This window comes from Benincasa hispida, chromosome 9, assembly GCF_027475165.1.
Source record: "Benincasa hispida cultivar pf3 chromosome 9, pf3_genome.v1.1, whole genome shotgun sequence".
Taxonomy (NCBI): domain Eukaryota; kingdom Viridiplantae; phylum Streptophyta; class Magnoliopsida; order Cucurbitales; family Cucurbitaceae; genus Benincasa; species Benincasa hispida.
Genome location: NC_143486.1, coordinates 22455886 through 22600064, shown reverse-complemented (window position 1 = coordinate 22600064; position 144179 = coordinate 22455886). Strand labels below are relative to the sequence as shown.

Below are 144179 nucleotides of genomic sequence, written 5' to 3'. Positions count from 1 at the left end.
CTGATGTGGCAGTGACGTGGCGCCCGTGGACGAATGAGATAATGACAAGTGGCTGTCACCCAGCTCCATGCGCGGACGCGCATGTGCCTACAGTTTCTTCACAGAATGCAGCGCGTGACGCTCAATCTCCTCCCCTGTGCGCATGGTGCTCATATCATCCGGCTATTTTTTATTTTCATTTTTATTTTCTTATTTTCCTTTAATTTTCTGATCCAATTTTCTCCAAATGCTCACCAAATTTCAGCCTTTTCAAATTTGATTTCCTTCCTAAATTTTCATCCTTCAAATCCTTTTTATTCTCCAAATCTCAATAATTCCAATCTTTCAAAATTCCTTTTTAAATCCTTTCCTTTTCTATTTTTATTCAATCTCCACCCTTCACTTGCAATCATATCCAATGGCCAAAATTTATCCCCCTCGACTATAAATTCGACTTGATTTTACTCTTCATATACACACACCAAAAGTTATCAAGTCTTAAGCTCTCAATTCTCTCTACTCTCAAATTCTTGTCCTACTAGCTCCTAAATTGGCCTAGAGTTATTTTCGTGAGTTTTTTTTCTAAGTGCTCAACTTGTGTATTTAGCCTTCAAGAGGTAATATTGTGAGATTTTCTTTTAATTTTTGGGAATTGTATTAAGGTGTGGGTACACCTTGGGTTGTGAGAAAAAAAGAAATTAGTTTGATTTTGAACCAATAAAAAGGATCTTGGGCTTCTCTTTAGCTTAGGAAAAAGAGGGTCGTGTGTCAGTTTGGTCCTCACCTGCAAGAGGATCACTTAGTGAAATACCCAAGAAAGAGTCTTGGAGAATGGAGTAGGCAATTTGTCGAACTACTATAATTCCCGGTGTTTTCTCTTCCTCTCTCTCTTTTATTTCTTGTTTTCAAATTTTTGCTTCTTGTCTTAGTTATTTTTTTTTATCTTTCTAAATTGCATGATTTACTTCATGGACTGTGCTCCCTTATATGATCCTCCTCTAGGAAAGTAGCATTCATGGAAACAAACACCTTATTTTCTGCCAGATCATAAAAATAACCCCCTTGTGTACCATTGGGGTAGCCTACAAAGAGGCAGAACCTCAACCGTGGTTCCAACTTCTTGGGATTAGCCTCAAGCACATGTGTAGGGAAACCTCAAATGCAGAAGTAACGTAAACTAGCTTTATGCCCGTTCCACAACTCTAGAGGTATTCTCGCAACACTCTTAGAGGAAACACAATTGAGTATGTATATCGCAGTTTCCACTATGAAACACCAAAATGAGTTCGATAAGGAAGCGTAACTCATCATCGAGGGAACCATGTCCAACAAGGTCCTATTTCTCCTCTCCGCTACACCATTTTGCTGAGGTGTACCTAGCACTAAGAGTTAATAAACGATTCCATGTTCTATCAAATTGTCCTGGAATGCTGAGTCCAAAAACTCTCCACCTCGATCCGATTGAAGTGTTTTAATCCATCTATCCAATGTGTTTTCAACTTCAGCCTTGAACTCTTTGAACGTTTCAAAGGATTCAGATTTCCGTTGCATAAGATAAACATACCCGTACCTGTAGTAATCATCAGTAAAACTGATAAAATACTTATAGCCACCTCGGGCGCGCACATTCATAGAATCAAAAAGGTCAGAATGCAGTAACTCAAGAGGCTCTTTGGCTCTATAACCTTTTCCAATAAAAGGTCGTTTAGTCATCTTACCTTCAAGGCAAGACTCGCACACTGGTAAAGAATTTTCTTCTAACTCACATAGAAGTCCATTATTCACCAATCTCTCAATCCTATTGAGGTTGATTTGCTCTAAACTAAGATGCCAAAGATGGGCATTTTCTTTTGGAGAAATACGTCGACATTTTGTTTGAGTTATGACAGTTTTAAACAATTCTGTGTTATGGAAGGAATTAATGGCTAACTGCCTTAACACATATAAATTAGATTCTAGATTTACATTACAAATAATAACACCATCTTTATGAATAAACACTTTATCCACATTAAAAGAGATAGTATATATACATTTCAATAAACACTTTACAAAAATTAGGTTCCTCTTAAGTTCGGGAACAATATATACATCATTCAAAACTAGAAACCTATTCTGTAAAGCTAACTGGAGCACTCCTACTACTACTGCTTAGACGACATGCCCAGTGCCTACTCTCATCGTCATCTCACCAGCCTCCAGCTGTCACCAGGATCTAATCTCCTAAAAAGAAGACCAAATGTGGTTAGTGGTGCCTGAATCAATTATCCAAGCAGAATCATCATTTTCCACTTAACAAATTTCAAGTACAAGTAAATCATATATACCTTTATTTGCCTTGGCCTTAGCCTTGGCTGCTTTCTTCTCTTTTAAATAGTGAGAACAATTCCTTTTCCAATGTCCATCTTGGTTGCAGTGGAAACATTTTCACTTTTCAATCGATAAACGCCTCTTTGGTACGACAAGTGGTGGGTTAGCAGGCGCCTTCCCTTTTCCCTTATCATCCTTCTTCTTCTTCCCCTTTGCAGAGTTAGAAATAGAAGGTGAAGACTTCGTTCTTAAATTCGAACCTCTATGGAACATCCTAGAGGATGAAGCAACATTTGCCTCACCCTTTTTCCTCTTCTTACTTTTCAGTAAAGATTGGTAGGTCTTCAACTCGTTGAGGAGATTTGTAAGGTTATATTTCACTTTATTAAGAATCACATTGCAAACAAACTGCAGGAAGCTCTCCGAAAATAAATGCAGGATTATGCTAACCTGACTGCCCCCATCGATGGTAGACCCATTCAACTCCATCACATTGAAGTGAACCATCATATTAAGCACATGCTCATGAATAGAGGTTCCTTCTTCCATTTTGGAGTTGAATATATATTTAAGAGCCTCATGCATAAGCTGTTCAGACGGTTGTCCAAACATCCCCCGCAGGGGCTCCATGATCTCACGTGCTGAGACCATAGGCTCATGTTTCTTGGCCAAGACTTTAGAAATACTTACCAAGATGTAGGCTCGAGCCTTCTCATTCGCCCGTGTCCATCGCTCATATGCCTCCCGAACATTTCAAGTGGCATTTGGAGCTAGAATAGGAAGACAGGCCACCGTAAGAGCGAACATGAGATCCTCGATGATTAGAATTGTCGTGATCATACGTTTCCATGTCGTGAAATTGTCGTCAGTTAATTTCTTGGTGCTTAACAAAGCTAACGTGGCTGTTGCCATTTTGAAAAAGTTGTTGCTGAAAATACGAACAAAACTTTATTAGATTTTGCTAAACCACATTAAACCAATAATTTGAAAAAAAAGTTTCAAATACCCTAAGTGAAAAAACTTCTATTTTTCAATGATGCCCCAGTGAGTGAGGAAAAACGTCACCGGTGGGGTGATCAGATGCCCCTTCGCTGGGATGAGACATTCTCAATGATGTGTTATTTTATGCGGTGAAATAATGAAAGGAATTTTGGTGAAGGATTCATTGTGCAACAAGTTTTCTCAGCAGGACCCAAGTATAAATCCTACTGAGTTTCCTGGTAAGCCCAGGGTCGAACTCAGGGACTAAGGAAATAATATGCGGCAATAATTTTTAGACCACTTTGCGGTAACAATAGATCAAAGATTTGATTGGTTTGTTGTTTACAGTATAAAATGTATGCGGTGGAGTTAAGAAAAGAGTTAATAATACAGAAGATGCGATGAATATGTAGGAGAACGGGTTGAGAAGGGGTTCAGCTAACACTTCCTCGGATTGCGTTCATGTTATGCGATCATGCTACACACATACAATAGCAAATCATCTCTTAATACAAATGCTACGACTTCTAGTTTTAGAACGCATGCAATATATGCGATGATGTCTATAGGACCTACACATAAGCCTCTATTCTTGTTTATGCGATGACGAATGACACATGCACATACAAGGCGACCGCATATTACCATAACCTATCTCTAGGGTGCAAGTGATGCATGTAGGCAAATAAAGCTTATCTCTAAGTCCCTATCTCTTGCTTATGCAGATCTAATCTTGCTCTCTTGAGTCTAGATTCTAACCTAGCTCTCTTAAATCTTAGGTTCTTTCTTTAGATTCTCGCTCAGCTCTAAAAGGTGTTGGGCGCAACATAAGACAAGATGATCGTATACAATGAAGATCCTAGGTCATGTTAGCTAAGTTCTTCTCAACCCATTCGTTAGATTTAGCTGCTCATGCATGCTTTTAAGAGAGTGAACAGATGTAAATAAGAAAATTCCATTTTATAGATATTTAATCGAAATACAGAATGACAATGCGGAATAAGAATAAAGAGTCTGGTAGCAATCTCTTGCTCCCTAAGGCTTTTACAATGTTCTTCTCTACTCTGCTCAAAAGATAATCTTGCTCTCGCAAGAGTCGGACCTCTCTTTATTTTTCCATGCCTCCTGGGTACTCTCTCGAGCTTACTAGGGCGATCTTCCGGCGTCTCTTCCCTTCTCTCGCTCCGCCTTCTAAGTATAAGAAACTATGAACAAGGCTACTTCTATCTAAGGAGAAAATTATCTAACTGCACGAGCTCCTTCACTGAAGGCGGCCTCCAGTATTTATAGAACTTCGGGGTGAAAGGCTTCTTCTCTCTTATGATTGCACTGCTGGGATGGCAATAATTCTCTGTCTGATGCGCCAAATATTTGTCACCGAAAAGTTGAGTGTACTTGCTACATTAGTTTGTTCGGCTTGTCAACTTAATTCAGAACCAACTGTCATCAACTTTCTGTCCCATCATGATTTATTACGCTTTTCACTCAGATACGCTCATCAAGATGAGCCGGCTCTATGCGGCAACCTTCTTGAGTAGATATTTACGAGCGCACATGATCGCATAGCCTTGCGTCAATGCAATCTCTTAATGCACTCGGCCGTTGATTTCTTTGGATCGCATTTTCCGCCTTGCGTCAACGCATACTCTGCACAAAAATACATAAGTTAACTATTTTAATTCGATGGACGCATGCGATCGCAATATTGTGAACTTAATGCTTTTGGACGCAATATTTTATCTTTTTATCAATGCAATCCTGCATTGTTTTATAACTTAGCACTGTAATAACGTGCATTTCTGCCCGTTATCACACCCCCAAATTTAAACAATGCTTGTCCTCAAGCATAAGCTAAAGATTTCCTTTAGAAAGTCGACTGCCTTCTCTTTCCTATATTACTCAAGGATGCCTTATTCAAATCCTATGTACCAGAGTCTCCTTAATTTTTATCTAGGTCTCTTCTTAAAATATTTCTAAAACTTAGGGACCGCAAGTTTAACCTTCAAGAAGACTTTACCAAATTCCAGGGCATCGCATGATTTATTTCATAAAAACTTTTTCACTAGGGTATTTTCAAATGATTTTTATCCTTGCGTATTTTAGACATATATTTTTTTTCTATGACCTTGCACTGATCCAAGTGCCTAGCCTTCGTTTTGGCTTGGCCCCACGTGTGTCATGCGGATATCCAACTACGAGCAAGGCGCTCTTTCTCAAACTAAACTCATACCCATTTGGCAGCGGAGTTGCGATCATTTATTTAGGCGTTGATCACGATTCCTACCTTCATTTTGGCTTGTTCCCACGTGTGTCATGCGGACATCCAACTACGAGAGGATCCGATCGCAATGTAATACATTTTTTTTATAAGGCTAAAAATAGCAAGGTCAAAAAATGAATAATGCACCCCCAAATGTAAAATGCGGCAATGTCCTCATTGCCAAAGGTTGAAAGAAATCATGCGATGCTCTTAAGAAGTTTCGTAAAAAGTCAGTTTGAAAGAAAGCGAGCAAACCACTAACTTCTAGAAATGTTTCATGAGGTGACTATCCTAAAATTAAGTTGACTTTAGCATATATGAAAAAATATAGGCATACGTTTCATCATTGAAATCATAATTGGCAAAGAGAAATAATGCGGTGACTCACTAAATTAATTAATGTTAAATGATTACGTCAACCAAAGAGGATGCAATGATAAAATTTTTAAAATTAAAATGCGATGTGATAGTGCAAAATTTGGAATAAAGTCAAGAAAAGATACAACCCCCAAATTTGCGCTGTCGCTTGCATTATTTGTGGACGCATCCTGCTTTGCAGCAATCTGCTTTCTTTGGATTGCGGTGACGAAATAAAGTGGTTGCATCTTCTGTAGTGTCTCCGCAATCGTTTGCAAAGAAAACATTAAGAGGGTCAAATAATCATTAAAAAAAAGTTAACAAAATCGTTTACCATGATCGTTCAACACGATCATATTTTTTTTAGATAAGAAAATATGCGTTAATAGATAACATCAAGGTAATGAAAGTTCATGAAGCATTGATATAAAAAAAGGATATTCAAAAGGATTACGTCTAACAATTGTTGGAAGCTCCATCTCGTCAACCATCATACATCCAACAATTGTTGGAAGCTCTAATGGTCAGGGTGACTCCTTGACCCGAGCAGTTGAGAACCATCTTTTGCATGGGAGACTCCTTGCGGTGACAACACCCCAATTTCTCCAGGGACGTCTTCTACTATATCCTTACATTACTTTCTTAGTTTTGTTTATTATTTTTATTTATTGTTATTTTGGATATGCGGCTGCTTCCTTGGTTGTGGTGCGTTTGCTCCTTGTAGGTGCGACAATAACTCTCCTCGGTGTGCAATTACAACAGAAGAATCCTCCACATCCTTCAACGCATGGCTTCAATCGCATGAACTCCAATGCATTGTCACATGCATTCTTCTACTTAAGGTTCTTTTCTTGTTATCTTTTATGCATTATCCTTTTGAAATTCTCTTTTTCTGATTGCGGTCCTTCGTGATGCATCTATGATGGTACAAATAATTCACCGCATCCGCTAACTAGGCATCGCAAGGCACCCCTTACTTTTAATAGCTTCTTCAAATTCTGAAAGTCTATAGTTTTATTGTGTGCAAACCCTTGCTCAAACATTTGTTATCACATTCCTGTTGAGTTTGTTTTTAGCTTGCAGTGAGAACGCTGCCACTCTCTAAGTTTGGGGGTGGCAGCGGTCTCGGAGAATTGCATTCATTACATTGCGGTCATTCCCTTCAAAAAAATTGAAAATAACAACTTCACTGTCAATGCAATGGGGAAACCCATGTTGATAAGAGTTAAGTTGTGAAAGGCATTTAACCGTAGTTGGATGGCTGCATGAAACTCGTAGAGGCAAGCCAAAACGAAGGTAAATCACCAGGATCAACGTATAAGCGCAACTCCTCTGTATGGCACAAGCCAAACGAAGTAAGACATGAGTTGAGTTGAATATGGAATGCAACCGAAGTTAGATGCCCGCATGACACACGTGGGGGTAAGCCAAAATAAAGAGCATAACTAGGTTCAATGCCGCATTCAAATAAGTAATCGCATAATCTTGAATTGTTTTGAAAGAACGCATTGTCAAGAGCTGAACGCAAAGTTGCAGTGAATGAATAAAAAGTTTTTGAGCAAAGGCTTGCCAAATTTAACTTAGAAACGATTACTTTGGAGAAGCAGTCGAAGTGGAGGAGAGCATTGCGTCCATGGTTAGAGGCACGAGTAAATTATATTCTGAGAAGATGGTCATCGCAAAGAGACGCCGAAAGGTGAGTTAAGAATTTCTTGAGTATAACGCATGCTTGAGGACAAGCATGATTCTAAGTTTGAGGGTGTGATAACCGGCAGAAATGCCAGTTATTATAAGCCTTTTATTTAGAATCATGAGGGCTAATAAGTAGAAAATACAGTGATAATACTTAGAATTTGCGAAAAAATTAGTTTTGCGTCGAGTAACACCTAAATCCTCACTGACCCCAATATTATGCATTACTCCATGCCAAAGTGTCTATTTTTGTAGCTATCGCAGGAATCAAACGCATGCATTTGAAATAAGCAATCAAAGACAAATGCATGCACTGAAGCCAGGCGATTGCAAAGACAAACGCATGCGCTGAAAGTTGGATAGCATGCGTCCATCGCATGGAAGTTACGGTGATCAATTGGGAATTACGGCCACAAAGTAAATCCAATAATAGAAGGACGATCGCAAGATGGGTAAAACGTGTTGATACTTCAGCTGAATCAAGCTCAGATGCATACCTTGGGAGTGTCAACAAGATAAGACGGTGTGACATTGCCCATACCGCGACAAAAGCAGCAGTGAGCCATAATGCAATCATGATAGCTATCGGCGTTTAAACTCTATAAATAGCCTTTTAGACCTTCATTTCAAGACATCCGAACTTCTGCCTCAAGGCAGAAGTTGGCGATCACAGATGTGAGCTTGATAAGATTTTCAGTGAGAATTCTTCACTTCCACAAACCAGACCGAGTGACGACCGGAGCTTTCACCGGAGATAGAGCTCAAGAGAGACATATCCACCATTCATCCATGGCACCACTGGCAGTCTTGACGTAGAGTCCTTCATTTCTCTTCTAACCTCTGTATTGTATACATTTTAGCTTAAGATATTAAGACAATTTGAAATCAATGCATCTCTTGATTCCTTCAATGCCATCTTCTTCATCATCTTTATCTCTATCATTGCTTATCTTCAGCGTTTATTTATCAAAGGCGATCGCATGCTTAATCGTGTAGCTTAGAGATAGGACGCATGTAGCAACCCACCGAGAGGTGTGCGTTGTGAGAGTATAGTGAGTTAATCCTCTTTGCTTGGTGAAAGGCTGTACCAACGCTTGTTTATGGGTTGTTGCATTGCTTGTCTATAAGTTAAATAGTCGCGTCTAATTGCCTAAAAAGGTGAGAGATGGAACGCACTAAAGCAAAGTATGCATTATTCCTAGAGATAGGCACAATCTTATGCTCGACACAACCATGCACTATAGAGATATAGTCATGCGGCTGACCACCAAGAGGTGTGCGATGCGTTAGTGTGACGAGCTGGGATTACTTGGGCGGTTTAAGATAATAAAATTTACCATGCATTAATAGTTTTTGTGTATCTACCTATTCTCATCGCAAGTCTTCTATTACTCAATCTATTTAGTTAGGAGTACGAGTAGTGTATAAATCTATTAAACTTTCTTCGTTTTATTTTTATTCATCGCTTGAAACGCATTGCTTCACGAACATTATTGAGTGACAAGTCCCTGTGTTCGACCTCGGATTACCCGAGAAACTTGCATTCGTGTTATACTTGGTGCGAGCGTAAGAAAACTTGTGATAGGAACGCATAGTCATTGCATATTAGATTAACACATTTTCATTCCAACGCATGACCTCAGGCGCATGGGTGCAAACGCATAAGCCATGTCTAACGCATGATTGCATGTACAACCCCAGCCGTCCCTGATAATTTTTCCTAATCAAACACCTATAAATAGGGCCAAGGACTTCTTTTCAGATCATAATTCAAAGAACATTAAGAAGAGCGGGAAAACTGATTAAACTATGCGTTGATAGCAATCTATGCGTTGATCATAAAACTTCAAGAGGAGACACAGTTAGACAGTGAAGTCTGAAAATAGCATCAAGTTGGGACGAGAAGTTCTCCCAATATACTCGTGCATTTGAAGTGATTCAAAGCCATCTGAAAGCTCCGCGAGTCTAGTATTCAGGGTAGGGCTGCCGTAGAAGAAGCTTCAAGGGATCGGCTGGAAACTGAGAAAAAGACAGAAGGGTCAAGTTGTCAGGTAAGCTTGGGCCAGTTTTGAAGATTTGGAGATTCCGGCCAAACCACGAAGAATTCTGAGCTCAAATTTTAAGGTAAGCTTCCTGGGACATTGTAGAGCATGTTTACAGACGGAAGTATCACGAGATAAGTCTTAGAACTATGAGTAATCTAAGCTTTAAATTGAATCTGGATTTTAGGGGTTCAAAAGGGAGCCCGAGGTAAACAAGAACTTCTAGAGATAAAAGTTCCAACACGATCAAGGTGAGTGACTAAAATATTTGACTAAATATTTACAATGTTTTAAAGAAAGATTATTCTCATGCCAGCTAGTTTTACAAAGTAATTTCCAAGCAAACCATGAGTTATGTTTCAAACGCATGCATGTATGAAAGTTTATTGAAAAATTATTTATATGTGTTTAAATACACCCAACATGCGTTAGTATCTTAAAGACAAGTTTTCTATACGTTATGCTTTACATGCTTTAAAGAGAAAGTCATTTATGACTAGTTCTACTTGAAACGCGATACCGAACGACAGTTGAGAAGGTATTTGTGTAGCTCAATACTGAAGGACAACTTTAGAGAAGGTATCTAAGTAGAAGTACCTAAGATATGATGGTACTTAGTATGGTCACGTGCACGTAGGAAGTTAAAGTCAGAGATTGAACAAAAGGGTTCTCTTTTGACTAGCAGTTGATGTTGGGATTTAACCACAGCAAGGTTATTCTCAACTAAGGAACAGTTTTAATGTTTTCTGATAAACACAGCTTTCTATGTTTTATGCTTGAAAAATGTTTATACAGTAGTACAAGGTTACTGTAGAAGTTTATATTTCAGTTTAATCTCTTTATTGAGACTATTGCATGAGAATCAGTTATCTTTCTTAAGTCACTCACTGGGCTTGCAAGCTCACCCTGTTTTCAAATTTTTTCCTTTTCCCTAGGTAGTGGTCAAATCATCAGGAGATAGCTCTGCATCTACTCTGCCACTAAAGGACAAAGATATCATAACCCGTCTATTTAAGTGGTTACTGTAAATATTGTACACACGTTATAGTTGTTCATATAGGGACTAGGGTTTTGGGCATCGGGACTTGTGAAACTAGTAATGTAATTACTCTAAATATGTTGTGCTTCTGAATTAATAAATTTTGGCCTAAGAGGCATCCGTTGTATATGAGTTTATACATTGGTATCAGAGTTATTTTCCACTAGATTTAGTAGGCAGTAAGTGTCAACAAACGGGTTGATAACTGTTGCAGTCATATCCGTTCCTAGGCTCAGAGAGTAGTCTTGGATGGGGTGTGATAGCTTGGTATCAAAGAAAAGGTATACGTAAAACTTAGGAAAAGGTTGAGTATAAAGTTTGAGTTTATACTAGCTTAGTATCAAAGTATGAGATTTTGGGTGAAAGAGAGAGTTCATGCATTAGATTAAGTCCCATAAGTAAGTCCCTAACATGTGTACTTAATAATTAGGAAAAGATGCTGAGGAGAAGTGGTAGGCTGAGCATGCAGACTGAGGAGAGGAATGTTGACCCTACCAGCGGAGGCCCTGAAGCTACACATTACCCAAATCCGAAGGGGAATAGAGCTAGAGTCCCAGAAGGGCAAGAAACGACTTCTGGAAATGAGTTAAGTACCCCACGGGTAGATGTAGATCCCTAGATGGAAGATCAAGTATTTGATAGAATCGCCCAGAATTTGGTGGCGAGTGTAGGATCGATTTAGACCAATCCAAAGAAGAAATTCGGCATCGAGAGGCTAAAAGCTTTAGGTACCACGATGTTCGATGGAGCCACAGATCCAGTAGATGTTGAGGTGTCGTTGGACTTGATTGAGAAATGTTTTAATGTTATGAGATGCTCTGAGAACCATAAGGTCAAGTTAGCGGCATTCTTGCTGCAGAAAGGGGCTAAGAAATGGTGGAAAGTGATAGAGACCAGAAGAAGTAGTTCAGAAATTATGACTTGGCTTGAGTTCAGACAAGTATTTGAGGATAAATACTACCCTAGTGCTTTTAAAGAAGTGAAGAGGGAGGAGTTCCTTAGGCTAACTCAGGGATCGATGACGGTTGCTGAGTATATGCAAAGATTTACAAAGTTATCTCAGTATGCCCTTCTGATCATTGTAGAAGAAAAAGAGAGATGCAGAAGATTTGAGAATGGCTTAAGAAGAAAGATACGTACACCCGTTACCTCTACATCTAATTGGGTGAATTTCACTCAGTTAGTTGAGGCCGCTATCAGAGTTGAGCGAAGTGTAACAAGTGAAGATATACTTCAGCAAGGTGCGGGACAGTTCAGGACGCCTGGAGACACGAGAGGTAAGAGTTTTAGACCCCCGTTCTCTGGACAGTCAGGTATGAGAAGTTTTGGAGGCATGAGCCAACAAGGTTCAGGTCAAAAGAGGTCAAGACCTACAGCTGAACCGAGTGGTCGATCAGTATCAGGTCGTACTAGCGAGTCAATAGTTAGTACAAAAAGGAGACCACTATGTGCAAAATGTGGTAAACACCATACAAGAGTATGTTATGGCAATAGAAATGTGTGTTTTCAGTGCGGACAAGCGGGGCACTTCAAGAAAGATTGTCCCCAGCTAGGTCATGGAGCACAAGGTGAACAAGAATGAGTTACCCAGATTGTAAACCAACCTAGAGCGACTGGAGCCAGAGATGAGGGATCCGGTGCAGCTAAGCAGAAAGCGGTAATTGGACGATCCCAACAGCAATAGCAACAACAACAGTAGTAGCAGTAGGGTAAAGTATATGCTGTGACACACTAGGAAGCAGAAGAGGCTTCAGATGTTGTAACTGGTACGATAACTTTATGTAATCAGTCCGCTTATGCGTTATTTGATCCTGGTGCTACGCACTCATTCATATTTAGCATGTGTGCATTGCATATAGATAGAGTGCTTGAGCATATGAATGAGGATTTGTTTGTCTCTACGCCTGTAGGACATACTCTAGTTGTACATGAGTATTACAGGAATTGTAAAGTAATTCTTGGAAATCAGAGTTTATGGGTTGACCTGATTCCACTAGAGTTACTAGAGTTTGATGTTATCTTAGGTATGGATTTCCTAAGTAAACACTATGCCATTGTGGATTGTTTTAAGAAAGAAATAGTATTTAAGAAACCAGGTGAAAAAGAAATAACCCTAGTAGGAAGTAAAAGAATACTTCCAGGAAGTTTAATATCAACAGTGAAGGCTAGGAAACTGCTGAGTAAAGGATGTGAAGCCTATTTAGCCTATGTAGCAGTTTCACAGGATAAGAAGCTAAGACCTGAGGATGTACCTATAGTACAAGAATTCTTAGATGTGTTCCCTGAAGAGTTACCAGACTTACCACCTGACAGGGAAATAGAGTTTACTATTGAGTTAGTTCCAGGTATAGCACCTATATCCCAAGCACCATATAGGATGGCACCAGTAGAACTGAAGGAGTTAAAAGTTCAGTTACAGGAACTTGTGGATAAGAGGTACATTAAACCCAGTGTGTCGCCTTGGGGAGTACCATTCTTGTTTGTCAAGAAGAAAGATGGTACTCTTAGATTATGTATAGACTATGGATAGTTGAATAAGGTGACCATTAAGAATAGTACCCATTGCCTCGTATAGATGATCTCTTCGATCAGTTAAAGGGAGCCACGGTATTCTCTAAGATAGATTTTAGATCAGGTTATCACCAGCTAAGGGTGAAGGACACAGATGTTCCAAAGACTACTTTCAGAACTAGGTATGGACATTATGAGTTCCTAGTAATGCTGTTTGGATTGACGAATGCTCCTGCGGTATTTATGGACTTGATGAATAGGATATTTCATCTTTATCTAGACCAGTTTGTGATAGTTTTCATAGACGAATACTAGTATATTCTAGTAGTGCAGAAAAGCACAAGAAAATCTGAGGATGGTGTTCCAGATGCTAAGGGAAAACGAAAACAAGTTATATGCCAAGTTTAGTAAGTGTGATTTTTGGTTAAACCAAGTCGTATTCCTTGGGCATATAGTTTCAACTGACGGAGTTAGCATAGATTCCCAAAAGATAGAAGCAATAGTCAATTGGGAACGATCCATGAATGTAACAGAAGTACACAGTTTTCTGGGTATAGAAGGTTATTACAGGAGATTCGTGGAGGGCTTTTCTAAGATAGCTCTGCCATTGACAAACCTGACCAGAAAAGATGCGAAGTTTGAATGGTCGCCAGAGTGCAAGCATAGTTTTCAAGTGTTGAAATAAAGGCTAGTGTCAGCACTAGTGTTAACTTTACCTACACTGTGTAAAGAGTTTGAGGTTTATTGTGATGCATCCCGACAAGGGTTAGGATGTGTGCTGATGCAAGATGGAAAGGTAGTAGCCTATGCTTCTCGACAGTTAAAGAAGCATGAATGTAACTACCCTGCACACGATTTAGAGTTAGCAGTAGTTGTGTTATCTCTAAAGATGTGGAGACATTACCTGTTTGGTGAATGTTGCCATATATTCACTGATCATAAAAGTCTGAAATATATCTTTGATCAGAAAGAGTTAAACTTAAGACAGAGAAGACAGATCGAGTTGATCAAAGATTATGACTGTACAATTGATTACCACCCAGATAAAGCAAATGTGGTAGCTGACGCTCTAAGTCGAAAGACCAGATCAGCTAGAGCTATTATCTGTTCAGTGAAAGGTGCACTAATACATGAGTTGTATAATGCTAAAGCAACATTATCAGTTGGTTAAACAAAAGGGTTACTAGCTTTATTTCAAATACGTCCTACTCTCGTAGAAGATATTCTACGTCAACAGTTAAAAGATTATGACCTTCAGAAGTTAGCTGAAGAAGTAGGTAAAGGTCTAAGGACGGACTACCAATTAAGAGCAAACAAAGTGCTATTAAAAGAAGGTAGGGTATGTGTACCTATAACTTAGCACTTAAACAGGCTATTCTGGAAGAGGCAAATAGTTCGACTAATGCTATGCATCCAGGGAGTACGAAGATGTACAGAACAATAAAGAGACCGTACTGGTGGCCTGGTATGAAAAGAGAAATAGCAAAGTATGTTGACAGGTGTTTAGTGTGTCAACAAGTTAAGCCAGAAAGACAGAGGCCAACAGGATTGCTTAATTCACTCCCAGTACCATAGTGGAAATGGGAGCATTTTACGATCGATTTCCTATTTGGATTACCTAGGACACCAGTGAGCTATGATGGTATTGGGTAATTGTGGACAGATTGACAAAGACAATTAAGTTTTTACCTGTTAAAGTTACTTTTACCCTAGACTAATTAGCTAAGCTGTATGTTGATCGAATTATGAGTCAGTTTGGGGCTCCAGTTTCGATTGTATCAGATTAAGATTCCAAGTTTACATCGAAGTTTTGGCCTAGCTTACAGAAAACTATGGGTACCAAGTTATATTTCAGTACAGCTTTTCATCCACAGATGGATGATCAGTCTGAGCGGGCGATTCAGACATTAGAGGACATGCTGAGAGCATGTGCATGTGTATTGCAGTTCAACAGCAGTTGGGATACGCATCTGTCATTGATCGAATTTGCGTATAACAACAGTTACCATTCGAGTATCAGAATGGCACCGTATGAGGCACTATACGGAAGACCATGTAGAACTGCGATATGTTGGAATGAAGTCGGTGAAAGGAAATTACTAGGTCTAGAACTTGTGCAGCAGACATCAGACAGTGTTAAGATTATAAGAGATGATCTTAAGACAGCTTGAGACAGGAAAAAGAATTATGCCGATAAGCGGAGAAGAGAATTGGAATTTGAAACACGATACCGAAGGACAATTGAGAAGGTATTTGCGCAACTCGATACTGAAGGACAAGTTTAGAGAAGGTATCTTAGCAGAAGTACCTAAGATATGACGGTTCTTAGTATGACCACGTGCACATAGGTAGTTAAAGTCAGAGATTGAGCAAAAGGGTTCTCTCTTGACTAACAGTTGACATTGGGATTTAACCACAGCAAAGTTATTCTCGACTAAGGAACAGTTTTAATGTTTTCTGATAAAAATAGCTTTCTATGTTTTATGCTTGGAAAATGTTTATACAGTAGTACAAGGTGACTGTAGAAGTTTATACTTCAGTTTCATCTCTTTATTGAGACTATTGCATGAGAATCAGTTATCTTTCTTAAGTCACTCACTGGGCTAGCAAGCTCACCCCGTTTTCAAATGTTTTCCTTTTCCTTAGGTAGCGGTCAAAACCTCAGGAGATAGCTCTACATCTACTCTGCCATTAAAGGAAAAAGATATTGTAACTCGTCTATTTAGGTGGTTACTGTAAATATTGTACACATGTTACAGTTGTTCATATAGGGACTAGGATTTTGGGCATCGGGACTTGTGAAACTAGTAACATAATCACTCCAAATATGTTGTGCTTCTGAATTAATAAATTTTGGCCTAAGAGGCATCCGCTGTATATGAGTTTATACATTGGTATCAGAGTTATTTTTCGCTAGATTTAGTAGGCAGTAAGTGTCAACAAAAGGATTGATGACTGCTGCAGTCATATCCGTTCCTAGGCTCAGAGAGTAGTCTGGGATGGGGTGTGACACTTTGTGGCGATCTTTTCTTCATCATTCTGTTTCTTTTTCAATCTTTGCAGGAATGGTGGTAGTTGGACTTCTTCTATCTCATGATCTAGAGGCTTGAGGGTGGACGCAACTTCTAGGTTCATTTGCTCGGGCTCCTCAGAATTATAAGTCAATGGGTCCTCAGTTGTTACTGCATTCAAGTTGGTCATGATGGGTTTCTACCCTACTTCCACAGTCATTTTTTCACTTAGCAAAGAGACTGCTAAGCATTGTTCCTTTCCCGTACTCCCAGCATTGCGAGGGAGCTCAGTTGAGCTTGTAACATTCCTTGGGGCCTATTTTTGAGTTCGCCGGCAATTTGTCGCAGCTAAATTTCGAGATTTCGAATGAATGATGCTTGATTCTGAAGCACAGATTCATTCTTCTCAATATACTGCTTACAAGCACTCTAAGGATAAAGATTGTGGTGCCTGTGAACTGCTGGCTTGGTTTTGTGTCTAACTGTTGGTTCGCGGGAAAAATCCGAGTCGCTCTTCTTTTTGTGCCATTGGTTGAAAACTTTGTTGTTGATTTTTCCATGCGAAATTGGGGTGGTTTCTCCATCCGGGGTTGTACGTATCAGAATAAGGGTTATTCTCTATGAAGCATACTGATTGTGGATTTCCTGGGCATTCTTCCATCGGATGTGTTTCCCCACTGATGACACAACTTGTGGTCGTTTGAGCAATTGCGTTGACCTGCCCTTTTTGTGCTCCCGTGCTATTAATTGTGATGCCTTGTATCAAACTCATCATCGCAGTCATTTGGTTTTGAAGGGATGCGATGACGTCGTTGTTCGCGTCACTGTTTTTAATTCTTAATCTCTAGTCGCTTTCTCACCAATCCTCGTGATTTTTGGAAATTATATCAAGTATACTTTTTGCCTCATCGTAAGTTTTATCAAGAAGACCACAGCTGCTGCCGCATTGGCAGTGGTCTGCGATGTAGGGTTCAGCCCTTGGTAAAAAATCTCCATCTGTAAGAAGTCTGGTAAGTCGTTATATGGGCAGTCTCTTATAAGTCTCTTAAACCTCGCCCAAGCGTCGCTAAGCGATTTGTCAATTTCCTGTTCAAAATTTGTAATTAACTTCCTCCTTCTTGCATTCTCCGTTGGAGGGAAGTATTTCTTCATGAACTTTTCCACGACTTATTCCCACGAAATTATCTCTCCCAGTTCGAAAGAATAAGCCCATTTTCTTGGTTGATCACATAAGAAAAATAGGAACAACGTTAGTCGAACCTCTTCGGTAGAGATATTTGGGAACACAAAAGTGTTGCAGATCTCTATGAAGCTTTAGAGGTGGGCGTGCAGATCCTCGCCACGCTACCACCGATGTAGATAAGCAAATTCCATTTTATAGATATTTAATCGAAATACAAAATGACAATGCGGAATAAGAATAAAGAGCTTGGTAGCAATCTCTTACTCCCCAAGGCTTTTACACTGTTCTTCTCTACTCCCCAAGGCTTTTTATCCCATCATGATTTATTACGCTTTTCACCCAGATGCGTCGGCTCTATGCGACAACCTTCTTGAGCAGATACTCGCGAGCACAAATGATCGCATAGCCTTACGTCAACAAAATCTCTTAATGCGCTCGGTCGTCGATTTCTTTGGATCGCATTTTTCGCCTTGCATCAACACATATTCTGCACAAAAATACATAAGTTAACTGTTTTAATGTGATAGACGCATGCGATCGTAATATTGTGAACTTAATGCTTTTGGATGCAATATTGTATATTTTTATCAACGCAATCCTACACTGTTTTATAACTTAGCACTGTAATAACGTGCATTTTTGTCCGTTATCACTCAACCATTAGGCAGAACCAACTCTTGGAACTGAACCTAACAACCACCATTTTTCGGTCCATAATTGTTAAACTTTCACTATTCCATGTAAGTGTGAACGCTCGCTTTCGGTGCTAGAGTCCCGCCCTAATGAGCCCACCGTAGGAAAGAAACATATTAGAACAAGAGACTAAGTTACCTTATCCTCTTCCAGGAGATCAGATAAAGAAACGCGCAATACTGCCATCCTTTAGGGGGACACTCCCAGGGTGCCTCGAGGCAATGCGTAGTAACTTTATTCAACCCAACGAGGGAGACCGAGGGATATGCTGCCACACTTTCCACTCCCACTTACTATGAACACTCTCTCCATCCACCTTGATATTGACCTACCCAAACATCATTCGTTAGGGGGACACACCAAAGGTACCTCCAGGCCAAGGGTAGATCTCACGGTGTGGACTATTTAGGAGAAACGTGAAAGGTTTAAGTGAAGCATCTTATGCCCCAAGTACCTCCCACTGAATGTTCTACCTAGGGGTTCATTAACCTGATTTTAGTCTAAGTCGTCTTTTTAAACTCTGCTCATAAACAACGTTTGTCTATGAAAAATGAACAAGTTCAAGTAATCACATTTAAACACTTTAATGGACTGTACTTAACTTACATGCATGCATCAAATCTATCTAATTCACCTTTCCAGGTAAGTTCCCAGGTAGGGGTGTTACGTTTCCGTCAACTTAAATACCCCAACCTAGACAAAACCTTCCTTAGACAAAAGGTCCCTTATAGATAGATTTATTACACTTTAACCTTTTATTATCCAATTTAATCCTATTAAACTGATGAAAAAGATTAAAGCCTTAGAGTTGCTAATCATATTAGAACCGTGATCTTAGGTCTATGTGATCCAAGTTTTAAACATTTTAAAACCATGAATTAAACCAAAGTGAGCATGTATGTCTTTCTTATTTCATTTAGTTCTAATTACTCTTTAACTTTTAAAAAGAAACAACTAAAAAACCACTGCGCACAACAAGGTGTTTCTAACATTTATAAAGTAACCTATGTGTCATTCTTCATGCAGTGTCCGGTCATTACTATACATAACTTTTATATAACATAAGCAAACATGCTATCATTCACCCTTATACTATAACAATTATAATATCAAGATGATACTTGTCAATGCTTTTTATGCATGCATAAATATAACTCTTATATTATATGATGCATGAGCATGCATTTACATAATTAAATCATGCTTCTCTAAATTATAAAATTTACAATAAAGAGATGATACATGACCAATGCATAACCTAAGGTGGGATTTACTATATGTGCATACCATATGACATATAAAAAAACATACATCACATGTAATAAATTAAGGATTAATGGACTGTGATGAGCCTTTAAAAAAAATCAGAATGAAATAACCTTATCTATGATATTTTTCAACGAGCGAACCGGGTCTTGAACTGCTAGGAGGACTCTATCATGTAGTAAACGCAGAAGTTAGATGATCGCCCAACATGCACTAGGCGATAGACGCAAAAACTAAACGATCGCATAGATGACAACGAGGTTGTAAAGCTTGACTGTCTAGGTGATCACTTAACCCGACGACAGGTAAACAATTTACCTTGCGTTACTAAGCGATCGTTTAGTTAGTTACTAAATGATGAAGCTTGCTGAGCTGAACGATCGTATAGTGCACGCCTGCGTTAAACGATAAGTGAGCATCCCATCGTCTACACGACACGATAAACCCTTGATCGTCTCCTTCCTCGAAGAATCGCAACTCTTGCTCCGATCTTCTTCACGAACAACTCAAGACTCAAACAAACTTTGAATAAAGAATTGATAATGATTATTAATGCCCAAAAACGCAGGGACCTTTACAAACAACTGAAAATGTAAAAGAATTAAATCAAACCGAGGCTAACATCCACGAAAACAACCATTAATTAGCACATCCACAACAATTTAATGATTAAATAGAGCAGATATGCACCTACCAAGAACGTATATGTAATTCATTGCAACAATGAAATTTGTAATTCATTGCAACAATGAAATTGGAATATTAGAACCTAGCTCTGATAAAAATTGAAGGAACTCATAACGAAGAGCAACCATGAGCGCGTTCGGATCTTTCTGATTTTTTTTGTGACCAAAATACAACACATACATTCTATCAAACAGCTATGCACTTTACACTAATTAACGGCATTCTTTGAACACTAAAATACAAGGGAAAGAGTTCTCATACCAGTTGAAGACCCTCTTCAAGCTTTGAATTGAGACGCAGCGAAAGACCTCTACATGAACTCTATCTCCCAGCAAACAAGTCAGCTGCAGCAGCACGATCGTCTACACAAATGGAAGCAACATGAACAGTCACGAACGAGTGAACAACAGCGGGGACGACACCACCAAATGGAGCCCTTGGTATTCTTAGAGTGAGAATCCAAAGCGTGGTCTTTGGTGAATTTGGTAGAGGTAGGAAGAAAAGTAGATCGTGTAGACGATAAGCAAGTGGGAGAAAAGATATCGTATAGCAAAGGTGCTTATCGTTTAGAAAAAGCTACACGATCGTGTAGGTTTTACTAAGTGATCGTTTAATAAAAGGTAGACGATCGTTTAGAAAACTCGGTATGTGATGCGATCGTTTAGGAAAGCTAAGCGATCGTTTAGAAATGGGCGTGTAATCGTTTAGGCACTGGTGTGCGATTGTTTAGACAATGAGCGACTATCGTATAAGCTCTCAAGCTATGCGATCGTTATGTTTTCACACCAATTGTAATCTTTTCGAACTCTTTACAAAATGAAAAAAAAATCATTTTATTCTTAGGTTACAATAACCGACTTCGAATTCTCCACTAACGCACGTCCCAAAGAAGTTTTAGGCCAATTATCATATAATTAACCAATTTAATTCTTACCCTGTAGTTTGATATCATATAACTACTATAGTAATTTCTCCTCCACATGATATAAATCATATTTATATCTAAATTCCTCCAAAAAAAATGTATCTCATACATTTAGTTAATTATATCATATATAATCGACCAGTTCAATTATATCATATATAACCGAACTCCCTCTTGTCAATTTGAACATTTCAAATTAACCCAAACACTGATTCTCGACTTTATCCAAGCTACCCAGGGACCTAATGAACCTGTGACTCGAAGCTCCAACGGTACGTGAATAGCTGACTAAACTCTTTAGCCACGACACGAGACTTTAGGGCATCAACCCCAATAGCATCTTGTCTAGGGTAAGTGGGAGATGATACTGGGGTATAGAGTATGCCCTAGTTTATTGTATATTGTACTTATTTTTCATGTATTGTACATTAGTCTCCCTAGGCATTAGGACAAGTGGGAGATTGTTGGGATTGGAGTTCTAATTCTCTCGGAGTCTAGTAGTTTGTAAACTTTACACACATTGTTATTAATAAATTAAAAGTTATTTTATTTGTGTTTACTCATATCCAATAAACAAAGATCCGTGGTTATTTTATGTAAACTTAAGCATGTATATGAGATATACAAGTGGATCATGCCTTAAGTGTCACACCCTTTCCCTAGCCTTAGCCCCAAGACTTGGAAGGGAGCATAAGAGTACACCAGTAATATTTCAAAATAACATTTTAATTTAACATTTTCCCCCCTTATCTATTAAAGACTTTAACATGTTTACCATAATTTATCTAAGTTTCATACATATAGTTCAATTTCCTATGTTCCTTTATCACATGATCCGAGCCGTGCCCTAAGAATTTACCAAGTCCTGGTGGTTTGTAGACTTCTTCCTGAACGCTCCTGTGAAACCCAGATTTCCATTTTTCCTACTTAAGCAGGATTAACTAGGTGAAAGTTAAATCCTATGTTGAAGTGAAGGAAATTTCTAAGTGTTGAATAAATTTTCGTTGAGTAGCTTTGAGTAAGCTTAAATTGATGAAAATTGACTAAGTGTTGGACTAGGCATTCCTATGCATTGGCCATAAGATCTTGGAAAGATTACTTGGGCAAAGGGAGAATTTTGAAGTAGGAGTAATGCATGCCTTGGAGGATAGACCAATGCATTAGACTCATTGGATGCGTTGGTGAAGGAAGAAGGTTGAAGGGATGCATTAGAAGGGATGTCGGTGATGGCATGCGGTTGAAGAAAGGCAGCCAAAGGTGCACGGGGTAGGCGAGGACAAGGGCAAAGCATGCGGCATGCGTCAATGCACCCAGCCCATGCATCGATGCACCTAGCCCATGCGTCAAGCACTCCCGAGCCTATCAAGCATCCATGCGTGTGCCAAGCGCCCATGCGTCAAGCACTACCGAGCCTGCCAAGCGCCCATGCATCGAGCGCTACCGAGCCTGCCGAGCAGCCATGCCATTACGTTGAGTGCCCTACCAAGCGGCCATGCATCGAACACCGCTGTCATGCGGCCAAGCGCACAGCCCATGCGGCCGAGCGAGCGAGCGATGGCCAGCCTATGTCGCACACCCATGCGTCGAGCGGCCAGCCTATGCAGCACACCCATCCGTCGAGCGGCCAGCCTATGTAGCACACCCATGCATCGGTGGCCAGCACCATGCGCCCATGCCAAGCAAGCCGTGCAATGCTACCTAGTGAGCCATGCGTCGAGGATGGGCTGTCACCTTATGCGCTGGTGATGGCTAGCTCTTGCGATGGCTAAGTTGGATTGCGATGGTCGTGAGTTGGCTTGCTATACGTTGATTATAGGCTATGCGTTGATTATGGACTATGCGTTGAACATCCAAGAGTTTGACGCATATAAAGGATGAGAGAACGTAGAAAACGTCATCAAACATGCATATTCTTGGGAGGAAACCTTAGGACTTAAGGATTTGAGGTGGAGGCTTGAAGAGACATGCAAATTTTGTCTCATGCATTGGCATTGTAGAAGAAATACATCCAGCACTTGCATGGATCCAACCTTGCGTTGGTAGACACCGCAAGCAAGAGGTGGAAGGGGTTGTAGGTTGGCATATCTTTAAGAGTAACACATGGAAGAGGAGGTGTCGACATTGGAGAAGGTTTGGACGCCTATAAATAGGGCCAAAAGACTTCATTTTAAGAACACAACTCAAAATACATTTAAAAACAATGGGAAAGTTGAGTAAACATTGCGTTGAGAGCAACATCCATGCGTTGATCAAAGAGCTTCAAAGAGGATGCATTGGACAGTGAAGTCTGGAAAACAGCATCAACTTGGGACGAGAAGTTCTCCTAGAATACTTTTGAGTTTGATGTGATTCCAAAGCCATCTAAAAGCTAAAAAAATCTAGTTTTCATGTTCGGGCTGCCAGAGAAGAAGATCTAAGGAATCAGACTGGAGAATGAGGAAAAGACAGAGGGGTCGAGCTGTTGGGTAACCGGGGCTAGTCTTGATATTTTGATGATTCCGGCCAAACCATGAGGAGTTCTGAGCTAAGATTTTATGGTAAGCTTCCTGAACATTTTAGAGCGTATTTATAGAAGAAAGTATCTCAAAATAAGATTTAAAACTATGAGTAAATCTGGATTTTAGGGTTCAAAAGGGAGCCCGAGGTGACAAAGGAACTTCTAGAGAGAAACGTTCCTAAACGATCAAGGTGAGTGACTAAAATATTTAAAATGTTTTAAGAAACCATGTACTAAAGAAAGATCTTTTAGATAAAGACATGTTTTCTAAGTTTTATTAAATAAAGTCATTTTATGACTAGTTTTACTTGAAACTCGATACCGAAGGACATTGAGAAGGTATCTGAGTAACTCGATATTGAAGGACACGGTTGAGAAGGTATCTGAGCAAAAGTACCCAAGTGTGAAGTAGTTCTTTTGATAAAAATAAGTTTTCTGGTCACTCACTGGGCTTTATAGCTCATGCTTTCCAAATGTTTTTCTTTTCTTCCCAGGTAGCGAAAGGTGAGGAGTTCCAAGGTGCTGCTAAGGTCAAGGTCTGCCACAAGCCACAGTTACACTTCTGGGGTTTTACAGTTATTGTTGTGAACTTTATAATTAATTCTTGGAGGTGTATAAACGTTACATTGTTGTAAAATAAAGATGGGACTACTTAATCTGCTGTAGTTTGCCTCCTTGACTTAATCAGTTGGTTGTTGAATTTGTTCATTGGTATCAGAGTTATTTCCACCAGAGATATTAGGCAGTAAGTGTCAACCAAAGGGTTGATAACTGCTACAGTCATACCCTTTCTCAGGCTAAAAAAGTTGTCTGGGGCAGGGTGTGACAGCTCTGCTTCGCTACCTGGGGGGGAATATAAGAAAACATTTGGAAGAATGTGAGCTACTAAGCCCAGTGAGTGGTGCTTTTAAAATAATAATCACTTTGCAAAACTTATTTTTGGGAAGTCAATCACATAATCACAATTTTAGCATAATTTATGCATGATCATGTGTAAATTCATTCAATCATCATCCTCCAGTTCCATCCTATACTTGGCATGTTCATATCATGTACATGCTATCAATCATAACAACTTTTTATGGAAACTTTCCTATAACCCACTTTTCCCGCCAATGTGCACATCGATAATTCTTTTTCCGCTAGTCATGCCTAGGTAACTTGATTATATTTTCCTCCAGACGTCACCGACTATTATTTCCCGCCGACCGAGGCCGACTATATTTTCCCGTCAAGTATCCTTTTTAAGCATGCTAACTTATGTAGTCCGAGTATAATCTCAATTTTCATAGAAATTTCACAGACAATATCATGGTAAGCAGCATAACATCATCAGCATGTATTTTGCACTTACATATGCATATATTCACATATCAATGTATAAAACTAAATAACCACTCATCGTAAGAAAGTTTTTCCACTAAAATCACCTTGAGAATACCTTCCTGAGAATTCCTCCATATTAATAACAATTCATCAATTAATACTTGTTATATCAATAAATAATGTCAAAATAGCCAAAATATCATTATTTAATCAAAGTACCAGCTTACCCTACTCCAATTTAGCCAAAATCCTAAAATTAGCCTCTTTAGAGGTTATTTGGACTGTGGTAGGCAATTGGGCATTTGGTTGTGTGCAGGATGGGCGTGTTGTGCCGCACAGGGGCTGACGCATTGAGCGTGCATTGCATGGTGGGGCTGCTGCACTGGCCGTGATGCGTCGCACGGTGGGGCTGCTGGGTGGGCTAGCGTGCGGGATGCGTCGAACGAGGCACACTGTTGGACGAACGTAGCGCTGCAAAGCGTGCGCGCAGAGTGCCGGATGCATGGGCTGGCTGTGCGTCCGGGCTGGCTCAATGCCTCACCAATGCAACCTTTGTTCCTTCGCACTCCAATTAACTTGGCAGCCTAATAACTCAAACGTAACACTCTAAATATGCTCTCAACACAAGATTTTGGTGATGGTATGAATAAATCCCTCTCGCCCAACCCCTCTATTTATAGCCATTCTAAACTCACCCCGACAACTCAACTCCCATTTCTCTCACTTTGGAGCTGCCAACACTTAGCCTACTCCAACCTAACCTTGAGCTGTTCTCACCTCAACTTGCCAGCCAAAATTTCCTTTTTTGCAAGAAATCTCCTTCACCCACATCCTGCTTAGGGTGATAAGACCTTCATTGCATCAAATCTCCTTTGTCCACCTCCTGCTAGAACTTTGTGTGATTCTCCTTTTGCCACCTAAATCACTTAAATACTTAAACATATTCCTCTAATTAAATTGTTAAGACTTATGATCGTATAACTATTGGCATCTCTAATTGGAGTTCCTTTCCGTCAATTAGCCCTACTCTTTGTCTTTAACGCATCAACTTACCTCCATTGAAATTCCACTTAGCCATCGCATAAGTCGGCTATCACCAACACATAGGGTGGTCGCTCACCCTTGACGTATGGCTTACTAGGCATGCTTGCTCGGCCTACTTGGCATGGACGCACGACGATGACCATTGACGCATGGATGTGCTGGTTAGGCGCTTGCGCACTTGGCCGCATAGGCGCGTTCGGCCGCATAAGCGCATCTCGCCGTATGGGCGTGCGCTTGGCATAAGGCATCAACACATGGCTGCTCGACAGACTTAGTAGCGCTTGACGCATAGGATAGGCATCCGGTTTGCCCGTTCAACGCATAGGCAGAGCGCTCGGCATACATGCTCGACGCATGGGTTACGTGTTTGGCCTTGGTGCAAGGCCTGTGCGCTTGGCCTTGACGCATGACCTGTACGCTTGGCCTCAACGCATGGCCTGCACGACTAGCTCACTCGACGCATGCCTCCAACGCATGCCCTGCTTGTGTCCGCATGCCCTTGCATTTGTTGTATGCAAGCCCTTGCCCATTTTTCAAGTCTTCTTACTTCCATCCTCCAAGCACTCTTGCATTCAACACATTTAATCCTTCCATATGCGTTTGGTCTTTTGGTCACCTTTTTGGATAATTTAGTATTAATGCTTTCCACTCTTTGCTCCAATATCCTTACTTAGGATTTTTCTTCTCTATTTAACCTCCCACTTTAGATTTAGTGTTGGAGTCTTACATTAAGTAATAACCTAAATCGTCTGTAGTATAAGGATAAATGAGGGATACCTTATCCTGGTGACACTACGGATACGGTCCGCTTTATAGAGGTTTAAAAGTGTTGTGAACTATTACAGATGGTCTTATCCTGACCATTCATGTGGAGACATACGAGCGAGGGTGTCCTATACAGAGAGTTTGTATAAGATCGGACCACGAGATGATTAGTCTCTTTATATAACATCATTGATAATTGAGACTTACATCTCACTAAAACAACTATAGGTGACATGACCTTAATCCTGAGTGTTTTGGGAACTCCTGCCTATAAGGGCAGTCCTTTAATTAGTATGGGTGAGAATGGCCAGATTTTCAACTCAACAAGCCTACCTTTTTGGGGATTTGTCTGATTGGGGAGCTGGGAACTTAGTTACATAAGATGGAATTCACTCCTTCCCTGAAGCAGAGGTAAGTAGAGAGATTTCTCCCTTAAGGGCTGATTCCGGGTCTTGAACATAGTGACCACATTCTCTCTTTGGAAGAGAGGACCTAGTCATAGTATGATTTATTGTTCATTAGGTGGTACTTAAGGAGTTAGATGTAACTACAGGGAAAAATGGTAAATTGGCCTAGGTATACTTACGAGCGATCTGTGATGGGTTGTCGCAATGTTGATTGGTTGATACGGACATAGAGATATATCTGTAGTGAGAATAGTGCAGTTATCGGTCTTTAGTGAAGTGCCCGATAGTTAACGGATGGTGGATCTCGTGACTAAAGAGTTTAGTCAGCTATTCACGTACTGTTGAAGCTTCAAGCTACAGGTCTATAATGTCCCCTTGGTAGCTCAATAATCTTGGGGTTAGTTTGAAGTGTTCAAATTAACAAAAGAAAATTCAATTATATATGATATAATTGATGTGATGTATGAGATACATCAAGTGGAGGAATTAATGTAAATAAGATTAAGTACCATAAAATAGAAAAAGAACTATGGTTTGTATGTTTCATAAGATGAAATATTAAACTATAAGTTATAAATATAATATGATAAGTTGGTTATCATATTTATTTATAATAAATTAATTATTTGATAACTATTTCTTTTTCTCTAATAACCAATTGAGTGGTAGGTCATCGGTAGTTTCATGGTAACTGTGAGATAAAAAGGAAAATTATTTTCCTAAAATTAGAAGTTACCTCATTCGGAAAGAACTCACAGAGAGAAAGCTATCAAGTGAAAAAGTTACACTAAGTGATAACTGACAGAGACTAAACGATTGCTTAGCTTTGACTATACAAAAGTCATTCAGTTGATCGTAACTAAACAATCGAGTGGCTAAGTCTATACGATAGGCTATCGTTTACTAAATGATCGAGCACATCGTCTATATGATAAACAGTATCTTATCTTCTACTTGCTCAATCGTTGTCCTCCAATCTCTTCCTCAAGCCAAGATCATACAGAGCCCACAACTCTTGGATTCTCACACCGAGAATACCAAGATAACCATTGTGGTGGTGTCCTCACTCAGTTCGTGGATCGAGTTAGACTTAATTGGTTTCGTGGAGGCTACGTTCGTTTTGTTCGTGCTGTTGGTAGCAGTCTATTCGTTGCGTTCGTATTTCTATTCTTAGATGCATTGGACTGATAGAGGGATTCTGGAAGAATAGTTCTTCAAAGGTATGCATCCTCTATCCCTTGTATCATTGTTTAGCATGTTGTAGTTTCGTTTTGTACATAACCTGCTAGTTTTCGTTTTACACTGTAATTATTTTTGTCCATTCGAATGGAATTTGGAATGATCTCTTCCGCTTCTCATGGAAATCCTCGTGTTTGATTTCCTTCACTTGTAGCAGTAGCTATGCCATCGTTTAGCAAAAGCTACATGATTGTTTAGCAAAAGCTACACGATTGTGTAGCAAAAAGCTACATGATCTTGTAGAAATGCTTTCCTCCTCAACGAAGCACGGTTTTGAATTTCTTCTTTGAAGCTTCCCAAGAACAGCACGAGTGACTCAAAACAATGAATACAAACTCTATAGCATAATTATGCCCAAAACAGGGGCCTTTACAATCCAAAAATTTGTAAATGAATAAAGCCCTAAAACTAAGTATCCTATCGCGAAAACATTCATCAACAAAACCACATTCATCACATGAATTATGAACAGAATATAGAATTTAAAACCCACCATTACTGTAAAATTGATTCAATAAGAAATGGAATTTGGGATCAGTAAACCAGCAAACCTGACTCTGATACCAATTAAAGAAACCCAAATTAAAGGGAATCTTGAGCAGAAGCAGATCGTCACAAATACCATTCTTTAAATAAATTAATTTTTATAGAAAAGAAAAAAAAAAGATATGCATTTACATAAATTACAGCATGTTCAATTAAAAGAAAACTTAAGGTTTCAAAAACCCTTACCTTTGAAGACTTTCTTCAAGAATCCTCGATCAAGATCTGAACACTACCATGATGGCTTCCTCGGTATTCTGAGGCAGAGAACCCAGGAGTGGTGGGCTCTAGCTATTTTTGACTGAGGGAATTGATTTTTGAGAAACGAGGGAGAGTTGATTGTTCACACACAACTCAATACTTATAGAACAACTTATGTCTTTCTCATAGTGTAACTCACTAATAAGGAGACACTCTCCTCTCTTTTCAAAAGCTAAAATATAGCAACTACCTACTTACATGGGTGGAGAGAAAAGATGGGGGGGGGGGGGGGGAATGATCAAGATGCCCTAAAGTCTCGTGTTTGTAAACAATTTGTACGAAAGCTTGTGTTGTTAATATATGATATTTACTTCACACCTTGTATTTTTGCTCGGTTACTTGTTTTACTTGCTTTACCACAAACCAATAAACATAAAATCCCTGGTTATTTTTATGTGACTCAAGCATGTATGTGGTGACATACAAGTGGATCATGTCTTGAGTGATAACCAAAAGGTCTGTAGTATATGGATATAGGAGGGAAACCTTCTCCTAGTAACGCTACGGCTGTGGCCCGCTTTGTGGAATGGTCAAAAGTGTTGTGACTTGTCACAGATGGTCTGATCCTGATCATTCGTGTTGGGGACATGCGAGTGGGGGTGTCCTATACAAAGAGTTTATATAAGACTTAACCACGAAGTGTCAATGTCTCGTTATATAACACCGTTCATGACAGAGACTTCACTTCACTAGGATGACCATAGGTAACATGACCTCAATCCTGAGTGAGTTGAGAAATCCTAGCGTTGAGGGTGGTCCTTTGATTTGTATGGGTGCGAGTGGCCAAGTCGTCGATTCTAACCTACCATTTTGGGGATTCGTCTGATTTGGGAGCTAGGAACTCAACTACACAAGATGGAATTCACTTCTTCCTTGAGGCAAGGGTAAGTAGATAGATAGCTCCCTTAAGGGTTGATTCCGGGACTTGAACGATGTGGCGCCACACACCTTCTCTTGGCTCGAGAGGTGTTCACATAGTTGGACTATGTTGTATTGTTCATTAGAGAAATCAGTGGTACTTAACGAGTGAGATGTAACTACAGGGGCAAAACGGTAAATTGGCCCAGTTGTACTTACGAGCATCTATAAAAGGTCATCGTACTCATGATTGGTTATATCCGATGGACATAGAAATATACCTATGGTAAAAAGAGTTCAGTTGTTGGTCTTTAGTGGAATGTCTGGCAGTTAACGGATGGTGGATCTTGTGGCTAAAGAGTTTAGTCAGCTATTCACGTACCGTTTGAGCTTCGAGCCACAGGTCCATTAGGTCCCATGGGTAGCTTGGATAAAGTCGAGAATCAGTGTTTGGGTTAATTTAAAATATTCAATTTGACAAGAGGGAGTTCGGTTATATATGATATAATTGAATTGGTTGATTATATATGATATAATTGACTAAATGTATGAGATACATTTTTTTTAGGAATTTAGATATAAATATGATTTAAATCATGTGGAAGAGAAATTACTATAGTAGATATGTGATATCAAACTATAGGGTGAGAATATAATATGATTATATTCATTAATTATTAAATTGGTTAATTATATGATAATTGGCCTAAAACTTCTCTCCAAAGACCATGCTTTGGGTTCTCACTTCGAGAATACCCGGGGATCTTTTCTGGTGGTGTCGTCCCCACAGCATTCGTGTTTGTGCGGTTGTTCGTGCTGCTGTTGTTGATGCTGCTAATGGGTGTTGGTAAATCGCGTGGAGGGTTCCGCTGCATTGAGTTCTGAAGTTTTGAAGATTGTCTTCAACTGGTATGGCAACTCATTCCCTTGTTATTTTCTTGTTCATAGCATCCCGTTAATTAAGATTTGTTTGCCTAACTATGCATTAAATGTATATCGTTGTATTTCGGTCACTGTGAGATCGGAGCGATCCGAACGTGCTCATGGAACTCTTCGGTAAGAGATCCTTAAAATACAACTAAAATAAACCCCTCTTGGAATTCTACATCGAGTGCCTGATCAACATCTTGTCAATGTACGATGTTTGAGACAAGGCCAACCTTTTGTTCTTACAATCTCGAATAATCTGGGTCCCTAGAACAAACTGCACCTCTCCCAAATCTTTCATTTGGAATTGGGCGACTAACCATTTCTTAATGTCTGTCAGAAAACCTACATCATTCTCAATGAGTAGGATATCATCCACATATAGCACGAGGAAAGCTACTGAGCTGTTAATGATTTTCTTGTAAACACAAGGTTCATCAACATTCTGATCAAAGCCAAATAATTTGATCGCACTATCAAATCTAATGTTCCACGATCTATATGCTTATTTCAGCTCATAAATGGACCTATTAAACTTGCAAACCTTTTGCTCTTGATCGGGAACAATGAATCCCTCTGGTTGAGCCATGTAGATGGTCTCCTCAAGATTACCATTCAGAAAGTCAATCTTGACCTCTGATGACATGCAGAAATGCATGTCATGTTAGGCCTTTTACTTAGAATTATGAAAGTTGTTAAGCAGAATATGCGGCAATTATGCTAGGAATTCATGAGAAAGTGAGCTTGCGTCGTTCAGCATGATGAATCTCGGCTAACCCATTATTATTCGATATTATGTGCTCAATGTTCTATTTTTGTAGCTAACGCAAGAAGTGGATGCAAACACAGAAATCAGACCACCGCATAGACGACTGCATGCGGAGAAACACTCCATCGCAAAGGCGAACGCATTCGATCAACACATGGATGTTGCGGTAATCAGCCACATGCATCCATCGTATGGGAGTTGTGCTCGTCAAACGATTGCGATCATCGTGTAGAGTTGCGGTATTTAGCGAATGTGGTCACTGAATGATTGTGGCTACGCGATAATGCATGATAAAGGGATCAACGCAAGGTTAGTGGAATGAACGCATCAACGCATCGACCTTGGGAAAATCAAAAGATGATGTTGAAATTTCACCTACCACATCGTTAGCTGCAGAGGTTCAGAAAAGAATTAATACGCTGAATGTCAGACTCAAAGCAGTCTATTAATGCTGCGATCCAGGCTCTATATAAAGAAGCCGATGACCAGAAATTCAACTTGTCTAGGGATTACCCCTGCATCCCAAGTTTTTCCCTACGATCCAGACAAAATGCATGAGAAGATGCTTGAGAGTTCTTCACCTCGTTTATCCATTTCGAGTGACAACTGGAGCTAGATCTCAGGAGAGTCAGCTCTACCACCCATCCATGGCACCACCGGTAGCCTTGACGCACATCCGCTGGAAGCAAGTCTTTGCTTCCAGCCGGTCATTTCATTTCCCTTTCTTTTTTTATATTGTATTGTATTGTATGAAATTTTGTGATTAAGGAATTAATACAATTTGTTTTCAATGCATTTCTCTATTTCCTTCGACTCCATCTCCATCTTCTTTGCTTAGCATCTTTACTTTCATTGCAACAATTAGTGAGATTGCTTGGGTATCGCATACTTAGTCACGTGGATTAGGGATATACATGTAGCAACCCACCGAGAGGTGTGCGTTGCGTGAGTGTGTGAGTAACCTTATTTGCTTAGTGTGAAGCTATGGCAACACCTATCTATAGGCTAACACAATGCTTGTCTATGAATAAAGTCAGCAACAACCAACTGCCCGGGAGGGTAAGTGGTTGGTCGCATTAAGCAATGTATGCATTGTTCACTAGAGATAGGAATAATCTTAGGTCAGCCAAGTTCATGTGGTTACCTTGTCTTATGAGCGCATCATTCATCATTTAGGCATACTTGGGAGAGTAGTCTAAAACACAAATCTAAGACTCGAGAAAATAGATTGGAACGCATAGGCAAGAACGGGGAACTTAGAGATAAGCTCCATTTGCTAACCTGCATCGCATGCACCCTAGGAATAAGTATGATATTATGTGGTCGCCTTATTTGTGTGTGTGTCACTTTGTGATCGCATAAATAAGAATAGAGGCTTATGTGTAGGTCCTATAGACTTATCGCATATATCGCATGCGTTCTAGCATTAGAAGTTGTAGCATTCGCACCGAGAGGTGGTTTACTATTGTATGTGTGTTGCATGATCGCATGGCTTGCGTTGACTAAGGTTACCCTTGCTATCACTCTTAAGGGTTGCAATGAAATCATCTCCACATTTTGTCTCTTTTCCCATTCATTTATTCATGTCAAGAGTTGTCGTATCTCTACCTCTCATTCATATTCTCATTGCGTTGTCTATTAGATAGGAGTAGGAGTAGAGTTAACTTAGCAACCCCTCCAACATTCTTTTATTTAAACCGTCGCATGCACATTACCACATTCATTTTGTTATAAGTCCCTGTGTTGGACCTCGGATCACCCGAGAAACTTGCGTTCGCGTTATACTTGGCGTGAGTGCAAGAAAACTTGTGACAGGACGCATGGTCATCGGATACATTTGTTAACGCATATTCATTCCAACGCATGACAATCAACGTATATCTTAAGAACATGCATCGCATATTGCGTCCAAGGGATTTTAGTTGTCGAGTATTTGACGCCTAATTTCCCGTCATCAACCTCCATTTTCCATGTCATAATCATAAAATGTGGCTATGGACAGGAGAATCCTAATAGACTTCAACATGACAAGAGGTGAGAAAGTTTTCTCATAGTTCACTCCCTCGGCCTAGGTATAATCATTTGCCACGAGTCTAGCCTTAAAGGTCTGCACCTTTCCATCTACACCTCCTTTTCTCTTGTAGATTCACTTACACCCTATAGGTTTTACCCCATCAAGCTGATCCACAAGTTCATAGACGGAATTGAAGTACATAGACTCCATTCTCTGGTTCATGGCTTTAATCCACTCATCTTTGTCAACATCTTCCATTGCTTGCTTATAAGACAACGGATCCTCAACTCCATCACAAGACATGATGTTTTGGCTTCAGTCAAATCCATGTAGCATTCTGGTGGGTTCGTAACCCTTCCACTACGTCGAGGCAGTCTCAACTCTTGAGATGGTTGACTAGATGAACCGATATCAACAACTCTTGTTGATTTATCAATCTGTTCAACAACTCTTGTTGAACTCTCAGTAATCTCACTAGAAATCTCATTTAAAACAAGCTTACTTCGTGGTTTATGATCCCTGATGTGGTCTTCTTCCAAGAAGATAGCATTTGTCGATATGAACACCTTGTTCTCAATCAGATCATAGAAGTATCCACCCCTCGTTTCTTTGGGGGAGCCTACAAAGAGGCAAACTTTTAAACGCAGTTCCAACTTTTTAGGGTTAGCCACAAGCACGTGGGTTGGACATCCCTAAATCCTAAAGTAGCGTAAACTACCTTTACGGCCTCTCCACAACTCAAAAGGTGTTTAAGAAATACATTTTGAGGGAACATTGTTCAAAGTATAACATGCAGTCTCTACTGCAAATCCCCAAAACGAGTCTGGAAGATGAGCATAACTCATCATAGACTGAACCATGTCCAACAGGGTTCTGTTTCTCTTTTCTGATACACCATTCTGCTGAGGTGTACCTGGGGTCGAGATTTGGGACGTGATTCCATGTTCTATCATATAGTTTTGGAAGTCTAAGTCCATATACTCTCTACCACAATTAGATCATAGTGTTTTTATCTTCTTACCTAACAGGTTTTCAACTTAAGCCTGATACTCCTTGAACATTTAAGGGCGTCAGATTTATGTTACATTAGGTATAGCTATCCATATCTTGAATAATCATCTATGAACAAGATGAAATATTCATACCTACCTCGAGCTCTAACACTCATCGGACCACAGAGGTTTGAATGTATAAGCTCTAAGGTTTCCGTAGCTCTATAACCTTTTCCAATAAAAGGTCGTTTGGTCATTTTGCCTTCAACGCATGATTCACATACTGGCAAAGAGTTTTCTTCTAAACCATTTAGAAGTCCACATTTCACCAACTTCTCAATCTTATTGAAGTTGATGTGACCTAACCTTAGATGCCAAAGATGGGTGTTTTCCTTAGGAGAAACCAATGGTCTTTTTGCAATTATCGTTGTTTTGAACATTTCAGTATTAAGCAAGGCTTCTATGACTAACAGCCTTAGTACATACAAGTTATTTTCCATTGAACTAAAAACAATCTTTATATCATTCTTGAAAATAAACACTTTATTCTCAGAAAAAGAGACGGTATAACCTTGTTCAATCAAACAAGAAATTGAGATTAAGTTCCTCTTGATATGAGGAACTACGTAAACATTTACCTATAACCGATGACATTTCTTGTCCAAAAATAACTTTAACCTACCTACAGCAACAGTTGAAACAACCTCACCAATATCGACTCAAAGAGTCAACTCTCCATCTTCCAACATTTTCCAAGAACAAATCCTTGGTAGGAAGAACTTACGTGATTAGTAGTACCTGAATCAAGTATCCAGGCAGAATCATCATTCTCTATCAAACACGTCTCAAAGATAAATAAATCACATTTACTGTCTTTAGACTTCTTCCTCTTCTGGAGAGTAGTGGGATCAATATCAAAACGGCCCAAGTTCCATTTCAGAGAACAATTCTCGTTGATGAACGTCATCTGAGTTAGCAACAATTGCTTTCTCTTTTAGTCTCGTGACATTCAAGAAAGACTGTAGATAATCTTGGGAACTAATATTACCAGTTTCTTTGTCATCCATCCCTTTTTTGCGCAAAAAGTGGGAACTGACGTTCAAATAATTCTTACAACGAGTTCATGATCTAACGTGCAATGACCATGTTCTCAACCCTTTTGGCCAATGCATCATGTATGCTAGCCAAAATGTGAAGTCGGACCATCGAATTAGCCATCATCCACATCTCATATGCATTATGTGAAGGAAATCTTAAACAAAGATCTCCATGAGTAGCGGACGTGCGTCGTTCCAAATTCCATTCAGAATGAATACAAAAAATTACAGTCTTAAATAGAAACGAACAGGTTATGCATGATCAGAAACTATAGCATGCTACAAGAAGATACAAGGGATAGAGTATGTGTACCTTCAAGAAACTATTCTTCAAGTATCCCTCAACCGATTTCCTATGCGTCCAACAATGCACTTAAATGCAATGAACGGAATAGCCAACAGCACGAACACAAACACAACGATTTTCTGAATGCACCTCGAATCCAACCGAGTCTAACACGATCCTCGAACTAAACAGGAACACCACCACAAATGTTACCTTGGTATTCTCGGTGTGAGAATCCAGGAGTTATAGGCTCTATATGATCTTGGATTGAGGAAGATAGGAAGTATACGATCAAGTATACGATCGAGTAAGTGGGAGATATGAAGACTATCAATCGTATAAACGATGTACTCAATCGTTTAGAATATGAAGCCTATCGTATAGATTTTGTTACTCAATCGTGTAGAAATGATCAAAAGAGTAACTATCATATAGTCAACTCTTAGCTCAATCGTGTATGCTATCAACGCTATCACTTAGTAAAAACTCTTTGTACTTGATAACTGTTTCCGTGAGATTTTCCTGAATTAATCAACTCTCTAAATTTGGAAAACAATTTTCCTTCTTTTCATCTCACGATTACCATAAAACTTTCAATAACCTCTCACTAAATTTGGTTATTAGAGAAAAAGAATCAATTATCATATAATTAATATATTATAAATAAATATGATAACCAACTTATCATATTATATTTATAACCTATAGTTTTAATATTTCATCATATGAAACATATAAATCATAGTTCTTTTTCTATTTTATTGTATTTAATATAAATTATATTTATATTAATTCCTCCAATTAATGTATCTAATACATCATATCAATTATATGACATATAATTGAATTTCCTCTTGTTAATTGGAACACTTCAAACTAACCCAAAATTTGATTCTCAACTTGAACCCATTGAGCTACTAAGGGGACCTCATGGACCTGTAGCTTGAAGCTCCAATGGTACGTGAATAGCTTACTAAACTCTTTAGTCATGAGATACACCATCCGTTAACTGTCGATCACTCTACTAAAGACTGACAGTTGCACTATTCTCACTAAGATATATTTCTATGTCCATATAACCAATCAACAATGCGATGACCCTTCACAAATCGCTCGTAAGTACAGTTTGGCCAATTTACCGTTTTGCCCCTATAGTTACATCAACTCCTTAAGTACTACTGATTTCTCTAATGAACAATAAGTCACTATGACTTAGTACTCTCTTCCAAAGAGAGGGTGTGGCCACTATGTTCAAGACCCAAAATCAGCCCTTAAGGGAGCAATTTATTTATTTACCCTACTTTGGGGAATGAGTGAATTCCGTCTTGTGTAGTTGAGTTTCTAGCTCCCCAATCAGACGAATCCCCAAAAAGGTAGGTTTATTGAGTTAGCAATCTGGTCACTCCCAGCCATACTAATCAAAGGACTACCCTCATAGGTAGGAGTGTCTAACTCACTCAAGATCAAGGTCATGTCACATATGGTCATTTTAGTGAAATGTAAGTTTCAATTATCAACGGCATTATATAAAGAGACTAATCATCTCATGGTTTGGTCTTATACAAAACTCTTTGTATAGGACACCTCCGCTCGCATGTCTCTACATGAATGGTCAGGATCAGACCATTTTTAGTACTTTACAAAGCTTGTAAATATCTACGAAGTGGGTCGTATCCGTAGTGTCACCAGGATAAGGTATCCCTCCTTTATCCTTATACTACAGACCATTTAGATTATTACTTAATGCATGATCCACTTGTATGTCTCACATACATGCTTAAGTTGCATGATCTTAGTTTATTGGAATTGAGTAAATGCAAATAAAATAATATTTATTTTATTAATAACATTATGTTTACAAAATATTTACAAACTACGAGACCACCGAGAGAATTAGGACACCAAACCCAACATTATGAAAATTTCGCGGTGCATTAAGGGTCGAGACTTGAGGACACTCCTCAAGCATGACAAACGAGAGGTCGTTTACCACGAAATATGTTTTAAGAGACTCTTTCTAATGTATGTAATCACTCAAATTAAAATAGGCAACTAACATAATATCATACAATGACATGTTGCTGAAAAAAACAAACAATTGATCTACATTAGATTTTAGCAAATACTTTTGAAAACAAATCCAATCTGGTTTAGCAAAATCGAAATGAACCCCATATGACATCTAGTTTTACAATGACATTTCAATGGTTGAGGACAAATGCCACGGAAGGGTAGTCAATTTATCCCTCCTCTGAATTGAAACACTCTCAACCAATCATTAACACCAAAACAACTCTTGTTCCTATAATGACTAGCCATCATTGATTTGGTCAAGAAATCATTAACTTGCTTAACAATTTCTCATAAGTGTAACCCTTCATTTTAGATCCTAGAGTTCCGCCCCAAGCAGCCAATCTGAAGGGAAAAAATTCGATTGGGGCAAAAACTAAAGTGACCCTATCCATTTCTGGAGTTCACTTTGATATTGACCAACCGCACAAACCATTCGAAGCGGGATGCTTCCAGGGTGCCACGAGGCTGTGCAAGAAGATCTAATGTTGCAAACCAATGAAAAAGACCGCAGGACATGTTGACACACATCCTTCACCCACTTACTAAAAATACTCTCTCCGTCCACCTTAATATTGACTCATGCAAACACCATCCGAAGGGGGATGCTCTCAGGGCACCACTAGGCCAAGCATGAATCTCGCAGTGTAAACATTAAAGGAGAAACGTGAGTGGAGTTGACATATCATATATATCTTTTCCTCCCACTGAGTATTTTAAAACCTAGGGTTTAGTTTACTTAGAAAAAACACGAGTAAATATTTTAACTAAGTGACTTTTTAGGTTTGGCCAAAAGTAACTCTTACTTTGAAAAGTGGAACAACTACTTTATCATCATTTATTAAACACTTTAATGAAGTCTTTGATCAACTGTTGCATGCTTGTAGAAAATCTATCTAATTCACTTTTCCAGATAGGTTCTCAGGTAGGGGTGTTCCATTTTCATCAGCTTAAATATCCCAGCCTAGCCAGAACCCACCTTAGACAAAAGGTCCCTTATAGATAGATTTAATACAAATTTAATCTTTTATTTAAATCAATTTAATCCTATTAAACCGATTCAAAGATTAAACTTGGGTATCTAATCTCATTAGAACCATGAACTTAGGTCTATCTCAATCAAATTTTAAAACCCTTTTAAAACATGAGTTCACCTAAGTTCGCATGCAACTTTCTTATTGATTTTAGTTCTAATTTCCATTATAACTCTTATAAAAGAAAAAACCTAAAACCAACCACAATGCAAAGCAACACATTCAAAAGGCATTCATAACTCTTATAAATAAGTCTAAGTGTCATGCTCCATGCATTATTCATTCATTACTACTTTTATATAACTCTTATATAACAAAGTAATGAAACAAGCATACATGCTCTCATACACCCTTATACTATAACTCTTATAACATAAAAATGATGCATGAATATGCTTAATGCATGCATAAATATAACTCTTATATTATATGATGCATGAACATGCTTTCTTGTAATTCCATCATGCCATTTACTATATTATAACACTTATAATATATGATGCGTGAACAAAATGCATAACCTAAGGTGGGTTTTAAATCTATATCTCATACATTATGGCATATAAATAAACATACATCTCATGTACATCAAGTAAAAATTGATGGACTGGGATAATTAGCCTCAAATCTTGAAAATAAAAGCTAACTATTACAAAAAGCATTGAGTCTACAGGTTCAAATGGGCAAATTGGGTCTTGAACCGTCCGGGCGAAGCCGTATCTCTTGATAGTGTAACAGCTTCTTGTGATCATCTAGCAACACTGTATGAGCATAAACGATCGTTTAACAACGATCTGGTACCTTTGACTATGCGATGAAGTATGAAGGTCACACGATCGTGCAGCGCACATCGTGCAATGCATACCTTAAACGATCAAGTAGACGACAACGATGTGGTTAAGCATAATCGTCTAAACGACCACTGAGCAAGCGTAAAGTATCGTATATCGGGTGATCGTGTAGCCAGTGACTGTGATCAAGCATGCTGGACTACACGATCATTTAGTGCGCGCACCTATTAAATGACGAGCATCAAATACTCTATACGATCATTTACCCCAAGCGTCCACGTGATCAAGCAACCAACGCCACATGATAGAGTAAACTTTTTACTCAACCATTTAGCATCAGCTATACGATCGTTTTGTAAATACTACACGATCGGGTAGAACTTTTCTACACAATCATTTAGCCAAATCTTAATGATCGTTTAGCCTAGTCTATACGATGCAACCAACCTTTGGTCTTCTTCCTCCATGAGAACAGCATCTCCATGCTTCGAAACTTCATCACAAACGATTCAAAACACTTCAAACACTTTGAATACAGACTCGATTGCTTGTTAATTATGCCCAAAAATGTTGAAGCCCTTATAAATTAACACTTTGTAAACTTAAACAAAGTTTTAAACAAAGGCAATCATCCCGTAAACATCCATCAACACATCCACAAACACATTTAACTCTTAAGCGCATTGTAGAAAATTAGAACCCACCATGACTGTAAAGGAAGTTCAATACAGCAATGGAATTTGGAATATCATAACAATCTGGCTCTGATACCAATTATAGGAAATCTAAATAGAGATCTTTTAAGCAGCAGAAGTGGATTATTCCAAATCTCATTCAGAATGAACACGAACAATTAGTCTTAAACTGATACGAACAGATTATGTATAATTATAAAATTACAGCATGCTTCTTAATAAAGAACAAAGGGATAGAGTATGCGTACCTTTAAAGAACTCTTCTTCAAATATCCCTCGACCGTTCAAAAAATTGTTCAGTCAGCGTGAACACGAACACAATGAACAAAACAGCCAACAGCACGAACAACTGGATGCACCTCGAATCCAATGAGTCCAACTCGATCCACGAATGAATTTAGAACACCACCACAATGGTTACCTTGGTATTCTTGGTGTGTGTATATAAGAGTTGTGGGCTCTGTGATCTTGGATTGAGGAAGACAGGAGGTATAGGATCGAGTAAGTGGGAGATGAATATTGTCTATCGTATAGACGATGTACTCGATCGTTTAGAAGATGAAGCCTATCATATAGACTTTGCTACTCAATCGTGTAGCAACGATCAAGTGAGTAACTATCATATAATCAACTCGTAGCTCAATCGTGTATGCTCTCAATGCTATCGCTTAATGAAAATACTTTTTACTTGATAGCCTTTTTTGTGAGATTAATTCCGAATGACTCATCATCTAATTTTGGAAAACAATTTTCCTTTTTATCTCACGATTACCATAAAACTTCCAATAACGTCCCACTCAATTCGGTTATTAGAGAAAAAGAATTAATTATCATATAATTAATATATTATAAATAAATATGATAACCAACTTATCATATTATATTTATAACCTATAGTTTTAATATTTTATCATATGAAATATATAAACCATAGTTCTTTTTCTATTTTATGGTATTTAATAAATCATATTTATATTAATTCCTCCAACTAATATATCTAATACATCATATTAATTATATCACATATAATTGAATTTCCTCTTGTTAATTTGAACACTTCAAACTAACCCAAAATCTGATTCTCAGTTTGAACCCATTAAGCTACCAAAGGGATGTCATGGACTTGTAGCTTGAGGCTCCATCGGTACGTGAATAACTGACTAAACTCTTTAGTCACGAGATTCACCATCCGTTAACTGTTGATCTGTAGGATTGTGTCAGCAACAGTGGAAGCAACAAGGATCATTAAGCACTCTAATTCATTGATTTTGGCAAAATATAAAGCATGCTCTTGCATAAACAAGCAGGTTTCAATACATACCTTTGTAGAACTTCTTCAAAGCTCGGTTTCCAGCTGCTAACTTCTCCAAATCTTGTTGTAGACCACCTCAAGATCTTCCCCACTACTCTCTTGGTGCTCTAAATTGAGTTGTGGGACTCAAAACAAGCTTGAATCAAGGAAATTTTGAGAAAAGCTCACAGCAACAGTCCAGTTGAAGAACTCCTTCTTCAACCCGAATTTTTTCCAAAAATTCTATCGATTGCATGCCTCAAATTCACTCCATTCTCTTCAATATACTACAGACCATCATGCAAGAAAGATAGCTGCATGAGATGCAACTCATGCTTAGAGTAATTAAAGACAAAAGATATGGATCTTGTGTGAGCAACTTCAAAAAAGATAATGGAATAAACCATAATTCCATTTATATGTTTTTCATCTTTTTCCAACTTTTCCAAAATTGATTTCAAAAATCAATTTCATTTATAAAATTTGAAAAATTATTAATTTTACAAAATTAATTTCATAAATTAATTTTTCTAATAAAATTAATAAATTATTATTTAAACAATTTAAATAATTCTAATTAATGATGGAACACGAGACATACGCAGCAGAAAAAAGACCTAATTACACTCTAATTGCTTTTAATTAAAAGGAAATTGGCATGCAATTGAAGGAAAAAACAATAAATTAAAAATTACCTTTGAAGCTCCTGAAACGCTTTTATTCGCTGAATCTCGACCCAAACTCTTCCGGACCACCACTAGAGCTGACCTACTATCCTCTGGACTCAGAACCGGTTGTGGGACCTGATGGATGAAGAACCCGAGAGAGATAAAGAGATGGAAAAGAAGATGGAAATTTGGGTTAGGTTTGGGTTTTTTGTTTACAGCCCAATTTTAGAAACTAAAATTGACAAAATGGCAAAAGTTTTTTCATTCAAGTTGAAAGCCCAATTTATAGAAAAAAAAAACATATAACAATTGCATGAAATAAATCCATAAAAACTCAACATCTAGAATCCACTATCTAGGTGAGCTTAATGCCTCCACTATAAGCCAACATCTAGCTCACTATTTTGTTAGTGGAATTATCCAACAAAAGTTTGAATTTTTCCACTAACTTTAGTCAAATGGTAAAATAGTCATTTTGTCAAAGTCAAACTTTAACCAAAAAGTCAACATTTTGACTTTTTATGATTTTTTCCGTGTTGACTAATTTTGACCTCCCGAGCATGAATCCGCATTCATTTTCTCAAAATTCAAATCACATTTGAATATAAGGTCGGTCAAAGTTTGACTTTTCAAAGTCAAAAGTCAACTCTTTGACTTTTTACATCTTTGACCAATTCCATTATTTCTGAGCTTCTGAATATGAACGTATTCATATTCTTGATATTTAAATATTAAAGCTGTATATCTAAACTGAAAAACCGACCACTATATCACATATACTTGTCGGTTTCTCTCTCTTCACCTAATTCTAACAATTTGAATTATTCTATCATATCTAAGTTTATTCCATATGAACTAGTAGGAGAATCTAATGGACCTATAGATCATGAGCTCCAACGATCCGAGATTAGCTGGCTAAACTCTTTAGACGGAGCTAATCAACATTCGTTAACTCACGAGTCATTCCACTATAGTCCCGTAGTTGCACTCCCCTCACTATAGATATATTTGTGTCCATTTGATATAACCATGATTAATAAGCTAATCCTTCACAGGTTGTTCGCAATCTCGTCTGGGTCATAAAAACCGTTTTACCCCTAAGACTATATCTTGTTACTTAAGTTCCACTAATTCTCTAATGAGCAATTGGTTTAAGGTCCAACCTATAAACCGAACCCCTCTCGGGCCAAGGAGAGGGTGGGGCCCCTTGTTCAAGACCTGGATTCAGTACTAAAGGGAACAACCTATCTAATATCCCTATAACGGGTAGGAGTGAATTCCGTCTTACACCCTATGTTCCTAGCTATCCACCTGATCTTACCCCTAAAATAGGAGGCTTATTGGGCCAACAATAATGAGCTGTTCTCACCTATGCAGATCTAAGGATAATTCCGAGTGAACAGGAATTCATAGTTAGCTCAGGATTAAGATTAAGTTACCTAGATCATCAATTAACGAAATAGTCAGTTTTATACATAAAATGGCGTTTAGAACTAAAAAGTTACTATTTCATGGTTCAATCTTATGTAAACTCTTTACATAGGATGCCTCCACTTTCATGTCTCCACATGAACGATTTAGGATCACATCGTTTGTACTAACTATAAAATAGGCCGCATCCATAGTATCTCTAGAATAAGGTCCCCAACCTTATTCATATACTATAGACCATTTTGGCTATATATTTGAACTTGATCCACATTTATGTCACTACATAAAGTTCAAACTATATTAAATAGCCTTAGTACCTTAGTTTATTGGATTCAAGATTACAATTTCAATAACAAATTTATCGAAAAACAAAACAGAATATGTTTATTAATTTACAAACTACGAGTTTTAGGACATAAAATCCAACAATTAATTTAATATCAAATATTAAATTAATTTTTACACAAGTCCACCTTCATATATTTAAATCATATTTAAATATTAATTCTCATATTCTGTTTAGTTCTAAAATTAAACACGTAATTATATCTCATATAATTACTAATTCCCTTAATTCTAATTTGAACGTTTCAAATTAACTTATCACACTACTCTAGAGCTAATCCATTTACGAGCTAGTAGGAGGACCTTGCGGACCTATAGATTATGGGATCCAATGCTTCGAGATTAATTGGCTAAACTCATTAGACCAAATTAACCCCCATTCGTTAACTAATGGGTCACTCCACTAAAATCCATAGTTGCACTCCCCTCACTGTAGATACATTATATCCACATAATTTAACCATAATTAGTAAGTCGACCTTTCACAGGTTGTTCATAATAACGACTTGGTCAAATATCTATTTTACCTCCGAGATTACTTCTTGTTCCTCAAGTTCCTGCTGATCCTCTAATGAACAACTAGTTTGTGATCCAATCACTAAACCAAAACTCTCTCAGTCCAATGAGAGGGTGGGGTCCAATGTTCAAGACCTGAATTCAGTACTTGAGAGAACAACCTTTCTCCTATCCCTAAATTGGGTAGGTGTGAATTTCATCTTGCACCCTATGTCCCCAGCTATCTATTAGGTCTTACCCCTGAAATTGGAGGCTTATTGAGTCGGTGTTGTTGAGCCAGCCCTCATCTATGCAAATCTAAGGATAATCCCGAATAAATAGGAGTTCATAATTAGCTCAGGAGTAAGATCGAGTTACCTAGGTCATTTAAGTGAAATAGTCAGTCTTATACAGTAAACCACGTTATAAAGTAAGAGTGACTTATTTCTTGGTTCGATTTTATGCAAACTTATTGCATAGGACGGCCCCACTCCTCATGTCATAACATGTACGAATTAGAATCACTTCGTATGTAGCACTTTACAACTCTTTGTAATAACTACAAAATAGGCTGCATCCAATAGTGTTACCAGAATAAGGTACCCAATCTTATTCATATACTATAGATCATTTTGACTATTTACTCGAACCTAATCCACTCTTATATTTTCCCATAAAGTTCAAGTACTCATGTAATAGTCATGGGTCTTAGTTTATTGGATTTATACTTTTATGAAATCAATAATAAGTTTATTGACTATAGAAAATGTTTATCATTTTACAAACTGTGAGTTTTAGAACATAAAACCCAACATGGTCACTCCACTAAAGATCGACAGTTGCACTATTCTCACTATAGATATATTTCTATGTCCATATAAAAAATCAACAGTGCGATGACCCTTCACAAATCGCTCGTAAGTACAATTGGGTCAATTTACCATTTTGCCCTTATAGTTACATCTAACTCCTTAAGTACCATTCATTCCTCTAATAAACAATAAGTCATAATCCTACTATGACTGAGTCCTCTCTTCCAAAGAGAGGGTGTGGCCACTATGTTCAAGACCCAAAATCAGCCCTTAAGGGAGCAATTTATCTACTTACCCCTGCTTCGAGGAAGGAGTGAATTCCGTCTTGTGTAGCTAAGTTTCTAGCTCCCCAATCAGACGAATCCCCAAAAAGGTAGACTTGTTAAGTTGGCAATCTGGTCACTCTCACCCATACTAATCAAAGGACTGCCCTCATAGGTAGGAGTGCCCAACTCACTCAGGATTAAGGTCATGTCACCTATGGTCATTTTAATGAAATGTAAGTCTCAATTATCAACAGCATTATAAAAATAGACTAATCATCTCGTTGTCTGGTCTTATACAAACTCTTTGTATAGGACACCCCGCTTGCATGTCTCCACATGAATGGTCAGGATCAAACAATTCGTAGCACTTTACAACACTTGTAAACATCTATAATGCAGGTCGTATCCGTAGTGTTATCAGGATAAGGTATCCCTCCTTTATCCTTATACTACAGACCATTCAGGTTATTACTTAAGGCATGATCCATTTGTATGTCTCACATACATGCTTAAGTTACATGAAATTATAACAGATCTTAGTTTATTGGATTTGAGTAAATGCATATAAAATAACATTTATTTTATTAATAACAATGTGTGTACAAAATGTTTACAAACTACGAGACCACTGGGAGAATTAGGACATTAATCCCAACATATTTTTTCTCAATGCTAAATGTCTAAAGTTTCGGGGATGGAGGTTAGAGTATATATACATACTCACATATACATTATATGGATCCATAGGTGTAGTTAGTTTTATGTGTATTTAACATTCTATGAGGTAGGAGGTTAGAGTATATACTTACAGTTTCATATATAGTATCTTTAGTGATGTACCTAATTATAGAAGCTCACCTGAACAATCTTGTGCACTTATTTCCACTTTTATCGTCACTTTCATTGAAAAATTCGTATCAATTTATTTACTTTGTATTTTTCGATTGCTTATATGCCACATAGATCATTATGTTTACAACATTTTTTTACGTTGCATAATAAAGATTTATATGTAAAATAGTTTTAATACTTTTCAATAACTAACAAATAAGGATTTTGTGTTTTATGAAGTTATACAAGGTAGTTGCATCAAGCTTTCATTTAACTTATCATTATTTTAAATTATTAAGTACTATGTTAGTTAGGGTTCTTATATATACATTGAAACATCAACATTTATGACATTAGTAGGTTTGTTTACATATATCTTTATGTTTATACATGACTCTGATATCGTGGACACATTATGAAAGTTAGAAATTTTTTATTTTTGATTTATATTTTTTTTTTTAACGTAGTGATTATTTCATATTCAGTTATAGTTTATTTATTATATATCTTGTAGGGATTGAGTTGGTTAAATGCTATTTAAAAATCAAAATCTCGAGGAAGAGGTAATTTTGTCTTATGAAAACTAAGAATTTCTCCTGAAATATAGGTTTAGGCATTTTTACGATGAATCTTTGTTTTTGGTTTTTCTTTATCTTTTGGAAATGAAACTATCTAAATATATTTGCAAATATATTTTTCATAAAAATCATTATAATTATTATATTTAATTTGTATAAAATTGATCATATTAATAATCCCCATAATGGTTATATTAGGCTTACGCTTGAGAATTATGTTCAATAGATACGTGCATTTTCTAAATATCAATTTATTAAATAAAATATTTCTAAATTATCAATAAAGAAAATACATGTGTTCAAATTATTAAAAAAGTGGGTTGTTTCCATATATGACTTTCAAGTTTAGGATTTCATTAGTTAGATTTATTTAGAGAAAATTGCACAAACTACATTATAGGATTTGTTACAATTACAATCTTAAACTTTTACTTTGATCAATTAATCCTCTATACTATAATAAACTTTTTGGAAGTGTTTTTTTTCAAGGGTTGTGATTGGATGGGTTAGGCATCATAAGCCTAACCCTTGCTTGGAGCAAGAATTTTAGAAGTCTTGGTTTCCTACACCTCCCATAGGTTCGAAAAGTAAACACTATTCAAATCCATGGGTTATTTTTTTTTCCCCTTTTTTCTCTAATTTAATTTAGAAAGTTCATCGGCCAACTTCTGGACACCCCCCTCCGATGTCCGTTGGCGGCCAACCTTTGGTTACCAACTCTAGCGACCTCCTCCGCCACTTTCGACGACCCCTCCGGCGAACTTTTTTTTTTCTAAGTCATTCCAAAAAGGTCCTTGGTTTAATTACAATAATAGTTTTTAAAAATACACTTTCTTTTTTTCTAATTATTTTTTATTTTGGAGTTATTTTTTAATTATTATTATTAGATTATCTTTTTTTAATTCTCTCTTTTCTTTGTTTAAAATTAGTATTTTCTTTATTATAGAAGTTTTCATTTATTTTCTATTTTTACTAATTAAAAATTGATCACCTATTTATTAATGTCTCAAGTATATGTTGAATGTATTGGTAATATAAGAAAAATGTAAATATACATGACATATACCATGATTTATTTTTTTGTGTGTTTACTAATATACTGAAAAATGTAAATATATATCACATATATTGTTCAGTATATAAGACAATATGTTATACAAATTGTATTATTTATGCACTTTTCAAATATACACTTATTTATAGAAAATTCAAATATATCGTGCTATATATATCAAATATACCACGTTTTATCCTTCAAAGCTTTTAGTCGATTTTTACTTTCATTATGAGGACAACGATTTTTAAATTTTTATAGATATTTTCTTTACTTGTATAGGTTTTGAAAAGAAAAGTATTTTGGAACATTCATAGTCACAAGAAACTTCTCTTACATGCTGAGAGCTGAAAAAGTTAATTAGTCATCTTTCTGTGTAAATAATAGCTCTTAGATTGCATTTATATAATTGGGTATATTTATTTGGGCTATAGGTATAGAAAGCCCTAATGTAATTTAACATTTTCATTTTTTGTTTGTTGGTCGATTTTACTATTCCAAGATTTAAAATTATTTTTTAAACTAAAGGATTAAAGTGTTGGCAACAACTTAGTGCCAAATAAAAGTTAAAACTCAAACTTGACGATTTTTTGTTTCTTCGAATGTATAATTGATTAAAAAAAGTAATTTTTCAATAATTGAATTTAAGAGTAAAATACTAGTTTATTTCAATTTGAAGTTAGCATGGTGATAAAAAAAAAATAAATTATTTTCAAATTGTTAAAATGCAACATTCTATAAAATTTTATCTCAAAATCCAGTAAAATCAAAATACAAAATTACTTGAACAATAAATTTAGTCAGATCTCTATTTCAATATATTAGTGTATTTTAAACTTAACTATGTAATAATTAAGATGGTAAATTTGAAATAACTTAAGATCTACTCTTAGTTTTATTCCAAACACAAGTTTCTTAAATCTAGAGTTCTTCAAATACAATATTCTTAAATCTTAGCGTGAGTTTTTCATGTTTAAGATTCCAAATCTACCTCCATTGTGTTAGTTGATGTTGAATTCGAAAAGGGCAAATTACATATCTTTAAAAAAAATAAAATAAAAAGTAAAAACTTCTTGCTCTGTTTAATCTCCCTTTCTATCGAAGAAGAACCAGTCGGAGGACGACGATGGCGAGGATAGTCCGAACAGTAATCAAACCTTCGCCTCGATCTCGTCGTTTGAACAAAAGGTATCGAGATCCAGATCCGTCAGATGCGGCAACCGGAGTTTCCCTCTAGCGGCAGTGGTAATCGATTTCGATCTGCGGAAACCTACCTCCGACAGATTCTTCTTCTTCTTCGACGGAGAGGGAATTAAACAGAGCAAATAAGTTATTATTATTATTGTTTATTTATTTATTTTATAGCGATATGTAAACCGATAATTTTGCCCTTTTCTAATTGAACAAATTTAATTTCTTTTTTTTTTTAATGGAAAATATTTAGGAAACAGGCTAATATATATTTTTCTTTTAAAAAAACATTATTGATTTCTGATATTTGACAAAGATTCTATTTTATATATATATATATATATATATATATAATGGAAAAATTAAAACGATATTGTACTTTTAGAAACTATTTAGGAAAATATTGTTGTTTTCAAACTATTTGTAAAAATATTTTTGTTTTAAATAAGTCGAGGGTTGAAAATTCAACCTAGATAAGTCGAATTTTGAACCCTCGACCCGGATTTTGTCATCTCAGCACTGACTAAATAACGAGCTAATGAATCTCCTTCTTTTTGCCGCTAACGAGCTAATCAAATTCGAGAGCGAGATTATGAGAGACAACGAGAGTTTGAGAGAGCGAGATTTTGAGCGAGAGCGAGAGAGGGAGCGCGAGCGTGAGCGTGATCGAGAGCGAGATTTTGATAGAGAGCGAGAATACCGTACAAATTTCCCTTTTTTTTCCTTTTTAATTATTACACATTCCACCTTCTTCTTTCTAATCCTTTCTTCTTCTTTTTTTTTTTTAATTTTCCATTTTATAAAAAAAAATCTAAAAATATTTATTATTTTATTTAAACTCTAAAAAGAATAAATTAAAAATAATAATAACTCATAAAAAAAAATGTAAATTAAATATTTCATTTATATAAAAATAATTACAAAAGTCAATGTGTCCCACAAGGCGGACGTCGTCGATTTCGAGCTGGTTGTCATCATCGATTTCGAACTTAAGGTTGCTCGGGTTCTTCTTGATGTTGCTCTGGTACCTCTACAGGCGCTTCATAATATAAATATTCATTATGCTCTCCACGACCCCCACCATGTCCATGCACGTATGAAGACGAAGGACCAGCCTCTAAGTCATAATGTCCTGAACCAAATGTTGGCATCATCATCATTGAACTAACATAATCAATTTGACTCTGTGTCTGCGTCATAGGGGGCAACTCTTCCACATTATGTGCAACCTCATCAAACTCTCCTCTTCCCGAACAGGTCCTCTACGTCTAGGAGCTGGTGGAGGAACAGTAGGTATATCGTACATATAATGAATTTCCTCCATATAGCTTTAATTGTCACTACATATAGTAAGAACCTGATTCAGATCATTCACAACCTCACGGAGTCTACTATTGTTTGATCTCTGTGAATTATAAAACAATTAGACAATATTTAAAATAAATTTAAATTAAAAAAATTAGATAATATTCATTCATTTACTAGATGACCCACAGCTGCTCCCGGACAAGTGACGTAGCACCTTGTGATATTATTATATCAATGAATATATTTTGGAGTGACATCTGTGTCAAATGTTCAAGAGAAACCCCCACTGCAATAAACCTTGCACGATAGTGCCATCGCACTAGCAAATGTGCAGCTTTTTCGGACCAATCTCCAGTCCTTAGGTCAATATCATGCAGTACGGGTTCAGTATTACAAGGCGATGGGATATCCTACTGAAAACCGAATTGTCTCATCACCCTGTCAGGAAGATGCCACTCACCAATGTGAAAACATATGAGAGGACTCATCGTCCGCCATATGTTTGGACCATTCGTACAAAAATTAGGCAAAATATGCACAATAATTTTGTACGGCTCCCAAATAACCTGAAACACAAAATATTATATTAGAGAATATTAAAGACAAATACAATAAAAATGTGAATAAAATAATCAATTAGGTTTAGTGTAATGTACCTGTTCAGGTTGAAGCAGATCAAACATGTATCTATACTGGTTGACTACATGTGTGGCTGTCCTAGTCACACAAAATTTGTCTCTCCACCTAAATTTTTAAATTGATAATTTAGAATTTAAATTAACTAGATCAGTGATATAAAAATTAAATTGAATTAAAACAACATACCGAGAACCGTAGGCTCGTCCAACTAACTGAGCGTCATTAACATGATGTAGCTGTGGAGCCATTGTTGGAAATCGCTCCCAAGCCCATAGTTGCAAAAGTATGAGAGGCCTAGTTATCTCTCGAACCTCAGGTCTAGTTGCTTTACATAGTTATCTATACAACCATGCCAAGCATGCTCCACCCATGAATACCGCCTTGCATCATGGAGGTTAGCTAACAGTGGCAAGAACATCAAGTGAATAAAATGACTTAATTTATTTGAAAACAGACTTCCACCCATCATTTGTAGTATATATGCTCGCGCATATCTTATGACGGTTTCCTCGTCTGCATCATCTGTGAGCTCACGATATTGTGTTCCTAACCATATTAAACTTAACCTCGATCCTTTAATCTAGGTGGGGTCGCACCGAGGTACAGTTGACAAACTTCTAACCAGTCATCGTACATCACTCCGGTGACCGGCTCACCATCAACAGATAACCCCAACAACACTTCTATGTCTTGTAGAGTGATAGTGCACTCTCCAATAGACATATGGAATGTATGCGTCTCGGGCCTCCATCTCTCGACCAAGGCTGTGATCAAATGCCAGTCCAACTGAATAAATCCTAATCTGGCAACCCCATAGAATCCAGATGTGCGCAGTAGCGGTAGTATTCGAGGGTGGAGCGGGATAGTGCGCTGGAGAACTGCCTCTCGACGTCTGCAAGATATTTCTCCAGTAGTACGATCTCGTCATACAACATATGATCGATGAATGGACTGGTCGTACAAAACATGGGGATCAACAGATCCTGGGTTTAAAGCCATGATTTTTACTCCACTTAGTATTATAAAATATTTACTTCATGTTTACTAGATCGTGCAGCCCATTTATTTATTTTGTCGTGTGCATACCTGGATTTTTACTCCACTTAGTATTATAAAATATGTTTGAAATAAATGATTAATAATATATATATATATATAAATAATATTACTGGGTGTATTTATCTTGACGCTCCAATGCATTCCTTATTTCTTCTCTTCTTTTCTCGAAATAGTTCACGTATTTAAAGAATGTTATCTGAGCAAGAGCATTTATAGGCAACATCCGAGCTCCTTTGAGGACTCCATTTATGCACTCTGATAGATTTGTCGTCATCCACCCATATCTGAATCCTCCATCATGTGCTTGTGTCCATTGCTCTAAACTAATGTTGTCAAAAAAAACTCAGACAGCTCCGATTTATTCCTTTGATATCTTCAATTGCTTTGTTGAACTTTCGAATTTGAAACTGACACCCGGCACGATAAACATAATTTTTCAATGAATTAAATTTATACTTTTTATTGAAGTTGTTGACGATATGTCGTAAGCAGGAATGATGGTGACATTTCAGTCCCGTCCAACCATTTGTTGGGTTGTTCACTGCTGCAATTATACGAGAATGTCGATCTGAAATTAAACACACCTCTTCGTGTGTTACAATTTCTCTCAGGTGTTTCAGGAACCATCCCCACGAGTCTGCGGACTCTTCATCAGCAACGGCAAACGCAAGTGGAAGTAGATGGTCGTTCGAGTCAACTGATGTAGCAATCAACAGTTTTCCTCAAATCATCGGTGTAGATTCAACAACCTCGTATGGTGCGTGACACTTTATAGCAAAACATTTGACCATGTGTTGTAGCATTTTCTTGTCTTGACAAATCATTCCTTTATACAATTGCATATTGTCAACGTCCACAGGAGCTACAATTGGGTCATGTTCCCGAATGCTATCCAATACATTCATATCCAAATTATTGAATTTATCTGAAAGCATCTCATGTTCACGATTATCGAAATCCAACTCTTCAAATTCGTCATCCGTTTCTGTTCTGAATTCTCTGTACAAGTTGTTAGCCGTCATATCTTCATTATCACATGGCGATGCAACTGACTCCAGATCAGGATCGATACATTGAGTTGGATCTTCAAACTGGTTAAATGATGTATCAGGATCCACCCCTATCATATTTACATTTACATACAAATACACTACATTTGGCACTGGCATTGCTATTGAGAACATCAAGTTCATAGCTTGTGCATTCGAAATAGGGAATGACATATATCTTATTGATCCTGATGGTTCTAGATTGGGATGGCTATATATTATTTCTATCTGATTTGCTCCCATATCTACACTAAGTAATATCTCAATCATTAGAATGAATTGTTTAAATACAATTCTACTGTTCACATTTATGATAAAACTCCCACTTGGTGGTTGGTCATACTCAACTCCATCAATACCATCAATCATATTACCATTTGTAAACAACAAAAATCCTAAGCTTTTGCCTACCATTTTCTAAAAAAAAAAAAAAAGACAAAAAAAAGACAAACATCAATTTTTTGTATTATACTTTTTATAAGAAGTATATTAAAAAATATTAAATTTTTTAAGTTTTATGAACATCAACTTTTTAAACATAATAATAAATTAAACTTTTTATAACTATTTTTAAACATAGCAATAAATTAAACTTTTTATAACTACTTTTAAAAATAACAACAAATTAAACTTTTCAAATTAAAATGAGGTAAACTTTTTAAAACCATTTTTTCAAATTTAATACAAAATAAAAAATTAAATTAAATTAAACTTTTTCAAACTATTTTAAACTATATTTTCAAAGTTAATACTAGAAAATATCAACTTATCACAATAAACATAACAACAATAATTTTCATATGAATAAACTAAAATTATTAAATTTTTGAAACTATACTAAACTTGTTAACTATCAAAATAATTTTGTATTAAACTATAAATATCAACTTCTTAAACATAACAATAAACTAAACATTTTAACACTATAAACATCAAAGTTAATACTAAATAAATCAAATATCATAAGAATAAACTAAACTTTTCAAATATCATAAGTTCAACTCACAGATTCGACCGTAGTTCTCTTTTTTCTTTCAAAGTGACAACGTTCGCCCTTTTTTCCTATTATTTGTTATCTGACAACAATTACAAAAAATTAAAAAAAAAAAGAACTAGAATCTATAAAAAAAATAATAATAATATAAGAACAAAAATAAAATTTATAATTATTCTTAAAAAATAAAAATTTAGTAGAGTAACAAACCAGTATAGTTGTGTGAGAATAATTTGTATTAAACGAAATACAAGAAGAGAAATGGAAATGGAAATGGGAGGAGAGGAAGATGATTTCGAAGGCTTATTTTCGAAAGCAATGAGAGGGCAGTGAGCTATGAAGGGGCAGTGAGCAAATCAAGGGGAGAGGAGTGAGAAAAATCAAGGGCAGTGAGTCTTCAAAAATTATCGAGGAAGTGATTGAGGAAAAATGAAGAGGATGGTGGTTTAAAAGGATGTAGGTCGAGTATTCAACACTCGACCTACGGGTTTAGGGTGGTTGAAAAGGCATTAAAGCTATGGCAGAGGGGCATGATGCGTCAATGAATGCATGGAATCGGAGCAGGGGAATCGGATAACGTCAATGCATGCAGGGGAATTGGAGCAGGGGCAGCTTGGTGATATATATGCACTTTTTCAAACTTATGGAAAGTAAATAAAGCGAAGATGATTTCCATGTGGCAGACCACGTCAGCTGACTGGTTGGCCGTTTAATCCATGTGGCAGACTCAATCTCGCTCTCGCTCACAATCTCACTCTCTCCTACAATCTCGCTCTCTTCTACAGTCTCGCTTTCAATCTCGCTCTCTCCTACAATCTCGCTTTCAATCTCGCTCTTTCCTACAATCTCGCTTTCAATCTCGCTCTCTCCTACAATCTCGCTTTCCATCTCGCTCTCTCTTACAATCTTCTTCACCCACTTATCTTCCTTGTCAAGGATTGAAGTTTCGACTTATGTATACCAGAACTTCAACCTTCGACAACCTAATATACAAAATTAGCGAGATTCCCTTCTAGAGCGAGATCCTCATCACAAAATTAGTGAGATTTCCCTTTTCTTGTCGAGGGTTAAAGTTTCGACTTATGTATGTCGAAACTTCAACCCTTGACAACCTTAATTTATGTATTGTTTCCATGTTTTTCTCTGTTTGTCGAGTTCTCAACGTTCGACCTCTACAATAGTCGAATCCTCAACCCTCAACTTCTAGCATCGAAATCCTAACATAACAATATTTCTCTAATAAGTTTTGAAAACAACAATATTAATATTAAAGGTTCGAAATAATATGCCAAATAATTGAAAACAACCATGTTATCCAAAATAAAATAAAAGAATAGGATCAATAATTATTGATATTTGGTCAAACTAATTAATCCCATTCAAAACGAGTTTGAGTTTGGTTTTGCAGATGGCTCCAATGAAGGTGGAAGTCTAATCCAACAAAATTTATTTCTTTGTTTTATTTATTTATTACTATTATTACTATTATTTTGCAAAATGAAAAATTCTATTAAATGACCAGAGTTTATATCAATATTGACTTAGACTGCATACCAAATTAACGTGTGGTTGTCATTCTAAAGACTGGAGATGATTAAAAATAAATAAATAAAGGATTTGTCTTTATCTTAGTTTTTGTTATTTTGGTGATTTGTATAAAATATTTAAAAATTTAAGCTTTGAATATTAAAATTTAAATTTCTTAAATACCCATTTTGCTATTTGTCGTATTTGATTTCTTAAAAAACAAATTTTAAGCTATTTGCTTTTAAATTTAATGTTTTTTAAATACGTTAAAATGAGTCCCGTCATTAAAAATACACTATTCCTTGAAATCGAAGGTTAATCTTCTCGTCTTATGCTTAAATATCTATTCAACAAGAAAAAAAAATAGTCACAACTAATATTAACTTTTATTTTTATGTACAATTAAAAAATTAAAGTAGATGTGATCGACAATACGATTAATATATATATATTAAATCCAGTCAAAAGCATTTTTATAAATGCTCAAATCCAATTACATGAAAATAATTGTAACAGCCACAAAATTAATTAGGGTAAAAAAATATGCAAACTCAATTCTAAATAGTAAATAACTAGATTGAGTTTAAAATAGTCTAATACGATTAAGTGTGGCTATATATATATATGACAGTTGTGAGATAAGTCTTCAGGGAGAAGTTATAGACATCTTTCCGTACTTTGTGTTTGAAGTACTCTACTTATTTTGCAGTATTTATCATGTAATTCTAGACCCCAAGATCCTTGAAGAATCTTTTTCATTTTTCTATTATGGGTGGATAGATAGAAATAAAATGATTATCATTTTAGATATTCACTTAATTTTGTTAGGTATAGATGCTTTTCTTCTAGTATTAAGAGCTCTTTATTTTGGGGCGTATATGATACCTGGGCAAAAAAATTACCAACTTTTATACGTGTGTATATAATATATATATAGCTTGCATGGAAAATCCAAGTTAATTAATTAATCCATTATCATTTTATGTGTACTATGGCCATAATAATAATGTTAAAAAGGTTTAAATATTATTCGGTTATTGTATTTTTAGTTTTGATTCATTTTGATCTTTATATTTTAAAAGTGTTCATTTTGGTTATTGTATTTTTAAATAGTGATCATTTTAGTTCCTTTATTTTCATTTCTTTATTTTTAAGTGATCAAAATGCCTACTTTTTGAAAGTTTAGAGAGCAAAATGAACCAAAGTCGAAAATCTAATGACCAAAATGAACATTTTTGAAAGTATAATGACCAAACTGAACTGAAATTAAAAGTATATAGATCAAAATGATTATTTTAAAAGTACAGGGACTAAAATGAACCAAAACAAAAAGTACAAGAACCAACATGGTATTTAAACCTAAATATTAAAACCTATTAAAAAAAAGGGTATAAAGGTCTGATATCAAATCCTATTATTTTCATCTATTCTTAAATAATATTGTTAAATTTAGCAAACAAGCAAAATAAACTTAACATTATAAAAGCTTTTTAAATACTTGAAAAGTCATTCAAAACGGACACATATTGAGAAAAAAATATAGTAAACTAGTAATGGTTGTAAAAAAAAAAAAAAATGATATGTCTAAGTTCTTCTAAGAAGTTATAAATTTGAACCTCTACCCTTTAATTTGTGGTATTATATATAAATATTTGAAATTTATCCTACAAAAAAAAAAAAAGAACATTCTCCCTAAAATTTAATCACTGCATTTACAACATCTACCTAACATTATTTTAATTTCATTAATTTTCCTCACACCTGAAGAAGTAGACATGTCTTAACTATCTTGCACTAAATCAGCAAAAATCCAAAATCTCTTTTTTTAAAAAAGTAATTACCTAAAAAACAAACATAGTTTAGTCACTAAAATATCAGCTACCTTATCTACTACACATCAATCTTTGGAATTTTGCTTTACAAATAAATTTAAATATTTAAAACAAAGTTTAAATACTACTTTCATCATTATATTTTCAATTTTGATTCTCATGCTTTTAGAATGATCATTTTAGTCTGTTTATTTTTTACTTTGCTTCATTTTAATTCTTGTACTTTTAATTTGAATTCATTTTTATTCTTTTACTTATTAAAAGTGATCATTTTGATCTTTTTTTTAAAAAATTATAAAGACCAAATGAACATTTTAAAAATATATAAACCAAAATGAAACAAAGTTGAAATTAAAGGGTCGTAAATGAACATTTTAAAATTACATGAACCAAAGTCAAAAGTATGGACACGCCAAAATAATATTTAAATCTTAAAACAATTTATAAATTTATTTTAAGCTTCTGTATATTGAAATTCATAACTTAAAAATAAGCTAATAAATAGAGAATTATTATTTTAAAAAAATAATAAAAATAAAAAATGTAAGACATGATGAAAGTGTATAGACAGTGATAAATTATGTTGATAAAAATCTCACGAGTCATATAAAATCACAAAAAAATTAAAAAGAAAAAAAGAAAAGAAAAGAGAAGGGAAGAAGGAAAGAAAAAGGCATCATCCCATCGTAGGATCAACAGAATCATAAAAACGTGGGCTCGTATGTTTTTATTTATTATTTTTCGAATATATAATTTTAAATAATAATAATAATAAAAGATAATTACTTTTTTAGTAATATTAGCTACATTTATTTCCCTATACACAGGAAAAAAATTTTAAAATCAATTTTAAAAAAAATACAAAAACTACCACGTGACAATCTTTTATTGGACAATTTCTTAGATTGCACAAAGATAGATACATTACAGCACACAGTGTACCAAATATTTTTCATTATTTTTTCTTTATTATTATTTTGCTCATCTACTTTCATAATTTCAACTCAATTTCATGAAGACCCAACCCAAGAAAACCGACAAAAATAAATAAATAAAACAAAGTTCACATTGGACCAAAAAATAAAAATTATATTTCACAGAATAATTAATTTTTAAAAAAATTAGATTTGTCGATGATACAAAATAAAAAATAAAAAAATATATTATATATATTGACCAAATAGATACAATTTAGGAACTAAATTTGTAATAGTTCAACCACGAAATTAAAAAAGCTAAATAAGTAATTTTGATCTCCATGGATTATGCTTTTATAATCTCCACTCTAGATGTTTAATATTGCTTAAAAATTGTAATTATTTTCAATTGTACTCTTCATGTTAATCAAATTTTAAACCCATTGGATAATAAACTTATGCAACATAATCTTTACTTCTTTAATGACTTGGTAGAAGTTTAAAGTAAGATTTAGGCCACTAAGAAAAAGGAAGAATTTTACTAAATTCTCATAAATTAGGAGGAGAAATTGATTAGAAATCTTCTTACTCTTAGGTAATCTATTTCCTCATCTAAACTTGCGGTTATTCACTCATATATATTGTAAATTTAAGTTTAAATATTATTTTTATCTTTTAAACTTTTTAAAATATATATTATTATTAAAACTTTCAAAATGTGTCTATTTTGATCCTTAAATTTTATGTATTAAACTAAAACAATACTCTCGATCATTATGAACTAAAATATATATGAAGGACTATATATATATATATATACTTACATTTTATACATATAAAGCAAACTCATACATACCAAACATGGATCAACCTAATATAACGACCCTAAGTTAATAAATTCAATATGTGAGTTTCTTCATTCCAAATTATCCATATAAATGAGAATTATTAGACCTAAAACTCACATTGCTTAAACTTAACATATATATATATATAAAGAAGTAAAACCTAATATTAACCTTTACCTATCATGATCAACTTACATATCAATTGCATGTTTCTAGATTTAATTCTCTGAATAATCCAAACACAAATTATACAAAAATTCATGCTTCTGACTCATTACCCAGGAGCCACTTTACCATATTCCGAATTCAATGGTTTCAATAAATCTCCTACAATAGTTCGTCTTGGTCCAGATCTAGAACTATCGTCATGATGTTTTTTAAATGTCCACTTTTATAATGCCACAAAGTTTAATTTTTAATTCACCACTTTTTTAAACATTAAATATTTTTTTGTCAATTTTAAAGTTTAATAATTACGAAGTGAGTGATCAATTATCAATCTTTAAGATGGTAACTAATCTTCGTGTATTCTCATTTTACTACTAAGTTATGTTGACTCATTTTATACTTTTTAATGTTGACATTACATTTTCTAATGAGATAGATTAAGGTCGATATTTTAATGAAAAAAAATAAAGGAAACCAATAATTTAAGAGTTACCAACCATGAAGGGGAAGGCAGACAAGAAATCATGTGTTGTTTAGCTAGTTTAATTTTGTGAAAAAAATCCAACACCACTTTGACAGAGAAAAAGATTTAGAACAAAAACAACATAAATTAAAGGAAGTTTGATATAAGAACATAAATGTTGGGAATTGGATACTTAAATTTAAGTGGGAAAAAAAAACAATTTTATTATAATGAAATGTGAGCTGCATTTTGGTCCACAAATTAACAAATTGAGAATTACTGGCTGAGATTTATCAGTTTGGTTTTCTTTTCTTTGAAGTTGGACAGACAAACAGACAGAACCCTAATCTTCAACAAATAGGAGAGCAATATATCTTAAAACTTTGGTTCTGTTTTTGTTTTCTTCTGAGTTTAAATCATGTCCCCTTATTGGTAGATATTGCTGATCACACGTGGTGTGTTTGTTAGGAAATTTTGGATTTGAGTTAGACGTATAATGTGACAAATAATTCGATAAATTAATGGATATGTTATCGGATTAATTCATTAATCATAGTCGAGTAATGTCTAGATATAGCCTAAATTACACTCATCACTATGCATATTCTCTTCAATCAAAAAGAAAAAAGAAATTGTCATGTGATAGCTTATGTTTGGACATTTATTGGATGGATTGCATAAATATGAGTGCAGTTCGGGATGTTCCCATTTTTTTAATCATAATCTACCAATTAAGATATTAGTTGAATCCTTCTTGTTTAAGGTTTTTTAGTTAAATTTTAGAGCTAGCAGTATTGACAAAATTCATAGATTAATCTAGTGATTGGAATGAGTTTATTATTGGATATTATTATCATTTGTGAAAGAAATGGGAAATATTCTAATTGAATTAAAACATCAAAATGTGTATATTAAATGTAATGTTAAAACATTCAAATTGGATGGAAAAACATCAAATATTAAAGTTAAATTTGTAGTTACTTTTCATTTAATGGATTATGTGTGAATTTGATCGAGTAACTACTCAATTTAGTTATGTTTGACATATATATTTTAAGTTTGTTTATTCCCCTCTGTCTTTCTTTTGATCATAGGTTGAGTTGAGAGTCATTATATAAGAGTTTTACTAGATTCGTGCAGTTTGAAGTTGTTTTACTAAATTAAAGTTAGTCATTGCATCTGGCTGAGATAATCATTATAGAATCTATGCATATCAAACAATTATCTTTATGATAACACTTAATTATCGGAAGGATGTCTTGACTACCTATTATCACATTCTCATAACATAGGTTCAATTCGTTTAATATTGTAACTACTGTCAATATGATCATCTACGTGCCTTCCGAACTTTTATTATTCTCATCTGGTTTAGGACTGTTTTATGTAACTTTTTTATATGATCCAGTCTATAGTATTATATATACTTTGTAATTGTTTTCATCCAATTATTTCCTGTAATCTGTTTACTAGGGTTGCATAGTTTCTTATGTACATCATATTCTTCCAACATATAAAATTATAACACATTTGAGTTTGGGATGTTAGAAAGAAAAGGTAAGTCCAATTTATTTGTTGATTTGATTTTGTGCATACAATAAAGTTGCTTTTTGATAAAATTTAAACGAGAGTGTCACATAAATCATGTAAACCTTAATTATGAAACCACGTGAATCAAGCTACAAAATCAACATGTAAAAAGAATCCAAATCATTAATTTAAAACAACAATTAATTAAATATTCATATTTAAGTTAAAACAGGTGTCAAAAAAAATAGTTAAAACAACTTTCAACGAAGAAAAATGCCTACAACTATGCTTTAGCAAAGAATAAATGTTTTTTTCAAAAAAAAAAAAAACGGTTCGTAAACTTGCATAAAAGTAACCATTATTTAGATTCTAATTTATTAACCATTTTTTTTTAAAGTTAAACTTATAAATACCACTTCTATTTATAAGTTTTTATGTTTAATTATCTATTTTCTACTTATGTTTTTAAAAGTCAAGTCAAGTTTTTGAAATTTAAAAAAGAAAACGTAGTTTTCAAAAGGATAGTTTATGTTTTTGAAATTTGACTAAAAATTTTAAGCTCCCATTTGGTAACCATTTCGTTTTTTATTTTAGTTTTTTAAAATTAAGTCTATTTTCTTTCTATTGTTCCAATAATTTGCATTTTTTCAAGTACAATTGTTGAATTCTTAGCCAAATTCCAAAAACAAAATAAAATTTTAAAAGCTACTTTTTTTAGTTTTCAAAATTTGGCTTTGTTTTTTAAAGTATTGGTAAACAGTAAATAATAAATGAAGAAATTTGGAGGTAGGAGTAGTGTTTATAGGTTTAATTTTCAAAAACAAAAATGAAAAATCAAATGGTTACTAAACGGGTCTTAAGTGTTTCAAAAACATGAAACAAAAAATGAAATTTTTATCAAACAGGGTCTTTTAGTCTTTGAATTTTAATCTTGTAATAATTTAGTTTCTATGGAGTTTTTCAATCAATTCAGTATGTAAACATTAATATATAACAATTTAGTCTGTGAACCTTAATATAACAAATATAATCATACTACTTTAAAATTTATAACGATTTAATCTTAATCAAGAAAACCATGGATAAGGATTATTGAGATTTCTTATGTATATAAATGGATAAATTAGTTAAGAGCTAAATGCATGTTTATGAACTATAAATACTAAATAATAGTTACATAGTAAAAATTAACATTTAATTTTATATAATTTTTCATGAAATTTTGAAATAGATGATTTTATTACATATTAAGTATAGAGACTAAATAACCATTACACAATTGAAATATAAGGACTAAATTATTACAAACTAAAATATAAAGATTTAATTGTTTTTTTAAGACTAAAAGTGTTTTATGGTTATGTAAGAATATTAAATTCCCAATTTAAGTATGATATAAAAGTGTTTCTCATTTAATAGAAAAAGTAGAATGAGAACATAATGAGATGGTACTAAATAAGAAAACAACTAAATTTGAGTAGTTTGAAATGATAAGATGAAATCAAGTGATATAATATTTTAAGTAAAAAGTTGAGTTTGGGCTTTGGAGGTTCTTTCAAAAAGGAAGAATAATAGTAATTTTAATGATTACTAGAGGAAAAAATAGTGAAAAAAGGCTTTGGGATCCTCTCATTTTAATTGCAGAATTTGCATCAAAAGATGCCAGCAAGAAGAGTGCCTAACCCCTTTCTCTTTTCTTTCCTTTTTTTATTTCCTACCCCTACAATCTCACATTTTATAAAAACAACCCTAAACAAACCATATGCTTATGACTAATTATTGTATTTTTTAGTCACATTTAGTTTGGTTTTTGAATCACTCACTTAAAGTTTAGACCAAAATTTTTATCGTGAAAGTATTGATAAGATTTAACCTGTTATTTATGAAGTAGGTTCAATTTTAGTTCATATATTCTCAATAAATCTTAAATTTATTCTACTTTGAAAATAAAATATGGAAATATGTTTTCAAAATTTATTATAAAAATATTATAGATTAAAAAAAAAAAAAGTTTCTTAAAAAATCAGCATAAGAAACCAACCCATAACTGCCAAATGGTAGAGAGAAAGAGAATGAAATGATCTTGAGCACTTGAGTTGAGGCCTAGTTTTTTGATAGCCTAAGCCAGCAATGATCAAACCCCAAAGGGCAGCCTTCATCATGCAAAATAATTCCATCATTGCCACCTGATCCTCCCAATCTTAGGCCATTAATGCCCAACAGTTGTCACCCCCTAACCCATTCATATATTTTACTCATACCCCCTATTATTTTCACCTATCTTAATTTATCATTTTTTATGCCTAATTTTACTCTTTCTTTTTTTAATTTCATCTTTTAAAAAGAAACTTCAATAACACCCAAATTAGAGGTAAAGGAGGATGCAAGTCACAATTCATTACATCAACCATTTAAAAAAAATTATAGACTTTATGTTTCCCAAATCTTCTTAATTGGAAGACAAAAAAAACTATAAAAAAAAAAAATCTTGAAACTAGCAATATAACGAACAACACAGTGAGCAACTCGATTCCTGATATGAGAGCAAAAAGAGAAAGATACAGTTTTCAGTCTCTTCATCAAAATACTGATTTCATCATCTGCATTATTCTTCACCTCGTTAAAGTTTGATGAGTCGTTATTAACTAGATTCACCATCTTTCAAGCATCGGATTCAACCACTATAGAAGAGGAGAGGAGGGAGATCAAAATGAATGAGAAAATTTCAACCCTCATAAATAGCTTTTTCTAGTTTTTTAATATTTGTTTGATTTTTAAAAACACACAAAAAAATAGATAACAAAACATTAAAATCAATAAGTAATTTGACTTGATTTTTTAAAGTGCAACAATCTAAAGTAGGATTCAAACTTACTAGTTACTAACTTTTCGACGGAATTATATATCTTATACCATGTGAGTTTTGCTGATATTTGGCCACTTACTCACTCATTTAAACTTATAAACAAAATCATTTGATTCTTTCTAATTATGAATCACTCTTTAAATATTGTTTTTAGATAAAGATGACATCTGTGGTTGGTGAATCTTGAGAAATTATTCAATATTTTTATTCTTCCATAATTTCAAAAAAGGGACAGTTTAACACTTTAGGATAAAGAGAAATACTTGATTTCAAATGGGTCATTAGCAAAAATCTAACTTGTCGTATTTATAATGACATGACATTATTTGTTTACCTGTTCTTAATTCATTATTAATATTCTTTTATATTTATTTAATTTAGATGATTAAGCAAACTAACGAATGAATCGCACCAGCAACAAAATCATGCAATTATTATGTATACACGAAATCGCATAATCAATTGATCAATTTGTACTTTAAAAAAAATCTATTTGTAATTTAGAAAATCAAATAAAAAACCCTTCGACTTTGAGAATAATTACAACAATGCCGTTTATTTTTCTCTTACAACGATAATAATAATTTTTTAACGAACAATAAACTAGGACTGACAAAAATTTTCATAGGATCGGGTCCCATAGGTCTCTATATAATACTAGAAACTGTAGATGTTTAATTTATGCACGCATCCATAGATTATATTGTCATGTTTATATTAAATGAATAACCTATAAGAATATCTATATATTTTTGGATAGTTGTATTTGTTTTACCGGAATTCTATGCAAGAATGTTTTCAAATGTTCTTTTTTATTTATTTAGATGTTATTTTAATCTAATTTAAATATGTATAATATCGTGGTATTTATTATTTTAATATATATATAGTTAATTGCATATGATTTTTTCTTAGTACAGGAATGCATCAATGATTATATTAAAAGACTATATATTAGTTTATTTTAAACTACAAATTAAAAAAAAAAATGTGAAATAAAGAAAATGGATATATGAAGGATAAAAATGTTATTTGAAGAGCCCTATACACGAGCATCCTAAAAATTCCCGTGGCAAGAAGACCTCTAAAATTAGATAAATATCTTCTATATAAGCATTCAAAGTGAAATTTAGATTTCTATCGAATAAACTAGCATATGTAATACAACATTTTAGCTGCAAGATTTTTTTTTTTTTTTTTTTTTTTTTTTTTGTAAAATTAATTAAAAGAATATACTAAAAAACTAACCATTGGAAAATAAACATATTAGATTTTAAGTATTAAAATATAACATTTAACATCCATCAACAAAATATACATATATATTTTACGATTTATTTCAAAGCAGAAAAAAAAAACAGATTAGAAAAATGAAAGGAAAAAAAAGTTGGGGACTAGTTTGGCGCTTTTTTTATTTATTTTTTATTTTTAAAAAAAAACTTTTTAAACTTTTTTTTTAATTTTTATTTTTACATCTATTTTATAACAATTGATTTTTCTACATTTTAAAAATAATTTAGATTAAACAAAAATAGCTTGCAATTTAAATCACGTCGATTTTTTTACAACAAATAACTTATAATAAAATAGATGTTAGATGTTAACATAAAATAATTTAAGAAAATAAAAAATATATAATTTTGTAACTTAAACTATAAAATTTATAGATCATTGACTCATAAAAGTTAATATATTAAATATCAACATATAAATAATTAAAATAATTTTTCTAATTTGGTCATTATAATTAAACCATAGCAGATCTAGTCCAAAACTTATCAAACATTGCCAACTACTTTTGATCTACTTTTATATAATATCTAATTTTTTCTAAAAACGTAATTACCAACCATTATTTTAAAAAATACAACAATTCCAACCAAGCCTATATCCCATCAATATATTATTTATTTCATTTCTTTAAAAAAAAAAAAATTCAAAATGTTAGCTGCATAAGACACAAATAATTTAAAGAAAATAAAAAGAAATACTACCTTTTGAGAAGATAAATTTTCACAAATAGGAAAAATGTCAAATTATTTATAGAAATAAGAAAAAAGAAAATACTGATAGACTTCTGTCAACCTCTATTAATGATAGACTTGTATTAGTTTCTATCTTCTATAAGTTTTTACCGCCGATATACACTAAAAGACTTCTATCAGCATCTATCAATGATAGACTTCTGTCAGTTTCTATCATTGATAGAAGTCTGATAGACACTGGTAAACTTCTATAAGTGTCTATCAATGATAAAATGGTATCAGTTTTTATTATTGATAGATGTTGATAAACTTTTATTAACGTCTATCTGTGATGGACATTGTTTCACAATTATAATTACATTTGATATTTGTATAAATATTTTTTCTTATTTTTCTATTTTTAAAAATTTTCTCTTCTAGAAGTACAATAATCAAGAATTATTTTAAAAGTCACAATAATCCCAATCCAACCTATGTCCCAATTCCCATCAAAGTTCTTTATTTTCCTTTCTTATTTTTTTTAAAAAAAATTAAATAATTATCTGCATAAAACACACAAACAATTTAAAGAAAACAAAAGCAAAAATACCACCTTTCGAGAAAAGTAATTTTTTAAAAAAGGAAAAACACATACACACGTATTAATTATAATGGAGAATTGAAAGACACACGATTTTATTATTATTATTATTGTTTGTTTTAATTTTAGATAACGAGTTTTAGCCTTTTTAACCTCAAAGAATAATCATTATTATTGTATTGGAGGTATATATGTGTTTGCCTTTGCCCCACACCACGCCTCTCATCTAATTATAACATTCATATAAAATTTTAACCCTTTTTTTTCCCTCTCTTTTGGCTCCTACTTTAGTTAAGCTTTACACATAATTTGCACTTAAACTAATCTAACTTTTATCATTTTTCTTTATCAGATTCTTGTTTTTTAAAATAGAGTTTACTTTCTTTTTGGGTTAAATTATAATGCTTATTTCCAATTACATATATTTAATCTACTTCATTTGAAAATGACTAATAAATGCCATCTATCAATAGATAAAATTTCTATATTATCTTTTTAAAAATCGAAAAATTTCATTTCTTGGCTAGACTTAAATAAATAAGTAATTTTTTTTGCATGAGTACATGTCATTTTAATTAATTTTATTTTTACCAGTTTCATTTTAGGTGAAGATTGAAACTCTTACATTTGTCGTGGATGTAGTAAGTTTATGTGTGTGTGAGTATCTGACCAACTTACGTGCACATCGACTAATTCCACGGGACAATTCATCTAAATCTACAACATCTCGATGTTAAAGGAAACTTGTAAGATATCAAATCTTAGGGTAGGTGCCCACCGTTAATTGAACCTATAATCTCTTAACCCTCTATCAAGGTTTATTGATGTTTTAGATAAGTGTGAGGTGAGGATAGAACCATGATATTAATTTTTTAATTGACATGTTGATATTTATATCGACATTTTCACATTTTCATGGGTTCGACATTGATATACAGGATGTATCGATTTCCCATTGTATTGTAAAAAAGTCTTAAAACATAAAAAAATAAGCAACAAAATATCAATAAGATGAATATAATATTAATAATAAATATTTTAACCCATTTGAAATTTAAAAATAATTATTTATTAATTTAAATACCTTATATCATGTTTTGGTTTTATATTTTTGAAGAGACATCTATCAACATCAACATTTTATCAAAATTTTCATAAAATTGAGACCTTGACATTTACGTTGACCCTATATTTTAGACTTAGATCAAACTATTAACCTTTGTAATGATAATTGATGCATTATCTACCAACATATTTCAAGTTGACAAGCATAATTTTAGTAGAGTTACCTATTGGTTCAATATTTTTTACCATACTAAAATGAGTATAGCTCAATTAATAGTTTGGTATAAAGTTTCTACTATCAACTTTAAGGTCTAAAATTTGATTTCGTATTGTAAGAAAGGATTTTATTTTTTTAAAAACCAAGGATAAGAATCACTCGTTAAATCAAATCTATTGTGGGTAAGAATATATTAGAAAATGAAAAACTAAAATGTACCTCTTTGAAAAATTTTAAAAAATTGCAACTAACTTTCAAAAACTGCAACGCGTAATTTTGAAAAACAAACTTCGTTTACGAAAATATAAAATAATAAAAAAAATTGCATGCCTAATTTATTTATTTATTTAATTATTTTATATACAAAGGTAAAGAAAAGTGATATAGAAATTATATTGGTCCTTATATTTTTTAAGTTTGTTGAATTTTTATGTTAGTATTTTTATTTATTTAATTTTAATCCATGTATTTTCAATAAATTTTAAATTCAATCCCTACTGCAAATTTATTATTGATTCTTTTTGATTCTTTGGAGAAAAAATGGGTATCTATTAACATTTTTAGTACAAATTTAAAAATATATTCATAAATTGTGTTTTCTTGCACGAAACTATTATTATTTAATTAATTTATATAAGAATCAAAGTTGAGAGATTAAATTTAAGATTATTAAAAATACATTGATTAAAATTAGACAAACTACCAAATATACAGAGCAAAATATAATTTTAATATATTTATTTACTTTTTGAAATTTAAAATTTAGAGGAATGTTTTAACTTTTTCATGTGGGTGGCTTTCAATGGCCATGATTACCACTCCCAAAAGCACTGCAATGCAACCTTTTACAATTCCTACAATTTTTCCTAAGCAAACAAAAACCAAACCATGTTTGTATGTAAACAAATGAAGAAAAAGTTGTGATCGGAATGTTGATTTCATTTCTTCATCTTTCCTTTCACCGAAAAGTTTCAATTCTATCACTCCTCTGTTTCTCCCTTTTCCTTTCTCCTTTCTTGACTTTACCATTAACCTCATTATAATTACTCATTAAACTAATGCTTTCCCAAAGTCATCACCTCCCTCCTTCAATCTTGCATGACTTCATGTGACTTTCCCCTCACTCCATCCCCTTTTCTTCTCAATTCTCATCACACAAGGTTGAATATGCAGGGCCTTCAATGTCCAACAATCTCTGCCCACAATTTCGATTTTCTTCGTCTAATTTGAAATGGGTTTCCATTTTTGAGTCGAGTTTCTTAGTTGGGTCTTTGTGGTGTGGTGAATTTTTTGTGTTTTTTAGAATGGGGGTCGTTACTGTTGCGGAGTTGAAGCCGAGCATTTCTGGGAAGAGATCGTTTCGTCCCAGTTCCAGCATTAGGCATGCGACTGAGTGGTAATCTCTTGAACTAATTCTTGATTTTCCATTTTTTTGAGTTGGGTTTTCTTGTATTATCTGTTATGTGTTTGATGAATTGCTTGAGACTGTTTGGCTGTTTGAGAATATAGGATCATGGGTGTTCTGTTATGGATTTGCAATAGTGGTGGTTTTTAAGAGTATTGGGATTTGGAAATAAATTTTCTAATATGTTTTTATGGAAATAAGAGACTTGAATTGTCATCTCCCTTCACAATGAGACAAACAGAGTGAAACTGATGCCATGCAGTTACTAAAAAGAATGTAGAGTAATCTGAGTTTGGAAGTTAGTAATGGCTAGAGAGGTGATAATTGAAGAACTCCATTTTCTCATTTTGCTGAGCTTCATTTTTTTTTTTTTTTTTTTTACAATGGGTTCGGAAGATTTGTACTACCAATCTCTTGATCGTTACTTACGAGCTTACTGTAAGCTCTCAAATTCTTAATACGTGTAGCAGGGTGGATTCTCTATCTTGCTCTAGCGAGAAAAAGGAAGGAAAAAAGCTTGGTTCCTTTTCTTTCTTCTTCTTCTTCGTCTTTTTTTTTTTAAAAAAAAAACTATTTAGTTTTATTTTTTAACTTTAAATTTTGTAGAATATTTTTATCAAATCAAATTGAACACCCAACTCGAATAAGTGCCAGATTAATTCCTCTGTTTTCTTTTTTGTTTGGAAGATTTATGGCGAGCTATCATTCTTATGCTATATATATATATATATATTTAATAAGGTTCGTTTCATCTCAAAACTATTATCTCAAAATTATTCCACTACCACTAAGCTATGAGATACACATGATTCTTTTCTTCTTCTTTTTAACCCCCGTCTGGAGATCAAGCTTTTTTGGGGATGGTATGAAACATCTTATTCTCTAAACTGTAATATTCTTTTTACCAAGCTTAGCTCTGGTTCACAGAGCTTAAAAAATATGGAAGAAAACAAGTATACAGTAGAATTTGAAAATCACAGTAACCCAGCTTTGAGGTTGACCTTGAACATCTTGAGCCCAGGGGACAAGTTCACGAGGCTTGGGGCTAATTGCTGTCTCTATTTGCTGCGTTATTTATCAATTTGGTGAACTACAATTTTTTTTAGCTTTGTTATCTCTTGTTTTTCACAAAAGGACAGACAAATTGAAGAACAGTTGACACAGGATGACATTTTCTGGCTTTACATTCTGTAAGGTGATTTGCATCGACTTCTTAGACCATAAGGCTCGTATGACCATTTTTTATCTCTAATCATATGAATACTGTTGATGTGTTCCGTATATTAAGTTGGTTCATTTTGTTAGCCAGCTTCGATGAACCAAACTGTTCCTTCTACCTCCAACTCGAGATTTTAACTTTTCACTGTTTATAACTTTATCAGCCACCTTCATTCCTTAATAATAGATCCATCATTATCAGACTGGGCCACTCTTCTTGTTTGATAATATCAAATTTAGTGTTCTTGTCCATAGTTTTGAAGTGCAGATAAAATCCTGTCAGTTCTTTCATGCAAAAGGAAAGTTTTCTTTTTAATTTTATTTGGCTGATGATAATCTTGAAAGGTCCCTGCCAACAATTACAAGTAACAAGCATGTATGCTCGATTTGCTTATTCATTCGGATGAGTCTTCTTGGTATTCTTCTCTTTTTGTTAGCATTCTAACCAGTTGACTAATTGCAGGCCAATCTCTGATGTCTCCAGTGATCTTGCTATCGAAGTTGGAGGCTCTAGCTTTGCACTTCACAAGGTGAGGGAAATTGGGTTCGATTAGAAATCAAAGTCTGTGATATATATTCATCTAGCTTTACTTTAATATCAAAACTAACTCGATCTGAATTTTTAAGTGCAATCCAACATCAATTCATGATAGTTGGACTGAAAATGCATCTGGTTCTGGTTTGTTGCTTAGATAAGAGAAATTTTAAGAAAGATTTGCCAAGATAATTGCATAGCTTGTGAACCATGTACAACTTTTTCCTGCTTTGTTTGAAAAACCGAAACAAATATTGTTGAAATTGAAGTAAAGGAGTGATCCAAACTTGAAGCTTCCCTCTTACAGTTGCCAATACATTGCAGTTTCCCTTAGTTTCTCGGAGCGGAAAGATTCGAAAATTATTGTTGGAAGCGAAAGATTCAAAAACTTCAAGGGTTAACCTCTCCACTATTCCTGGTGGGTCTGAGGCATTTGAGCTGACCGCAAAGTTCTGTTATGGCATAAATGTTGAGATTACATTATCAAATGTCGCTATGCTGCGTTGTGCTTCTCATTACTTGGAGATGACTGAAGAGTTTGCAGACAGAAACTTGGAAACCAGAACTGAAGCATACCTAAAGGAGATGGTATTTCCAAATATATCGAACTCTATATCTGTCCTTCACCGCTGTGAAAGTTTATTGTCTTTCTCAGAAGAGATCAATCTGGTAAATAGACTTATCAATGCAATTGCTAGCAATGCATGCAAAGAGCAGCTGACTTCCGGCTTACTTAAGTTAGATCATAACTATCCCTCCAAAACTGCTCTTAACATCGAGCCAGAAACGCCATCAGATTGGTGGGGGAAGTCACTGACGATGCTCAATCTCGATTTCTTCCAAAGGGTTCTATCGGCGGTGAAGTCGAAAGGTTTAAAACAGGATATGATCAGCAAGATTTTAATCAACTATGCTCATAATTCTCTTCAAGGCCTTGTTATAAGAGACCATCATTTGGTGAAGGGAAGTTCTTTAAATTTGGAAATGCAAAAGAAACAGAGGGTGATCGTGGAGACAATCGTTAGCTTGTTACCGACCCAGTCCCGGAAGAGCCCAGTTCCAATGGCATTTCTTTCAAGTTTGTTGAAAACAGCAATCACTGCTTCGGCTTCAACTTCTTGTCGATCGGACTTGGAGAGACGGATGGGCTTGCAATTGGACCAAGCTATTCTTGAGGATGTTTTAATTCCTTCAATCACACATGGGATCAACCATAGCACCATGTATGATACAGAATCAGTGGTGAGGATCTTCTCCATCTTTCTAAACTTGGATGAGGAGGATGATGAAGATAATCACTTGAGAGATGAAAGTGAAATGATGTGTGATTTCGACAGTCCTGGTTCGCCTAAACAAAGCGCGATTCTGAAGGTTTCTAAGTTATTGGATAATTATTTAGCGGAAGTTGCACTCGACACAAATTTGATGCCCTCAAAGTTCATAGCATTAGCTGAATTACTGCCTGATCATGCTCGGGCAGTAAGTGACGGCTTGTACAGAGCTGTAGATATCTTCCTCAAAGTAAGCATCTCTCTCACTCATCTCCTCTGTGTAAAACTTTTTGCAACTTCACAGCTTAATTATTCTTTAAACTCGTTCTTATCATCCTTCGTAGGTTCATCCGAACATCAAAGACTCAGAGCGTTACCGCCTTTGCAAAACCATAGACTGTCAGAAGCTATCTCAAGAAGCTTGTAGCCATGCTGCACAAAATGAAAGGCTACCAGTGCAGATGGCAGTACAAGTGCTATACTTTGAGCAAATCAGGTTGAGGAATGCGATGAATGGCAGCCACAATCAGTTCTTTTTCGGGTCGACCAATGGTAGCCAATTTCCACTACGATCGAGTAGTGGTGCTGGAAGTGGAGCCATCTCCCCACGGGACAATTATGCATCAGTTAGAAGAGAGAACCGTGAGCTGAAACTCGAAGTTGCTCGAATGAGAATGAGGCTAACTGACCTGGAAAAGGACCATGTTTCTATGAAGCAGGAACTTGTAAAGTCCCATCCTGCAAACAAGCTATTCAAATCATTCACCAAGAAGTTGAGTAAACTCAATGTTCTTTTCAGGATAAACAGCATCAAACCTATAGGGACGAAGGGCAGTTCCGAAAGCCGGTTCCCGTTTCAAAAGAGAAGGCGGCATTCGGTTTCATGACTCTGAATCTAATGAATTTGGATCCGTGGAAATGAGTGTATAGTGTAACTTTTAGTGTGATCCTGTCTAATATGAGGTTGATAGTTACTGAGTGTTGATTCTGGTTGTTGCTATGTTCATCCCAATCACTTTGACTCTTCATTTTCTCTTTCTTTTTTGGTGGGTAAGCCTCAATTCTCAAATACAGGTATCCTATACTTTTATCCTAGAGGTAAAGCCTGAATGAGCCATACTTTCACCAGTAAGATAGAGTTGAAATCATATTCTTTTAATTACATGTATTCTTTCGCCAGTTGTGTGGATCTATTTTATTATTAATGTATAACATCTTTTTAGAGAAGTATATATATGATATATGTTAGTACCATATAAAATAATATGCATTTAGCAATAATTTTGGAGAAGTTCATTGTTTCCCATAAAAAAAATAATGCATCCTAGAATTCTTTTCTTTTATATGTAATCTCAAGTCTCACAAAAACAAATTTGTTATTTTAGGTTACATCATGTCTTTTGGTACACTTTATAATGCAATAAAAGTGATAAGAAGAACAAATATACTTCTACATTCTCTCCAACTTATGTCAATATTTGGCCCTTAACATTAAGCACTCAAGTCAGAAGAGGAGAAAACTCAATTTAAGATATGTTTACTGCTTAGATGCTTTCATAGTTTCACTAGTTATTCATTCTGCATTTGGCTACCTGACGTTTATTGTGCACTTGAGGTGTGTCCTTTTGAGTCCTCTCGTTCTACGAAAAGTCCTCTTAATACTCTAATGCCCCCACCAAATATGGACTGAATTTTTCACACGTTTCTAATCTCAACTCACGTATTGCACCTTAAATTGTTTATACACAAGTGTCAAATGTCCCAACTAAAGCAATTATTTGATCAGAAGTGTACAATCAATTGCATCTTATTAAAGCAATATGATGCCAAGCCACTTTGCATCACAATGCTTATGCACTAGTAAGAGTTAGATTCCAACTCAAGTTTTGGTTTGAGCTTAGATTGGCTCTATTTGTTGATTAGGCTTTCCAATCCTAACACACGATCAATATCATATAAAAATAAACAAAATAAAGAAACTATTTGTAAATCACTTTAAATTTTTACCTATAGAGACATAAATATTTTATTATATATTGCACAACACGCTCCTAAGTTTAATAATTATAACATGGTCTTGATTACTAGTATGGTAACATAGTGAGAAAAGACAAATATTTGGCTTCATGGAAATAAACACCCCCCTTCTTATTTATTTATCTATGGAAGGTGCCAAGTATTTGTCAAGGATTTTTTATTTGTTCCTTAGGTAGGACAAAAGGTACAAAGCAATTGACAACCCATGTGATGCTTTTGTTTCATTTGAAAGTGATTGTGTTTGAATATATGTTCCTCATATAACTTATTATTACTATACATATATATATTTGCATTTAATTAAGATTGCAATGGCCAATGGGTAGGGTTTTTTGCATGTGTCATCATCAATTATTTTAATTCTTCACATAAGTAAAATGAAGTGATAGTTTTTGAAGGTTGGTATTAAATATTTGGAAAAGGAGATTATTGGCCAACAATCCTGTCTTATATTTATCATAGATTTATATAAAAAATAGTTAAGCTTATTAGATACTACTATTCCTTTTTTTTCTTTTTTTCTTTTTTACTATAAACTTTTAATTATCATATTTAAATTTAAGTTAAGGATATATATCTTTGATTGCATTTAACATTTTACAATCCATTCCAATCTCATTAGAAAAAAGACTTGAAATTATTTAAGAAAAAAAAAAGAAATAAGATCAAATTTGTGACAGTAAATTGGTGAACCGCAAACACAATGTGCAACCCATATGTATTTTTTTTTTTTTAAATCATTATCGTCATTGACATTTTAAAAAATAAAACTCCCTAATTATTATGTGCTAAGAGATTATGAGTAGTGGTCCAAGATAAGAGAAGAAGAAGATAGAGAAGGAGGGCAACTAGTAGTTTGAAGGTGGTTTGTCATAATTATGAAAACCTGTTTGGTAACCATTTCGTTTTTAATTTTTAATTTTTAAAAATTAAGTCTATTTCTCACATTTTCTTATCATTGTTACCAAATGGACCTAACAAGAGTTAAATTCTTGACTAAATTTAAAAAAGTTAAACAAGTTTTTAAAATAATTTTTTTTTAGTTTTCAAATATATTTTTTTTTTTTGAAAACATGGGTAAAAAGTAAACAATAAAGGAAAAATCTGGAGGTGGTAGAAGTATTTGTAGGCTTAATTTTTAAAAACAAAAAACCAAAAATCAAATGATTACCAAACGGGTCTGAAATTTTTCAATTTTTGTTATTTTCCAAAACCAAACTCTAAATATGCTACACGATCTAACTTTTCTTAAACACATATTTTTCTATATTTGAATAAAAAAAATAAAGTTATATATATATTATTTATTATTTAAAAAAGCAAATGAAAAAAGAGGGGAAGAGTTACCAGAGTTTTTTTTTTTTTACTCATTACAATCTAGGGTGTGCACATGTAAAGTCCAAGTGAACATATCATCTACTAAGTGCACATGTAGGGTCATCTGACATTGAGGGTTTTGGTTCGAAGGTTATAAAATGTATGTGGTGCGGGTTCATCTCTCTTAACCAGTTCAGGTGAAAGGAATGGTGATCGAGGAGACGAAATTACACTATCGAAAAGAAGCGAGAAAGAATATGAATGAACAGGAGTACTATTCTATTGCTGAAAAGAGCTTCTTAGCCAACACTCACTAAGATAGAGCTATTCGAGTTCTCGGGTCAGCTCCCAAGGAAGAGCTCGTCCAGTGTGTTGGCTTGGCCCCTACTTTAGGTTCATGATTGACTATTGCCAGAGAAGACATCTATGTTATACCAACAGGGATTGCAAGCTTGGGATTATACGAGATACTAGAACTTTTTAGGTTGTTCATCCAACCTCCACTTTCTTGTACTAGCTGATTAAAGGTGAGCTTCGGTTTGATAGTTCGACGGCTTAATGCTTTCCAGAGATAGTTCTGTAGCCTTTAAGATAAAGACATGAGTATAGGATTTCAAAGGAGTCCAAGGAGGTTTCACGATCCGATCTTTCACTTGAAGAAAGATAGTCTAGCTATAGAAAAAGATTTTCTATTCGAAAAAAATTGAGTCAATTATGAAGGTAAGAAAGTTGATTGCTTGGAAATTTCCTTCCAGTTAAAATTCAATATTGATGGTGCTTCCAAGAGAAACCAATACTTACATTGTGATGCCATGGGACATTTTGGTAAGTCGGGTGCTAGTGGCCTTCTCCGAGACATGTTCCATTTCTTTGGAAAGAAAGACAAAACTTCTCTTTCTTTCTATTTTTTTTTTAAATTTTTTATCTCTTTAACGTTCCAAAGAGATTTTTTTTAAGGATGATCCCTCCCAATCATTCAAAAAGAGAAAGAATCTAAATAAAGGCTTAATTGTTTGTTATTTGAACAAGTCAAAGTTATGCCTTGGTCTGACGAGTGAGTCATGTCTTTCTCTCCTGTATGTCCATGAAGTTTTGAAAAATACAAACCGTTCAAATCTCAATAGAGAGGCATGAATTTCTTGAATGAATCACACTCATTCGTATACGTTAGGAGTCCATTGATGAGACATCGAAGTTTGATTGTGGTGATGGAGGGCTAAAGCATTCGCTACTATTTTTTCTTATCGACTTGGAATAAAAGACCTAAAAATAAATGATTACTATTCATGAAAACTCGAGAGTGAATCTAAGCATTTGAAATCTAGGAACTAAATTTAAAATAAATCTTCAATTACAAATTTAGTTCATATGATTTAGAGAATATTAAAATTTAGTCTATATAATTTTAAAAGATAGAATTTATATCTTTGGTTTTATAAAACTCTCATAAATAAGTCTCTAAATATACAGTTTAATTCTAACTTTTATAATATAAAATATTATATTCTAAATTTATCAAAATCGAAGGAACCAAAATTTGTATTTTAATTTAAACAAAATTCAAAAGTATGGTAGTCTACTACTATATTTAATTGTTAAACAGTTTGAACCAAACTGACTTCATGGCCCAATGGATAAGGCGCTGGTCTACGGAACCAGAGATTCTGGGTTCGATCCCCAGTGAAGTCGATTTTCGTTTTTTTTTTTAATAATAGTTTATGCCTTTTTTTCTCATGTTAGTATTATTGGTCTATAATGTGAATTATATATTTGCAAAATAACTAAATGTGTATGTAGATATTTGACAAATGATGTGGAATATATGTATATTTTAATAAAAATGAGACTAAAATTAAAATGTGATGTATATATTAGTATATGTTCTAAATATATTTGAATCTCGTATATATACATAAAAACGAAACAAAAATTTGTAACCATAATTTTACATAAATGTAGTCTACAAAAATTGAGGATTCTAAATTTTAAGTCAAATTTGAAATCTATAAAAAAAGAAAAATATATATATTGACAAAATAACTAAACATATATCTCAATTTCAAGTATATACGTGTGTATATATAACAAAGTATAATAAAGTATGTGGAATATATATTATTACCACATTGAATAAATTAAGAAGACCATTCTCTTCATTGATAGATCGATAAAATAAATACAATGAACTCTGTTCTTTATATATAGAGCAAGCAGAAAACAGAGTGATGGAAGAGAAAAGAAAATGGGCTTAACAAACTGGAACCCAACAAACTAACATACTATAAAACGGAAAAACTAATAGAATTTTATTTTTATTTCTTAATACTCCCCCTCAAGTTGGAAGATAAATATCGAGGACACCCAACTTGACTAAGACATTAGATAGAACAGAGTGTGATAACGCCTTTGTGAACATATCAGCTAGCTGAAGACTGGAACGAATTGGAAGCGCTTTTGAGAAATCCATCAACAATCTTATCTCGAACAAAGTGAAAATCTATTTCAATATGCTTTGTTCTCTCATGGAAGGTTGGATTTGAAGCAATTGAAATGGCAGCTTGATTATCACAAAAAACAGTGGCTGGAAGTGAATGTCGAATGCTCAAGTCTGTTAGCAGTTCACTAGTCACAGAGGCTAAAGCTCTGTATTCAGCCTTAGCAGATGATCTTGACATAGTTGGCTGCTTTTTGGATTTCCAAGAAATCAAGGAATCTCCCAATAAGATATAAAACCTAGAAACAGATCGTCTTGTATCTAAACACGCCTCCCTCCCCCCCCCCCCCCCCCCCCCCCCAAAAAAAAAAAAAAAAAAAAAACTAACAGTGCAATGAATGTATCAGCACGTCCTCTAGTAAAATGTGAATAATCTGACTTTGACTATCGAAATCCATGTGATGATAAAGTACTTGAAAATTTGATTAACCATTGTCGTGAAGCCTGTTTAAGACCATAAATGGATTTGTTTAACTGGCAAACAAGATGCTCCCCCTCTTTTGGTTCTTCAAAAGTCTTGTATCCCAAAGGTAGAGTCATGAAGACTTTTTCAAATAGATCTCCATTCAAGAATGCATTATTGATGTCCATCTGTGCCAAGGGCCAATTATACGAGGTAGCTAAAGCAAGGACTATTTTCACTATAACAATATCAAAGAAATCAATACCCTCTTGCTGGTTATATCCTTTAGCCACAAGTCTGACCTTGTAACGATCAATGGTCCCATTAGGAGAGTATTCCACACGATATACCCATTTGCTACCCACTGTGTGATGTCCTTTTGGCAAAGACACAACTGTTCAAGTGTTGTTTCTTTCCATAGCATCAATTTCACTGTCCATAGCATCTCTCCATTCCTTGAATTTGACTGCCTAGGTTCATAGACTGTGGCCACATTCAACATATATGCTTTGTGGGCTTATGAGTAAATATCATAGGAAAGATATTTTCCAAAAAAAAAAATGGAGATGTGGAGTGAGTAAGAGTGTTGGTTATAATGTTGCAATGGAAGTCTTTCAAATAAAAAGGTGACTTGTGTTGCCTTTATTATCGTCTTGGAGCTGGTTCAGTAGGAGAAGCGACTGCTGTTACATCAGGTACTGAAGTAGCAACCTCTGGTTCTATCAACTGATCATTATGCATATAATCATGTATAGCAGTAGACATACTGTCACTAGGATTCAGTGAATTTATATTCAAGTTAGTGGTACTTGTAGCTTTTAGAGGTATATCCATAAGAATTGGAGAAGGAAGTACAAACTGATCTAAGAAATTAGTAGATATGTTAGAAGGATTGGCAATGATGTTGTGGAAAGGAAATAAATCTTCAAAGAAGAGGACATCTCGAGAGATAAAGAAACTCTTCATAACAATGTCATATAATTTGTATCCTTTTACACCAGGTGGATATCCCATAAAGACACATGGATGAGCTCTTGGATCAAATTTAGATCTCTTAACTGATAAGGTTGAAGCATATGTCAAGCAACCAAAGACTGTTAACAAAGAGTAGTCAACATCTTTTCTATTTAAGATAGAAAAAGGAGTTTTTGTGAGATAATAATGGCATGAGGATTTTGTTTATCAAGTGGGCTACAGTGAGAACACATTCTCCCCAAAAAATAATGGGAACTTTGGCTTGAAACATCAAGGCTCGTGCTACATTCAAGAGATGTTTATGCTTCTTTTCAACAACAAGAATTTTGTTGAGGTGTGTAAGGACAAGAAAATTGATGGATTGTTCTAGTTGTGGCAAAAAAATCCTTAAAGTTGAGTTTAGGTGCATTGTCGAATCGAAAGACTTTAATGGTTTTAGAGAACTATGTTTCAACAAGTTTAAAGAAACGGGGGATAATATGCAAGACATCATTCTTATGTTTCAAAAGGTAAACCCATGTATAACGAGATTTATCATCAACTAAGGTGACAAAGTAAGAAAAACCAACATATGTGGGATTGTGAAAAGGTCCCCAGATGTCACAATGAATAAGATCAAAAGTTTCATCAGCAACTTTATTCAATACAGGAAATGAAAGTCTACGTTGTTTTGCCAATGGACAAACATGACAATGATCATGATTTGATATAAAATTAGAGAATGACAAGATATTTGACAACTCTTCCATTCTGACAGTTGAAGGGTATCCCAAACGTTGATGCCATATAGAGGTAGATGCTTTACAAGACATAACATGTTGCATTTTACCTTTATTCCTGTTAGTGAGTGTTGCTAACAAGTAAAGACCATCAATGAGATTAGCCTTCCCAATCATTTTCAAGCTTAACTTGTCTTGAATTGAACAATGATCTTTAGAAAAATGAATGGAATAACGTTGATCTTTAAGTAAGGCACTGACAGACAACAGATTATATGCAAATTCTGGGACAAAGAGGACATCATGAAGCAAAAAATTCTTCTGTAAAATGATATCACTAATGAATTCAACCATGAATCTAGTTTAGTTAGGCAAGACAACTGATAGTTATGAACAACTCTCATATTTGCAAATAGAGATCGATTATTGGATATGTGACTTGAAGCTCTTGAATCTAAAACCCAAAGAACACTATCACTATTTATAGGTGTAAATGGAGAATGGCATGTACCTGCTACATGTGTGGTTTCAATTTTGATGATACCTTCATTCTGTGAAAAGGAGAGATGAGACTGCAGCATAGTCATCAGCTATGAATACAGATCATTAGTGAGGTTTGCAAAGAATGTTGACTGATTGGATCGCCCTGCAATACTAGTTTTCTCTGATGCTGTTACATTGGGAGAAGATGGGCTGGAGATAACATTTTTCTGATGAATAGAAGAATTGTATAATCTGTGACCTAATGGATATCCGTGAAGTTTGTAACATTTATCCACAATGTGTCCCTTTATTCCAAAGTTGGAATATATGGGACGATGTCCATCTTTCCTATTAGACTTATCAGGTTCACTCTTTTTGTTTCCATCAGTATTTGCCATTAGGGTGATAGATTCAGTTGATGAAGAATTCTGACCAATGGATCTCTATCTTTCTTCTTGAATTATCAGCGAAAAAACTTTGTTGATAGCCGGCAAAGGATCAATTAAGAGAATTTGAGCTCGAATTTGATTGTATGATTCATTCAATCCCATAAGAAAGATCATGACAAATTCAGCATTACGGAATTCGATCATTTTCTTCAAACCTCCATAATGGCATTCACAAACAGGGCGATATTCAACAAGATTTTGCCATATTGTAGCGATTTTAGCATAATATGTTTCAACAGAGGAATTACCTTGTATCGTTGTCACAAGATCTTTCCTCAACTGATAGACATAAGAGCCATTGGACTGAAAATATCTTTCCTTCAATTCATCCCAGGTTTCTTTCACATTTCTAGTTTATACGAGACTTGCAGCAATTTTTTTGGATACCGAATTAATGATCCAAGACATAATGTCATCATTGTTACACTGCCAGACAGACATCAAACTTCCTTTCATCGGTGGTTTCTGAATTGTTCCAATGATAAACCTTAATTTGTTCTTACTAGAAAGTGCCAGACGCATTGCTTTACTCCATGATGAGTAGTTGCTTGATCCAGCAAGTGGTTGAGATACAAGATTAGTAGTGGAACAATTGAATGATGTAGGAGATATGGATTCAATTGCACTTCCATATTAGTATTCATGAGAGGTGGAATCCTCAAATTCACAGGTGTTAAATCTTCTCCTGTGGACATGGCGAGGATAAGTTCTCAAATAGGGATGATCTGAAAGTGTGTCAAAAGGTGATCAATCGAAGAGTGATTCAATGTGAAAAAAATTCACTTGATGCCATATTATCACATTGAATAAAATAAGAAGACAATTCTCTTCATTGATAGATCAATAAAATAAATACAATGAACTTTGTTCTTTATATACAGAGTAAGCAGAATATAGAGTGATGGAAGAGAAAAGAAAATGGGCTTAACAAATCGGAGCCCAACAAACTAATAGACTATAAAATGGAAAAACTAGCATAATTTTGTTTTTATTTCTTAATATATCTTATAGAAATAAGACTAAAATTAAAATATACAATATATAGTGTATAACAACCTTAAATTTGTACTAGTTCTAAATACATTTAGAATAAACCTTATATATATTTGAGATAAACTTCGTATATATACATAAGAAATTAAACATAAATTAGATGAATGTTTGTAACAATAATTTTGCATTAAATACGACCATCGAAATTAGGGATTCTGAATTTTAAGTTAAAATCCAAAATAGGTAAGAAAGGAAATTTGGGAAAATTTTGTGACTAATTGAAACAATATCATTCAGAAGCAAAAACTCATAAAATCAAGGGATTAGTATTGACAAATCTTGCGCAATATAAACGAAATTTAATAAATATTAAATTCGATTTGAATTTTATAAATATTTTAATTATAAAATAATACAAATATTTTTGTAAAATTGAAAGATATATACCATATTTGTTAATGAATAAAATAAAAGAAATCATTAAGTGAAGATATATAATCAACGATGGCATATAATGAAATTTATTTTTTTAAAAAGAAATATATCTCCAAATAATTTTTACTAAGAACATTTTGAATGATTATTAACATTTTAATTAAAAAAACAATATTAAAATTTAATAGGAGAGAACGTGGTTAATATTGTCCCCCAAAAGATATAAGGTTTTTATATAATATGTTCAGCATATAAACAAATTGACTCTGTGGCCCAATGGATAAGGCGCTGGTCTACGGAACCAGAGATTCTGGGTTCGATCCCCAGCAGAGTCGAAATTTATTTATTATATACATTTTTTGCCCCCTATTAATACCCATCTCATTAAAAATATATATATATATTTCATGTAATTTCATCAATTATTAGTCTTAAAAGTGTCACGCATTGTAGTTATCTTAAAAGTTTTATATAGCATAGACAGATACGGATAGATTCGTTAATTTTTAAAAAACTAAGATATAGGTATGTTTAAGGATACATCATGTTTTTATATATATATTTCTAAAAAACGATGATATTAATACATTGAAGATACATTTTCTTTTTCTTAAAAAATCTAAGATATAGATAAATTTAGCATACAATTTAATATCAGTAACACAAAATATAATACAAACACTGAAATACAATAAAAAAAAAAAAAAAACAACATTTAAGATGTTGAAGTACAATGGTTAATAAAATGAATTAGAAATTGACTCATATTACAAAGAAGAAGAAGATTAGAGGGAAAAGTATGAAGATAAACGAAGAACTTATTCATTGAATTATTGAAGATATCCAAATGGTTTATATTTTAGTGGATTTTGTGGGGACTCAAATGTGAAGATAAAGATTAGATGATTCTAAGGTTTGGTCTTTTATTTATTTTTTTCCTTTTAGTTTTGGACTCGAATAGTGAGCTTTTTAAATAGGTTGCCTAGTTTTAGATTGGAAAAGATTAGATGAGTTGCCTGTCTTTTTTCTTTAAAAAAGCTACGCGTAGAAATAGATACGTCATATCGCGTATCAGATACGTATCTGGGAAGTATCTTAAAGTATAGTATCTGATACATGTCTGATACAGATTTTTTGCTTCGCATGAAGTATCTGTGCTTCATAGTTTATATTACATCATTGCTTTCAAATTAATTTTATTTTAACAAATTGACTCAGTGGTCTAATGGATAAGGCGCTAGTCTACAGAACCAGAGATTTTGGGTTCTGTTATTGATATATTTTGTTATATTTACAATTTTTTAAAAATGTTGTTATACATTAATTATTAGTCTTAAAAGTGTTACTTATTGTAATTATCCTAAAAGTTTTATATTAGATAATTACTTTCAAATTAATTTTAGTATTAACAATTTGACTTTGTGGCCCAATGGATAAGGCGCTGGTCTACGGAACCAGAGATTCTGGGGTCTATCCCCAGCAGAGTCGAATTTTATTTATTATATACATTTTTTTGCCCCCTATTAATACCCATCTCATTAATATATATATTTCATGTAATTTCATCATTTTTTTTTTGTAACAATAATTTTATCTAATTAAAAGAAGTTGATTCAACTCTCAAAATCTATTGTGATAGATTTTTATTAGCAATAAGTCTATCAACGACAGAGTCTGTTATTGATAGATTTTGTTATATTTACAATTCTTTAAAAATATTGTTATACACGTAATTATTAATCTTAAAAGTGTTATTTATTGCAATTATCTTAAAAATTTTATATTACATCATTGCTTTCAAATTTATTTTAGATAGGATCTCAAGGAAATTGTTTTCTTTGATGCACCTTTCTGTTGCGTCCTTTTATTAGGTGGAGAATATCTTATCATAAATTTGTAATTTTAAAAGCTTAAGGACCAAATAAATACAACCTCAAACTTCAAGGACCAAATTCATAGTTTTACATTCTAGCAGCAATTTAGTTACTGATATTAATGGATAATATTTTAGTCATAGTAGTTTAAAATTTGTAAGAATTTGATCCACATAGTGAAAAAATTATTTTAAAATTAAGTATCAACGTATTATTGTTATTATCAAATACCACTTTTCATAGAGAAAAAAAATGAAATAATACAAATGATTTTAAAAAAGAAAAACTCCAATCAAGTAGAATAAGGCGTAACGAAAATTTATAAAAGAAATTCGTCACTTATGCCTAAAGGACTCTCGTGCTAAGGATGGTGAAAATCCCATAAAAAGTTTTTTTTTTTTTTTTTCCGAAAGGTTATCCATGGAAGAGCCATTACTTTGGAGAGACTCTCAAAGAAATTGCTTTCTTTTGTGGATCCTTTTGTTGCATCCTTTTGTCGGAAGGCGTAAGAAGATATGGATCATTTATTATGGAGTCGTGACTATGCTCAATTGGTCTACAATTACTTCTTTGATGTGTTTGGCCTTCAGCTTGTTTGACACATTACTTTTAGTGATATGATCGAGAATTTCTCTTTCATCTGTCATTAGTACGGGAAATATAGTTTTCTTTTTTAATAACAAACAGAGGTGTGCACTTTATTTTTTAGCCTCCACTTTATTTTTGGGTTTATGGAAGATAGAAACAATAGGTTGTTTAGAGGATTGAAAATGTGTCTTTTGATATTTGGTCTCTTGTGAGGTGCAAATGCCAAATCCCTTTTGTATTTACTCTCAAAGTCTCATTTTATTTGATTGGAGCTCCTTTTTTAGGGTTGTTCCCTTTTGTGTGCTTTATTATTTTTTTTTTATGCCATTTGTATTCTTTTATTTATTTTTTTTCTCTATTGGAAGTTGATCTTTAACAATAAAATAAAATAAGTTGATACTTAAGTTTGAACTAAATTTTCACTGTAGGGGTGAATTCTTACAAATATTAAACTATAATGACTAGAGAGTTATCTAAAATCTAAAATTACAAATTTAATCTTTAAATTTTTAAGATTGGGTTTATTTGACTCTTAAAATTTTAAAATTGTGATTTTAGTCCTTTAAATTTTAAAAGTTTTAAAAATTTTAAATTTTCTAGGAACAAAATTAAAAGTTTAGAGTTTTGATAAAATTTAAATTTAAATTTAATATATCAAGTAATTTTTTAAAAAAATCGAAATTGTAAACATATGAGACACACTATTTAAAGTTTAGGGCTATTTTTAAATATAGAAAAATGAGCCAAAATATTTTCAAATATAGCAAAATTTTACTGTCTATCAGTAATAGACACTGATAGATTATTATCATCTATCATTAATAAACACTTATAGATTGTGACATTTTGCTATATTTTAAAATATTTTTAGTAGTTTGACATTTATAAAAAATTTCCTAAAATTTAAAGACCAAAGTTTAATGACTAAATTTGTAATTTAACCCATTTTACAAAAACTAAGGCCTCGTTTGTTAACCATTTCGTATTTTGTTTTGGGTTTTTGAAAATTAAGTCTATTTTCTCTACATTTCTTATAATGATTTACATATTTCTTAAGTATAGTAGTTGAATTCTTAACCAAATTCCAAAAACAAAAAACAACTTTTTTTTTACTTCTCAAAATTTGGTTTGATTTCTTAAACTTGAAAAGTAGATAACAAAAAAAATAATAAATTTTAAGATAAAAGTAGTGTCTATGGTTAATTTTCAAAAATAAAAACAAAAAATAAAAATATGACTAGACAAGGTCTAAATATTTACTATCCAAGTTAATTATCATTAGATAAAATAGATAAAATGAGCGAGCACTGTCGCTGGTCTATGGAACCAGAGATCCTGGGTTCAATATAGGGTTGGCAAGGGGGCCGAGCCGGGGCAGGGGAATCCCCAGTCCCCGGCCCCATGGGGGAAATTCTCTCCATCCCCGTCGAGGAAACGGGGTCCCCACGGGATTCCCTTACTAATTCCCCGCAGGAAATCCCCTACTAGTTCTCCGGGCTCCAAACCAACACTTACATTATAAACATATCTATAAATAAATTATTTTATATATTATAAATATATATTTATAAATATATAAATATATCAAATTGATGTCAGGGTCGGGTGGGGATACCGTCTCCGGACAGGGCCCAGAAATTTTTTCTGGTTTGACCCCATCCCTAATCAAACCGGGGATTCTCCACGGTCCTCGCAGGAAATTTTACCAACCCTAGTTCAATCCCCCGTAGTCGAGTATTTTATTTATTTTTATTTTCTTTAAAAAATCCCTTTCTCTAAAATGGCCGAAAATTCAAACGACGTCGTTCGTACATATATTATTCCCGTCTCTCAACGTGGCCGTGGCACAATACGAAGAATCTCAGATATGCCAATTTCATTTTCTCGACTGGGAAATTCCATCCCCTTCTCCGGCCTGTTCAGGTAATTCTCTCAAATCTAGTTTCTACAGATTCTTACCATCGTTATTTGCTGAGACGCCATTGGGAATCTTAGTGTTTTCTACAGTTTTATGTATATCTGTTTGTAATTTCGATTTTGGTAGCTTTTTCTTTTTTCGAGTGTTGATGCCTTTGTTGTGATTGAAAAATCGTTGATACATTGCTTTTGCTGCATTGATATGATTTATCTATACAAGGGTGTGTGTGTTTTCTAATGTGAAATTATGATTTAATTGGTGTTTAGTTTTTGTGAAATATCGTATGTGCTCGTGTTTCTTCTCTCAATTGAGCTGAAGGATTCGAGTCCCCAACACTTCGTAGCTACATGCGCTAATTAGTGGTCTCACTCAGTGTTTAGTGGATATGTTCCTGGTTACCCGAATAAGCTGGTAGAGGGGTTTCTCTCTTTTGTTTGAACATTGTCTTCCAAGGTGTGAAGTGAGAGAAAATATTGGGAGAGGAGAGGAATTGTAATTGATTTAAAGTAGCCTATTGAAAATTCTTGTTTCTTAACTTACCTATATTATAAGATGATAATGGGGTATTTTAGAAGTGTTATGTATATATATTTTTTTCAGTACACAATTGGGAGTGGGAGATCCGAACCTCTATATGTCTTATGTTAGTTGAGCTAAGGTCATGTAGATGGAATTGTTATGAATATTGATCCAAGTGCAAAGTAACTTTCAACTCTTAGACTAGAAAAATGCACAGTAACCTCAACTTTACAGCTTACCCAATTGTTTCTACGCAAAGTTTTACAAATAAAAGCATATTATTGTGTTGTTTTAGGACAACTCCTAATGTTTTCCTTTCCTCGTATAGGCAACTGGAGCAAGAGATGGAAACTGTCATAAGGGTTTTGCAGCCTGGACCTCTGGGAATTATTGAACACAAGTTTTCTGCTGAGGAGATGCGCCAGGCACAATCTACTGTTCGGGAAGCAGTTAATAATTGGCGAAGGAATACAAGCATTGAAAAACAAAGCAAGTATTTCAAGTAACCATATCTTGGAGAGAAACTGTTTCCATAGCGATCTTCAAAGACATCTTTTGTAATTTCCTATTAGATTCTCAATAAAAATGAGGTTAAACAATGACATTGAGTAAAAAAATATGATATTGATAACACTAATGAACCTCCAGGGTATTTTACATTCGCTTGAAGAAAGTTTTATGGGTCATCCAAACAAGGTGGGAGGAAGTGTGTAGCAGCTATAGAAGGACATGTGGATCTTTTCCTTTGTAAATTTTGTTAGTAACAGAACGTAGTGATAAGACACATCCGAACAGAGTGACGAAGAGTGTGATGTGAGGGTGGGAAGTAGTTAGTCATATAATAGGGAAGCACTGGGGACTTCGATGTTCATTTTGGAGAGCACTTGAATGTATTTCTTTGTAAATTCAATATACTATCAAATTCACTTCTCTAAATCTATAAGAATTTTATAATGGCTTAGCACATGAAGGACGTCATTTGGTTTCTACTTTCTTCCACCTAACTGTTCATCCATTGCTCCCTTTCATCTTTGGCTTTCTTTTTTCTTTTCAAGTTTTTTTGTCTTATGAAAGTACTTCCCACTAATCTGGAGCTGAATGTCATCCAAGGCAATCTTGAATGATTGAAAAGAAAAATGTTTTCAATCGCGTTTGGTAGTACTTTTAGAGTATACACATTTTCTTGCTAAAGTTGGAAATCATACTCCTTTTCCTTCTCTATTTAGTTTGTTCCCTTTGAATGGTTTAGCGAAAAAAGCCTATATGACCCCTCTGAGGCAATAATTACATTGAAGAATTTAGATGCAAGGATTATGTGTTACCTCGGACAAAGAGGAGTTGTTTAGGTGATTTTAATTTTTAGTTGGATAACAATGGTATAAAGAGTCATTTTATGCTGCTTGAAGGATACAAGATGAAAGGCTGGGATCAACTTTTAGAGCTTAATACAGACTATCCAGGGAAGAAATTCGTAAGAGTGTTTCTCCCCTTGACACATCTTCTACCATTTGTTTGTAGATGATATCAGAAGTGGTTGGCGGGAGTAGTAATATTTTTCTTCACATACCGCTCGTTGACAAGATCCACAAGCTTGATATGGAGATAACTTCTACATAGGAAGTTGAGTGAATTCATTGGGAGTTAAAGATTGTTATAACTAAAAGGATTTTCCACTTGACTTGTTCAAAATTTTAAATTCCTTAAAGCAGTTTCTATGTCCAGTATGCTCATTAAATCTCTTTCAAACATCTCTTAGAAGTAAGGATAAATACCAAGCTAGGTTGTTTGCTTTTGCAAGTGTCTGTTTACTGTCAATGATTGTGACAATTTGAACTATGGAATTAAAGCTTTCATGGAAAGTTCTGAGTCATTCTTCTTAGATGATTTAAGATGTGCATGGAGATTTTATTGAATGTGCCAAGCCCGAAGAATAACTATAAATGTCCTTGAATAACTAGTAGCCTATATCAAGGTAAAGGTAAATTTTACAAGCTTTATTCATGCAAGAGTTGAACTCCTTGTTAGTATTAACTTTGAAATAACATCCCATATTGTTACTTCCTTTCCATCTAGATTTCCTACGTAAGGTGGTCATGCCCATTACATCGGTTCTTTTAGGGAGGCGACTAAGAATTTTCTGAAAAGAAATTTGATAGGAGCTTGATTTTAAGAAGGAACACAATATTGGAATTTTATTGTGATATCAATAAGGGGGTGTTTAGGCCAAGAAGTTGGGAAGTGTGGAGTTGTGAACACAACTCCTTGTTTGGCCCAAGAAGTTTGTGGGTCACACGACTAAAAAACATCGATTTTATATTTTATTAACTTCTTATACCATGGACTTCAATGGTTCAACTCCCTAGATTTCACAACTCTACTCCTTGCTTCAAACACCCACTAAAATATTATGACTTTCGAACCCTTAACTCACTGTTCTTGACACTTGTAACCATCCACTCTAAAAAAACTTCTTAGGTCAAATGGGCCATCGCTAATATTGTTATTTTGCTTGGAAATACTCTCAATACAACTTTGTTGGGAGAGATCAGAGGTCGTTTGCACGTCTGATTGGCATAGGAGAAAGTACCAGAGCACTTGAAGTTGTCAAATCTCTATGGAGTTTGAGGCACACATTGTGGACTTCTTAGGATGTAGTTGGTTCTTTAGTTGGAATTTTGATCATGTGGGTTGCATCTATTAAACCGCAGTGGCAGTGGTAGATACCTGTTTTCTGTCCCATGTTCAATTGATAGTTCCATTTTTGGTCGATAAAAGTCTATTGGCCAGCTTCAAATATGTGTAGGGAGGATTTTTCTTTTCTCATAGATTTAGAGGATCTGGAAAAAATTCTGACTGAACTTGACCAACTGTGACCTCTGGCTCTCACCAACAGGCAGATTGTCGGTTTTGAATCAGTGAAAACCAACCGGCAACCACAACTGCTGGTGAATGGGCACCAATCGACTAATGTCTGTTTCCCCTATGTTACACCTACTATTGTTCATGAGACATTTAACATCAACTTGGGCCCTGCGCTATTTTGTAGAAAATATGTTGATCCAAAATTCTTCTTTCCTTACTTTGTTGGAATCATAGCGACACTCATTTATGTTGAAGGATGGCCTAGCCATTCTTTAATGTTGAAGCTGAAATCTCTGAAAGTGAAAAAGGAGGAACAAAGAGGTCTGTCTTCAGCAATATTATCACCATTAAAGGCTATCTTCGACAAAGAATTTATGACTTGAACCACCTCGATAAGTGGATTAAATGTTGAACATGTGTAAACCAAGACTCCTCGGAAAATTTGTGATCTTAGGTACTATTTACGTCTTTAGGATACAAAGGTGTAAAAATTAGGTAAAAGATAGGGATGACTGTTATGGACTCTTTTACTAGCTCTCAAATGGAAGAAGGCCGTTCTTATTACGGAGGTATTTGTCAAGTTGTCTTGAGTGGTTGTAGTTTAGGTTCTTACATCTTCAATTCGCTAATTGTCATTCTCGTTGAGAAAACTATTCTAAGATAAATGAAATCAAGTATTTTCATTTTGAAATTCGAATTAGAGAAAGTCGAAGAGTGATAAAGAAGGTAAGCAAAAGGGTGTCGTGGGACATCATGAACATTCTTAAAATGATGTTTGTTGGTGTTAAAGCATTAAATAAATTTACCATAATCCATATGGAGCTTAAGCATTTAGGTCAATTGATAATTTAATAGTTGGAGTAGAAGATAAAAAATGAACGTAAAGTCATCTCTTGCTTAACTTGTAATTCTCTTTCTTGATTTTGAAACAAGAAAGTTTTCATGACCAATGAACCATTGTAAAATATTAAGATGTCTGTCAATAATCCATAATTTTCTTTAGAATTTCGGTTTTGAGTTGAATAGTTACTGATGAAGCAAAGAATTATCTTCTTTCTTATTTACTGTTATGGGTCCCAAAGTCACTAGTGTCAAAAATAAGAAACTAACCTTATTTTCACGATCATTTTCTATTCACTTTCATCATATCATATGCTTTATTACATGTTAGGTCTCTAAAGGTGCAGAAGATCACATATTTGGAGAAAGAAAACATGAGCCGTTTTGATTCATTATGTGTCTTGTAAATGCCATAAGGAAACCCCTCTTTATTCAACATGATCAGCATGTGTGACATGAAGAACAAAAGAGGGTAAAAAGTGCTCTCAATTCTTAACTTTGGAAGTCAAAATAGAGTCAAGAGTCCCCCAAACGGACCAACAAAAAAGAAGAAAGAAAGTAGAAAAGATAAGACATGTATTATCAGCAAATTTCTCAAGAGTTTTGTGCTGAGATTGCAGCTTTTGTTTCAAACCCATATAGCTCTGGCACTCATGAGCAATGGCATAAGCTCATTCCTGACCTGCAGGCTCATGAGCTCTCTGGCACCACCAATTAACTTCTGCCCAATGAAAATAGCAGGCACACATGGCTGGCATCCGAGTTGAATCAGGAGTGTCTCAATATGACGCCCATTGGGTATCTCATCAAGCTCATACACAGTAGGATTGGCCCCGAAGCTTGATATAAGTGTCTTTACTGTATAGCTCATTGAGCATTGGCTCCTGCTGAAGATCACTACTGGCTTCTCAGCTACCAACCCTTTCACTGCATTCATATCCATGGCTTTTGGGAATGTGGTCTTTTTGTTTAGAAGAAAATCTTGGTTTTTTCTTTGTTCTGTTAATGAGTTTAAAGCTCCCATTGTTGTCTATTTATACTGAGGTGGGATTTTATGTCATGGGGTTATCTGTTCATTTTTCTGCAAGTTGGAATTTCAGAATCTCTGCCTGGTTTTCCTTTTAGCATTGTGATTGAATAACAGCAGAGAGGAATATAACTTTCAGGAAGATGTGTAAGCAGATTTCCAAAATACCCTTCATGGTATTTGATATTTGATAATGACAAGGTGCAGTCTCATGGAAAATGTAGACACAGTTAATGCACAAATTCAAAGTTAGATGTACAACTCTGAAAGAATGAATCAGAGCTTGGTGAAATTTTGGAGTCATTTCTTCTGCTTTTTTAGCCATTCAGAATATTGGAATTTACCATTTGTTTTTATTTGGCATTTATTGTTCATATTTCATAAAATTTGAACTTGTGGTACCAGGCATGACATATTGTGTACTTTTATTCTCTATTTTCCTTGTCATTTTCACATTGCTGAACTTGTCTTGGCCTAACTTATTTTGGAGCATCTGCATAGTTGGAGATAAGAGCTTGAGGCTTATCCAATCTTGTAGAAGTCATGGATTTTCCTTTTTCCTGAGCAAGATTTGGCAGCCATTTGTGAACAAAACAATTCAGGGAAAGGCTGGAAAAGGCAAGATCTTGGAAAATAAAGATGCTTTGCTAAAGGTAATCTTCCAGCAACTGAATGAAGATCTTCCTAGCAGCCGTACATGAAGGAGATGACAAATTGAAGGTCCCACCAAATTATCTTCTTGGCTCTTGCTTGTTGCATTTCCTGTGGGTAAATGCTTTTATATATATATATATTTCAAACAGGTAAATACTTCGATATTATATTCTCAAGCAGTAAAATACACGTCCTACGAATATAATCAGTGATCGAATTTGAAAGAATTTAACAAAAATGTCAGGTAAAATGATATATATATATATATATATATATATTCTCTTTCTATTTTGAGTATAATAATATAGAGTGAAAAATTGAACCTCCAACCAAATCGAAAATTTAGAGTTTGTCAATTACTGGTGAGCACTTGATGATTTAGCATGACAATTGATAGACTTAAAATTGGTGGATGCTTTTTTCTTTATTTTTTATTGGCTACATGTTTGTAAGGATCCCTTCCTCACTACGTTAATATTCAAACAGAAAACGGTTTCCTGAATCCAAAACAATTTAATAATACCAGCACAAAACCATTAGTACAATAGTTTCAATGGCTCTCCTACCCAAGAGAGGTTTTCCCCTTTTCCAAAACTACACTGTTCAATAGTAAAAGACAAGATAACCAACCCTAATCCAAATAAAACATTTAAATACCCCATTCCCCCAATTCCCCTACAACACTTACGAACAGTGGTCCCCACTCCCTAACTGCTAGTAGCTACAATTCCTTTTTTACCCCTCCTTTCGTACACGCGCTTGATAGAAGGCCTAGCAATACTCCCCCTAAAGGAGAGTCACCTTGTCCCCAAGGTGGAATTCAGGTAATTGGGCAGTGAAAGCGACATACGATTCCCAGGTAGCTTCGTGCACCAGTTGATCCTTCCAGGTGACTAAGAATTCCCATTCCCGTTCAACATCATTCCATCACATTTGGTCGATCGTAGTCGGTTCCAACACCCATTCCATCTGGTCATTTAGCATTGATACGTCTGATTGTACCACGTGGTGACTGCCCACACCTTTCTTCATCTGGGACACATGGAACACCGGGTGAATCTTGGTTGTCTCCGGCAAGTCAAGGAGGTAAGCAACCGCGCCGACCTGTCTCCTAATGCGAAAAGGTCCAAAATACCTCGGAGATAACTTCTCACAACGCCGCTTAGCAAGTGATCGTTGTCGGTAGGGACAAAGATACCCAGTCCCCAGGTTTGAATTCAACTTCTCTCCGATGGCAGTCTACAAATTTCTTCATCTGCTCATGCGCACGGGTGAGGTGGTCCTTCAATATCGCCAAGGTCTCGTCTGTGTCCTACTGTTTCTCCACCGAATCATTCGCGGTAACTTTCGCCTGTCCATAAGAAATGATTGGTGGGGTGGGGGATTCCATAAACTATTTCATATGGAGTGGTTTTGATTGAGGTGTGATAAGATGAATTGTACCACAGCTCTGTCCAAGGCTGCTTGTCACTCCATCTCTTTGGCTTCTCTTGGAAAAAACAACTTTGGTACATCTCAACACATTTATTTACAGCCTCCGTCTGACCGTCGGTTTGGGGGTGGTATGTCGTGCTCTGTTTTAGTTGAGTGCCCTGTGCGCGAAATAATTACCTCTAGAAATGACTGAGAAAGACCTGATCCCGATCCGATCCGATGGAACATGGGAACCCATGGTGGTGCACCGCCTCCTTAATAAATATCGAGGCCACTGTTCTGGTCGAATAGGAATGGCTCAGGGCGGTGAAATGCACGTACTTACTAAGTCGATCCACCACTACTAGGAGCACCTCAAATCCCATTGAATGGGGTAGACCCTCCACAAAGTCCATCGAGATATCCTTCCACACCTGGTTCGGAATTGCCAAGGGTTGTAACAGCCCAGCCAGAGACAACGCTTGGATTTTGTTTCGTTGGCAGACTTCACATCGTGTTACTGTTTTACATCTGATCACATACCTTCCCAGAACAATTCAATAGCTATCCTTTTGTACGTCCTTAAATACCTCGAGTGCCCACCTACCATTGAATTATGGAACATATGAAGGATGGTAGGTATCAGTTCTGAGGAACGGACAAGGACCAACCGTTCTTTATAAAACAGTCTTCCACGATGCACGGTGTAATTGGTAACTGCCTCATCACCTTGTGTCACTTTGGCAAAAATTTCCCTGAGTTTCACGTCCTCTTGTATTTCTCTGTCGACCACCCCCAAGTTAATCAAAGAAGAAACGGTTATCACGTTCAACTGGGCATCGTTGGGAATCCTCAAGAGGGCATCAGTTGCCTTGTTCTCTGGTCAGCCCTATAAATGATCTCGAAATCATGCCCCATCAACTTGGTCACCCACTTCTGGACTCCCAGTGGAATGTCCCTTCATTCTAAGATATATCTCAACGCCTTCTAATCTGTCTATACCGTGAAATGGTGACCCAACAAGTAGTGGCGCCATTTCTCCACAGCCAACACAATTTTCATCAATTCCCTTTCATACACCAATTTCTCTCGCCCTAATGCTGTAAGTATCTGACTGAAATACACGATGGGCTGCCATTCTGTGACAACACCGCTTTGAGCCCCATCCCAGAGGCATCCGTTTCAATATCAAAGGGAAGATTAAAGTCTGGTAGAGTTAAAATCGGAAGCGTCGTCATGGCCTTCTTTAAGGCCTCGAAAGCCCTTGTAGCTTCTTCCGTCCAGTCAAATCCATGATTTTTTGTCAATCTTGTTAATGGGCCTGCTATTGACCCATAATTAGCCACGAACCTGCGGTAATACCGCGTGAGGCCTAGAAAACCCCTAAATTCCTTGATGTATCTTGGTAGGGGCCACTCCGCCATGGCCTTGATTTTCCTTTCATCTACCTCGACCTCGTTCGCGAACACTCAGTGTCCCAAGTATTCAGTCCGAGTCTTGGCAAATTGGCATTTACTCTGATTTGCGAACAGACTGTGCTCACGAAAGAGCTAGACTACTGCCGTCAAGTGTTCCAGATGGGAGACCATGTCCCTACTATATACTAAAATATCATAAAAAAAACACCATAATAAATTTTCGAAGATAGGGGCGGAAAAACTTATTCATGAGAGCTTGAGACGTTGCTGGTGCATTGGTCAGTCCGAAAGGCATGACCAGAAACTCGGAGTGGCCCTCTAGGTTCAAAAAGTAGTATTGGGTATATCTCCTTCCTGCACTCGTATCTGATGATAACTTGATTTTAGGTCGAGCTTGGAGAAAACGTGTGCCCCATTTAACTCATCCAACAACTCATCGATCATCGAGATGGGAAATTTGTTGGGTACCGTCACTCTATTCAGTGCTCGATAGTCAAAACAAAACTGCCAACTTTTGTCCTTTTTCTTGACTAGGATAACCGGCCTGGCAAAAGGACTTATGCTTGGTCGGATAATGCCGGCCTCCATCATCTCCCTCACCAACCTTTTGATCTCGTTCTTCTACGCATGTGGGTAACGGTACGGCCTTACGCTAATCGGGTCAGTTCCCAACTTCAATTGAATCGGGTGATCAACTTAATGGGCCAGGGGTCGCCTTTCAGGCATGTGGAACACATCTTTGTATTCTTGCTAAAGTTGCTCCAATTCTGGATGAAGTTCCTCAATGGTGTCACTCATCAGCAACTCACTGTCCTCACGTGGCACCCCCATCGCTCGAAAATCGATCAGAAACCCTTGATCCTCTGGCTGCCACGACTTAACTATCTTCTTCAAAGAGACTTCCATCCTCGTTAACGTTGGGTCCCCTTTTAATACCACCTTTGACTCCCCCACCTTGAAGGTCATCGTCATTTCCTTCCAGTCAACGGTCATCTAGCCTTGTTTTCGTTGCCACTGCATGCCAAGCACCATGTCTAAGTTACCCAGCTTCATCGGAAGAAAATCTTCCACAAATGTTACATCTCATGATGATGTCGTAGCTGGTCATCTCCATCATGGGTAAGAACAAACTTTCCACCATGCGTTGCCCTATGAAGTTATGCGTCGCTCCACAGTCCACCATGATGGTGATTTCTTGCTCCCCGATCTTCCTCTTGAGCTTAAAAGTGCCCGAAGTACTTAAGCCCACCACCGAGTTTAACGACAATTCAACCATCGGGCTTACCTCCAATATGCGATCTTCCACCTGCATGTCCTCCATTTCTAGATCTTCGACGTCATCCGCTACTACATAGAGGCACAGTTCTTTGTTTTTGCAACAATGCCCCTTACTGAACGACTCGTCACAACGATAACACAACCATTTCTTCCTTCTCGCTTGCAACTCTGAATCCGTCTACTTCTGAAAAGGGATTTCGGGTCTATTTGTTCATGTATTGGAGCTTAGATTTGGTACTTTCTCTGCCCATATGATAGTCCGAGTAGTACTCCCCTCCGGGCTTTTTACTGTTGTCTTTTGGACCGGTTTTCCATCCTTACCATATGGGCCTTGGGTCGTACGACCCACGTCAATGCTATCCTCAGCGAGCTGGGCCACGTCCATCATTTCTTCCAAACCCACCGCTCTCATTATGAACACCTTCGTCTGTATCACCGAATCCAGTACGTTCGTAAAGGTGTTGATCTAAACATCCTTCGCCAAGTCTGGTAACGGCACAGACAACTCCTCGAACCGTTGCAAATACTCTGTGACTATTCTTTCTTGTTTGATGGCCAGAAATCGAGCGCACGATGTCCCTCGTTCCCCTGATCGGAAACGAACGTAAATGCCATCTTTAAGCTCATTCCACGATTTAAATTTCTTGCGATTCTTCGCCCATTGGTACTTGTTCAGTGCCTTCCCTTCCATACTCACGACGGCGATCTTTAGCTTCTCCTTCTCGGTCAGAAAATGCAATTGGAAGCAATGCTCAGCTCTAAAAAACCACCCATCCGGGTCCTCTCCATCTCAAGTTTTTTTAACTTAATCTGTTCCTACCCTTCACCGTTCTCTTTTCTTTGGGATGATTCCTCTTCGTCGCCTTCTCCGACCACTTCCTGCTCCTTATCCGACCTTATTTTCCATTTTTTCGTAGTGGTACCGGTCACCTCTGACGTTCCCTGTTGGTTATAGAGATTCCCATACATCTCCGTCAACATGACTTAGATCTTTTCCATTGATTTCTCCAATGTCGGCAGCTCTGCAACTTCTATTTGATGATTTCGATATCATTTTTCGTCGCACTCAATCGTTCTTCCATTTTTTTCTACGTCATCTTCTTCCACTTCCCCAGGTTTTCCAACCTTGTTCTGATACCACTTGTAAGGATCCCTTCCTACTATGTTAATATTCAAACAGAAAACGGTTTCTTGAATCCAAAACAATTTAATAATACCAGTACAAAACCACTAGTACAATAGTTTGAACGACTCTCCTAGCCAAGAGAGGTCTTCCCCTCTTCCAAAACTACAGTGTTCAATAGTGAAAGACAAGATAACCAACCCTAATCCAAACAAAACATTTAAATACCACATTCCCCCACTACAGTGTTCAATAGTGAAAGACAAGATAACCAACCCTAATCCAAACAAAACATTTAAATACCACATTCCCCCAATTCCCTTATAACACGTACGAACAGTGGTTCCCACTCCCTAACTACCAGTAGCTGCAATTCCTCTTTTGCCCCTCCTCTCGTACACACGCTTTATAGGAGGCCTAACAATGTTTAATTTAATGAATCAAAATTTAATATTTTTCTTTTTGAAATTTATATTCATTAAAACCGATAGTATAACCCAACAATCAAATATCAATCCCTTTCGAAGATGGGATAAAATAGAGGAAGGAAATAACTTTCTTAAAAAAGATGAAGCCTTATGACCTAGATGAAGAAGTCAAAGCTTCTAGATTATGAGTAGTTTATCATCCTATCTAAAAGTTTTACAAAAACGAGAAACATTTCTAGGAGTAAGAAAGATAGCCTCCTCAACAAAAAAAAAAAAAAAAAAAAAAAAAAAAAAAAAACTAACATAAGTCAGAAATCTTAGGAATCAAAAGCTTGATGATTTCGATTGAATTTGATTTTACCTCCATCAAGGGCTCTACATATCTCAAAAAACTAGGATGTGTTTTAAACTATCAACAATGGCTTTAGCTTATAAGATTTTGACTGGTCAACTGGTAGATATATTGGGATGCACCCATCCATAATAGGGTGACTAGTCCAATCACGAATAATCCACCTGATCCCCCCATTCTGAGCGTTCTCCGACCATGCGACATCAACATTCATCTTCTAGCAACCCTCGCTTGGTGGCTTCCAATAACTAACAGGCGGATTGACGCTCAAACTAATCTTAGGAGGGATGGTTTCCTTCTTCAAAGAAAGAATCTCTAAAGCTTTGAGTTATTTGAAAGGATGTTAAGTAACCTAATAGTTATGATGCATTGCATTGACCTTTAATATCTTTAATACTAGCAAATTGATTATTGTGAATAAATAGAATGTAGGTTAAATTACAAGTTTAGTTCTTAAGGGCTCGTTTAATAACGTTTTCATTTTTTGTTTTCTATGTATAATTTCTTAAGGGCTCGTTTAATAAAGTTTTCCTTTTTTGTTTCCTATTTATAATTTTCGGTTTTTATTTGTGATTATTTTTAGGAATTAGAAAAAATAAATATTTTTTATAAATATTTTTGTTTTTTTTAATAGAAACAAAAATGTGTTTGATAATTTTTTTTTGTCCTTCTAGTTAAAATAAATTTAGTAAATATAATATAATAAAATATATAACATGTATTAAAATAAATATAAAATTATTATTAAAATTTTATATTATTTAATACAATTTTTGGCCTAATGCAAAATTCAAAATTGTTGGCGGTCGGATCTTGTTCATGTTGGGTTACGTTGTGGGTGCTCGATAGCCTTGACTTCGGCCTGCTTCCCATTGGTCTAGTCTCGATTTTGTCCGAGTTGACCTGCGTAAGAGATCCTCGCACTGGTATGAGATTGAGTCTACTACACTTCAATGCTTAAGTCAATATTAGGAGTGACTAATTCAACTAAGTATGAAAAGAAATAAAGTAGGATCTCTCTCTTGGGGTGATTGAATGGAGTTATTATAAATCAATCCTTTGACACATGCCCATAGTTGCATATGATGACGGGGGTGCTAGGGACATTTTTAGTGTTTGAGATTAATGGATGTCGATTTGACCTTGACTCATTTATTGCTCGATTGGTATATATTTATTAGCTCAGCTGGTTGGTCTAGACCCTGAGGTGTTGACATTTTCCTTTTGGGACGCTTGCCTCTATGCTCTTTCCTGATACCCTTTGGGTTTGGGCCTACCCGTGGACTTTGGATCTTGCCTTGAGTAACCTTTAAAAAATAATTATAATAATTTTAGGAGCAATTGGATAAATGGCCAAAATGAAATTGTGTTTTAGAAAAATGGCCAAACGAACTTTTCTTTGTAAAAATGGTGAAACGATTAAATCTAATACTACTAAACTTTTAAGAATGGACAATAATATCCCTGCTATCAAATCTCTACAATTATGGTGAATTTCAAACGAGAAATCTAACAACCTAAGATTTAATGTCATGAATTTAAATTTTGATCAAAGTATATCAAATAAATATAACTATTTAAATCAAGTGGCAAATCATATCTAATTTAGTTTTAAAAAACAATATCTAAAATAATATCACTAAGAAAAATAACTTAGAGAATCAAAATCTAAGAAACATAATTACAAATTAACAGTTGAAAACTAGAAATCAACAAATACTTTGTATTAAAAATAGTTAGCCATGAATAAGTAAATACTTTGTATTAAAAATAGTTAGCCATGAAATAAGCAAATGTCTTGTATTCAAAATAGAAATTTGTATCATACTAAGCCCCACAAATACCTATTAGTCATATGTCGTTACACATACTAAGAGCAATTGAAGTCTTTATTAGTCTAAATATGCAAATACCTTGTAATAACTAATCTTCATCATATTTTATCACACACGATAACTTAAATCCCACACATACTGTAATAACTAAAATAATTTATCATATGCAAATGTACATACTAAAAAATCATCCGTTGAACTATACAAATACTCCATACTAAAACCCCAAGTCCTTGATGGGAACAGTAGGAAACAACTTGGTTAAAATATAAACTATCTCTCCTCCTTCAACCACCCATGTTGTTGATGACCTTCTTTATAGTTTATCCATTAGATTCACCAACACTAATCCTCCACAACGTCTCATATCGCCTACTCAGCCCTAGCTTTTTCTTAGAAATACCAATATGGCCACCAGTTTTTGGGTATCGTGCTGTGTAATAGTTTATGAAGGATGTATGTGATTCACTTTTTCTAATTATAAATAAATATATTTATCTCTATCTCCACAAATTCTATCTAAAAAATTGCTTAAACCACTGCAAATCTTCCTAAATTAGTGAAGAGTTGTACAATAAATTTAATGATAGGCCCTCAACACAACCGAATGGCTATAAATTAAAATTTTCAAAAACTGGCCAAAAATCAAGACAAGTATCCACTTTTGGCCACTCGGTACAATTTCCCATAATTTATTCTTCAATTGTTTGATCTGTTGTCTCTCACTCCAAACAATTAATTTTAAATGATGTTGGCTTACATGAATTTGTCCAAATTAGACCAATTTGTAAATTACCTGATAGACTTTGTAAATTATGTTTTCAACGATGATTAATTTATTGCACAACTTGTTACATATTTATGTGTCGATTTGGTAATGAAACATTTAGGTTAGAAAATCAGGCATACCTACATTTATTTAATTTAGTAATAAAATCTATTTATTTATTCTTCGTTTGAAAATGCATGTATTTTTCATTGGTCAATTGGATATACAAATAAAATCTTAAAAAAAAAAAAAAAAAGAAGAACATTATTTTCTTTGAAAAATAATGGTAAACATGAAATGCCTTATTAATTTATTTGTTTAATTAAAAAAAAATTAAAATCCTACCAAAATTGAGGGGGAAAAAAAATAGAAATACACAGCTTACATACATGGTCGTGATTCAACATGCTTGGAAAACAATCGAAACTAGGGTTTGGAGGAAAATTAGCCATTCAATTTTGTAAACTAAATGAGACCAAAAATTGAAAAAAGTGATACAAACGGGGAAAAATAACCAATCCATAAGTATTTTAATTTCCTTTGCTTTGTTGACCTCATTGCCAATATTTTTCTTTCTAAAAAGAAAATAATAACTAAAGACTCGATAACAAAATGAAAAATAATTAAAAACAAAAAGGAAAATAAAAGGAGAGAGTTATAACAAATTAAGAAAAAAAGGGGGGAAAAGGAAGGATAATGAAGTATTAAAAGAAAATAAATGTTTATTATTGTGAAACTGAGGAGAAAGGGAACAGGAACACATACATAGAGAAAGTATAATATTGTAATATATTTTTATAATAAAAATAACTATAATATAAAATAAAATAAAATAACTAAAATTATAAAATTAGATAAAATGAAAATTAATGGAATTTTGAAGTGGATTTCTCACCAATGTGCATTCTTTTGAGATCCAACAAATGCCACTATTTATAGACAAACTAGCAAGTAGGATAGGATGTAGATTTACATGGACAATAAATATGAATTATTACAAGACATATGGACAATATAAAAAATGACACAGACTTTTAGGATACTAAGCATTGGATATCTATTTTTATGATATTTATAATACTCTCCCTTAGATGCCTATATATATATATATAATATGTCTTGTTAAAACTTTACTAGGAAAAATTCAATGAAAAAAACCCTTGTGAAGGAAAAAAAGTACATATTTCATATAGTACATACTCCTAAAAGAATACAATATATTTACTCTCCCTCACGACTTACCTCTAAGTTGTCGCATTCTAATGTTGTGCACCAACTTTTCAAAAGTTGCGGTTGGTAAATGCTTTTGTAAATAAGTCTGTGCCAAGTTATCTTTCGAATAAATTTGTTGTATAGTGATGTCGCCATTTTCTTCAAGATCATGAGCGTAAAAAAGTTTTGGTGAAATATGCTTTGTTCTATCTCCTTTAATATATCATCTTTTGATTTGGGTCATGCAAGCTGTGTTGTCTTCGTATAATATTGTTGGAAGATTTTTATTAGAAGACAAGCCACACGTTTCACAATGTGTTGAGTCATTGACCTTAGCCATACACATTCTCAACTAGCCTCGTGAATTGCAAGAATTTCAGCATGATTTGAGAAAGTAGTCGTTATGGTCTGTTTCATCGATCGCCCTGATATAGTAGTTCCACCACATGTGAACAAATAACCTGTTTGAGATCTAGCTTTGTGTGGATCAGATAAATATCCAAGATCTGCATAACTAACTAGATCAGATTTTGATTTATTTGAGTAAAACAAACCAATATCAATTGTTCCTCAGAGATAACAAAGTATATGCTTAATTTCGTTCCAATGTCTTTTTGTAGGAGAACTATATTTAGCTAATAAATTTACTAAAAATGTAATATCTAGTCTTGTATTATTAGCAAGATACATAAGTGCATCAATTGCACTAGGATATAGTACTTCAGGACCAAAAAGTTCTTCATTATCTTCTCGAGGTCGAAATATATATTTCTTTATATCTAATGAACGGACTTCCATTGGAATATTTAATGGATGTGCTTTGTCCATATAAAATCTTTTCAAAATTTTTCCTGTATAAGTTGACTAATGAATAAATATTTCATCTACTAAATGCTCAATTGGCAAACCAAGGAAAGATTTTTGTTTTCTGAGTTCTTTCATCTCAAATTCTTTCTTAAGATATTCTATTGCCTTTTAAAGCTCTTCATGAGTTTCAATTATATTCAAGTCATCAACATATACAGTTATAATAGAAAATCCTGATTGTGATTTCTTTATAAAAATACACGAACATATTATATTATTTTGATATCCTTCTTTCAATAAATATTCACTTAGGCGATTGTACCACATCCATCTTGATTGTTTCAATCCATATAGTGATCTCTGTAACTTTATTGAATACTATTCCCAGGAATTTGATGTATGTTTCAGGTATCTTAAATCCTTCTAGGATTCTCATATAAATATCATTATCAAGAAATCCATATAAATATGTTGTGACTACATCCATAAGATATATATCTAGACTTTTATACATAGTCAAATCAATTAAATATCTTAATATAATTGTATCCACCACTGGATAATACGTCTCCTTATAATCAATACCAGGTCTTTGTGAAAAACCTTGTGCAACTAGCTTTGTTTTGTATCTTGTGACCTCATTATTTTCATTTCTTTTTCTCACAAATACCCATTTATATCCCGCATGTTTGACACCTTCTGGTGTTCGAACTATTGGTCTAAAAACCTGTCGTTTTGAAAGTGAGTTTAATTCTGCTTCGATTGCTTCTTTCCATTGAAGCCAAACTTTTTTGTGTCGACATTTCTCAACAGATTTTGATTCAAGATCCTCATTTTCAGATATAAAATCAAGAGCAACATTATACGCAAAAATGTTGTCAATAGCTACATTAGTTCGATTCCATCTTTTTTCTGTCATGATATAGTTTATTGAAATCTTATTATTATCTTTAGGTATTTCACTTTCTTCACTAGTCATGTCAAGGATTTCTTCATGGGTATTTACAACTTCAACCAAGTTTTTTTTACTATTAATTCTTTTTCGTTTTTGAGGATTTTTATTTTAGAACTCATTGGTCTACCACACTTCTGGCGTGTTCCAGACTCATTAGCGACAACTTGTTGTGTTGGGATATCAATTTTTAGTGGAACATTTGCAGCTGGTATATGTGACTTAGTTACTTTCTTTGCATCTATAAATGCATCTGGTAATTGATTTGTTATGTTTTAAAAATGAATTATTTTCTGAACTTCAAGTTCACATTGATCTATAGGGGATCTAAATGAGATTCATTCCATGTAAGTTCTTTTTCCAATTTCTTAATTTCTCCCCCTAGTGTTGGAAAATTTGTCTCATTAAAATGACAATTAACAAATCATGCAGTAAATACATCACCCTTAGGGGTTTAAGATATTTATTAATTGATGGAAAATCATATCCAACATATATTCCTAACCTCCTTTGAGGACTCATCTTAGTGTGTTGTGGTGGAGTAATTGAAACATATATTGTACACCCAAAAATTCTCATATGGGAAATATTTCGCTCATGACCATAAGCTAATTGTAATGGCGAGTACTTATGATAAGCTACTGGCCTAATGCGTACAAGTTACACTGCATGCAAAATAACATGTCCTCATACAGATGAAGGAAGCTTAGCTCTCATAAGTAATGGTCTTGTAATTAATTGCAAACGTTTTATGAATGATTTTGCTAAACCATTTATATATAAACATGAGCTACAAGATGTTCAACACTTATCCCAATTGACATACAATAATTATTAAAAGCCTGGGATGTAAATTCACCAGCATTATCAAGACGAATGATCTTAATTGTATAATCGGTAAATTGTGCTTTTAACTTAATTATTTGAGCAAGTAATCTTGCAAATGTAAGATTTCAACTTGATAATAAGCACACGTGTGACCATCTACTGGATGCATCTATTAATATCATAAAATATTTAAATGGTCTACTTGGTGGGTTAATAGGTCCACATACATCACCATGAATTCGTTTTAAGAATGCATGTGATTCAATCCCCACTTTAGCTAGTGATGGTCTAATTATTAATTTGCCTTGAGATTAAGCATCACATGATAATTCATTAGATTGAAGAATCTTCTGGTTCTTCAATAGGTATTCATTTGAATTTTCAATAATTCTCCTCATCATTATAGATCCTAGATGACCCAATCGGTCATGCCAAATTGTAAATATGTCTAGATTCATGAACTTCATGTTTATTGTTGCATATGTTTCAATTATTCGTATATAAGTATAATACAATCTAGAAGATAAAGCAGACAATTTTTCCAACATACGTTTTTCATTTGAGACAATAGAGATAATATATAGATATTTCATATTATTTTTACTATCAATCTTAATATGGTAACCATTGCAACGTATATCTTTAAAACTTAGAAGATTTCTCTTTGATTGACTAAAGAACAATGCATTGTCAATTGTAAATTTTGTTCCTTTAGCAAAATAATATTTGTTTTTCCAAAACCTTCGATCAAGTTTACAGAACCTGATATTGTATTTACTTTTGCTTTCAGCATTGTCAATTTGGAAAAATATTCTTTATTTGTAAGTATTGTGTGTGTAGTTGCACTATCTGTCAGACATAGATCTTTTTTGCTCATTTTGAAACACCCAACATATGAAAATCATCCATATTTCTTCAAAGAAAATAATTACAATAGAAAAGCAACACTTAAAATGTACAAAAGTTACTAAAAAATCCATGAAGATAGATAAAAGAAAACAACAACATTAAGTCTAGATATTCTCAAAATCAAAAGAAACACTTGATGTTCCACTAACCGTGTCAATCTTCTCTTCAAGAGATTCAAAGAAGTCTGCTACATCCAAATTTGTCATGTGGTATGGGTCAAATATGTCATTATCCTGGTATGCAAAATTTACTTCCACATTTTTATCTTTTTCCTTCAGAGAGACTTGATAGAGGTTAACTAAGTGGTTTGACATACGACAGATACGTGACCCATGTCCAGTCATTCTGCTTCGGAAGCATTTATTTTCAATACTCTTTAAACTTTTATCTTATTGAGCTTTTCCTTTGAGATCATCATTTAAATGATTAGAACGACAACCATGAAAATAATAATTATTTCTTCCTTTACAATGATCATGATCTCGACCACGACCTCGACCACGATTATTAACATTCACAACATTCACTTCAGAGAATGGTGTTGTTCCAGTTGGTCGAGATTTATGGTTCTTCATCAATAACTCGTTATTTTATTCGGCCACGAGAAGACATGAAATTAGTTCAAAATATTGTTTAAAACATTTCTCTCGATATTTCTACTGCAAGAGCATATTCGAGATATGAAATGTAGAAAAGGTCTTCTCTAATATATCAAGATCAGTAATTTTTTCTCCGCATAACAACAATTTTGAACTGATTTTAAATGATGCGGAATTGTAATCACTTGCTGATTTAAAATCTTGTAGTCTTAAATGCATCCACTCATAACAGGCTTTAGGAAGAATAACTGTCTTTTGATGATCATACCTTTCTTTCAAATTTTTCCACAATATACGAGGATCTTTTATTATAAGATATTCCCTTTTAAATCCCTCGAGGAGATGATGACGAAGGAAAATCATAGCTTTTGCTTTGTCATGACTGGATGTCGTATTTTCTTCTTTAATTGTTTTTTCCAAGTTCATAGCATTCAGGTGAATTTCGACATCGAGCACCCATGGGAAATAATTATTGTCATTAATGTCAAGGATTACGAATTTTAATTTTGTAAGGTTTGTCATGACAACACTATCACAAAATATTGTATTTAGAAATTTAATATGTATTAAATATGCAAAATAACATTTAATTTATTAATCATAATAAAAAAGAAAAAAAATGAACCTACCTTTAGCAATGGAAACAACAAGAGCTCGTGTTGATAACATATTGTGAAATTGAGGAGCACAAAGGGAACATGGATATGGAGAAAATATAATATAATAATATATTTATATACTAATAATAAATATAATATAACTAAAATTATAAAATTAGATAAAATAAAAATTAATGGAATTTTGAAGTGAATTTCTCACCAATATGCATTCTTTTTAGATCCAATGCCACTATTTATAGGTAAAGTGGCAAGTAGGACTTATATGGACACCTAACATGAATTATTACAAAGCACATGAACAATATAAAAAATGACACATGGCTTTTAAAACACTAAAGATATCTATTTTTATGATATTTATAATATTTATTTATTTTTAGGTAGTTAGTATGAAGAGGGAAAGAGAAGAGATGGGGCAGAGAATAGAGATTAATATAAAAGGGGAGGAGAGAAAAGGAATATGGATGTATGAAAATGAAAAAAAAATAATAATAGATAAAAGCAGTTGCTGTTTCTCAAAATTTTACCATTTTTTAAAAATATTTCTTAAAACTTGAAATAAGAAATATAAATTGTTATCAAACAATTTTTTTTTCCTTAAAACTGAGGGGAAAAAGAAGAAACAGGTAACATGATATCAAACGAACCTAAAATTTTCAGGTTTCTGTTAAATAAGTCGTTGGAATTAAAAAAAAAAAAAAAAAAAAAAAAAGTCTAATAAGTCATACCCTTAGGAAGTAGGGTTGTTTTCAAATATAAAAAATAAGCAAACTTATTTCAAAATATAATAAAATGTTATTGTCTATCAGTGATTGATTATCTATCCGTATCTATCACTAATAATGATAGATGTCTTTCAATGTCTATTGGTTGTAATTGATAGTCAGTGACATTTTGCTGTATTTGAAAAAAAATTCAGTAGTTTTACGATTTAAAACAAGGGCAAATTGCAAAAACAACTCCAGTAGTAAGATAATAATTACAACTATACTCAAACCTTCAATGTAAAAATGGGGTCTTTAAACTTCTACAAGTATTAAAATTGGACACCCAAGCTTACAAAAATCGTAGAAATTATGCCCAAAAATGATAAAAATTAAACTATGGTCCAATTTGACCCAATTTTTACATTTATTTAATTTTAAGGGTTAAATTTTTAAATTTAAAAGTTTAAGGGTATAATTGCAACTATCATCATACCTCAGAGATAGCTTTTGCAATTTGTCCTTAAAACAATTACCCTAAAAAATATGGTAAGTGTCTAAATGATTCATTAGTTTTGGAAGAGATTGATATGCTTGGGACCCTACAAAATTGAAAGTTATTTGACCTTGTTAAGTTCACGGATCAATTAGACGCAAAATTGAAAGTTCAGAAATCAAATATTTTTTAAAATTTACGAAACTATTAAACACAAACACGAAAGCTTAAGAACTAAACTAAAATGTATCAGAAAATTCCCCAAAGGCAAAAGTACAGATTCTCAAATTTTGATTTGAGAGTTGAGAAGTTGCAATAGTTGTTTGTTTATCTGATAACAATTCCATGTCAGCCCAAGGAAAAATTTGGATGAATTCCAAGTGCAACTAACATGAAAATTGGAAAACCCCCTCAACCAATGGAGGAATGAATCACCAAATATCCTTGAAATTGTCTCTTGTTTCATTGAAAGGGCAAATGAAAATAGTCTTTGCAAATCTTTCAGCAAGAATTATCAAAGATCAATTATGAGATGAGGAATAACAAAAATTCCCAATTAAGGCATGGAATCGCCTCTCTCTCTCTCTCTCTCTCTCTGTTTCTTGGCCAAGTGGTACTCTACTTTGTGTTTTCTTATCCCAACAGCTTGATGTGAACAGTTGAACATATCTTCTTGTTCTCAGTTTTTAGATGAGATACGTTTTCCTTAGCTTTTATGCACAGCGTTAAAAGCCTCTATGATATCAATGATTAATAAATTCCTCTGTTCCTGCATCTTTCATATTTGCAAACCCAACTATGTCACGGACCTCATAGTTATCCTGCTAATACACTTGTATGCCAATTAAACTTTGTTCGATTAGGCACAAATTCAACTATGCATTTCACGACATTGAGCATTGAAATTATAAGATGACAAATGTTCTACCATAATAAGTTGATTGCTTTTATTGATGCTTTTGATATCTTCGTAGATCATATATGTTTTAAGATCTAAATCGAAAGATCATCAATATTTGAACATTAATTTATTTTACTATAAAAAAAATATATAACACAATACAATAGATTCAATCTACCTACTCAAAGATTTGATGATCTACTAAGTTTATTTTACACTCAAATATTGCAAGATTAGATATGTTGTCTCGTACGTTTAGTCAAGGTGCACATAAACTAGTGGTAGTCATCAATAGTGACCAATGGATGGAGCCATTGAAAACATTGGAAGAATGGAAATTGAAGTGAGTTCTATGAGTTAGTAAAATAAACCAACTCAACTCCACCGACAATTAAAGTTAGTGACAAACATTAAGTCTATATATTTTACCAACTTAACTCAACAAATGTCGGTGGGCGCACATGATGAGATACTCGATATGAGGGGAGATTTTCCTTCCTGTGCAGCATAAGGAAAAAAACAACAGATAACAGCACGTGAAAGTGTTATAATCAGAAGAATTTGATTCGGTTAATTGAAGAATAAATGTGAGGAAAGCTAAATATCTAAGGAAGGAAACAAAAAGAACGTTATATATTTTTTCAGCACACTCCTTGTCCTTTAGGTACAAACTCAAGGCTCAAAAGATATTGCAGAATAAATGCCAAAGTAAAGTGGCCCTTCGTGATTATACCCAACTGATTATCAAACAGGAACCACAGAGTTGTAGTGCTCCCCAAGTCCAAAGGCATGCTTATGGTAAGATAGCCTAATACTCGAGTTTACTTTGCCATCTGATTTGTATTCTTTCCCCATTTCCACATCAGGGAAGGATCCTGAAAATATCAAGATATGTTTTTTAAGGCAATGCGTTAAAGCACCAAGTTCCAGCTGCCCTCCCCATGCTGCAGTTGACTCGACTTCCTTGCAGTAATTTTCGAATCTTTCAGCCAACGAACCATTGGAATTACCTTCAACACCATTGTCCGAGAGGAAAAATGGCATGTAATCAGTTGAATGGTCTCTCATATAAGCGGCTACCATTTCCCGAAGTTCTTGGTAACTGTATGGAGATGAACCTCCTGAAAGAAAGGCCAGCTGGTTTTCAACTGCTCTGTAGAGGCAATGTCCATCTGGCTTGATTTCGTTAACAGTCAAACCAAGAGGTCCAAGCTTCTTTTCCAAATGTTCATTCTCAATCATTCTATCACTCACAATGTTGCTCTGCTCCTCTTCAATTCTTCGGTCTCTTTCGGCTTCTTGTTGAGCCCTTTTCTCCCTTCGCCTCGTGCTTTTGCTTGGCTTTGAATGATCGGATTGAGCTGTCATAGATACCCCAGCTATGGCCTTCACTAGATTGTCAATGTTGTTTTTTCCATTTCCATTACTGTTACTAAAGCCGAAGGACGCAAGTTCTTCAGTATGTTTCTTTTTTAAATTCACAGAAAGTTGAGATATCTCTTCCTCAACCTGCTTTTTCTTCACTTTTTGTTCAGCTTTGCTACCCCTAGCCGCTGCCTTTTTAAGTTCAATTTCTTTGTTCTGCAACTGTGATATCTCTTTCCTGCATATATATAAAGTAATTAGAAAATAATATGAATAATAATAAATAAAAATTCTACGAGCACTACTGACACAAAGTGTTAACAATACCCTCCAACGCAGTTGAAGTCACAGCTGAAAATATGGTGCAAAATGCAAAAGTAAACAATATCACCAATTGTAAAGGCAATAGCCATCAATGATGATAAACCCCTTTGTTTCATATCAATATATGTCTTAGAACACATGCTCATATTGAAGTAATTATACTATAAGCTTCGTCTCTGGGGTGATTGAACATATCATATGCATATATTAGGGAACTGTAGTTGAAATGCTGTCTGTCTCCCCTGATGGACTTAAAGAGCATAAAGATCTAAGGAGCCTTTTAAGACTTAGAAAAATAAAGGTAAGGAAACGGAAGAAAATTGGAATACAATACATACTGGATCTTGAATTTTTTTTAATATATTGTGCGCCAGATGACTAAGATCCTAAAGTTCTGGTGAAAATTATAAGACTTCATGAATATCAAGCTGGGACTATACATGATCAAGTAACCAACGCAAAAGTAACTTAAACACATCTCAATTACATTAAACACCACTGGATGCAAACAATGAAACAACAGGCTATACTAAAAAAAAAAACTGCAAAAATATCATCAATGAGAAGCCACAGATGCAAGGCAAAATGTCAAATACTCAAATTTTCAATTTACCTATGCCTAGAAAGCATTTCATCACGAGTTTCAAGATTCTCTTGAGATGCTTTATCTGGGACAGTTTCAGATGACGTGTCCTCTATTTGCTGAGCGTCCTCCATTCTGATATAAATGCAATAAACAGAGTTTGTAACACCCATCAAAAGCTTCAATTCAACTTCTCAAGTCACAAAATAGCTGATTAGTCTAAAAAAACATCACTCCAGTAACAGATTCTCCCCACAATTTAACAAGAATTTAGCGTTTTAAGCTTTTTTTTTTTTCCGATGAAAATAACTTTCATTGAGAAAAATTGAAAGAATGCATAGGCATGCAAAAAATCAAGCCCACAAAAAATGGGGACTCCCTTCACAAGAAGAGACTCCAACTATGCGAGATAATACCTACAGAATAATTACAAAAAATCTTCAAAATCAAAGCCCAAAAAAACATGATAACGAACAAGGGATCAATAGCATTTTAAGCTAGTTGTAAATTTGAAAATTGAGGTCTTATGTTTGTGGGTGGGTGGTTGGGGGAATTATTAATGGTTTTTGTAACTGAGAAATAAAAAGAACAAAAAAGTTTGGGGGAAGCAAGGACAATTAAGAACTAACAATTGGAGCAGCTCCTTTGATGTTATGAATAAATATTTCCCTTTCCAATTAGAAACTGTTCAAGTCTGGAATTATTGCGAGCTAACGTTTACAGCTATTTCCTAGTTCCTACAGAGTTGTATGGATAAATTATGTTTAGAAATCCCTGAAGTTACTATAGTTAGTTTATTCGGTGTACTGCTGAGCTTCTTATGTCAAATAGTAGATTACACTTGTTATGTCAAATAGCAGATTACTGCTGGTTAATCGTGTATAAAAGCTGTAAAATTTAGTGAAAGAAAGCTGCCTTCAGTTCAGATTCTACCTAACAGCTCGATATGGGAGTAGAGCAACGACCATCTTTTCACTCATCACTTTTACAAACCCAAACTTGGCTTCAGGTAATGTGCATAAATCATAATCAAGACTTCATCTTCATCTTCACCCATGGACAACACTAGCATCGATGACCACTCCAACTAGAAATGTCATGGGACAGGGCAGGGATGGGAAAGTCCCTGTCCCGTCCCCATGAAATTCCCCACAGGGATAGGAGTAGGGATTCTCCACGAGCTAAGAAGTCCGGACACAGACACGGGACACGATACGACACCATGACATTCACTTTCTAATAAATTAGGACACAACACATTGGGGACACATTATTATTATTATTATACAAATATACGTGCATATTTTGACATTTTAAGAATATTTAGTAATTTATATTAAAATTACTAAATCTAAATTTCAACCTTTAAAGTCTAATTTTTAAAAGATTAGAAAAATATTTTGAGATGATGATCCTCTTTTTTGAATCTATATAAGCTTGTTGACTTCTAAATTCAGATTAAATTATCTGATCAAGGGCTCCGTAAATAAAAAAAACTTCAAAAGAACATTCATCAACAATATCCCCCTTTTTTACGAGAATGGCGTTTGGACCCTAAGAGATAGTCCAACACTTAATGCTTCCGGTGAATCGGGAACGACAGGACGTTAAGTGGTAAGCATGAGGGGCAGAGCGACAGACGTGAGTGGCAAGCGCTAGGCTGTGAACCAAAGACAGAGAAGAGAGCGAAGTGAGGGGGAGGCATGCGGCTGGGAAGTAATGGGAAAAGTTTTAGGGTTTAGTTTATATATATATATATATATATAGGCGGGGCCAGGGACGGGGACAGAGAAAATAGAAAATGAGGAAAATAATTTCCCACTCCCTCCTCTATTTCCCGTGTGTTCGGGGATTCCCTGTCCTGTTTGGGGAGGCTCACGGGTTAGAATAGACATCTCTAATTCCAATCCATGTTCCTTCAATATTAGGATGGACCCTGCCTTGTCCTTGTATATCAGTCATTGACAAGGGAGAATTATGCTTCCAGGAGAGATTAATGATCATAACACTCCCATGAAAAACAAATTAGGACCCAGGGATGGTACAATTCCTTGGCCAAATGAAAACTCGATGGCTCCTCCCAAATGCAATCTATCAGAGAAATATGCTAGAATACGAATAATATGAAAGCTATGCTAAAATATGAAAAATAGGAAAACTCGAAAGGTTACCATCAAATTCGAGTACACAACAATGATTTGCCAAAACAGCCTTTAGGACCCATGAGGGCCACCATAAGTTCTTATTCTGTTTTTTTTTTTCCTATGACATCCTTTTTAACAATGCTGATTATTGTGAGCATATCTGACACTTGACTGTGGTGTTTAATGTGCTTAAGGATGATCAATTATACGTCAATTGAGGAAATTGTCAGTTTGTCAGAGAAAAAGATCGAATATTAATAGAGGAAAATGCAATGTTGGCGCTCGAATTTGTTGGGAAAGACCGTGACACCCTGTTTATTAAAGAGATAGTGAAGTTGACACAGGTACCCAAACTCAATCATTTCTGACTGTGATAAGATCTTTATCAGCCAATGTCAGACTAAACTTTCTCATGTACAAGGGACTCACTTCGGTGAAGCACCGCTTGCGCCTACAGCCTCAGATGGATACAAATGGAAGTAGCAAATAAATGTGTAGAAAATTACCTACTGTGTTTCTGTGGTGAATGCCCAATGCAGTGGATACAATGGTTGTGTTGGGTAAAATATTGGTATTACACCACGTTCCGTATATCCATTGGCATAACTCCATTCCATGTCGTGTATGGCAGACCACCTCCCCTTTTGCTATCGTTTGACAATCAAAAGACACCTAACTCCACCTTGAATCGACATCCCATAGGAGGGGGTGTAACTTTATATCCTCTGAAGGAGAGATTACAGATGGAAAGAAATTTGTTGATAAGAAATGAAGGGAAGTGGAATTTGCCATCATGGATTGGGTTTCCTTAAAAATCTTTCTTTATAGACAGGTTTCACTAGCAAAGAAACATAATTAGAAGTTAGCCCTGAAGTTCTTTGGGCCTTATTGCATCAAAGACAAGATTGGATCTGTGGTTTACAAAGTCCAACTTCCATCTGAGTCAACAATACATTATGTGTTTCATATTTCTCAGCTAAAGAAGGCCCTGGGAACAAATAATCAGGAACAACCTGACCCACCTTTGTTGACTAGTGATTTTGAATGGAAAGTTGAACATAAAGACATTTTCAATTATCGAAAGAATAGCACCATAGGTATCACCTTGAGGACAAGGTGTCTCTAACTTTGGCAGGTGATATTAAGCCACCTATTACAATTTAGTACACTAACAGGTGCAAAAAAGACGGTGTGTAACCTGCAAGTTAGTTACATGAGGGCAGCCTACATGAGGAAAGGGACCATCGAGGGAATGTTGGGTAGAATAGTTGTTAGGAAAGAAAAATAGCTTTCTTTTATGCTTTTCATATTGTATTACCCGGCATAGACGCTAAGGGAGGAGAGATTATCAGCCCTCTCAAAAACAAGGAGATACCTCACATTAGCACCCTAAAAGCAAATCGACTCACAAACTTTGGATGCAACTGATCATTAACCTAGTAAGCATGCTCATGTTACGCTTTATATATATATATATATATATATATTCTGCTTTTATATTTAGAAATTCTTAAATTTGGGGGGTGGTAATCGTTAGATATTTTTAAAGTTTTTTTTTTTTCCATTTTATTTATTTTCACTTTAATTGTTCTGCAAAGTTAAAAATTAATTAAACTTTCAACTACCTCTTTTACTTGCGGTTTTGCACATTACCATGCAATTTGTTGGTTCGCCTTCAGAACAGAGGCTTATGAGCCTTTCTACATAGTGACGTTTTATGAATTTCTTCTAGGGGGAGGAGGAATTCCCTGTGAGCTAAACAGGGATGAAAATGAGAAACATTTCCCAGCTCTAACCTATTCTCCCACAATATGTATAATACTTAAAAGTTAAATCTGAATTTTTATTTTTTAATGACATGATTGCACACTTGACTATACGTATGAATGATTAGATAATTTGATATGGAACATCATTTTATTTCTATTAGAAGGTTGAAGAATTTTCTCTTTATATGGAGATTCTCTGTGAAAAATTAATTAATTAATCAAAATTTTTCTAAAAGAATTTATCTTGGTTCAATTACTATTTCTTTTAAAGCAAAACAAAACAGAGAATAATCTCCTGTGAGAAACTTGATCTCGAAGAATTTTTTGTAGAGAATCCCCACAAAATTTAATGAGAAGATTTTTGAACGCAGGGACAAGGAAGCTTAATGAACATCCCTAAAGTGAAATGTCGAATAACTCAGTACAAATGGAGGCATATCATCTCAACTAAGGGATCTTTGAAAACCCTTGTTTTAGTAATTAATATTTTTATAGGTTAGAATACTATTTTGGTTCCTATAATGTCAAATTCATTCAATTTTAGTTCATAGACTTTCAAATGTCAAATTTAGTCTTGGTATTTTCAATAAATCTTAAAAATTAGTAACACCATTAAAATTTTCAACCCAAAAAAAAAATCTTAACTAGCCTTCTTTCTATAAATTTTGGAAACATATTCGCATTATGTCTTTTCTTACATTGAAATCATTATTATTGTTGAACCAATTTCAATAAAAAATTGACTTCAATTGACTAATTTTAAAATTTATTGAAAATACTAGAACTAACTTTGGACCTTTTAAAGTACAAGGACCAAAATGGTATCTTTAACCTATTTTTATATTTGTTGCTTTGTTCTATCAACAGCATTCCTATCCATTCATATTTTAGCATAATTCTCCACCACATTACACAATCAACCAAGCAAAAAGTTAACCTAGAAAGTGCTAGACTAAATTATGAATTAAATTATTGTTACTTACTTGCTTTAATGATATGCATTTGGTTCGATAATTATTTCTTTGAAATATTCAGCCCCAATGTAAAGGCTAAGAGGTTATTCTCTCCCTCATTGTGTTTTTCTCTTCCTCTTCTCTCTACTTCATCACATGGTATCAGAACCTTATTGGGCATTCTTCCCTTTTCTTGAAAAGGGCTCAACCACATGCTCCAAGTCTGAATGTACGGTCACCAGCTACTCCAATGACTCCAATGAAAATGCCGAAACATACTCCATGACAACCTGCTTCAACTTTCAAGAAGCAGAGTAAGAAACGAGAATTGACTATCGGCAAGACCGTAATCATCCATTTCTATCTTCTTCTTTTACCCCTATTTTCCTTCTTCCCAAACACTCGTCTACTCCTCAAATCATCTCTTCTTCAACTCCTTAAAAATTATTATTATTCTCCATACCTTCAAATCAATAGCAGACCCTACCATTTTTTGTTTCCTTTTAAAATAAAATAAATAGAGATAGAAGGAGAAGGAGAAGGAGAAGGAGAAGGAAGATTAGAAAAATCCCAGTCTTCCTCGTCTTGTTCTTCCCAAACGGTCTTCATCTATTTCACCAAAGCCCTTTTTTGCTCATTTTCCCTTTCATCAGATCTCTTCGCAAACTCTCTCTTGTTAACATCTTACTGCCCCTACACGCAACCCTCATTTTCAAATTTTTTTTGGATAAGAAACAATTTCATTGATTAAATGAAATATCCAAAAATATCCAAAGGAACATGAGGACCCCAATCATAGGATGTACAAAAAAGACCCATTTATAGGGAGTGCAAAAGGTGTTTCTAATTAGCAACTAGGAAAGAAAAATTATAATTGTTTATAGTCCGTAAATCTTTGCACCAAAAAAAAGCATTGTGTATGATGGTATCAATAATGTCCTTTGATGTCTTGGCCTTGTCATGGAAGATTCAAGCATTTTTTTCATCCCAAATCTTCCACAAAACAGCACAAATGATACTTAACCAGAGACGTTCTTTGACATCTTTGAAAGGATTCCAGCTGATTGGTAGGTGAAGCCAACTATGTAAGTCATTTGGAAAAATCACAGACCAGTTGAAAGCAGAAAAGACTTCCATCCATATCCCTCTAGAGAAGGGGCGGTCAAAGAAACCATGTTGGGCAGTTTCGTTGTTCATTTGACAAAGGCAACACCAAGAGGGAGATAGGTTGATCCATGGGCATCGTTTCTGTAATATGTCCATAGTGTTTAGACAAGAATTTGTGATTTCCCATAGAAGGAATTTAACTCTCTTCGGGCAGGGACAGCTCCATAACTTCCTGAAAAGGGTGGCCAAAGATGAGAGTGGGTTGGATATAATGGAAGAGTATAAAGACTTTGTATTGAAACCAGTGTGGTTAAGCTTCCATATCCATTGGTCCTTTCTACTAGTAAGGTTCAAACTTGGTATAAGATAAGTAAGAGCAGCCCACTCCTCTATCTCATCTTTTTTGATATTTCTTCTAAAGTTTAGGGACCAAGAGCAATTTGTAGCATTCCAAGCCTCCTTTATAAAAATATTTTTGGAGTTAGATAGCCGACAGAGCCTGGGAAAGGTCTGTTTGACCCTCATTTTCAAATGGAATGATCTTTTCTTCAATTAATTTGGTCTCTTTCTTCTATGAGGGAAAAAAAAAACTATTAATCCTTTTTCCCTTCCGGCTTCCTCTTAGTAACCTACCCTCCAAAAACGCTCTCCTCTTTTTTACTTCTTACCGAAAAAAAAAAAAAAAAAAAAAAAGGAACTGTTAATTGAAGATCCCAATCTTTCTTCAAAAAGAAAAGGATACAAAAAGATCCCGATCATTTTCATGAATTTTTTTTCCTTCTTTCTCCTCTTACGTCTACAAGAAGATCTCTGATCTTTATTCTCACCTTTGGGTACCAAGCTCCTTGTCCTATAAAGGCATGTTCACTTGTGGGGGGATATTAGACTAAATAATTGAATTGAGTTATTGTTATTTAGATTTAATGATATGTATTTAATTTATTATTTATTTCTTTAGTCTTTATTTACATCCATCTTGCAACTACTTTAACCTAGGTATATATATGAAATGTTCAACCTCAATGTATAGGCTAAGAGGATATTCTCTCCTTCAATATGTTTGTCTCTTCCACTTCTCTCTACTTCATAACAGAAAGAACTTCACAATCTTTAGAATATAACCTTCTAAGAGCCAACATGCTTGCTCAAATGGTGAGGCATGCATACCTCACCTTATGGGTTATAGGTTAGAAACCCCATCTCCTTATTTGTGATCTAATATTCCTCAAGAAAATAAAATGAAGAAAAAGAAGTAGAAGAAAAAACAAGATGGCTAGAGCAGTCCATATGAGATAGACGTTGTCTCTCATCTTAAATGCTTCCTTTGAATGAAAAACCAAAGGGAAGAAAGCTCCTGTGTTCCCAAATCACATCAGATCTACCTTCTAAAGTGCAAGCTAAGAGATAGGAATACCCCAATAAAGTAAATGAAACATGACTAGGTTAAGAATTAGGTTTTTAGTGGTTCACAAAAGTGTTATTTCAACCTTATTCCATCCCAAGTTTATATATACACTATCCCCAACCACAGCTTGCTTCGCTAGACCATCAAACTACAAGAGCAAATGCTACAACCATTTTGTGAAGAAGGCCACCCTCAAAGGCTGACTTTAGTCATTAATTACCAATCTCAAATCCGATCTCCTCGCACAATCTAGAAACTAACACCCATTTAACGAAATGAAGAACCATCGTCACTCTCCCCTTTCCCATAATATGGATAGGGTAACTTGTCAACAAAGGTCCAGATACTTCCATTCAGACAAATATAACTGAAGCCAAATAAGATTTGGAACACTTGGAACTAAGATTGATGGATTCATAACGTCTTTAGACTTTCAATAAGACTACGAAATCTAAAGTGGCCACCTACTTATGCTAAAATTCTATTGAGTTTACTAATAACTAAATGGTGTAGGGTCGCTTGTCCTGAGATTTGTCAAGATAGGGGCAAGTTAGTCCACATACGCATATCTACATCTATATAATATTCACTCAAATTCACAAGAAGAGTACACTATAACCTCCAAGTAACAGTCTAATTAATTAAAACAACAGCATATCAAATTCTCAAACCAGTGGCATCATGATCTAAAGAATGCCTTCTCATTCTTCTTTTTACGTTCTCTAAACTAAAATCATAATCCAAAACCCACTTCAAATATTAGATTCGAAACTCAATTCGGAAAATCCCAATACCGTTGTTAACAACCAACCAAATGAACAATACAAAGACGTGAAAACGAAATTCAGATTTCACTCTATTTTGAAATAGAGAAGCTAGAAGGGGAAGATGGGTAATTACAAATCAAATATTGGAATTAGAAGCCAAACTTTACCTCAGCAACTATCCTCTGCAAGAATTATTTAACAAATGACCCACACGAAGCGTTATTCGTTTGAGTATCAACAAATTTCCGTCGAAATCGAATACGAAGAGCAGTGCAGCAGAAGCTATGTCCAAAACGAACGGAAAATTGAAGATGAAATGTGATGAGTGTGTGGAAGAGGAAATGGGACTGAGAGAAGCTAGGGCATTGGAAGAAGACGAACAAGAACTGTAGTCTCTTGCCCTTAAAGTGAGAGTGAGCAAAATTGTTAAAATGTCGTCCTGAAGTTCAAGGATAATACGAAAATGCCACTGGTTATTGAATGTTTGGTTCCATTAATTTTCGATTCAACCGGCCGCTTAAATTTCACGGGTTCGGTTCAATCGAGCCCGACCTGGTGGGTTCGGTTTCGGTCCGCTCAATTCACGGTTTTCTCTGGTTTAACCCAAAGTTCATCTTCATTTTTGAAAATTCACGAATTTTCGAAGTGAACAAGGGGTCTCATAGAAAAACCATTAATTTCAAATTTAAAATAAGTAAAATTACAATTCGGGTTTGATTTGTGTGATAACAAAATAGATTCGTTATGTTAAAAAAAAATTAAAAAAAAAAAATCAGACAGTCATATTTTATGTTAATTCAATAACAAAAATATTATTTTAATTTTCATAAAATCCTGAAATAAATAAAAGTATAAATTATCATTATTAATTGTGGATTTAGAAATTTAATTATATCTTGTTCGAGGTCTACATATAAAAAAAAATTATCTAAATTTTATTTTTCTTGCTTATGTATTAAATTTTGATAATCTAAATTCATTAAATTTTGATAAAATTTCTCATTATTTCTTTGAAATGCTAAATTAATTTTTAACAAGATTTTTATTAACAATAATAATTCATGTTAATACTTTATTCCAATGTTCTTTATCTTTATTAATTTGAACATCTCTGTCAATTGTTTTATTTTTTAACAATCTAATTTGTAAATCAATCCAAGCATTCTTATAAGATATGTGTTCATTACTAGTTTCATGATTTTTTAACTGAGAACTAAGATTTTTCCAATCATTTTAACTTTTTCATTAGCCAATTGAACTGTATTAAATTTAGTACCAAATAACTTACAATAAAAACAATAAATTTTATTGAAATCCTTTGAGTAAACTAGCCAATTTCTATCACGTTTTTTGCCATTGGATAATTTTTCTAGTATAATGAATATTAAAAAAATGTCTAGAATTATAATCTTTTGGAAAAATCAAATGACTCTCTATAATGAGATCTTTTTCTACCAATAAGTCAATTAATTTAGAATTGATATTTTTTTCATTTTCCTAGATCATATATATTATATTCAGAATGCATCATACATGTCTTATTATCATTACTAATATCACCATTGTTTTCTCTTTTTTCATTTTCCTCCTCACTCTCTAGTTTTTTTTCTTTCATTCAAGTTTATTTAATTACATGTTTCATTTTCAACCATATAATTATCTACTACTTTTGTTTCATTTTTCGATTTGTCCATACCTATCATTTCTTCTATCATTTCATCTATTTAATTACTTTTACTTCCAATAACAAATTTATCAAGAGCACCTTTTTGAGATTCAATCAATTTTTATACTCTTCTTTTCTTGTTGGGTTTTTTCATATCCAAATTCATATTTTGTAGTAGACATATCGATATTCTAAGTATACAAATATAAATAAATCTTAGATTTTAAGGTATTGAACAATCGATAATATGATTTTTTTTTTTTAGAGAAAGGTAAAAAGAATTTGAATGAAAAAAACCTGAAACTGTGAAGCAATTGGATTGAATTGAAGAAATGATTTCTACTCTAGCAATTGATAATCAAACTCGAACTCATGAGGCCACATAGAATATCGATAAAACTCTAGAGTTCATAGAGCTTTAGAGGGAGGGAGAGAATTCAATTTAAAATGGATCTAATCTACCATATATAATATATTTTTTAGTGGATTTTTTGAATGGCTTAGTTTTGAAATAAATAAATAAGAAATATGAAAAATCTTCAACTCTCCAAAGTAAACTTATGAGAATTCCGAGGAAGTTATATTAATGGTTGATACTTGAAATTTAGAAGGAATTACGGATAAAAAGCTAATAAATTTGAAATGTTAGTCAATCAAAATTAGGAGAGTTTATGGGCCCATTCATTATGGATTTTGTTAGTAGTTTATATTTTCAATATTATAAGAAAAATTTTACATTAAAAGATATTAAAAATATAAAATTACAAAATAATTATTCCAATAAAATTTTATATACTATATCCAATCAAGTGGAAAGAATACAATCTAAACTTGAACTCCAACATTATCCTATGAAATCACAACCTCAACCAAGTCATAAACAAAAGCTTTATTTAGACCTTTTGAAATTTTGGATAAAGATTTAAAATTAATTAATTTTTCAAGTAAAGAATCTAATAACATTTTAGACAAAATTAACTTTCGATTACGAAACTTAAACCTAAATTCATAAAAAACATCAAGTACATCAACATCAAAAGTTAATACCATAAATGAAACTCTTGGTGAAAATCATTCTCACATACATGAACTAGAAGAGAATTTTGAAACAACCTGGAATAACAATTTTAGAACCTCACCCTTCAAAAGATAACAAATCATAGACACCTAGAATTAAGAAATTATTATATCAAACCTTCTCTCCCTGACATGCAATATGAAGAGATATATCAATTAACTCAGGCTCAATATACAGGAAATGACATCTATGAATGGAATATAGATAACATGACTAAACATCAAATTTTAAATTTAATGCATGAGATGACCTTAGTCGCTTTGCTTATAAGATACACCAAAATACAGCATCAAATTGCTTAAATGCTAATTTTCGGATTCACTGGAAATTTAAAAGGATGGTGGGATAATTGTGTATCCTCAAGTAACAAAACAAGAATACTAATTGTCATTAAAGTTGAACAAAATGGCTCAGGAATAAATCAAACACAAGACGCTCTTGCAACTTTAATTTACACAATTACCAAAAATCCCATTAGAGAACCCGTTCAATTCCAAAAACTGAAAGATGAATTTCATAAGCAAAAGTAGGAACTTGAATCTTTTTGTGCTCAATATGGTTATGAGAAAATATAGACTCCATCAGCACGAAAATGACCCAAGAAATTTAGAAGAAAATTTTACAGAAATCCCTATAGAACCCAAGGATATTTTCAAAATAGCCAAAACAAACAAAATTATAATCAAAACCAAAAGGAAGTTTTAAAAATTATAAAATTACCAAGAAGAGAAAAAAGTTACTTGTTATAAATGTAGACAAAAAAGATATATAGCTCCCAACTGTCTTATGAAAGGGAAAATTAATAACTTAGAAATTGAAGAAGATTTAAAAGTTCAATTATTAAATTTATTAATGAAGGAAATCGAACACAGGGATTTCCATGAGCAGCGGAAAGATCATTCCAAATTACAATCATATATGAACTTTACAAATTACAGTCATAAACACAAACATACGGTTATGCATTCATTACAGAAATTACAGCATGATACAACAAAAAATCAAGGAGAAATCTATGCACATTTGTAGAATCATCGCCAAGGGCTCCTTAATCACGAACGCTCGAACACAACAACCTCGAACACTCGTTCAACACGACCGCTACACAGCACGAACACTACGCACTCGAACTCAGCGATCGCCTCGGTCACGAACACCCCAACAGCACGAACAACCTCCACAGAACCTCGACAGTGTCGAGTTGAGTATGACACTATCAAGAAGGCTACCTTGGTACTCTCGGTGTGAGAATCCAGAGGGTGGGTTTTGTGTGGACTTGGTTTTAGGCAAAAGACAGAGGAAACAACAATCATGTAAATAATTGAGCAAGTGGGAGAAGACTGAACCTATTGTATAGGTCGATGCCCAATCGTTTAGCAAAAGCTAAGCGATCGTCTAGCAAAAGCTAAGCGATCGTCTAGCAAAAGCTAAGCGATCATTTAGCTCATCGCTTAGCTGTGGATCTGTCGCCTACAAAACATTACATGATCATTTAGCTCGCTTCAAGTTGTCGCTTAGTAAATCCTATTTACTTGACAACTTCCGTGAGATTAATTTTCCGAGAGAGAAAATCTCAAAAACAATTTTTTCAACCTTTGTAAAAACTTACTAACATTAGGAAAAAAAAACTTTCTTTTTATCACACGGTTACCATAAAACCACCAATAACCTCCGACTCAATTGGTTATTAGAGAAAAAGATTTAATTATCCAATAATTAATATTATTATAAATATAAATGATAACCAATTATCATACTATATTTACAACCTATAGTTTTAATATTTCATCTCATGAAACATATAAACCATAGTTCTTTTTCTATTCCATGGTACTTAATGTAAATCTCACCATAGTTCTTTTTCTATTCTATGGTACTTAATGTAAATCTCATTTACATTAATCCTCCACTAGATGTATCTCATACATCAAACCGATCATATCATACATAATCAAACTATCTCTTGTCAATTTGAATATTTCAAATCAATACCAAGAACTGATCCTCAACTGAATCCATTGAGTTACCAAGGAAACCTTATGAACCTGTAGCTCAAAGCTCAAACGGTACATGAATAACTGATTAAACTCTTTAGTCACGAGATCTACCATTCGTTAACTATCGGCACTCCACTAAAAACCTACAGTTGAACTCTCCTTACCACAGGTATATTATGTGTCCATCTTAACCAATCAGAAGTTCGACAACCCTTCACAGATCGCTCGTAAGTACAGCTGGGCCAATAACCGTTATGCCCCTGTAGTTTCATCTAACTTCTTAAGTACCACTGATCCCTCTAATGAACATAAGTTACAGTCCTACTATGACTGAGTCCTCTCTTCCAAAGAGAAGCTGTGCCATTATGTTTAAGCCTTGGAATCAGCCCTTAAGGGAGAAATCTCTCTACTTATCCCTGCTTCGGAAAATGAGTTAATTCCATCTTGTAGATTGAGTTCCCAGCTCCTAAATTAGACAAGTCCCTAAAAAGGTAGGCATGTTGAGTTGACAATTTGGCCACTCTCACCCTTACTAATCAAAAGACCGCCCTCAAAGGCAAGAGTTCCCAAAATATTCAGAATTGAGATCGTGTCACCTATGGTTGTTTAGGTGAGATGTAAGTCTCTAGTATCAATGGTGTTATATACAGAGTCTAGTCATCTCGTGGTCAGGTCTTATGCAAACTCTTTGTATAAGACACCCTCGCTCGCACGTCTCCACATGAATGATCAGGATCTACCATCTGTAGTAGTTTACAACACTTACAAACCTCTACAAAGCGAGCCGTATCCGTAGTGTCACCAGGATCAGGTATCCCACCTTAATCCTTATACTACAGACCTATTTGGGTTATCACTTAAGACATGATCCACTTGTATATCACATATACATGCTTAAGTATACATAAGATAACCGTGGAGCTTTATTTTTTGGATATGAGTAAATGCCAGAATGAAATAATAATTATTTTATTCATCAAACAATGTGTAACATTACAAACAACGAGACTCCGGGAGAATTAGGACACCAATCCTAACAATTTTCCACTTATCCTAATGACTTGGGAGACTAATGTACAATACAATATAAAAAATATACAATATACAATAAACTAGGGAATACCCTATTATCATCTCCCACTTGCCCTAGACAAGATGTCGCATGTCTCGCAGACCCAGACTCTCCAGGTGACCCTCGAACACTTTAGCCGTGAGAGCCTTTGTAAAGGGATCAGCAATGATGTGCTCCGATGCGATCTTCGTGACTATCACATCACCGCGATGCATAATCTCCCTGATCAGGTGATATTTTCGTTCGATGTGTTTACCCCGACAATGACTTCGAGGCTCCTTCGAATTTGTCATAGCCTCACTGTTATCACAATAAAGTGCGATAGGCAAATCCATATTTGGAACAACTTTCAAATCTGAAAGGAATTTCCTCAGCCAAACAGCCTTCTTAGTTGCTTCACAAATGGCTATGTATTCGACTTCCATAGTGGAGTTTGTGATGCATCCTTACTTGATGCTTCGCCAGACTACAACTCTTCTATTAAGAGTGAAAACTAACCCCGAGGTCGATTTGCGAGAATCTCGATCGGTCTAAAAGTCAGAGTCTGTGTATCCTGTAAGGATTAGATCCTTATCTCCATACACGAGCATGTAGTCCCTCATTCTCCAAAGATACTTGAGGATCATCTTGACCATCGTCTAGTGATCAAATCCTAGATTGGACTATTACCGACTGATAATCCCTACTGCATAGCAAATGTTGGGTCTGGAACACAACATTGCATACATCAAGCTTCCTACAGCAGAAGCATAGGGAATCTGTCTCATTTCCTCAACTTCTTGAGGTGTCTTAGGACATTGATCCTTAAACAAAACGATTCCATGCCTGAAAGGTAATAAACCCCTCTAGGAATCCTGCATCATGTACCTGATCAACATTTGATCAATGTACGATGCCTGAGACAGGGCTAACCGTTTGTTCTTACGATCCCAAATGATCTAGATCCCTAGAACATACCGTGCCTCACCCAAATCTTTCATTTAAAACTGGGCAGCTAACCATTTTTTAATGTCAGTCAGATACCCTACATCATTCCCAATGAGTAGGATATCATCCACATACAGTACCAGGAAAGCTACTAAGTTGTTGATGATCTTCTTATAAACACAAGACTCATCAACGTTCTGATTAAAGCTAAACGACTTGACAGTAGTGTCAAATTTGATGTTCCAAGATCTAGATGCTTATTTCAGCCCATAAATGGACCTATTAAGCTTGCAAACTCTTTGCTCTTGATCTAGAACTATAAACCCCTCTGATTGAGTCATATAGATGGTCTCTTCAAGATTACCATTAAGAAAGGCAGCCTTGACGTCCATTTGCCATATTTCATAATCATAAAATGTGGCTATAGATACGAGAATCTTGATAGACTTGAGCATGACAACATGTGAGAAAGTTTCCTCATAGTCAAGTCCCTCAACCTCGGTATAACCCTTTGCCACGAGTTTAGCTTTGAAGGTTTGCACCTTTCCATCTACACCTCTCTTTCGCTTATAGATCCACTTACACCCAATAGGTCTTACCCCATTAGGTGGATCAACAAGCTCCCATACATTATTGAAGTACATAGACTCCATTTCCTGGTTCATGGCTTTAACCCATTCATTTTTGTCAACATCATCCATTGCTTTCTTAAAAGACAACGGATCCTCGACCCCATCATTCGTAATGAAGTTTTGGGCTTCAGTCAAACCCATGTAGCAATCCAATGGGTTCACAACCCTCCCACTACGTTGAGGCAGTCTCAACTCTTGAGCTGGTTGACTAGACGTTCCGACCTCAACAACTCTTGTTGATCTGTCGGCCTATTCAACAACTCTTGTTGAACCCTCAGCAGTCTCAGTCTCACTAGAGATCTTATGCAAAACGATCTTACTCTGTGGCTTATGATCCCTCATGTGGTCTTCTTCCAAGAAGATAGCATTTGTAGAAACAAACACTTTGTTCTCACTCGGATCATAGTATCCACCTCTCGTTTCCTTGGGGTAGCCTACAAAGAGGCAAACCTTCGAACGCGGTTCCAACTTCTTTGGGTTAGTCACTAGCACATGTGCCGGACAACTTCAAATCCTAAAGTCGCATAAACTACCTTTATGACCTCTCCATAACTCAAAAGGTGTTTTAGAAACACTTCTCGAGGGAACGTTGTTCAGGATATAACATGCATCTCCACTGAAAAACCCCAAAATGAGTCTAGAAGATGAGCATAACTCATCATAGACCGAACCATGTCCAACAAGGTTCTGTTTCTCCTTTCAAATACACCATTTTGCTTAGGTGTACCAGGGACCGAGAGTTAGGACACAATCCCATGTTCTATCATATAGTTCTGAAATTGGAGGTCCATATACTCTCCACCACGATTAGATCATAGTGCTTTTATCTTCTTGCCTAACAAGTTTTCAACTTCAGCCTTATACTCCTTGACTTGTTAAGAGCTTCAGACTTACGTTGCATTAGGTAGAGATATCCAAATTTTGAATAATCATCTATGAAAGAGATGAAATATTGATAACTTGTAGAAATACAAGTTATTTATACAATTTTATTTAGATTATACGGCAAAAAGAAAGAAAAAATTGCGTCGACCGTATAGAAATTGGCTTAGAAATGCAAAAGTTGTAAAGTGTCGTAAGCACACCCGCTAACCCCATTGCGATGGCAAAATGGAACGTCCAAGTTTTTGTTTTGCAGGAAACAGGGCTCGAGGACGAAAAAGCACAATACATTCGCACCGCATGCAACAATTGATCCTGGTTAAAAAAAAAAAAAAAAAGATCAACGCAATTGCAGCGCATGCAACGATCGATCGTGGACAGAAAGATCAACGCATTAGCACTGCATGCGGTAATTGATCCTAGATTAAAAAAAAAAGATTAACGCAATTGCAGCGTATGCAGCGATCGATCGTAGATGAAAAGAGCGACGCATTCGCAAGGGCTTCTGAAATTGTACAGCTTTTCTGTTGTACGATCTGACAAATTTAATGTGAAGCAGAGCAGACGTTTCCACCAAGCCATGGTAGAAAAATCAGCTTGTCAGAGCAGGACCACTGACGCAGGTGGTGGTCTATAAATAGCTACATCAATTTCAAAGAAAAGAGGCTAGTCTAAAGAGACAACTTAGAGAAAATCCAGGGAAAAAGACAACAAGACCGAAAGGGAAGTCTCAGGAGCAAGAAATTCATTCCCATTCCCGAAGAGAAGCTCTGTGCAAAGATCACATCTACCTGGAAAACAAGCCTGAGAAGGAAGTTCTCCACCACATTCCTCCCACACGCCGGCAAGCACATCGTCTCCGATCGGGATCCATGTCAAGACATTGACACGCTTTCCTTATTTTGTTCTCACTTTCTATTCATCAACTGTGTTCATTTCTAATCTTTCATTCATTATTTATAAAAAATGTTTATCTTTATCTTTCAATATCATTATCGTATTCATCATCATCTCTTTGTTCTTCACCATATATTCATCATCCATTTCCTTCACCATGTGTAACTAATCCCCTAGCGTAAAAGGGAAGGATTAAGCGAGTAAGTTAATCCTTGTTGAAGAAATCGGCTAAGTTTAGCTAACGCATGCTCAACGGCATCTTCACCTATGAGAGCAGAAGTGAATATGCTATTCCTCCTCTCAAAATAAGGTTGGAAGAATGCGTTAACTAAAGCGAGAAGTATTTCTAGAGATGGAAACAACCTTGCGTTCACAATGTTCATCCCTGATTCACCATAGATATATGGGAACACAGCCGATCACTGAGAGGTGTAAGCCAAGGAAAAGCGGAACCTTAGTTGCGTCCTCAACAGGATTGATGAACTTGCAATGTCCTTTCCCCTAACCCATTCTCTTTCTGACACATTTCACAAGACTTGCCACTGCATTCCATTAGATATTTGCACATCTTCACAGACAGTCCTCAATTTGTTTATTACCGCATCTTGTTTTATTATCGCATCTTATTTTATCACCGCAATTTTATTTATCATCGCATTCTATTTTATCACTGCATCTTACTTTATTATCACATTTTACTTTTTACTGCATTTTACTTTTCCCAACACAATTCACTATTATTTTGTTCCCTGTCGCATATATCACATTAGTATCGTATTAATCACCGCAATCCCCGTGTTCAACCTCAGATCACTCTGAAAAACTTGTGTTGGAATTATACTCGGTTCCAGCGCAAGAAAACTTGTGACACGTGCACACTACATGAATGCATACTACGAACACATCTAAGCACCACCACATATATCATTTTAGAACGTAGTATCACATTTATCATTATCACAAAGTGCATAAGTCATCAACCTTACAAGTTGTTGGCATCTCACAATTTCGAGCGAACAAGTTTTCGGCGTCGTTGCCGGGGATTGGCAATTTTTAGTGCTGAATATTTTTGTGATATTTTGCAGGACAGATTTCTGTTGTACAGTCTGTTTACGCGAAGAGCAAGCTGACGGTGTATGAGTACTGGAACTGAGCCAGAATTCAAAGCTGACCTAGAGATCCAGCGAACCTTTCGTGCAAGATCACGTCAAATCCGTACTAGGCGCAGGAGAAATATGGCAAACAACAATGATAGGCCCGAGGGGAATCAGAGAAAGAATCAGCCAGCGCAAAACCCAGTCTTTCTGGTCGCTGACCACAACATTCCCATGAGGAACTATGTGGCACCTAATCTATATTGACTTCTCGCCTAGCAAGGCCTACAATAGAGGAGAATGCCATATTTGAAATTAAGTCGGTCATGCTCCAAATGATTCAGAATGCGGGTCAGTTTGGAGGTCTACAAGGAGAGGACCCTTATGCACATTTGGCCAGTTTTGTATAGATGTGCAACATATTCTACATCCCTGGCGTGACTCTAGAAGGCATAAGACTATATCTCTTCCCGTATACACTTAGAGACGAAGCAAAAAGGTGGGCTCATTCATTTGAGTCAAATGAGATAAATTCATGGGATCAGTTGGTTGAGAGGTTCATGAAGAAATTTTTCCCTTCCACTGTCAATGCAAGAAGATGAGGGAAGTGTTAAATTTTGAGCAAACGGAAAATGAGACTTTGAGCACCGCATGGGTGCGATTTAGAAGACTGGTGAAAAATTGTCCGCATATCAGGATTCCCGATTGTGTTCTCATGGAGACTTTTTATAACGACTTGGATAGAGCGATATAAGTTGTTGCTGATGCCTCCGCGATAGGAGGATTTATGGATAAGACGTACACTAAAGCAGAAGTCATCTTAGATCGCATCTCGCGAAATACAGATGACTGGGTTGATGACGGGTATGGAGGAAGAGGCCCAGAACGAAGAAAAGCAGAAAGTGCCATTGTACCAGCTGATACAATGACCACACTGGCCGCCCAAATGGCCGCAGTCACCTCGCTCCTTTAGACATTGGCTATGAATCAAGGAACTCTCTCCCAGGGTGCGACGCAAGCCAATGTGCTAACAAAAGTGGCAACAATAAGCTGTGTACAGTGCGAAGGGGGTCATTCAGTGAAAGTTTGCCCGTCAAATCAACAGACAGTATACTCTATCCAGAAACACCCATTCAGCAACGCATACAACCCGAGTTAGAGGAATCATCCCAACTTTAGTTGAGGAGGAAACAATAACTAGTGAGCCAAAGAAACATGCAGAACAATCATTCAGGGAATCGAGGCAATCCTCCGGTTTTTCATCAGGGTCAAAATCAGAGTAACTATTAGAACAGGCAATCACACCACCAACCTTATTCATCTAATACCTCATCGAATTCTTCATCCTTGGAAGCTCTACTCAAGCAATACATAGAAAAGAACGATGCGATCATGCAATTGCAAGCATCTTCCATCAGAACTTTAGAGGTGCAGGTCAAACAGCTTGCGGCCGAACTTAGAAATATAACACCTGGTACGCTGTCCAACAACTCAGAAGCACCTGGATCGAGTGGGAAGGAGCAATGTCAATAAGTGAAATTCGGCAGGTAATCCTGATTGCCTGCGGGGATGCGTTTGCGGTAACACTGAAGACCCTTTTTAAACCGCATCCCTATCAACTATCTTTACTGCTTTATTTACTGCTTTGTTATTGCATTATTAAAATTAGTTTATTGCTTCTGTTGATTTAGATTCCTGCCAATTTGAATTTATTTCCATTTCAATCTCAGCTTGCGTTGATTTTAGTTTTCTGTTGAATGAGCCTTTGATTGCGTTGACTTAATCTTCTAACTAAATGAATGATATAAGTTAACACCGCAACATCTTATCAATATGGTTTTGGGATAAGCATTGCGATGTTGGTGATACTATGACACGTCAGGTATGCATTGCGACAACGGGTGTATCTTGCATTAATAGATACACTTTGTGCCTGTCCTCTAAATATGCATTGCATTGACGGATGTGTTGCGCTAGTATATACATTGCGCCCGTCCTCTGAAAACATGCACTATGTTGACAGAAGTGTTGCACTGATAGAAATACCTTGCACCCGTCCTCTGCAAATATGCATTTGCGGCAACGGATGTATTGCGTTAACAACTAAACATTGCGCCCGTCCTATAAAAAAATGATAAAATATTCGCGAAAAGGGTAGTCGAATGATCGTTTATTCTCCTGAGGTGAATTATTGCATAGAAAACGAAAGGAAATCCTTTCCTGCTATGTCATAATGGGAGGGGCGCGACAGGCTTTTTGGATTACCAAAGCCTACCAACGCAGTGATTGCGTTGGGCCCATCAAGGCCCAACCTATAAATCGCCCCTCATCAGCCCGCGGAGTTCACTTTCATTCTCTTTGCGAAAACCCTACCAAAGTCTCTCTGCATACCGTGATAGCCATCCCACTTTCTTCCGAAGAATGAAAAAAAATTCCAACTTCTTTCCTTTAACCGAACCAATGGCCGGACAATCATCCCATTCCTCTTCCCAGCCATCATCCCCTTCCCATGCCCCTGTCACCGCATGGGAGGCGGCCTTCTTTGCCACCAAGCCAAAGCCAACCCCTACAATTGCCAGAAAACCCAGGCAAAAACCCTCTATAGCAGCAACACTGTCCACCCACCGTGAGGGGCCGAGCACGGAGAGTGCCCCTGCCACCAGACCTAAGGTGGCGCTCCCAATACCTTCAACCAAAAGTCAGCTGAAAAGAAAAGACGACAAGGAGGTATTTAGGAGTATTCTAAGCCACTTAGAAAGGGATGGGGGGTTGCCAGAGGCTAGAGTAGTGAACCATCCCTACCTTTCGGAGGAAGAGTTATCGTTAGCTTCACGGAGGATGGCCCTGACTTTCGGATCCTAAGGAGAATGCCTCAACAGACTCCGATGAGAGACCAATAAGGGTTGTTTTGGAGGTTATGGAGACGAAGAAGCAGGCGGAGAAGTCTGAATAAAAGAAGGAGAAGAGAAAAGTTGAAGAGAAATGGGGAGAGGAAGATGAAGTCGCCCGGCTGGGGAAAGAAAAGAAAGAAAAATGGAGAATTGAAAGAAAACAGCGCAGACGAGAAGAGAAGCACCTGAGAAAAGAGGAAGAAAGGAGGAAAAGGGCGGAAAGTATGGATGTCGACGAAGAATCAACCACCACAAGGGTGGAAGTGGGGGTGTCAGCACAAGTTAAATCATCAACGCAACTACTAGCTTCATGGCTGCAATCCAGATTAGTTGCGTCAGACGACAAGGAAGATCCTGACATCTCCCCTTTAATGTGGCGTCACAAGGAGAATGCGCCGCAAGGGTCCACAAGAGACCCAAAAATTTATCAACGCATAGAGAAAGAGAAGGAAGAAAGAAGAAGAGAATTAGAGGAGAAGGAAGAAAAAAGGGCATGGGCGTACCAAATCATCGCATCGACCGATTTGGCCAGAAAGTTTCACGATGAGGAGGTTCGCCGTGACAATGCAAGGGCAGAAGAAGAGGAGAGAAGAAGGCTCGAGGATAAGCAACGCATTATGCTCACCTCTGAGCAATTTGAAAAGGAAATGAGAAAAGAAAAGGAGGCGGAGAATAAGACAAAGGAGGAAAAGGAGATGCGCCGCAAAGCAAATATTCAGCGCATCAGAAAGCGAAAAAGAAAAGAAATGGACGAGTGGGAAAAGGAAAAACAGAAGCAACACAAGGCGCAGGAACACATCCAAAGACAAAAATCCCGCCTTGCATCCGCTCAGGAAAAGGGCAAAGCAAAGATGGAAAGTAGCGAGCTTGCGCCAGTCAGAAGGCGCCCAAAAACCAAGAAAGAAAATGACAATTTATGGATGGAAATGGGCTTCTTTCCTACATCGACGCCACTACCGGATCTTATCATCAGCATTGTGGTGGAGCACGAGTGAAAAGCTTTCTGCCAGTGTCCATCCATTTAATTCCATCGGTAGTGGGAGCCTTCTACCATGGCCAGCTCCACGACACCAAAGATGCAGTGATCGTTGAAGAGAGGGTAGTGCCATTCAGCGCAGAGGACATTAATCAAATCTTCCAATTGAAGAATTTCTCAGAAGCACCGGGTAACAAACTGATTGATGATCCTACATAAGAAGATATGGAGGATGCGCTAAACACATTAATGCAACTGGGCACCAAGTGGACGGTGTCCTTAACCGGCATAAAACCCTCGCCTTCAATCGGCTGCTACCTGAAGTGCGCCTTTGGGTCTACTTGGAGAAGAGACGACTCATCCCAATATCACATGATAAAACCATTTGAAGGGATCGAATCATAACCGCATATTGCATTGCTCGCGACATTCCGATTGATGTGGGCCAGTTTCTTGCAAAGCAAATCCGAAGTTATGTTGGCCGCGTGAGAGGCCAATACTTCTTTCCATGGATGGTTTCAAGCCTATGCCTATCTGTGGGCGTGGACATTGAAAAAGAACCCATGTCGGAAGTGCACGACATCATCAACACGAAAATCCTGAGAATTCTTCTCAGGGATTCATCGCATTGCCCCGAGTCGCCACCGAAGCGACCTCTCATCGATTTGAATGCGCCGCAACCACCAAGACCCAATAAGCATTGCCGCAATGACAAAGGGAAAGAAATCATCCAAGGAAGTTCACTGGAGAAGCAAACCAATTTACCCTTGGACCATTTACCCTTTGTCATTTGTCCACCAAGCCCAACAGCTGAACCCCTTTCCCCTCTTCTCGAACAATTTACCAATCTCCTCCTTGCCTTCGACTCCAACCCCACATCACCAGCAGCTTCCACCCGCCATCCATCTCCACCCCACTTTTCACCGCAAACATCACCGCATGTTGATGAACCACACGGTTTAGGAGCAGGCCCTTCCGCTCAGCCCGAAACCGATGCTGGCGAGACATCTACGGTGCAACCCTCCACCGCATCCCTAGCTGCTGCCCTAGAAGATATGTGGGGCTTTTTGTCTCAAGAGCTATCCTTCTTCCGCCATTTATTAATGGAGTTGCAAGAGAGCAACGCAGAGCTGCGTCAAGCGATGGTCAACATTCAACGCAACATTTTTACCCTTCGCTTGAATCAAAGACAGAAGGCCGAACGCAACCATGAGTACTTCAATTTCTTAACTGCATATTTACATGGTCCCATGGTGCCTCAACATCTGCAGCAGCCTCTGTACTTTCAAGAAATACCGCAAGGAGCTTCTCTGCAACGCCCTCCTCACTAAGAGCCCCCACCGCAAAGTTAAATTTGGGGGTGTACCACCTTCTCCTTCACAATTTTAAATTCTTTTTGCAGTCATTCAAATTTTTTTTAGATAGCTATACCTTTGTATTCTTCTGTACATGCTTACAATTTTGTGTTGCGATCATTATAGTTATGTGTGTACTTAGACAATTTTTATACAACTGATTGATTATTCTTTCCTTATGTGTTGGCCTCTTTATTCATATCATCCTTTGTCAATTTATTGTGGTAATTCCTTTCTTTTCGTTTGTGCTTGTTTATTTGCGCTGCCATGACAAGTATTATGCGTAACCTTAGCACAATTTCTTTATACATTGCATTTTCTGCCTAACACTTAGACAATTCGTCGCAATAGCTTTACTTTACCTTCTTTATTACAAGACTCTGCTCAAATCTTCTTTTCCAAATTTTGACTAAGTGATTTGTATTTTCTGTCCAAAACAACGCAATGAGGACCTTGAGACTCTCTAAATTTGGGGGTGGGGAAGGTCTGAGCAGATGCGATCAAACGGATGCGTCATATCAGGAAAATGCGTTCATCCTCAAAAAATCAAAAAAAAAAAAAAAAACTCCGCTGTCAATGCAAGGGAAAATCCCAACCTGATAAGAGTTAAGTCGTGAAAGGAACCTGCTCGTAGTTGGATATTTGCATGACACCCGTGGGAGCAAGCCAAAACGAAGGTATTGTTACCACGATCGACGCAATACAAAAAAAAAGGAAAATAAGAATAAAAGAGACAACTCCACTGACCAGCTAAAGTTAAAACTTGGCTAAGGATCAAGAGTTGAAGTTGAAGCTTGGTACACAACCGAAGTTAGAGGCTCGCATGACACCCATGGAGCAAGCCAAAACGAAGGGTGTAACCATGATCAACGCTCTCTATAGGAAGACACAAACCAGGCCACCGCATAAAAGGCGCACTTTGTTGTTTTTACAAGAATAGGAAAAACATTCTTTTCAAAATAAGAAGAGAACTTTGAGCAGAGGTTTGTCTTAGGTAAGAATAAAGTAGAGCATACTGAAGAAATGTTCAAAGGATAGAAGGAATTTGTAATTTTGAGAAATTATGTAGAGGTGGAGCATTCGGAGTAGCCGATCGACACAAAGTTAAGATAGGATTTGAGCTGAATTGCCTTAGTTGAGGATATGCTTGAGGACAAGCATACATCTAAATTTGGGGGTGTGATAACTTGTAGAAATACAAGTTATTTATACCATTTTATTTAGATTATGTGGCAAAAAGAAAGAAAAAGTTGCGTCGATCGTATAGAAATTGGCTTAGAAACACAAAAGTTGGAAAGTGTCGTAAGCACACCCGCTAACCCCATTGCGATGGCAAAATGGAATGTCTAAGTCTTTGTTTTGTAGGAAACAAGTCACCACATGCGACAATCGCTCAAGGACGAAAAAGAACAACATATTCGCACTGCATGCAGCAATCGATCCTGGATAAAAAAAAAAAAAAAAAAAGATCAACACAATTGCAGCGCATGCGACGATCGATCGTGGATGGAAAGATCAATGCATTAGCACTGCATGCGGCAATCGATCCTAGATTAAAAAAAAAAAGATCAACGCAATTGCAGCGCATGCGGCGATCGATCGTAGATGAAAAGGGCAACACATTCGCAAGGGCTTCTAAAATTGTACAACTTTTCTGTTGTACCATCTGACAAATTTAATGTGGAGCAGAGTGGACGTTTCCACCAAGCCATGGTAGAAAAATCAGCTTGTCAGAGCGGGACCACTGACATAGGAGGTGCCAAGGTCTATAAATAGCTACATCAATTTCAAAGAAAGAAGGCTGGTCTGAAGAGACAACTTAGAGAAAATCCGGGGAGAAAGACGAGACAAGACCGAAAGGGAAGTCTCAGGAGCAAGAAATTCATTCCCATTCCCAAAGAGAAGCTCTGCGCAAAGATCACATCTACCTGGAAAACAAACCTGAGAAGGAAGTTCTCCACCACATTCCTCCCACACACTGGCAAGCACATCGTCTTCAATCGGGATCCGTGTCAAGACATTGACATGCTTTCCTTATTTTGTTCTCACTTTCTATTCATCAACTGTGTTCATTTCTAATCTTTCATTCATTATTTGTAACAAATGCTTATCTTTATCTTTCAATATCATTATCGTATTCATCATCGTCTATCTGTTCTTCACCATACATTCATCATCCATTTCCTTCATCATGTGTAACTAATCCCCCAGGGTAAAGGGGAAGGATTAAGCGAGTAAGTTAGTCCTTGTTGAAGAAATCGGCTAAGTTTAGCTAATACATGCTCAACGACATCTTCATCTATGAGAGCAGAAGTAAAGATGCTATTCCTCCTCTCGAAAGAATGTTGGAAGAATGCGCTAACTAAAGCGAGAAGTATTTCCAGAGATGGAAACAACCTTGCGTTCATAATATTCATCCCTGATTCACCATAGACATATGGGAACATGGCCGATCACTGAGAGGTGTAAGCCAAGGGAAAGCGGAACCTTAGTTGCATCCTCAATAGGATTGACGAACTTGCGATGCCCTTTCCCTCAACCCATTCTCTTTCTGACATATTTCACAAGACTTGCCACCGCATTCCATTAGATATTTGCACATCTTCACAGACAGTCCTCAATTTGTTTATTACTGCATCTTGTTTTATTACCACATCTTATTTTATCACTGCAATTTTATTTATCATCGCATTCTATTTTATCATTGCATCTTACTTTATTATCGCATTTTACTTTTTACTGCATTTTACTTTTTCCAACACAATTCATTATTATTTTGTTCTCAGTCGCATATATCACATTAGTATCGCATTAATCACCACAATCCTCGTGTTCAACCTCAGATCACTCTGAGAAACTTGCATTGGAATTATACTTGGTTCTAGCGCAAGAAAACTTGTGACACGTGCACACTACACGAAAGCATACTACGAACGCATCTAAGCACCAACGCATATATCATTTTAGAACGTAGTATCGCATTTATCATTATCGCAAAGGCATACGTCATCAACCTTACAAGTTGTTGACATCTCACAATTTCGAGCGAACAAATATTCATACCCACCTCGAGCTCTAACATTCATCGGACCACAGAGGTCTAAATGCACAAGCTTCAAGGCTTCCTTAGCTCTATAACCTTTTGTAGTAAAAGTTCATTTGGTCATCTTACCTTTGATGCATGATTCATATACCGATAAGAAGTTTTCTTCTAAACTCTTTGGAAGTCCACTTTTCACCAACTTCTCAATTCTATTGAGGTTGATGTGACCTAACTTTAGATGCCAAAGATGGGCATTTTCTTTAGGAGAAACCTTTGGTCCTTTAGCTGTTGTTGTCGTATTGAACATTTCAGTGTTAAACAAGGCTTTTATGACTAACGACCTTAGTACATATAAGTTACTTTCCATTGAACCATAACCAATTTTCGTTCCATTCTTGAAAATAAACACTTTATTATAAAAAAAAAAGAGATGCTTGTTCAATGAGACAAGAAACCGAGATTAAGTTCCTCTTAATATGAGGAACTACAAAAACGTTATCCAATAACAGATAACATTTCTTGTCAACAAATAACTTCAGACTGCCTATAGCAATAGCTGAAACAACCCCATCAGTGCCGACTCGTAGAGTCATCTCTCCCTGTGGCAACGTTTGCCAAGAACTGAATCCTTGGTAAGAGGAACTGACATGATTGGTAGCACCCGAATCAAGGATCCAGGCAGAATCATCATTCTCTAGCAGACACGTCTCCAAGACCAATAAATCAGATTTATTGTCTTGTCTCCTCTTTTGGAGAGTAGTGGGATCAGTGTCAGAACAACTGACACTACTGGTTTTTTCATTCATCCCTTTATACTCGAAAAGTAAGAATTGACGTTCAAACAAGTCTTGCAGTGAGTCCATGATCTCACGTGCAATGATCATGTGCTCAGCTCTTTTGGCCAAAACATCAGGTATATTAGCGAAAATGTGAAGTCTAGCCAACGAATTAGCCATCATCCACACCTCATATGCATTGTGAACACTTTGTGGTACATCAAGGGTCGGGACTTGAGGACACTCCTCAACCATGATAAATACGAGGTCGTTTGCCACGAAATACGTTTCACACGATTCTTTCCACTGTATGTAGTCGGTCATATTAAAAGCACTAAACGGAAATACTAACGAGTTGCTAAAAAGACAAACACATTGACCTACATTAGGTTTTAAGCAAATACCCGTTGTAAAAAAAAAAAACACCCAATAAGGTTTTAGCAAAACTAATATGAACCCCGTGTGACATCTAGTTTCGTAATGACGCTTCAAAAGTTTAGGACAAAAGCTGCCAAAGGGAGGTCAGTTATCCCTCCTCTGAATTGAGAAGTCCTCAACTAGTCATTAATGCCAGAACAACTCTTGCTCCTATAACTACTAGCCATCATTGATTTTACCAAGAGATCCTTAACTTATTTAACAATCTCCCGTAAGTGTGACCCGCCATTTTAGGCCCTAGAAGTCTGCCCAAAAAAGCCAATCCAAAGGGAAAAAATCCGATTAGGGCAAAACCTAAAGCGACCCTATCCATTTTTGGAGTTCACTTTGATATTAACCAACTGCACAAAACCCATCTGAAGGGGAATGCTCAAAGACAACACGAGGGAGTACACAATGATCTCACGGTGTGAACCAACGACAGAGGCCATAGGACGTGTTGACACACACCCTCCACCCACTTACTATAAACACTCTCTCCGTCCACCTTGATATTGACTCATGCAAACACCATCCGAAGGGGGATACTCCCAAGGCACCACGAGGCCAAGCATGAATCTCATGGTGTGAACATACGAGGAGAAATGTGAGTGGAATCATAGACATATCAGATACATCTCTTCCTCCCACTGAATATTTTATAAACTAGGGTTTAGCTTACTTAGAAAAAACATGGCTAAGGATTTTAACTAAGTAACTTTTAGGTTTGCCCAAGAGTAACTTTTACCTTGGATAGTTAAACGACTTTTGATCATCATCCATTAAACTCTTTAACGGAGTCTTTGACCAAATCGCTCGCATGCTTGTTGAAAATCTATCTAATTCACCTTTCCAGGTAGGTTCCCAGGTAGGGGTGTTATGTTTCCGTCAACTTAATAATCCCAACCTAGCCAGAATCCGCCTTAGACAAAAGGTCCCTTATAGATAGATTTACAACAAGTTTAATTTTTTATACCAACTAATTTAATCCTATTAAACTGATTTGAAAAGATTAATCTAGGTTACTAAACTCTTTAGAATCACTTGAACTTAGGTCTATCTCAATCCAATTTTAAAACCCCTTTAAAAAAACTTGAGTTCACCCTAAGTCCGCATGTAACTCTTTCTTAATGATTTTAGGTCTAATTTCCTTTATAACACTTATAAATGGAAACAACTACCACAATACTAAGCTAACACATGCAAGGCATTCATAATGATTATAAACAGCCAAAGTGTCATGCTCAATACATTGTCCATTCATTGCTACTTCTTTTATATAACACTTATACAAAAAAACAATGAAACAAGCACAACATGCTTCCATTTACCCTTAGACTATAACACTTCTAATAAAAGAATGATGCACGATAATGCTCACTGCATGCAAAATATAACTCTTATATTTCATGATGCATGCACATGCTTTCAAGTAATTTCTTCATGTTCGATTATAACATTTATAATACATGATGCATGAATAATTGCACAACCTAAGGTCGGTTTTAAACTATATGTCAAACACTTTGGTATATAAGCATATACATCACATGTATAATAAATAAATGTTGATGAATCGGGTGAATTTGCCTTAAAATCACAAAAATAAAGCTAACAATTACAAAGACAATGAGTCTTTGATTCAAACAGACGAATCGGGTCTTAAATTGCCTGGGTGAAGCAACGCGTCTCCAACCATCATGTACTAAACTCCCCGCGACCGTTTACACGATAAAACAAATGCTTTGCTCTATCGCTTACCAATGCTCCCAAAGCTAAACGATCGTTTAGCAAATATTACATGATCGTGTACCTTTTACTAAGCGATGAAGCTTGAGGTACGCGATCGTCTAGCGCGCTCCACACAATGCCCACCTTACGCGATCGTCTAAATGACTATGATGTGACAAAGCACAATCATCTAAGCGATCGCTTAGCTAGCGCCTCCGTATCATATACGCATGATCGTGTAGGTAGTAACTAAGCGATGAGGCTTGCTAACTACACGATCGTCTAGCACGTGTCTTTTATTAAATGATGAGCATCACATGCTCCCATTACGATCGTCTACCTCCAACACCTATGCGATCGGGCAACCAACGCTGCGCGATAGAGTAAATGATTTACCCCATCGCTTAGCATTAGCTAAACGATCGTTTAATAAATACTACACAATCGTATAGAAAAATCTACATGATCACTTAGATAAATCCCAGCGATCGTTTATCTTAGGCTACATGATACGACCAACACTTGGTCTTCTTCCTCGTTAAGAACCGCATCTCTATGCTTCGAAACTTCATCACAAACGACTCGACTAACTCAAACTCTTTAATACCTTCAGACCCTTCATCTTCGTTAGACAACAATGAAGAATCCTCTTATGACCAAATTTTTTAAATCCAAGAAAATAGTGATAATTCTGATTCTAAATTATCATCATCCTCTAGTGATAATCAAATAGAAATGTGTACATGTAATAAAACTATAAATATCATTTCAAGAGACCGATAAATTCTTTTTGAAGCCATTAGTCAAATTGAAGATCCAAAAATTAAAAAAGAATATTTTGAAAAACTTAAAGACCTTATTATAAAAGAACATAAACAATAAAATTTCCAACATTACAATCTTAAAAGATATATTTTTTCGCTTTGAACCTAAAACAAAACTAGTAACTATTCATGGCCTTCAAAGAGAAAAAAATACAATAAAATAAGAAATATATAACATTAAAAAAGAAAATTCTCAAATTAAATTTGAACTCTTATCACTTCAAACTCAACAAATAATTGATCAACCTTCCTCTTCTGAAAATCCTGAAAACATTGAAATTGATAACAAAACTAATGGAATTTCTTATGAATCTTTTATCAATCTTATCAACAAAGTTCAATTACAAAAATCGTACTCTATCATTAGCCTTTTCATAAATAAGGAATAACTTCTAAGGTTTTAATCGACTCAGAAGCTAATTAAAAATGTATACGAGAAAGTTTAATACCTATTAAATACTTTGAAAAAAACCTCTGAAAAATTACATGGTGCCAATGGTCAAAGATTAAAAATTCGCTACAAATTATCAAATGCACATATTTGTAATCAAAGATGTTGTTTAAAAAATTACTTTTATATTAGTTAAGGACTTAGAGAAAGAAATAATATTAGGAACTCCATTCCTATCCCAACTTTATCCATTCTTGATAAATGAGAAAGGAATAATTTAAAAAAGTTTAGTTCAAAATATTACCTTTAAATTTGTAAATCTCATATCTACTAAAACAATACATTCTATTCAATATTCCTCAATATTGAAAAGTGTTAATTCTATTAAAAGAAAGACACAACAAATACAATTTCTAAAAGAAGAAATAAATCATAAAAGAATTGAAAAACAATTAGATGATCCTTATATTAAAAAACAAATTAATCAATTCAAGGAATTAATCGAAAAAGAAATATGTGCTTATATTCCTAATGCCTTATGGGAAAGAAAGTAACACATTGTTAGTCTACCATATATTAAAAGTTTTCAAGAATAAATTTTTTTTACCAAAGCAAGACCTATACAGATGAATCCTAAACTATTAAAACACTGTCATAAAGAAATTCAAGAACTTTTAGAAAAAGTACTCGTACGACCTAGTAAATCACCCTGGAGTTGTGCAGCTTTTTATGTTAATAATCAAGCAGAAATTGATCGAGGAGTGTCTCGTCTTGTAATCAATTACAAACCTTTAAATTCTGTTTTAGAATGGATACATTATCCCATGCCAAACAAAAAGGACTTAATCAATCAAATACAAAATGCCTTAGTCTCCTCAAAATTCTACACAAAA

The 144179-nt window shown here is 35.1% G+C and overlaps 5 protein-coding genes, 2 non-coding genes and 1 pseudogene across 9 annotated transcripts; 4 read left to right on the top strand and 4 right to left on the bottom strand.

The window, feature by feature from the left end:
* Positions 1-69428: 69428 nt before the first annotated feature.
* Positions 69429-74219, top strand: LOC120069105 (Phototropic-responsive NPH3 family protein). 2 transcript variants are annotated; one of them, XM_039020787.2, is made up of 4 exons: positions 69429-69956; positions 71647-71713; positions 72043-73239; positions 73334-74219. In XM_039020787.2, the coding sequence occupies exons 1-4, from the start codon at positions 69742-69744 to the stop codon at positions 73874-73876; spliced, it is 2022 nt and encodes a 673-aa protein (XP_038876715.1). In that variant the 5' UTR covers positions 69429-69741; the 3' UTR covers positions 73877-74219. The 2 variants fall into 2 exon arrangements, with proteins under 2 accessions (XP_038876715.1, XP_038876717.1); XM_039020789.2 differs by lacking the exon at positions 69429-69956 and adding an exon at positions 70321-71559.
* Positions 74220-77959: 3740 nt separating this feature from the next.
* Positions 77960-78032, top strand: TRNAR-ACG (transfer RNA arginine (anticodon ACG)). The gene has a single exon. It is a non-coding gene; the product is annotated as a tRNA-Arg (tRNA).
* A 3828-nt stretch (positions 78033-81860) lies between these two features.
* LOC150033689 (uncharacterized) lies at positions 81861-82388 on the bottom strand. Its single transcript, XM_090317023.1, has 2 exons — positions 82254-82388; positions 81861-82145 (listed from the first exon to the last, which is right to left on the bottom strand). The coding sequence occupies exons 1-2, from the start codon at positions 82386-82388 to the stop codon at positions 81861-81863; spliced, it is 420 nt and encodes a 139-aa protein (XP_090173149.1).
* Positions 82389-83556: 1168 nt separating this feature from the next.
* TRNAR-ACG (transfer RNA arginine (anticodon ACG)) lies at positions 83557-83629 on the top strand. The gene has a single exon. It is a non-coding gene; the product is annotated as a tRNA-Arg (tRNA).
* A 3891-nt stretch (positions 83630-87520) lies between these two features.
* On the top strand, positions 87521-88830 carry LOC120069118 (zinc metalloproteinase aureolysin). The gene is given in 3 exon segments (XM_039020805.2): positions 87521-87679; positions 88522-88684; positions 88686-88830. Coding segments are annotated over 3 exon segments (375 nt in total). The 5' UTR covers positions 87521-87536; the 3' UTR covers positions 88755-88830.
* Positions 88831-92152: 3322 nt separating this feature from the next.
* Positions 92153-92981, bottom strand: LOC120069131 (monothiol glutaredoxin-S1). The gene has a single exon (XM_039020816.2). It carries the CDS (start codon positions 92917-92919, stop codon positions 92524-92526), a length of 396 nt encoding a protein of 131 aa, XP_038876744.1. The 5' UTR covers positions 92920-92981; the 3' UTR covers positions 92153-92523.
* Positions 92982-107289: 14308 nt separating this feature from the next.
* Positions 107290-108021, bottom strand: LOC150033688 (uncharacterized; annotated as a pseudogene).
* Positions 108022-110747: 2726 nt separating this feature from the next.
* On the bottom strand, positions 110748-121105 carry LOC120069116 (Cysteine proteinases superfamily protein). 2 transcript variants are annotated; one of them, XM_039020801.1, is made up of 4 exons: positions 120805-121041; positions 117389-118697; positions 112523-112627; positions 110748-111823 (listed from the first exon to the last, which is right to left on the bottom strand). In XM_039020801.1, exons 3-4 carry the CDS (start codon positions 112624-112626, stop codon positions 110965-110967), a joined length of 963 nt encoding a protein of 320 aa, XP_038876729.1. In that variant the 5' UTR covers position 112627; positions 117389-118697; positions 120805-121041; the 3' UTR covers positions 110748-110964. The 2 variants fall into 2 exon arrangements, with proteins under 2 accessions (XP_038876729.1, XP_038876728.1); XM_039020800.2 differs by lacking the exon at positions 117389-118697 and having other exon boundaries at positions 120805-121105.
* Between the last annotated feature and the right edge of the window lie 23074 nt (positions 121106-144179).

Excerpts from the sequence above, each read along its gene's own strand:
- LOC120069105 (XM_039020787.2), top strand. The coding sequence starts at position 69,742 with ATGTCCAACAATCTCTGCCCACAATTTCGATTTTCTTCGTCTAATTTG. Across the intron at positions 69,957-71,646 it reads ATTAGGCATGCGACTGAGTG|GCCAATCTCTGATGTCTCCA; the intron begins GTAATCTCTTGA and ends GACTAATTGCAG. Across the intron at positions 71,714-72,042 it reads CTAGCTTTGCACTTCACAAG|TTTCCCTTAGTTTCTCGGAG; the intron begins GTGAGGGAAATT and ends AATACATTGCAG.
- LOC150033689 (XM_090317023.1), bottom strand. The coding sequence starts at position 82,388 with ATGCGTCTGGCACTTTCTAGTAAGAACAAATTAAGGTTTATCATTGGA. Across the intron at positions 82,146-82,253 it reads TGTCTTGGATCATTAATTCG|TTGAGGAAAGATCTTGTGAC; the intron begins GTATCCAAAAAA and ends TATGTCTATCAG.
- LOC120069131 (XM_039020816.2), bottom strand. The coding sequence starts at position 92,919 with ATGGGAGCTTTAAACTCATTAACAGAACAAAGAAAAAACCAAGATTTT.
- LOC120069116 (XM_039020800.2), bottom strand. The coding sequence starts at position 112,626 with ATGGAGGACGCTCAGCAAATAGAGGACACGTCATCTGAAACTGTCCCA. Across the intron at positions 111,824-112,522 it reads GAAATGCTTTCTAGGCATAG|GAAAGAGATATCACAGTTGC; the intron begins GTAAATTGAAAA and ends ATATATATGCAG.